Raw genomic sequence first — 121,896 nt, forward strand, 5'->3', positions numbered from 1 at the left:
TTTTATGTGGCTCCCTCCGTGAGCAGGGTTACAAAACGCTCCATGCAGAGGCAATCATTCACAGTTCAAGCACCCAGGGATGGCGCTGAGGGAAACCTCATTTCAAAAGGAAAGCAATATAGATTTTAGTACTGAAAGTTTTAATGGTAATGCACACTAGACAGAGCTAGCACTTAGAAAAATGCACTAATGATACTGTCTCTTCAATAGAGATATCAGAGCAATGATTTCTACACTGCTTTTGATCTACCATTCTGAAGGTGAAAATTTTCTGCTCAGGAGATGATTCATAAGTTTTTATGAGGCTCTCATTAACCTTAGCTTGAAACTTTCAGTGGCACACACACTTTTGCTAGACTCTTTTTGTAGAGGTAGATTTGAGGAACACGAATTCTATTAGGGAACAACAAACTTTGAAACCAACAATTTCACTCAGGAGTTTTTTATCTGAACCCTCTTCAGATGACTCACAACTGTTCTCAAGCCCCAAGGAACACTCACCTGGAATGTCACGTGAAGGATGCTGCAGACACACAGCTCTGGTTTGTAACATCAAGCCAAGGCAATAAATTTGGTGAGCAGCTAAAACCCAGGGTAGCTTTCTCTACAGCACTGGAACACTGACCTGTGAGAAAGGAGAGGGGAGAAAAAAATTCAAGACCACTTCTTAAGATTGTGCAGAGAAACAGATTCTCAGGTGTTAATCCTCAGCAGCAGGTGTCCAGTTCACAAGGTGACAGCCTGGTTTTAACTTTCCCACTTCAGCAAGCAGGGAAAACAGTGTCAGTCCTTTTGAGTCTCAGTCCTGCTTGTGAAAGATGAAATCTTTAAAGAACCTAGTCACTGTTGACCAAACGAGTACACCATGTAATGCTGGCTATAAGCTGCAGTTGAAATGTGTGTTTAAATTATACACAGCACAAATTCAAACTCCATCCGTGCTCTGAAGGGTGTTTGAGAAGGTGTTTAACGATTTCTGTGAACAATTTGCAAAGTGAAAACATCCAAACCTGCTTCAAAAGTTCTTTGCCTCAGGCACCAGCTCTATCTCTGCATTAAGTTTTCATGCACAGAGCCTGAGAGCAGGTGGCCACTGTGAACAGGCAGTTTCCAACAGGGGTGTTTTCAGGTTTATCTGAGCAGCCTGTGCCCTGTTAACAGAAACATCTTGAAGCCCAAACATCAGGATTGCTTAATCATTCACATAAAAATACGAAGAAGAAATGCAGACACTGCAGGAGTTCATTAAATGATGCTGTTAATTGGCAAGTCATCAGTCAACCTGACACTGGGCTTCTAAAGGCTTCTCTGGCTATTCAGACACCCGGAAAAGACCTGTTCTCAGAGTCCTTCTGTGAAAACCTGAGCAACATTTGCTCTAGCATGCACATCATGTTAGTTAAAATTAATGTTTTTGTCTTTCAACTTTTCAATTGTCTAAATCCTGACTTCCCAAGCATCGTTTCTCTTTGCAAGTTTAACTTGGTATGATGTGGATGGAAGCAGTGCAGAATGTTTCCAGCTGCCTGGCTCTGAAGGAACAGAAAAGATGTAATCTCAGAGGTGGGAAAGGAGGGAAGAGGAACTGCTTTGTTGTAACACACTACTCCTCGTTCAAAAGGCTGGGTGACGCCTCCAAGTTTTGACAACACAGCTGCATTTATATCTCCTTGTGAAGAGAGTTCCCATCAGCTCAAACCTGGCATTGTGCCTGCCTGGCAATTCATTACTTACTGTAATGCAGGAGCGCTTTGTAAATGACAGCAGCTCCTCTCTGCTGTTCCCTCTGCCCTGAGCACACCAAGGAGCTGCCAGACTGAGCTCTGGGGCTGTGTGCCCCAGCTGGTGCAGGGAACAGCCTGCCTGCTCCAAACAGGGGCCTGAGAGATGCTCCAACCACACTCTGAGGCTGCCTCTCTCCCCAGCCACTGCCAAGACATGTAAAATGAGTAATGAAGGGGAAAAACATAAAGCAGGGCTCTGTTCAAGAATTAATGCACTCATTTTAACTCAACAAGCTCAATCTTCCCTGTTTACAGCCTAAATTATCTCCTTTAACACTGAAACAATAAGAGGGAGAACACTTCCACTGCTTCCCTCATGGTAAGCAGACAGGTGCATGCTGCTTGTTGGGGGAAAAAATGAGCCTCCTAGTAGGATAATATAGCTTGGGTTATATTAGTTACAGAAAAAATTGAGATGAGAGAGCTGCAAGGGCATAATCATCATGAAACATGGGGCTGATTACTGTGGAGTGCTGAGCTCCAGACAAAGTCATTGGCTGTTATATGTGCCTTATAATATGATCACTACTGTCCTTCCACAAATTATGGGCAAAAGGTAGATTTCCGTACAGCTACCCACCAAGTTTCCTTCACTAAGTATTCTTTTATATAAATTTTTAAAATATGCAGCTCATAATAGCACCCATTTAAACCTCTGTGAGTGCAGAGAACAATAGCACAATTATTTATGATCCATATATAGAATGCAGAAATTGTATAGCACTCAATGAACACGCACTGCTGCACATTCCTACAGAGGAACAATATCACAGAGACATTTCCTGAATGAAGATCAGTCCTCTTGACCAATGTAATGGAAAGAAAATTAGGGCTAATGAGAAGATCAATCAAAGAAAACTCAAAGACTTCCAGATATTGCTCCAAAGAGAGATCAGAGGAAAAGTGTTTTCACATCACTGGGATGTTCCAGTGTGTTCATACCCGAACCCTCTGCAGTTTCACAGGCCCTGTTCTGAATGTGGGCAGAGAAAACATCACACAGCACCAGCTGCTCCCACCAGTGGGCTGGGCAGCCTGAACTGCCATCCCGTGGTGAAAATAAAGGTACTGCAGTAAAGGAACACGATAAAAACTTGGCAATCAAGAGCACTCTTGAAAACCCTCTGTGTCTGTGCTAAGGGAACATCCCAGACAGGAGCTCAGAGCAAACAGGAGGAAGGGCAAAAGGCAGAGGCTCTAGCAGAAAGTCCATCAATGATGCTTTAAGTGACTTGAACTGTGAGCCAAGAGATGAATAAATTATGACATCAAAGTCTGCACTCATATAAGTGATAGGGTGCTAATTTAATATTTATTTTTATGTTGGGGGAACTCAATACCTACAGAAATGTTTATGTGGTGCTCTCTAGAAAAAAACAAAACACTTTCTTCTTAAATTACTGTTGTTGGCTTTCCTATTGACAGGGAGAAATACAGAACCACACAGAACTGCCCAAATCACAACATAACACTTCAAAGTGTCCATCAGCTAATGCTAATCCATAATTGAACACCGTGTAGGTACTCAGGAAATCCATTAATCTATATAGATTGTTCCTTCAGGATGAGTGCTTCAGGTTACTTTACATAAGGAAAGGCATCCAAGGTCTAGGACGCTGTTAAAAACCCCACAGATCTACAGAAATATTCAGTAGGCATTTCAGGAGAGACATCTGACAACTGGAATGCTCAATGACTTCAAAGAGAATACACTCCCTGAAGATGTCCACAGCAGAAAATGCCTCCAGAGACATAAAAGAGCTTGACTTTGAAAATCAGTCAAAACTTGTCCAAAATTGTGATCCCAAGGTTTAACCCTAGCCATTTCTTTCCTTTGGCCCTTCTGTTTCACTGAGAAACAAATTTGGCAAAGAAGGCAAATACATTAATTAATGCTTTAACAGTTTTTAATGTTATTTGCTAATTGTCTCTATTACCAAATCAAAGGTGTGGGGCAAAAAAAAATGAGACAAACCCCATGAAAATGACAACTGAAATTGAAATAAAAGGAAGTCTTAAATCTCTCTCTTTAGAGAGGCATTACTTCCTCTAGTCAAAAGGCTTTGCTGTAAAGACCTGCATCTCCCATCCACTTTTAAAACAAAACTCCAAGCACATCCTGATAATCAGCAAAATAATCAGAATGGGTTCAGTGCTGTGTTCAAATGACAAACACAAGGGAACAGAACAGACAGAAATGCTCTGCAACATAATAGAAGTCCTTATATTTATTGAAAAACACATTTCCTTGCAGCCATATGTGTAAGCCAATTGTTCTCTCTCTCAAAGACTCCTAATTTCACAAATATCAGTTTCCTCCAGAGGCCTTGGTTGTTCATATGGATTTTCACACACACAGCTCTCTATTCTGAGAGAAGCTGGAGATGAAAACTTCTGAAATCCTTTCACTCGCAGAAGAGACTGACTGATGAGAGCATGAGGCTGGCAACACAGAGAATGAAAAAAGCCTTGTTTGAGAGTCGTGTCCATGTGTGACAGCAACCCAGCAGGGATTTTATTAATGGCAACTTGCAGGTTCTTGCTGTGCAGCTGAGCACCGAGTGCTCCAGTGTGTGCACACAGGGTAACTGAGAAGAGCCTCCCTGCTCCACCAGGCAGTGCTGGCCCAGAACTGAGAGCTGCTGGCTCTGGTGGAAGGTTCAGGCTCATTAAGAGAAGCAATTAAGATGCCTAAATGTACCTGGAGATCACCTGAGCAACAATCCCAGGTAAAACTGCTCCTGCCATTCAAAAGAGCAGGAGCAATTCTGCTGCTTCCCTTGGACAAAGACTTCATGAAAGCTTAATGGAAGCAGCTCCCCACTGTAGGCAAAGAGGTGACACCAAATCCCTGCCTGGCTCATGGGTCTGCTGAGAAGGGGAGGAGGACAGAGCTTATTTTCCTTATTAGCAGAAGTGAGGCAAGCTGGAAAGGTGTATGCCTTAACAGGGAATCATGTTTAGAATGTTTTGAGGACAGGTTCCATCAGAGCACTCAGAATTGGCATTCTGAGCTAAAGGGAACTCAAATTATTAAACAGCCCACAAAACAAAATCTGCTGTGTTTACCCTAAAAAAATTAAAATACCACATTGTCTGCAGGTATCTCTTATCTTCCTTACAATTCCTCTCCAGCATTTTAAGATTTCACAAATTAGCTGCGTATCCCCAGCTTTATCCAAAGGAGACACGACATTTCATGAGACTCATTAATATGCTGATATGTCTAACTAGCAGGAGATCTGCAGAATATACCTTTTATAACAGGAATGCTTGTGTGCAGCTGCCCCCTGTTCCTCTTCTGCTCTGCTCTTTCAGTAACAGGCTGGATCTGAGCTTGATTTCCTGCTTCCACTGGGCTCCTTGGCACTCAGAGAGCCAAAGTCACCACTGAGATCTTGGCAGAGGTCGAGCTTTAATTCACCGGTAATGCAATCTGTTAGAACTGCAGATAAACTGCTCGAGTGCTGGATACATTTATGCAAGTTGTATAGGAGAACTTGTCATTGATTTATCCTTTGCCAAACAGTTTAGCACTCTGGAACAACACAGAGGGTTTCTGAAAACTGCTCTCATTCCATTCAGCAGCACAGCACCTGTGAGTGAGAGCAAATTCTACAGCTACAGGTGCTCTTCCTCACCCTGGAAGGAATACAGATTATTGCTATGGTATGGAGAATTTTACCATTTACTTTTCTTTCATTTCTTGTCTTCATGAAAACATTCATTCATTGATTTTTTTTTAAGTCAAAGCCATTGATGACAGGGGATCGCCCTTTACCCTGCCATAAAGTGCTGCCTGCCACCCTCCAAAGGCACTGCTCCAAATTAAACCATGATTAGACTCTCTAGGGTGGCCTTGTGAAACAGCAGGGATGTATTTACTTTCTCTGCCTTCCAAATCAACCTTGCTCAATTTAGAAATAAAGAAAAGATGTTTTTCCTAATTGCCAGCCCTGAAAACTCTTCGAGTTTTCTGAGGCTCGGAGTCTGTGAAGTCTCAGTGACAGCAAAGACAAGGAAACAGCTAACGATTCTCAATGAAGAGCACAAATACTTAACGATCCTGGGAGCTACCAGCAGACTCCAGCTCACTCACCCACAGCTGGGCTGAATCTGCAAGGCTGACAAATAAAAAAGCAAAAAATGGGGTTTTTTTCAACAAAATGTTAAGTCATAATTTACGACATGGAGATCCTTCATAGCTGCTCTGCAAGAAAATGCCTTATCTGCCCCTTAATTTCATACAACAGTTAGCCAAATGTTTTCTCTCCCTTTTTGCTGAAACAACACCCGTTACAGGAGATATATTTTACCCCCTGGGATGGGGGGCTGATTGGTTTTATTTTAATGCATTATACCAAACAGTTGGCTTCAGTCGTGGCTGATGCATTTAACACCCTGTACTTGAGGAAAATCTGAAATTCCCCTCGAGAGCAAAGGACTAACCTGCACTGCCAGCAGGCTCAGCAAGGATTACCAGGGATCAGCCTTCATCCACCTGAGAAGCCAGAGCCACAGGAACAGGGCACTGGGTCACCAGTTAATCCTCTGCTGAGACAGGAGCAGAGGAAGTTGTCCAGCCTGCTTTTCTGCCACTGAGGCTGTCACAAAACCGACCCTGAGGGGACTTGGCTGGAAGAGCCGAGCTGGAAGAGCAGCATTGGTTGGACTGCGCTCCCAAACCCTGCCAGCACTCACCAGCAGCACTTGCTGGACAACTCACAGCACCCGACTCAGCACTTACTGAACAGGAGCAGCCACTGTCCAGAATAAAATATACCCAAATTACAGCCATTTTCTATCTACACATCAAGAGTCACAGGACTATCTTTTCCATGACATCATTTTAGGGCCATGCTGCTCCTTGCAGCAGGACAAAAGCTTCCCCTTCCCTTCCCTTCCCTTCCCTTCCCTTCCCTTCCCTTCCCTTCCCTTCCCTTCCCTTCCCTTCCCTTCCCTTCCCTTCCCTTCCCTTCCCTTCCCTTCCCTTCCCTTCCCTTCCCTTCCCTTCCCTTCCCTTCCCTTCCCTTCCCTTCCCTTCCCTTCCCTTCCCTTCCCTTCCCTTCCCTTCCCTTCCCTTCCCTTCCCTTCCCTTCCCTCTTAGAGAGAGACACTGGGAAAGTCCACTGCTGAGTGGGAATTAAAACTGCAGTGGCCATTAAGCTGGGGAAGATATTAATTCCAGGAGATAAATATGGCAATGCTTATTCTGCCACACAAGACTAATTTAGGTATTTCTGACAAGGTGCATGTTTCTTGCTCACACACAAACTCTTCCACCTTCAGGTACAACCCCTGCCTGATCCCAAACTGGTGCTGGCATCAAGGGCCCAAGGTGATTTGGAGACTGGTCATCTTTATTCCAGCCTTCTCAAGAGGGAACACACTCTGCATTTCCCTGTTCTGCATGGGTGGAAAAACTTCCTACAAATCTACTCTTGCTTTTTTGCGAATGTCCAAAATGAGAGGTCACAGGGAATGTACCATATGGAGCAAAATAAGATATGCCAGCTCTATTTTCTCATTTTGGTGTGTAGAACAAGGTTCACACAAGCCTTCTGGTGTGTTTGTTTTAATGCAACTCACAAGCTGAACGATTGTAGAGAAGGCCACCAAAATGAACTAAATATAACACTGCTGATGGCTTCCACATGGCATCCCTTCAAGCCCAGGTGCAAGTCAGAAGCAGATGTGGACATTCATCTTCTCTTTATTTTCAGGCAAGCAGGCTGATCTGCCCAACTTTATTCCCCACCCTTGGGAGGTATTCCTGCTGCCAAAAGGTAACTGCTGTGAAAAGACTGACATCCCTGCAGATCAAGGAAAGAAGGGAGTTCTCCTGGAGGGTGCTTAGAGCAGCACCTGTACCAGGTCCTCAGAGCATCACTTCTGATAAAGCTCTTTATCCCCACTGAGGACCCAGGGAGAGGAGAAAGGCTGGCTCCTTAAATTATGTCCCTTAAATCAAGCTATTTCAGTATCTTCTTACAGAACATTTCGGGGTTTGAAGCTTTTCCTGATTTTTTAATACTTGAATTCAATCAAACCCAGCCTATTTGCATAAAAAGCCCATTTGAAAATAACTAGCTAGAAGTGCCAAATTGCCAGCCCAGGACGTGAAGCATTTTTTGTGAGCAGTATGGAGTTCTCATGAGCAGAGGCAATGAGCAGAGGGGAACACTTTCAGTGCCTTTCACAATGCCTGGCACAAAAAGACCACCAAAAGTAGAAAAGATTCATTTCAACACTCTTTGATATGGTGCAATCCGTACTAAAAATGCCAAATAGCTTTAAATGTGTATCCACTTGTACTGTCCTTTATTAGGAACTCATAAAAATACTTTGATTCATTTCCAATCGATTTTCAACTGGTAATTAGCTTTGCAGAGGCTACAAGACACATAATGTGTAAAGAAGCTTCTATTTCCACCCTGAAATGTAGCAGAAGAATGGGAACTTAATGGCAGAAACTTCTTTTGACTCATGATAGGTTTATGAGTTGTCAGAGTGAAGAATATTTGTAGGAATTTAATGGGAAAACATAACAGCCATTGTGTACATGTCATAGCTCAGGTGCAGTTTCAGAGCTGAGAATATCCTTATCCAGCAAATGCAATTAAATTAAATACATGCTTAGCTTTAAGTAATCCCACAGGAATCCACAACATCTAAAAAGCAAGCAGTAATGATGAACAAAATTGTTACTCCTCATTCTGAAGGAATATTTATAGAACAATATCCTAACTGAGGCAAAAGAAGAATTTCATTGTGAGTTTCTCGCTGTTGAAATTATTTACCTCAACTCTGAACTTTTCATTTCAATGTATGTATGACCATGAAAAAGAACAAAAAATACCTTTTCTTTTTTCTGAAACCCATTTGCTCACATGCTGAAAACACCAGAGTTTCTGGAAAGGGAAGTATGGATTACAAGAGACCTCTGAATGGGCACAAAATGAGTGGTGAAAGCATTTTGCAATTATCTTTCTCAAGTCCATTCCTCATTCTGATTCTAAGTCACCTTGAAGTCCACTCCCTGACACCCTTGGCTTTTCCTCATCTCTCAGCTCTCCTGGGAACCAGCTGTTTTGTCTGTCAGCACAAGATCCTGTTCTGCTGTGGTCTGCAGCAGCCTTTTCCCACGGCCAAGTGAAGCACCAAGCACTCCGGCTTTGCTGGGAGAGAATTACTGGATGAAGCACTGGGGGTGTGGATATCTTATTTAAACAGTGGCTGAGGGAAGAGCCCCGTGATGGATGAGGTGCTCAGTGGACTGGCTTCCCTAATAACTCACTAAACCCAAACAGCTCATGAATTTCTTTTTCCTCACAGGGCTCAGAAAACCATGCAGGATTCTGCCTTTCAGTTGCTTAGAGAGTGAACCACTAAAAGGGTGGATAAAGGGTGGAAAGTTTACCTTTGTCTCAGGTGTTTTCGGATAATAGGAAGTGTAGAGAGCACCCAGGATCACAGAAAGGTTTTTGGTGTCCTTGCAGGAGACTGCAGGCAGCATTTTGCATGCCCTGAGCAGGCCATTCCCAGAGGGCTGAGGCTGGGTGAGGATGTGAATCAGGAGCATTCTGCTGTCTGCTGCTTGGGCACAGCTGGGGCCACGCCTGTGGCACAGTGTCCTCCTGGACAGCACAGTCAGATGCCACCACAGCTTCATCTCAGCAGGTTCAGAGCCCTTGCTGCTGTCCCCACCTGTCCAAGCAACCCAAACCCCCTCTTTGAAAGAAAAGTGGCACCTGTCTGATCACTTGTTTAAGATTTTGAGTTCCTAAAAATCACCCATACTCCAAACAACCAACCAACCAACCAACCAACCAAAAAGACACAAGAGAACCATCTTAAAATCTTCACATGTGCCAGACCTGTTGTTCCACTCCCACCACAGCAACACACATCTTGGGGCCTTCCCCTCTCTCCCTTTTATCATATTTTAAAATGTATCAAATCTGTTAATTAGTGTCAAAGAAACAATGCAAACCGGCTGAAAGCAGCTCTTCTGCCACTGATCACTGACAAGCTAATAGGCCTGACATTTCCTTCAGCACACTACTCCTTTGATTAATGCAGCTGCACAATTACCTTTTTTTTTTTGAAAATCTGTGTGATACTCTCCCATGACAGGAATTGATTTAAATATAAGACAAAGATGAAGAAGAGGTGGACTTTCAATATGGGGAAAAAGTTATAATGAGGTTCACAGTCACAGTCAGGGAGGGTGTTATACTGAAACTTGGGCATTTTATTACTGACTTAGGTAACAGTAAGGATCTCTTAAAAGGCAGGGAGGGGTCAGCAGCACTTTCCTGTGACAGGCACCTGTTGCTAAAAATTCTTGGAGAATTCTCTTATGTGGGACTGCCAACACTTTTTCAAAAGACTTGCACTTCGGTATTTCAATCTAAATTATTGAAAATAAATAGCTACGTTTTGGTTATCTTTTTTTTCTTTGTTTCCAGCTGTCTATCCCAAAGCTCAATGGTTGCCCCAACAATTTTGAGCAAAACAGATTCTCTCGTCTTCAGGCTTACATACATGAAATGCAACAGTGACTTTACATTCAGCCTGAACTTTGTGATTTTTAGTCTGACTGAATTTGCCATGTGAAATATTCAACCTGAGAGGTTCAGTCTGGATTTCTATTTTCAGCTTTTCCTTGGCCAAAAAGCCACCACCCTCTCTGCCTGTAAACATGATCCCTTGTCCAAGATCATCAGTGGAGTTAGTGCACTGAAAAGGGGAACATTTGGTTGGTCCTTGTTTCCAAAGTTTTCTAGAAGAGTCGTGGTAAAATCAACACCCTCTGATGACTCTGCCTGGGGTTCTTGAGGAAAACATCATAGATGACCTCACTGTATGTTTGTGCCCATCTACCCTTCTGTTCTCATGCCTTCCTTTCCTCTAAAACTTCCCATTACCAAATTAGAAATATAAACCCATTCAAAAAAGGCAGCCACATAGAAGACAGTTTTCTTGGCTGTAAACTTTTTAGCTGATTTTTTTTTTGTCTTCCCTACATGCTAAAAGATATGAAAGCTACAAACTCCACTCCTCAACGCACAGAAAATCCACCAAGGATCAGCCATGGAAGCAGATTTGAGACCTGGCTGAGCTGAGAAAGGCCGTGCTCTGTCCAACAGGGGATGACTAAGGAACATTCCACATCCACAGACAGGGCTATTCCCTTGAGAGAGACACACTCAAATCTCTTTTCACTGCAGTTCTCAAGGTGGAACCTCACAGCTCTCCCCTGTCCACAGCAGATGCCCTTGCCACCAGGCTTCTAGCTGCTCCTTGCTACAGTATGTGACATTTTCCTGAGCTTCTGCAGATGCAGAATTTCCTGGGCACTAATGAATTTCCATGAAAGGTTTCACTTTCAGTGAATCAGCTTTTCCTAATGAAAAATGACACTGACAGAAATTCCTCTGCCAGCTCTCTCACATTGGATAACCTTCAGAAACTCAATTCACCTCTGTGTTTCTCCATCTTGAAACAGGGCAGCAACACCAACCCGTTTTATAACCTGCTCTGAGATGTATGCACAAAAGCACCGTGTAAGAGCAAAGTATCATTATTATTTATTATTCTAAGCATCACTGAGACAATAAGGGAAAAGCAAAACACTATGACTCTCACTGAGGTAACAAAATAAAGCCATTCCTCTGGCAACAATTTCTAAATGTTACAGCTCCAGCTTTTTTTTTTTTTTTTTTTTTTTTTCCCCTCCTTTTGGTAGCTGTCTAAAGGGTTGATATAATTCCCCAATATCAAAACTGAAAAAAAGTTTCTCATCTCTTAAAGTAGACAAAGCAAATAGAAAAAACTCCATAAGCATACAAACAGCCTCTGATGGTTTTGTCTCAAAGCAAGATTTTTTTTGTTGCTAGCACTTTCTGGAGCACACAAAGAATCAGTCCTGAAAAACATCTCCATATTGCAAGAGCCACATCCAGAATTTTACACTTCAGGGATAAAACTCTTTGATATCTCAGAATACAACTTAAATTCCAGTAATAAAAGCAGATGAAGCATTCAGTATCCTTCCACTCATATCTTCAGCAAAAAATCCACACAGAATAATGTTTTACGGAATAATTCTCCATATCAACAAAGTTTGTATATATATATATAAATACCACTCTGCAGAGATTACCACCCAAAGTTATTTCTCACCACATTTCAGTGAGATTATAAAATATTCATACAAGACACAGAAATGTCCAAGACATGCAAAAATCCACTCTCTTCTGCAGAGAGCTTTGGAAGGACAAAAATGTAACCTGGGTTGGTAGAGGACACTTCCTCAACACCAGTTCAAGCTCAGCTCCCATCCTAGGCTGTCACTATTGTATCGGGGACAGCTGAACAATGACACAAACTCCAGTTGTCCCAGAGGGCAAGAGCAACATTTTATTATTCTTTTATACTATTCCAAATGTGTTGGTCCTCCAGCCAACACCCCTCACCATTATTGGCTAATTAGGAGCAACACCCTTCTTGTAAAAGTCTTACAAGCCAACAACAAGTTCAAAACACCAGCTGCAAAGGTTAAAATTGTTTGAATCTTTTCTCTGAGCTTTCTCACCACTTTCCCTGAGCAATGCCTGGGAAAGTTTACCTGACTTTGTCTCTGACCAGACTGGCAGCACCCACACCAGGCAATCTGGTTACAGGAGCAAACTGGGACCTGTGGAAGAAAGGCAGCAGGAAGAGTCATGAGATTGTGGTGATATCCAAACAGATCAGCCAGCTAAGACTGATGCTGAGTGCAGACAAGCCCCTTAGCTTGACATCCTCAAGAAAGCACACAAACACCACCAGGTCTCCAGAGAAAAGGCCTCCTTCAGTTATTACAACCTGGACTTCCTCTGGAACAGGGCAGGCACACCACCTACACCAGTACTTCATGTCCTATTTCCTTGCTCTTTCACGGAGATCAAGACTTAAGCATATGAACTCTTTCTCATTTGAAAACCTCTGCACACAGGTGCCAAAAAAGCCCCCAAATCCCTACAAAAAAGAATGGGTAGCTGTGTATATCACAATACATTTTGTAAGGGCAGGGTTCCAGCCTACTGTCAGTATAAACATGGAAAGAACAGTTTATATTCACTGACATTCACAGGCTGCTGCAGCACGTTTTGTCCTGATCCTCCTCCTCCCCAGAGTTCCTCTATCTTTCAATTATCCAGGTCCCAAAGTATAAAAACCCTTCTATAATCAAGGAAAATACAAAAAATTATGTCTCTATTGCTACCTACATCTTCTTTCCCTACTTCTTCTGTTTCTAGAGTGTTTTTCAATCAAGAGGCAATATAGCATGACCATAAATATTATTACAGGCTCTTAAAAGACCCTCTTGGCTTTGGAAAGGGACTTTAAAATGTTAAATAATTTCTGTCAGCCTTCAAGACATTAAAAACTTCTGGAAAAGATTCAAACTCAGTGCCTGGGAGAGAGAATTATTTCTGTAATTGAAAGAAGAACAGCAAAACACAAGTTCTTTAATAGACACGGACTCTTGGGAGATTAAACAATCAGCTATCTTGTCAAGTCAAAATGCACACTTGGGCTGCTTTTTTTCTGCATTTGTTGGTTTCAAGGTGAAAAATTTATTATTTCATAAAATACAATTAGAGCATTTTGCATAGGAAGTTCCAGGTCCCCAAAAGAAAAAAAGAAAAATAAGTGTAGAAGTGGTGAGTCTTCACACAGAGATTAATCCATAGAGAGGGGAAATGAAGGGAGCCTTCCTGCCAGCCCATAATGAGTTTCATACTACCTACAAACTGAATGCCTCCACTTGTGAGATGCTGTGAGTTATTTTCACACCTCAGGCACAGAGCAGTTCATTTAAAGTGACTTTTCTTATCTAGCTGGCACGGTTAAGTGGCTGCTGAGCAAAAAGCCATGCAAGGAAAGAAAGGTGTCTAAATGCAATGACCCTCCCAGCAGAAGACACCGAGCACAGAGACAAAATACAAATCTTAGGGTGGCATTACTGGGGCACTTCTCTGGCCTTTCAATACCTTCAGGTACTTTGCTGAATTTATTTGCCAGAAAAGTCCCTTGGTTTCCATCTCTCTCTTTGCCTCTCTCCTGAGGGTCAGTTTGTTTCAGGGCTTCCATTCCAGGCTGGGCAGGGAGCTACATAAATGATGAATGAAAAACTGAACTTTTACAATGTTCAGTGACAGCTCATGGTCAACTCTAGCCATTTTAGGCATGGGGAGGTTATTTGCTTCCTTATTTGCCAGGATTTTGTTGTGATGTTTGATTTGGGTACTCGTTGGGTTCTTTTGGGTTGTGTGTTTTTTTGTTGTTTGGTTCAAAATCTTGATCAAGTTGGTTTATACAGCCCTAAACGAATCACAAACCTTAATTTGTCTTTTCTAGTGTATTTCTGGTAAATGTTCTCACTTTCTCTGGTAACTTACAACAGTCTCAGTCTCTAATCAGGTATGCAGTCTGGGGTTTGTGTTCATAAACAGTTTCCATTGGCATTAACTGGAGCCATATTTGCAGAATCAAAGATTAAATGCAACTATTATTGACTTGCCTGTTTTTGCTGGTTTTGCTCATTCCCTGTTCATTCTCTGCAAGGCTGCTCTTGCATGATAGTGCTGATTCAGGGGATCAAAGCACTGCATCTTTATATATATATATATAAAATTTAATTAAATTCAAGGTTTGTCTACTGCTATTGCTCCACAGAGCTTTTCGTCCTGCAGTAAATCCCTGCAAGACAGACACACAAATATTAGGAAGGTTTCTGGGGTACAACTGCTCCTGTATAACCAAACCCCCTGGGCTGGGAGGTTTGGTGCCTGTTCCTCAGTCACCAGCAGACACAGGGAGAGATGAGTGAGTGCAGAGAGACCAGCACAGCAGGAGTCACTGAAGCAGAGTGCCTCAGGAAGGCACTGCACAGTGCGTTAGCAGAACTTCAGAAGAGCTCAGAATCCCTGTTCTACCCTACCTCCTGCCATAAAATACCATCACAAGGCCCAAATCCCTGTCCAAACACTGTGTGACATACCCTAAACTCCTGAAGGGAACCAAAGGGGAGCCCTGGACACAGCTAGCACGGCCACTGCCACTCTGCCCCTTTGGTTGATAAAGGACACTCACTCCGTGCTGCTTCTACTTTATATCTTCAGACTGCCAAGGCTACAACAACCATCAACTTCATTTTGCAAAGCCTAATGACAGAGATCATTCAGATTCCCACGATGGCAGGTGTCAGCCCCAGACAGAATGGATCAGTAGCTTTGTCTTTTATCTTGTCCTCGGGCTTTATAGCATGTATGACTCACAGTGTGGTGCTTGCAGAGCTGTTTCAGAATATTCAGGTCTCATGAGTGTATTTTAGCTGTTATGTTACTGCTGGATAGCTAATTCCCAGGATATTCACTTTCCTGCAAAGGCCATGCCCAGCTGCACTGCTGGAGTTGCCTTTCTCCCACCTAACAGGGATGGCCAGTGAGATCCAAACCTCTCATGAGAACTGTAAGAACGAAAAAAAAAAAAAAAAAAAAAAAAAAGAGAATCCTTACCAACATCTCTAAACACCAGTGCTGCTTAAAGCAGCCTTTTTCCTTTGAAAAGAGCAGCCACAACTTCGAGAGCACTGAGTGAATAGTGGTGCATTTTGAGATGCTCCCAATTACACAGAATGGGTTTTAAGGCTGCTTTCGAAAGAAAGGAAGGGGTCTAAAAGGGAAAAAGGTTATTTGAGAAGAGGGAAAGTGATAATATGAAACCAGAGAGAATCTAATGAGATCTAAAAATAGAAATTAGAAAATGAAGTAGCAATATAATACCTAAACTACTAGAAAATAATCTAAAGAGGATGGAAAAGAGGAATATAGTGAAGGACAATTGCCAAAGAGATGGGCAATTCAGGGTCAGTAAAATATTCAGAAAATCTTCATTTATATTAGCAGTTCATGACAATAAAATGGAGGGGAGCTAAAATGTAGAAATTAAGGTTAATAGACATACAAAACACTGACTGTCTGGCAAAACACGTGTCAGGTAACAAATACATGCCAGGAGCAAACTAACTCCTGTTCATCAAGCACATGAAGTACCCTACCCCTGTGCTGCACCAACACACCACATTTTGATTCTGCCCCAGGTAGAAACCTGATACAGAAAAGGCTTTACCAGGAACATTTCTCTGAATTCTTGCTGTGGTAAGTTAACTTGGTGAGATGCTGGTGGGTTTTATCTTCTCCACCCAAAGAGAGGTGGCACACACTTACAGGACCTGCACTTGTGCTCCTGCCCCTGCCCACAGGGACTGCCCAGCTCTGACCCCAGAGCAGGAACACTCACGCTGACAAGCAGGACCTGCAGTTCCTGCACGCCTTTCTTTTTCACATGGCCCCAGCCTCCATCTCTCCAGGCAAAAATGGCCTGGCTCCATCTTCTTGGTATCCTGCCTGCACACCCTTATCAGGTTCCCCTGAGCCCTCTCTTCCCAGGATTTGCCTGGGGTTATTATTGCTTACAATTCAAGTCAATTTTCTGAGTGCTGAGTGCTAGATCTGATGAGAAAGGTTTAATATTTCCAGTGCTTTTCTGCACCAACTGAATCTTCCATGTAAGCCCAAGCCCTTCTCTTGGGTTTCATAATTAGAGACCACACACACTCTAGTAGAGCTGCTAAGGACAGGTAGCGTTATTTAGGATCCAGTTGCAAGTCTCTCCACAGGCTTTTGACCTTCTGGATCTCTTACTGCCCAGGTGAAAGCCCTAATCCCAGGGTTCTGATTGTTCTGTCTGATCTCTTCCCCCAGCACAAGAAAACACTGCTACAAACTGGATCAAACACCACAAACCCCTCAAAGGAGCATGAAACCCAAGACAGCCTTAGAGAAGCTCTCTCCTAACCCGCTCTCACCAGCATCACCAAAGATCCTGTCTGACAGACAACCAGCATTGGTTACCATAACTACACTGTATGAATTACCTAGCAAAGGGAGAAGAGTCCCCAGCTGCAAGTTACATTAAAACACAATAAATCCCCTATCAAAGTCATTGTCTGAATCACTGATGCAGTCAAGTGCAAGAGGCATCTGATCTGTAAAAGGGATTTGTTTGTCAAGCAGAATTTCAAGTCTTTAAGAAAAGAGCATCAGCAGGAGCAGCCTCACAACTTAAATCTCAACACAGAACAATCTCAGATATCAAGTAAACATTCTGCCAACAATTAGTTAAATTCAAAGAGGCAAGAATACTGAATACAGAGATCCCTATTTTCCTGCCTTTTAATAGCACAGAGGGTTTTCAAAGATTTTTTTCATTGCACTACATTCAATCAAGTCATTTAACAATTCATTTTTGACAGGGCCCATGAATGTACAGCTCCCATTCTCTCCCTCACCAGTCAAAGCAGCACCAAATTTCACTGCAGAGCTTTCTAAAGCACTGAGATGCACAGAGGAAAAGATGCTCAGCTCTGAAAGATAAATGCTTGTCAAAAGCAACTGCATTTCCTGCACGTTGTTTCCTCCCCTATTCATTAAACTTATTGCTCTTCTTTTATCAAAGCAGAAATTCTGTCACAGCAAACATAGTCCTAAAGTCTACAGTTACCAGATGTGAAAATATCAATATATTAAACATGTGTGCACACACAGCTCCAGCCAAGCCACCAGGCTTTGTGTTTCTTTACTCAGTCTTTCCCTGTAAAAAATGTGCTCTAGAAAATTGAAGTGTAAATAAGAATGTGAACTATCAACACCAGGAGTGACTCACAGTAAATAGGGAAAAAGTTCCCTCTTTGTATTCAGCAAATTAAGCAAAAAAGAGGAAATCTGTCGTGATCCTAATAGAGCAGGTGCAGTCACAGGGAGGGTCTTTACAGGCTCTTTAACTATAAAATGGTTAAAAAAACAAACAAACCTGAAAATTTTGCAGGTTTAGGGGTTTGATTAAACTGTAATGGAAAGCATCTTTTAAAAATATTTTATTATTTTTCAATTAGGATCTCTTTAATCAGGATACACCGATGACAGATGAATTTTCCAGGAAGCCCTGCTGCCTTTCAGGTACTTGCTTATTTACCAGTACCAGAAGCAGGGAAATATTGCATCCATCCCCATGAACCCAACCGTGGAAATCTCTCTGTTATCTCAAGTTAATCTGGGCTTAAAACTTAACCAATGTCAGATGTATTTCTGTGTAGAGCACAGGATTCTCTGCCTGCCTCAAAGCCCTGCAGAGGAGCATTTCAGCATCAGTTTTTCATGCTCTCCAATTCAGGACTGCTGGAGTTACATAATACACTCACCTGGACATTTTCAAAACCATTTTCAGCTTTGAATTGAAACATCTCAATCTTATTTTTTTTCCAGGCGAAAAATAACAATTGAGAGGTATTTGTTCAAGTGGCTCCCTTTTCTCAGGGAACAGAAATGCTGTGTGGCAAATGAAGAGGGGAGGTTGATCACAGTCAGGCCTGTGATTTGGCCAGGTTTCAGGCAAGACAGGAAAGTCTACACTTAGAAGAGAATTGTCTCCAGCAGCACACGTGGCATCTCAATCTTCCAAGTTATAACTTCACCTCCACGTTTTTCAAAGTGAGTAAAAGAAAAAAAAAAGCATTTTATTGATGTAATCCATGAGATAACCCTCAGAGAAATCCAATATGCTATTGAAAGATTACTATTATTGAAGTTCCCAGCAGTTCAACTAGACCCTTTTCAGAAGTGAATCTTGAAATTTCTCATCCTTTCCCTTTATTCTGCTAAGTGCCCATTGATTGAGCCTATGGTGTGCATCAAGCACAAAGGGTTAATTGCTGTGCATCATTTCTGCTTAAAATAATTCCAGTAGAAAGGGCAGCTGTAACAGCCCATTGTGTTCTTACTTTCAGGGAGTCTGAGCACATTTTCTGTGGAAACCACGGCAATTTGAATGTTCCTGGCAAACAAAGAAATAATTACCCTTGCAGTCATTGAAACCAGCTATGTGCACATGAAAAAAAAATAACTAGGAAGAAAGTGTCCATTTCAGGCTTCTTAGGCTGCAACAAACTACCCAAAGTTCAGGTGTAATCAACTTCAGCAAAAAACTTGACAGCCTTTTCTCTCACTCCCTTTTTCGTTCTATTAATTCATAGCTGAAAAACAGCTAAAAATTCTGTGTACAAGTAAGGCCTTTTAAGTACATACAGGAATTTTAAAAGCTGCCTCTCTTGTGTGTTCTGGGAGTCAGAGACAGGTAAAGGAAAACAAAGGGAAGCTAGAAGAATGGAGAAAATGGAGGAAATCTGAAACAGTAAAACCCTCAAAAAAAGCCCCTTCACACATAAACCTGTTTGTTGCTGGGTAGCTTGGGAAGCATTCCTGCTTGCTCACAGAAACAAGAAATCCCTCTGAAAGTGGGATCAATTCTAATGAAATTCATAAATCCCACGGAGCAGCTCAGAGAAGGCAGGGACAGGCTGTCCCTGTGGTAGGACAAATGTTTGCAGAGTCTGGAAAGCAAAGATAATAACAACAGCAATAAATTATAGCCATTCCCAGCCTTTCCTGGGCTTATTCCTTTGCTCTGCAAACTTAGAAATACCAAAGACAAATGTTTAGCTCTTCATTATTTCATTTGCAGAGATTCCTCCAGCCAAATCACAAAATATAAACTGGGGAGCCTGAGAACAGTTGTCTCACAGCAATGCCAACAAGCACAGGGGATTTGGGAAGTATCACTGAAAACTATGGAAAACCAGGCTTCTCCTACCACTGCACAACTCCTGTTCAGCCAGTGCCTCTGCCTGAGGAGAATTTTCCCCAGCTGACCCAGAATACCTTCTTGGCTGAGGATGAAGAGGAACCATCCTGCCACATTAGCAAAACCTCCGTGTTTAGGATTGACCCAGCACAAGAAATTTCTGCTTGGTCCCGGGAGGATCAGGGTCAGAGAGGGGCAGGCACACCTTGCCCATCCCCAAGGTCACTGGCCAGGAGGGCTGCTACCTCTGGAGCTCAAAAGCTTCTTGCACAGAGGAGAAAGGCTTGAAGAAGTGATCAGCAAGAAGAGAAATAATTTATTTTCTTGGGAGAAGCAATTGTGTGCAGATGATCTCCTTTGTACAATTAAAGTCTTTTTTTCTTAGCCTGCTAGGAAATGTAAAAGGATGGACAGCCTAACAAAATAGTTAACAGAGGGAATGGGAAATAATGCAGTTTATTGTATTTCAGATTAGCTATGCCTTCATAAAAAGACTGCTCCAGCAGGCTGAACAAAACACCATTCCCTTGTGGGTTAGAGAGGAGAAATTACCTTTTCAGGTTTTAATTTTAAGCTTAAATTTATGAAGCACTAGTCCACGATCCTTTAAAGATAGCATTTGCCAGTATAGCCAGCAAAGCAGGAATGCTTACAAGCTTTCAGAAGTGTATATTTTAAAGGAGAAAAATCATTGGACTCAGCCTTTTCCATTGTCCCCACAGTTTTCTGTTTGGCAAGACTTCAAAAAGGAATTGGCATAAGAAGCTGTACAATCTGTTCTCCTTAAACAAGCCAAAGATTTTGCTTTTTTTCCTTCATCTTTGATACATAAGGACTTTTTTGCAAAGGGAAGGGACAAAGCAGACAAGAGGGATCTTTGTTTCTTTTCCTGTTTTTTCATGTACATCCAGCTATAGCCACTGAGCAGATCAAACACCCAGTTTATCAGTGCTGAACTGACCACCCTGATTTCATTTGATATCCCTTAATTTTTGTATTAGAAGAGGAAAAAAATGAACAAACTCTTCCCTCTTTCTGCCTCTCCATTATATTCCCTCTCAGCAACCTCTCTCCTGCCCTAAAGGCTCCTCCTCTGTATCATTGATTGTGCTGAGGTTTCAGGACCTCCTTTACACCTTCCTATGTAACTTTTCCAGCTATAACCAGGAACCCACTGAGCAGAGGGAACCAGGAGTATGCACGGGATTCTGGATGTGTTTGATTTGTTCAACTCTTTTGACAATATATCTAACACATTTTATATATTTTTAGGAGAGTAATGAGAATGGAGCTAATATTTTCACCACACCATCCATCAGGGTGCTGAAATCTGATTCCTAATTGAAAGCAACAGCTCGGAATCCATCACTTTATATGTACAGATGGGATTATTTTCCTCTTATGTTCATCACATTTATCTACACAAAGTTACATCTGTCATTTCTTTCACTCAATGACTTCAGCTCATATAATTTCTCTGCATTCCTTTCAGGCTGCTCTTTGTCATTAATATATTGACATTCTTAGGACTGTCCATAAACCATCTCCTGTCTATTCATTTCACTATCAGAATTATTTTGGCCATTATTATCTCCAAGTTCATATGTTAATCAGCACAGACTCAATTACAAGCTTCTCTCTAATAACAACACTTGAAAACTGATCATCCATTTCTATGTTCTTTCCAATTTTTTATCCATGCAATGGCAAGGACATGCAACTCTTAGCAAAGCAGTGAGCATCCTGAAGCTGCTTTAGGGAAGATAAATCTTCAGTATTAGGGTAACCTGCATTATTGGGAATGTCCACATCCATTTGTTTTCCAGCTACTAAAAAAAATATTAAAATTGACAAATCTGTGAGGCTTAACTGCCCTTATGAGAAAGTCTGCTATTTCTGCCTCCAGCTGAGCCCATTTCTGCACAGTGATCTCCTTTAGAGCCTGGGCAGTGGTTCTGGGCCCAGGGTCAATGGCTGATGTGCACTGACAGAGGTTCAGTTCAGTTTGCACCTGAGAACCCAGCCCAGGAGCCACAAAACCAGGAAACAGAAAACACTGCAAGCACTTAGAGGGGAAAAACCAAGCAGAGATTACAGAGCCTTCCATACACCATACCAGGAAAAAATGTAAATCATTAACCTTTTCTTTCACTCTATAGCTTTAACCCAGCTCCAGTTTTGTGTCATTCATTAGCCATGACAAATCTTTGGTCTTTAGTAACAGACGGAGGCAGAATAGCAGAATTTTAAAGGACGCAGTTGCCTTCTCTGCAGCAGTGGTGCTGACATTTGCCCCTCTGCTTCCACAGAAACTCAGACAACAACAACAGAACTTGCAAGTAGTACCACACCCAAATACACTGTGGGCTCTATTTGCAAAATATCTGACAGTGAACATCATTGTGGACAATTTCACAGAAACAAGAGATTGAAAAAAATTTACTCCTTCTAGATTGGTCCTTTAATGTAAAAATTATGTCTTTATCTGGAAATCTGTTTATTATGCACATCTAGAAACTCTCTGTGTATTTTATGATATGATTAAGCAGCCTCAGTTTGCTTACTAGTCTTTGACTAAACACCTTTTAAAGAATGTTGAAAGATGTTATTTTTCTCCTAACTACTGAGATAGAATGGAAGTGGAATTGTGTAATTAGTTAATTTTATTTATTCTGCCATTAGTTTAAGAACGATGCACATCACCTCTCCCAAGCAGTACAATTCCAGTTAAAAATGAAATAAAATGAGAAGTATCCACTTCAACATGCAACAGAAAGAGCACAGAACAGATTGTCTGTGTTCCCATTTAATTATTGCTAATGTTTTAAAATCAATATCTAACTCAGAATATTCATGTCAGCATATCAAAATTTAGAGAATTAGACAGTCCCAGACAAGAGATATGTGGTTTGGTTTTTCTGGGGTGCAGTAGCAGTCAGAGAGAGAAGGCTTTGAAAAACTGATTATTGCTCTTTTCCCAAAATACAGGAGAGAACATCTGAAGTACCAGTAAAGTTTTCCAATCTCCTTTAAATGCTGTCTCCCTTTCATTTCCAGTTCTGAATGCAATGTTTAAAATCAATGAGCCGTCATCTTAATACCACCATCCATATAAAGATCCATACAAACTATTGAGAAGAGCTTTTGTGAAGTAGATGCTGGAGAGCAAGTGGCCACTGGCAATGGTTTTATCTTGATGGCTTTTAGTGGAGGCTGAGGTTCCAGCAGATCTCACCAGGCTGGGCAAATCACCCCATCCTGTGACCACCCCACCTCTGAGCTGCTGGGACCTGTCCTCTCTCTGCTGGACAGGAATGCCTTTGGTAACAACACAGACCTGTGCTAAACAAACCTGTCTGAGCTACAGCCATTAACAAAAGTGTGTCTCTAGCTTGGTTTAACTGGCTTTGGAGGTGAATCGACACCAACTGAATTAAATTTCAGTTAATTAAGTTTGACAGCATCAGCAGAAGGATTAGTGTGAAGTAACTATCCCACTGCAAAACATAATTCAGATTATTCCCTTTTGCTTGTGTCCTCCCCACACAAAGAAGCTATTTCTAAATCAGCCACCCCACTCAGCTAGACCTGCAAGAAGATATGATTTAGAAACACAATAATTCCATCAATTCCAACAACTCTGCCTCTGTGCTTGAAGGTGTCCACTTCTATCTCAACTAAATTAGGTCTTATGCTCATTTTGCATACTTTTCTGTCCCCCTTTGCACAGGAACTTCTACATTAGTATTCAGAGAAACCAGAGCTCTGTATTAGAGTGTTCCACTCTAGGGAACACAATTTGTATCTTGTATTATTACCAGCACACTCAAAACCCTGTCTTTTTAAGAGAAATGCCCAAGTCAAACCAGAAATTTTGCTTTCCTGCAGAGATTATTAGGAGATATCCTTTGGTCCATGCTGTGAGGCAGGTCTGATCACACCCTTGCAGCTTTCCCTTCCAGCCTCACATCTCCAGGAAATCACTGGAAAGCAGTGATTTAATCACAAGTTTCAATAACTAGCCAAACTAATGGCAGCTGCTGTACTAAAGTATAAAGCTTTTCTTTAAATTCTTCCATTAATAAAATCTGTTAGAAACAAGAGGAAGAAAATCTGCATCTTGTGCAAGTTTAAATTAGAAGTACCAAAACACCTTCAGCTCCTTTTTTTTTTTTTTTTTAGAGTTGGAGAGAAAAGTTTGTCAAATATCCATGCCTTTAAAATGTATTTAAATAAATGTAGTTAAAAAAAATGCTAAATGCCAAGATCAAATTTTTAATGGAAGAGAAATCAGCCTGCCCCAACGCTACCAGAAGCCAGAGTCCTGCGGTAGAACTCTGATGGACCTCCTGGCTGTCCAGTCAGCCTGAGTTCCTAAGCTTTAGGAATCCCTCCCGTGTGCCAGGTTTGTCCTGCAGTGCCAGCCCGGTCCCCTGGAGCCCGGGTGTCTGCAGCAGGGCTGAGGTGCAGCTGCAGCACTGGGACACTGTGCAGCCACCTGTGCAGCCCAGCAGCAACTGCTCCTCTGCATGTCTGCAGCACTGATGAGCTTCTCACTTCTGCTCAGTAGGTGATAAAAGAGCATTTTAGCCCAAGCTGTGGCACAGATGTGCTGGACACTAAATGCGTTACTCCTGTTTTGTTTCCATTCTAGAATGAACATTAATAAACACCGCTGTTTGCAATGGAGCAGCTCACTCATCTGCCACGGGATTTTCTCTGTGGCTCCTTCCAGTCACTTCTCAACACTCAGCTACCACAGGCTCATTCACAAACCTTCAAAAAATTATCATGCCAGGGGTTACTTTGCTCATTTTAAGAGTGAATTTTCTGTCTGCATAGGGAAATGCCTGTACTGATCCCTGCCATCTCTTCCCTCTTTCTCTCTGTCCCTCCAAGCTTCCAAAGCTGACTTTAACGTGCTATCCAAAACAGAAACCTCTCCCAGGAAGTCACTGCTTCTCTAGCAGGCATCTCTGCTCTCCCCTGACATTGCCTGAAAGATTTTATTCTCATTTACATACGTCTCTTCCTACTGCATACAATTGTGTGTCTAAGTGGCTAATGCAAGCGTAATAATGCCAGTTGCCAGCCTTTCAAAGTTATTCCAGTGACACAGGTCAGAGACTCACCTCCTTTTCACTGGGCTGCTAGAAACTCACCCTGGAAAGCTGGAGGGGAGCAAAGGTAAACCAGGCAGCACCCAAAACAGGACCCATGGAGAGCAGAAACAGCAGGCAAGGCTGACAAGGTGATTTGACATCCACACAAAGAGGTGATGGGTTACACTGTGAGACTGTCTCATGAAATATTTCATTCCTTCGTGTTCGCTCTGCTCACTGCTCCTACTTAAAACCTCAGAGTTTGCTCTTTGGTTTTCCTTTTAATTGCAGAGTAGAAGGTGAGAAAGTAGTACATTGTCTGTGCAACTAGAGATAAACAGGTTAACCAACAGCAGAAGGATGTTATGTCTAGTTTCAGACTTTCTTCCTTATCTAGGAAGGCAGTAGAGGGTCCAGAGGAATGGTTCAGATGGGTTGGCAGTAAAACCAAGAAAACTGGGCTAGAGGAGCATGAGGAATAGCAAGTTTGTAGAGCTCAGTGGCATGTGAAAAACCTCCAGGGAGCATTTACCTCATTTACATGATGCTCACCAACAGCTCATGGCACTCAGGAACAGCCTCGGTGACAGCTCCAACAACAGAGGTAATTTTCAGGGCAGAGAGGAACAACCACAGGCCAGTGCACAGTCTAAAAGGCAGATGAGGTAAGAGCTCAGGCTGAGCACAGGTAACCTCAGGAGTCTTTCTTTCAAAGGATTCCAAGGAATTCCCTCTGTGGATGAACTCCAGTGCCTTCTGACAAAACAATTGAGCAACTCCTTAACTACTACAGAAGATAGATAAAGGACTCTCCTGCACACAAAAGCTCAAGAGGTAAAACAGAACAGCATAACAAGTCTGTGCTCACACTCAGACCATGTCAGAGAAATTTCATTTCTTTTCCTCAGACTAAGACAGAAGAAAAATACTCAGAGCTATTTGTAGACCCCAGGTAAAACTGGTACCTGTGTGCAGGTTTATTGGCCAACATTTGGGTTCTCCTGGTTACCAGAGGACCTTTGAGTCTATTCCTTTTCCAGTGAAGAATGTCTAGAAAGCCACCATTATGTCATTTCACAGTTCATGGAAAGAAATATATTTTTCTCCTCTTGAAATCCTGTAAAGTCCCAGTAACTAAGTAAACCTGATGTCAGAATTTAACCACAGGTATGACAAAGCCAGCTGGTCTCAAAGGCAGAACACTTTTAAGTGACAATCTGTTTCCAATTCCTGTTCAGATGTAACACACATACTTTTTGTTTTTCTATGTAAGATGCCACAGGAAAAAAAAAAGACATCTGTCTCCCATACTATTTGAATTTAGGAATTGGAAGCCTGCCACATTTTCATTTGCACTAGGAGAAGTAGCAGCAAGATAAAACCTCGTGGGTTTGAGCAATTTTGGAAGATGCAGTAGTGGGTAAGGAGATCTTTGGTCAGACAAGAGCCTGGAAGCACAAGCAAAGATCATGTTTCTGAAGGGGGAGGGTTTGACTTTTCACTTCCCACTGCTGAGAAGGCACTGCCTTAGGAGAGACAATGCGTTAGGAAAGGCAGCTCTTGGATACCTGCTGGGATTGCAGGGACACAGAGCAGCACACTAAGGTCAAGTGTGAGGAGTTTTCTCCCTTCTGGAGAGATGGAAGGTGTTGCAGTGCACCCCACACTCCAGCAGGTGTTCCCACGTTAGGGAAGGATTTGGGTTTCATTCTTTGTTTCACTTATAAGGAAAAAGAACCAGAAACTTCGATGATCTCCTCACCCTAATTGGCCCAGTACCAGCACAAAGGCACCTGTTGGGTCCACGAAATGTAACTCAAGAGCTGTAACTATTTCCATTGGGCAGCATGTCAAAAAACCCCTCCTCAGTCATTACTTACTTAAAAGAGAGCACAGAGATTCTCAGTGCATTTTCAGGGTGTCTTAGCAGGTACAAGGAGCCTCCCTGCACCTTGCACAGGTTTTAGTATTTTGTTTTGTACAGATTGTTATTTTCACTTTAATTAAAATATTTTGCTTTTTTAAACACCTTCCATCAGCCATCTCTCTAATTTTTACAAGCCATTTCTGAGAGGCTGCTGGCAACCCTCAGTGTGTGATGCATCTTTGTGGGACTAATAATACTCTGGCCTCACACAGAAATGCATCAAAGGGGGTCACAACCCTTATTTTGGGATAGGCTCAAGGTTCTAAAGCCCTAAGGTTCATGACTCAAAACATAACCACAATTAAGCCTGAGAAAAAGTTCAGAGACATCACTCAGATACTCCTACCCTGGCCCAAACTACAAAGCTGAACAAAATTCCTCTGTCTGCTGCTACCACTTCTAGATAAGTAAAATTTAACGCTCTCCTCATAACCCCCACCTTCTGTCAAAACACACATTGCCCCATTTTATCTGAGCTTGCAGCCTCACCCAAGACACTGACGGGGAGAGTGCAGAAAAACACCCAAACAGCTTCCCTTGAAACCAAAAATCCTGTTAGCACTCAGCCACAACCCAGGTCCGAGCACTGCATCTGGAATGTTCCTTCTTGGATAAACCCATAAGGATGAGGGCAGCATTACAGACAAGATCATGAGCAGCAGAGCCTGCCCCACTCCACAGAGAGACACAAATAAAAACAGCCTCACCAGCTCCGAGGGAGTGACACTGCTGTGCCTCGCTGCATTCAAATGGAACTGCAGGAAAAACCTGCTGGAAGAGGTTCTACTCTGCCCTGGTAAGGGCTTAGTGATGTAAAGGCTCGTCAGAAGGACAACTGCTGAGGTTTTGAATTGCCTGGTAGGAATAACTCAAGGGAGCTGTGATTTACAAAGATCCCAAAGCTTGCCTGCTTGGGCTTTGTTTTGGTGATTTGCTATTTTTGTTTATTTGGCTTTGGGTTGTCTGTTGCAAGCCAGTAGGGATTTAGTTTCATTAGTTATTTCAAAATAATGTTTTGGGTTTTTTTTTTTTTAATCTGAGACTTGTGGCTGTGTTGGTTGTTTCCTTTTTTTTTCTGTTTCTTTGATTTGGTTTATCTCTCGCCTCCAAAAAAAAAAGACAGCCATACTTCATGCCTTACACAGCCTTATCTTGCAACGTAGTATTTATAACATTTATATCCTAACCTTTTACACCAGCAACTGTTGAGTTATCTCTCTGCCCTTTACTTGACTTTATCACACGCAGTGAGAACAGGGTGGATCCCAGAGGTATTATATGCTCAGTAAAAAAAAAGAATAAAAATCACAGCTTTTAATCTGCCATGAGTCTCATTTCACATGCAATGATTTGTGTGTTTCTTGGTTTTTTAAATCCAAACTGCCTAAAGTGAACAATCCAGTGACTTTCCTCCCCACCCACCCATTACCCACCAGCAGGTAATTATGGTCTGACGGGTCTGACACAGGAGCGTGGCTGCTGAGCACACTGACACTCTTCACAGGCTGGAACTGTTTCCAGGAGTTAAACCCTGCCAGTTTAGCTCCAGGAAACGAGCCCCACTGCACACGTAGGACAGGGTTACCACCTGAGGGAAGGGGGGAAAGCTGTGCATCAGACCGGGTGTGCCATCAATCTGCATCTCTCCCAACAGCTTTGCTGGAGACACGGGGCTTCAGAAAGGCTCCACTGCACCTCCTGGAAGGGCTTGAGGCACTCATTTTGAAGATTTTAGAAAAGCTAAGGTTATAGTTAACAATAGATGTTGCTGATTTCGCTGAAATGAATGGATAAGCTTTGCTGAAATCAGTTAAAAGTTAGAGGACGGTTAAAAGAAATCAGATTTAAGATAAGCTACCCTGGATCAAATAACTCATCGCTTGTCAACTTTATGTTTGTGTAATCCATAAGACCCAGGAACAACACAAGACAATTGCAAACCTCCTGTTTCCAGAAATCCATTGAAATATTCCTGGAAAACAGGAAACAAGGAGTTCTACCATTCATCAGTCTATCTGCATTGAAAAGGTTGAAAGTTTAGAATGAGGAAGACTCGTTTTACTTCCTCCTTTTGGTGACCACTCCTCACAAAAGGACCACCGACCCATTTCAGGGAACAAACTGAATGTTACTCATGCTTAATCACCTTTTTGTCAATTAGCATAGTGGAGTGGAGAAGAGGAAGTGACAGGGGTAGAACTTGCATTTCTATTTTGTGTATTCAACATTTTTGTAAATAAAAGGCTTCGCAATTACCTGTGATCTTTGCAGTGTGCATTAGGGAGCTATCCCACGAGCTGTCCAGCAATAACATACACTTTCTAACTTTAACTGTTAGAGGGTTTTTTGTCCGTCACAGTTGGATATTGATATTAGATGGATATTCATATTTTAATAAATCAGACTCAGTGGCTGAAACCCTGCTGTGGCTCAGAACAGCACTTGATCTTCCATTTGATGTGCTCACAGCCCTCAGGTGGAAGACAGCAAAGTGACCAAACAGACACTCTGAGAAGCACAAATTCTTTGCTGGTATAACCTTGCTTATCAGGAGAAGATCTGCTTATCAGGCAGATTGTAGCTGCTCCATTCCAAATGGCACCTGAACGGGAAACCAACGGGATCCAACAGTCCCAGCCTAGCAGTAACACTGCATCTGCACAGAGGGCTGGGCGTGAAAGATAACTCAGTGGGGCTTTCTTTTCAGGCTACATAGGAGCTTTGATTAAGCATTGTTTTATTATTTTATGTTTTATTATTTCAGGCATTACCTCGGAAAACTGCTAGATGGTGCTAGAATATATGCATATGCAACACTATGCAAAAACAAGGGGTTAAGCTGCAATCCTGGTCCCTGGAATCAGCTTTTGAAGCAATTACCTTGTGACTGCTGGTTGTATATAAACAACAGCAGAGAGAGCCACGTCCAGGATGGCAGAATGTTATTTTCTCAGGCTTTGCAGGGGGTGAGTGTAGAGGAACACTCAGCTGGACTCACATCAGGGCCCAGGTCAAGGACATGGGCTCATCCCACACTGCTCAGTGAGAACGTTCAGGGCACAGTTCTGCACACATTTAACAAGCATACAGCTCTGTGGAGTCTGTATTTCCAAGAACAAGCCATCCTGCATGAACAGAGCATCTTCCACAGAACACTGTGCTCTTTCTCAATGCAAATATTCTTGGAAAAAGAAAAAAAAGAGGCAAAAGAAGGAAAAAGGAGGGAAAAAAGGCAACAAACCAAACAGAAAAACCCACCTGTTCCTAGGCATGTTTACAACAAAGGAGCATTTGGTCAAGACACCCAAATTGTCTGCAACTTGTTGCCAGTCTAGCTAATATTAATGATTTTTGAGTGGTTTGCTTAAATGGGGACATTTAAGCACAATATGTTATAAATAAATGATTCTAAATGAGAGATGCAGTTAAAGAGAAGTATGATAACAGAGGAAGTGTCACTGGAGCAATTGGGTTTACACAGTACAGACTTGATCCATAATCTACCAGAGTTTTCATATGGGAAAAAAAATAGACACTTTAAAATGGTATTAACATACTTGATTCTTAACATTAATGGCTAAGCATGTGGACACTGAGGGAAAAGAAAGGCCCAAGCAGACTAAGACCAGCTTTAATTACTGTTAATCTGCAGAGACATTCACATCAGAAATATCACCCTGGCATTTTCCTGTTTACCAGCTGCAGATCAAGCTCTGTAACATTTAATCTTTGTAAGTACTTGCCCTTTGAGAACCTCTCCTTCTCTCATCTTTCCCTGCACAAATCACCTCCTGCACAGCAGTTCCTGCCAGCTTCTCCTGGCTGTTCCCTGCCTGGGGAGCCTTCCTTCCAAGCCCCTCTCTCTGCTCTGAAGTTTTTCCTTCCTGGCAGGGCAATACCAGCTTTCTCCTGACAAATTAAAACCCCGGGAGCCCGAGGCACATTCCTGGAAATGGACACTGTGTGTCTGGAAAAGCAACCAGAACTGGCCCAACAAAGCAAAGCCAGGGAGCTGCTGAGATCAGAACAGCACCCCGGCCAGCCTAGAAGCACAAAAGCTGCTTCAGGAGATGTGGAGCTGCTTTGTTCCTAGATAAAGGAGATATTTGCACCATCCTGGCTAACAAACCTACCCTTCACCCGATGGCAAGCACCCATGACCACACTGGAACAATGTTTACCCTTCAGGCCAGCAGCATCCGAGAAACATAACACCTAATTTTGCCAAGCTACCGTATATCCAAGAAGTTGTAGGGCAAATTGATTTGTTTTCAGCTTCTTATGTTTGTGTGATTCTCCCCTGTACAAGAGTTTTTCAGGCGTTCCTGAAATCTTTCAGAATAAAAAAAATAAAATAGGATCAGAAATGATAAAGTGAATTCACTTCTCAGAAATCGTTGTGCAAGATTAATCCATTTTCTCCCAGAAAGTAAGCCTGTCATCACACATCCCATCTCTTATACTCTGTCAGAGCCCTAGGTAACTGGAGCCACCTCCAGAGGAGTGCTAGAAATTCCAGTTATGCTTTGTGATTTCCAAGAGCAAAATTACACAGAACCACTTTCGCTTGACCTTTCCTTTTCCAACATGTTATTTCTACATTTTTGAAGAGACCGTGCATAATAATGATAAAAACATCTGTTAAAACTTCTTTCTATAGGTCTTTCAACTCAAGATTTTTAGTAAGTCTGTGTGACATTTCCAAGAAAGCAAGTTACTGGCATTGAGGCATTGAATTTATCAACTTCTTTTTGTACTTTCAACATGAAGCATAAGAGAAAAATTTCCTTCCCTTTAGGAAAAAAAAAATCTTAGTTGCCATTTTGCTATGTCAGTTGAGGTGAGGTTTTCTTCTTTGAATAAGATAGTTCAGATGCCTGTAGGATTAGCACAGTTTATCTAAAAATCATATTAATGTTCTTGACTCTGTGACACAATTATCATCTGCAAAACATCCATTAAGAAAGATTTTAATTATTTTTCCTCTGAAAAAATAACCCCCATTTGTTCAAACAATTAAAACTGAGGAATAAGGAAATGCATTCAAGCACATTTCCAGCTCCTGTTCTTCACCTGTAATTGTGTATGCAGCAATGCTGTATCCACCCACACCAGGCAATGGCTGCCGCCCATAGACACTGTTTAGATGAAAGGCTGCATCTAGAGAGAGATGGTCCTTTTAAACACAGAAAAGAGCACTTAAGTACAAATAAAACACCCAAATCTGGAGAACCACAGCCCTTGAATGGCCAACAGGACTTTCCAGGCTATAAATGCCCAGGCCAGCTGCTGATGAAATTAGCATTTAATTTCCTGGTGTGCCAAAGCAGCAGACGAGGTTCAGGTGGCAGTGGAAGAAAATCAAGATCACCTGATGCTCATCCAATGTAGCAGCTGATTACCCAAACAGTCTTTATATGAGGTTAATTAGACATTAATGCCATTAATGCCATTCACATGTCACTCATTTTGGTCAGTTCTGCCCCAAGTTACCTCATTGCCTCATCATTCACTAAGCACAACTTGTTCCCACACCTCTGCACACCCCATGGCTATGCTTTTATTGCAGGTAATTAAAAATAAAACATAAAAATTCATTTTTCCACTGCAGAGTTTCTCCTAGAAAACACTTTACCATGGATAAAACAGCATTATTAGGCTGTAAACATTATGCTCTGCCAGGCATTACATTTCTGCTCTGGCTCAGCTGACTCTACTGCCTTAGAGAGGACATTTCCCAAAGCAGCCCTCTCCAACCCCCTCAGGAGCTGGGGGATGCTGCCTTGCAGGCAGCAGAGAACTGGCTACATCCTGTGGTGCCAGGAGTCAGTGCCTGAATGGAGCTGTCTTATCAAGAATGCTTCTCCCAGCAGCCCTGGGCCTCACCAGAGGCTGGTACAGCCCTGTGCAAAGCAGTAATTTCCTTGTCTTTACTACCACATCAGGGGTCCTACTGATTCTGGATTCCTCCCCTTCCCCTATTCCACTTTTAATGCCAACTACCCACTCTCTTTTCCAGACCATGCAAAGAAACTGGCTCTCTCAGGTCACCACCCTCTAAATCCTGCCTCTCCACTCCCCCAGCAGACAGGCTAGTAGGAATTATTTATCTCTGGGCAATATGTACCTACAAGGTCTTTCAAATATCTGACAAAAGCTGAAATATCCAAATATCAAGTTTGGTGCTCTCTTGTTTTCTTCCAAGGAAATGTCATGTATTTTTCCCCTCTGACAGCAGTAAAATGATGAAGCAAGAAAGCATGTCATGTTACTTTCACTAAAATTTCCTTACCCTAGTGCTTATGCCATAAATGTACTTACTGCCTTATCACTAAACTTCATCTTGCTGACAGAAGTGTCCATAACAGCCATAGGGTTCACAGTGGGAAGTATGGTCTGAATGCCAGCAGCTCCCAAAGAGCTACTGAAAAGCCAAATCACCTCCTCCATGTACTGAAACACAACCTGAGCTGCAGGAGGAGTGCTGGCACAGTGGAGAAGCTCTGGGGTGTCAGAGGGTGGGAGGTGTGTGAGGGATGCAGACTGAGGGACTGGAAAGGCTGAAAGCTGCTGCCAGTGATGAGGAATCATCTCCTTTGCACGGGACAGGTCCCACAGGGGCTCAGGACTGCACCAAGGGGACAGATCTGAGTTACTCTGGAATATCCCACCCTCCAAAGCAGGACAAGTGCCTGGAGCACAGGAGCAGTGACCAGGGCAGCTGCAGGCTGGAGAGGGCCCCAGTCCAGACATTCCCAGTCCTTTGGGTGCAGCTCCAGCCCTTTGGTTCTCTGGTAGGAGTTTTCACACACACTGGCCTTGTGACAGCTGTGTCACATCAGCCACCACAGGAAAGCACTAACTGACCATAAAGACCCCTGCCACACCCAGCCTCCCATCACCTCTCACCTGGGAAAGGGAAAAGAACCCTTCAACACACAAATTAATTTGACAGTAACCTTGAGAGAGTTTGGGGAATTCTATGGCTTGCCTAATGACTACAGAGGGACTTTTTGCACTGGGATTTCATATAATCTAACTGTTTGCTATTTAAACAAAAAATAATCTTTTAGAGCCCGCAAGTACCTCGGACTGAGTCCCCTTGCAATTACAGAAGTGATTGTATTTGAATAGCTGGCTTTCTCCTTCACTGCTCTGCTTCTCTCCACTCTGGTGGCTTCTACAGGGAAATCATCCTTTGGACATCACGGTGGATGCTCCAGGCATTATTGGATTGTCCAAACCTCAGCATCTCAGCCTCACTGCTAGTACCAGTCAGGGCAGAAGAGAACTGAACTGTTGCAAAGAGCAGGTATTTGGACATCTTTGAGAATCCTCATGCACACTGGAAAAGTCTCTTCCTATTAGCACTCATAACTAGGAGTCACTTAACCTTTGACTGCATAACACAGTCAAATTTCATGATATATTGGGTTGCCATTGTAGAAATAATTAAGGAAGACAATGCAGGAAATAATTTACAATGGCATGTCTGTAATCCCAAGTTCTCAGCATGTTCTACAACTGTTAATGAAAAATAGTTGAAAGAGGATGAGTTATTTGATTAATGTTACAGTCCTTCCCAGTGCAAAAATGTCATGGAGGGAGGGCAACACCATTCAAAGCTGACAGGAGCAGGGAGAATGCCTGGGGTAACAGAATGCACCTCTCTCCTTGCTGAGTTTCATTTTCAAAAGGTATAGGGCTGTTATAATTTCATACAAGCTTGCAAAGTTGACTGTCCTTATAAAAAGAGCAATTATACACACACTAAGCACGAAGCAGCACAATAATTAAATGAGTAATTACCTTCCCACTTTTAAGCTGTCATGCAATTAAACTTAATTAAACATTCTCTATACTTCACTAATCTTATACAAACAGAAGAAGGTAAGAAGGGTGTGGCAAAGAAAGGACATTTGGCAGAAGGTTGAGCCTATTATTCTGCCTACAATAAAAAATAACACTGTACAGCCACTCTAGGTTCTCATGTCGTTGCCTTGAATGTAACCTGGCCAGAAGGTAGCCTGGTCTGAGCTGCAGGAGGAGCAATACACTGAGCCAATTCCACAGTGTTTAATTTTGGGTGTATTCTTCTACATAACATTGCAAAATGCTCAAAAGGATGCTTCAAAAGAAACAAGACCAATGAAAAGGAAATGCTGGCATTCTGGAGCAGAGAATTCTGTACAGAAAAGCTGGTCGGAATATAAAACAAAATCTTTAATGCAAACACAAGTCCAGGGTTTCTCTTGTCCCCAGCAGAGGAACTGTTGTAGAGACACAGTAGAGGAAGGGCCAAGAAGAGAGATGGGAATTTTGTTGACAGGGAGACAAGACAGCTGTGGTGCAAGAACAACTGTAAACTTGCTCCCATCCTGGTCTGAAATACAAACAAGCTTTGTAGAAGCACAGCCCACATATTTCTGCTAATTATTTATTCATTCCCAGAAAGCTGTATCACATCCAGTGTCTCTAGCTGCATGTTATTATGTTAAATGACAATATTTAAGACAAAGACATTCATTCTCTCAAGTAGCAAGGATTCTGTCTTCCATTGCTCCCTGAGGCAAAGGCAAAAAACAGGCAGCAGAAGAGGTACATCTAAAAGCAAAACCTGACCACACTCTGTAAATAGAATGTTTAACTCCAGGTGTCCTCTGATTTTGGCCCAACCTCATAACCCACATGTGGGCACACACCTTTCTTCTTCTTTTTCTTTGCTACTCAGTCCTGGTGCCAAGCGCCACAGAAGAAATTTGAGCACATCACAGCAAAACGTAGCTGGGAAACCCAATTCTGCCCTTTTCCACCCAAATTTCTTCCAGCATGCAGAGCAGTTCCACAGAACTGAAACCTGCCATTAATAGCAGAGGGTTCTTCACATGGTTTGAAACAATCAGCACAATGAGGGACAAAGACAGGATGTTTAAGATAAAGTGTTGTTATTAAAATGATGGGGAAAAACCCAGTAGAAAAACCCAATAACAATACTGAGCAGCTTTCCAAAACTCTGAGTGTCTGAATGTTGAGAAACTGAAAAATGGGTGAAAATCACCACACTACATACCACCCCTGCTGCCCCTACTATTTATTTACCATTGCCTGATGATAAACTGCAGCTATGGTTCAAACATGTCAAGTTTTATGTTTGGTTCTCATTCCAACTCCCACAGCAAGTAAAAACATCACAGGCTGATAAAGTCTAAAACACAAATTGTCCAAAACACAGCGCTGTATCAGCTACCGAGAAGAAATTAACTATTCCAGCTGAAAACAGGACAGAAGCATTTCTGTCTGTAAGGTTGTACTGGTTTTTTATGCTTTGTAGGCCAAAAGAAGTGAGTGAACATGTTGAAAACATTGGAAGTGCAGTGTTTGGGAGAAGGCTGTCAGGCAGCCTCTGTCAGCTTGCAGACAAGCCTGGCAGCCCAGGCAGTGCAGCTCTTGGCTGCTTTGCTCCTGCTGTCACCCCCCTGTGCCACCAGAGGAGTGCAGGGCCATGCAGCCCCTGCCAGGCACAGTGACAGGGCCAGTGCTGCAGCTCCCTTGCTCCATGGCTGATTTAGAGGCTGAGAACGCTGGATCCAGTGCCAGCTACCTCACAGCTGCAGGAAACTTTCAGGAGATCCAGCCCCAGCTGTTCAACCCTACCTGACGAGTTCCAAAGGATGTTTTATTTCCTGTCTGGGACATTATATCATTTTGTTAATGGTCTAGAAGTCAACAGTCCTCTGTAGCTGACAGTGATTAAATGCTCTGTGATTTGAACTCAGATTCAGCAACATAGAAACCACGTTAATGTTATGGTTTCTGCCTTACGATCCCTTGCCCCACCCATACCATCATGTCCAAAAAAAGAAATTCGAGACCAGAACCTGTCCACAACGAATATACCCTTTTTTCCCCTTTGATTTAACTCTGGTTTGGAATTATTTTCCCTTTCCCCCCATCCCTGCTTGCTTTGTTTCCACAGCTGTGTGTTAGATTTGGTAGTACTACCTCAGGTCCTGCTGCTTGCTGACACAGAGGCAGTGCACCTCCTTGCAGCCCCACGGGTGAGACTCTCACCTGCCACTGAGGAACCTGGTTCAGAGGGACAACTTGCATGTCACCTTCACTTGGGAACAAAGAAAACAATCATGTGAAACTGATTTCCCAATAGGAATGCTCAAGGCAGTGCTGTGGGACAGCAATGTCAGCTCACCCACACCGTCCTGCTCGGCTTGGCCTACCCAGCCCAGGCTAGGTTTAGCAGTTCCAGAAAGTGTGTGATTGTTTCTGTGCCACAATTTTCTTTTTGCATGGTTTCCACGATGGTCCTGGCATATTTTACTGCATATCTGCAAACACCAGAACCCTCCCCTCTCCTGGATTCACAGAGGGCAGGGGGTGAGGCAGCACAGGGTTGTGTTGAATGCTGGGGAAGCTGCCTCAGGGATGTGTTTAACTATGGGGGGTGATTGTCTTACTGGTAGGGGCTAAAAACACTACAGGATTTGTTATTTGCTGGATTTCAAAGGAGCATTGTGATTTATCTCAGCCTAATTTGTGATATCATTGAAATACTTACAGAATGAGCAGCTGGAGCCTGCTCACACCAGACTCAGCATCAGGCCTCACTCTCCTCACTGGCTGTTCCCTCAGGATTGCTCAGAAGGCACAAGCAGGCTTCATTAAAGATATGTGATTTTTTTCAACTGGGCTTTCACATTAATCCTCCAAAAGGCACAGGAATTCTCAAATTTAGGAGCAAAAAATATAGGAAATGTAAGCACAGGAGGAATCTTGAGCTCCTCTACGTGCAATCCCCCCCTCAATGCAAGGTGCTCTGAGGTCAGGTTATCCAGCTGAGCTTGCCCTCAGGATAACCTCTTTCAATATTTCACCGCCCTCAGGATCAATTTTTCTTTCCTAATAACTAATGAGAATTTCCTGTGCTGTAATTTGTCTCGATGCCTTTCATCCTTTCCTCAACACCTCCAGGAAGATGTTGGCTCTGTCCTTTGTACACTCTCCCTGCCATTACACCTCAAAATGGTCTTTTCATAGCTGAGCCCACAGCAAGGCAGGCTGAAAGCTCCCTCAGTGCCACTTCCATCTTTAAGGTGTGAGGGCCATCCCCCACCATCCTCCTGTCTCTAATGAATCTCTTTTCCCTGCACATGTGGGCAAGGCCTGCTCCTTTGGACAGCTCAGCCAGCCTCAGCAGAGCTACAGCAATACCTGACCCACCTCACACTGCAAAAACATTGCAACTTCACAATTAATAACTGCACGGTGAGAAAACAGACAGATATGGATATGCCCTGCTGGAAACAGCCTCCCTGCCACTTTAACAAGTAGAAAAGCTGAATAATAAAGACCCTTCTGGCTTCACTCCGGTGCAGCGACAAGAGTATTAGCTGTTCTCACAATCATCATTACTGCAACAATAAATATGGAACTGAAAATAAGAAAGAAAAAGAAATCCACTTGGCTCAGAGACTACTTTTAGGCAATCAATACATTCTGAATAACTTACAAAATTGTGGTCTATAAGAGGTAGGCAAGTCTCACTGTCCATCTTCTTTTCAGCACTGATGTTCATAATGGTCCCTCATTTAAAAGTGTTCCTTTCCATCGCTGCTGGAGCTCAGCTCCGTTCTCTTTCCCCAAAAGAGAAGAAAAAGTGAACAGACTGAGGCAGCCTTTGACTACACACTTTCACTTACCAGGCAATTCTTAACCTTGCCTCTCTGAAGTCTCCTCTAAGCTGATTTGCAAAGGTCCAGGGCTACAGAAAATGGGGCAAAACCTGTAGAATTACTCAGAGACTTGCGAATAGAGCTCAGTAAGGAGAAAAAAAGCTTCATAGATTTTTTTTTTTTTTTTTTTTTTTTACACCTGGTAAATTGGCATAGGGAAGAGTTCTTTCTTTGCAAGTCAGTGCAACTGGACCAAAAACTTTCATTCTTCAAACCCAGCTCAGGATATCAGGACAGAAAAGCACAAACCCAGAAATATGTCAGAATAAAACCCAGGGAGGTTTACTTTTTATAAACATGCATTCAGAACTCTTTTGTTGGAGAAAGTGTTGTTTCTGTGGAGAAAAAAATGATCCCTTCCTCCAGGAAGTGCTCAGTGCCAGAACAAGGAGATGCAAGTGTCTAAAACACTGTCAGCACTATCAGTCCTAGCACAGGTTAAGAAGTGCACTAAACCTTCATACAAAGCATGAGACACGGCTTGTGAAAGCAGTTTCATACCACCCAGAAACAGAGTGCTCTCTGGTTTTATGTACTGCACTTCTAGCTCCTCCAAAGTGCTTTCCTGTATAACATATTGGGCTGTAGGAGATGGTTTCAAACATGCTGAGGGTCGCTCCCCTCCACACTGTGCCACGTTGCACCTGGACCTTCAGCTCCACAAGCCCAGGTCTGCCGGGGCACTCCCCCCGATCCTCCAGACACAGCTCTGGGTGCAGGTTTCTCACCCCTTTGGCAGTACCTCCCACAGAGCCCCATTACCAAAGCCAGGAAAGCAGCTTTAAGCTCCTGCACAGAGCCCTCCAGCAAACCTGAGCTGCCCTGCAGAGCTCTCACCAGGATCATCAGACCAGAGCAGGAGTCAGAAAGCCAGCCTCGGGCACAGAGCAGCTTCACAGCCTCACAAAGCACCTCACAGAGCACAGGGGCCACTGCTGGATGTGTTCAGATGCCCACATGCCCGTGGCAGCTGAGAGTCCTTCCAGGAAGGCACAACAAAGAAATGTTGGAGAGTCAGCTCAAGGCAAGGAAAAAGGATCTGTGAGAAGCTTCCAACCAAAAGCTGTAGACAAGCAGAACTCCCTTGTGCCTCCCGTGGCTTCAGGGGTGTTAAGTGACTGTTCTCTCCACCCTCTGCAGGAGTGTGGGCGTCTGTGGACAATGAGCGCTCATTAACATCGATTCATTAATTTGGAATTAAGGACGTTGTTCATCACAGCCGCATAAATGCTACAGACTGAGAGTTGCTGTGCATTAGGCAGCGATTTCACTGATCAGAAAGATGGGTTTAAACTGCAAACAGCTGTCCATGAAAGGATTGGCACAGATGATAGATCAGCACATGGACCCTGGCCTTGTGCAGCAACACATTTATTAGTGACCCAGGCCCAGTTCATAACCTGTTAGCGAAGGAATCCAAAGGTGGCAAGTTTGGTGTATCACAGCCCTAATCCTCCAAGGCAGCTAATCCACAGTTAGGATTTGAATTCAGGAGAATGGCCCAAAATGCTGTTAAGGCTTTTATTCACTTGGCAGCTTTTCACAATCTAAAACTAATCAGCAAGCCTGGGTCCCTGAGCATAATTTGGTCAATTTAGTTTGTAGAAACAAGACTTGGGGAAAATAGGGAGCACTGGCTGAGGGCTGGTGAAACACATCTGGAAAAGGGAAAGTAGACTCATGCATCTAGTTCAGCCCTGAGACACAGTTCAGCCATGCCAACAGTGGCAGCAGCTAAAAGCACAGAAACAGGAACTTCCCAGACTGGAGAACAACCAATTTGTGCTGTAATCAGTACCAAATCCAGGACTAAAAGCAGAGGCAAATGGAGCAGCTCACACAGAGTAAGGTACACCCAGTTGTTGCACAGGATGATACAGTGAGAGTGGCAGAGTTGTAAAGCTCTGTCCTCTTGTTTGGTTGGATGCTCAGCTCTGAGTCCCTCAAGGTGAATTGCAATTTCTTCTTGTGAATGAAAGAGCATATCATCAACTTGCTGTTAAGGGGTGATTAACTGAATACTGAAAATTAACATTTCTCCTTTTGACCCTTTAACCTTGTTCAGTCATGTTACTTTGACACAGCATTAAATCTACCTTATTTGTACCCACCATCAAGCTTGTAAAAGCTAAAACCAGCAGCAAGGCTTTTTTTTCTTTTAAGAAATGTGCATGATTGAAAGGCTAAAGAAAGCTTCTATCTCCTGTCTTATCATTCTTTATAAAAGTCCTCTTTATGATTTCAAAATGGCAAGAAATATGCAATGAAATCTAGTGATAAAATATCTGAAAATGTCTGAAATACTAGTAGTAACTAAAATGCTTCGGCATCCTCCTCCTTTAAATATTCCCATCTATGAGGGGATATATCATCTTACTTCCACTGAATTCTGCAAAGTCCATGAACAGAACAAACTGTATACAAATAAAAATAACACCAAATAAGAATAAGATTATAGCACTTCGTTTCATTCTAGAACTGAGAAAAATAAAAGAATCAAACAAAGACTTCACTGGAAGTACCCAAGTATTCAAAATCCAAAAGGAAATCATGTAGCTTTTGGAAACAGGAAGGTCACACAGTGTCAGTCACAAGATTTGACCTGCCAATACAGAACTGAGCACTGATGGCTCCTACACAAACTGAAAAGGTTCATAATATCAATCAGAGGGAAAGTCCTTTAAACATTTACTAGTGCTTTGCAGGATGCTTTTACTAGATTACATTGATAAGTACACCTCACACAGGCTTGAATTAGTTATACTGCAATTAAGGTGTCGAAAGCAGCCTCTGGAATGGGCATCTATTAACTCTTTCAATAGTCTAATTACGACTGCAAAACAAGGAATACATCACAAGGCAATACACATTTCAGCCAGGTAAAAGCAGTAGCTGGCTGAAATTGAGATAACATTACTACTTGTAAAAACCTTGGAGAGAAATTCCCCTGGAAGAGTAGAATTTAAAGGCAATTCTTTTAAAGAAATACTTAACAAATTAAAAAATTTAAAGACATAAATTCTTCATTAAAGTCATCTATCTTACTTGACCCTTTCATATAAATTCCTGGGGGATTTGTTCAAGTGCTTCTGCAATCAAGTCATTCCATGCTAATAAGGTACAGATTTATCCTCTAAATATTCTTCCCCTAGAAAAGTTGTTTTCCAGCTTATACCACAAAACAGGCTCTCTGCCATTCATCCAGCAGCTGGGATCTCTCACTTCATATTTGGTGGAGACACCTTTCAATTAGAAAACTAACTGAAAGTAGGTCCATATTCAGTTGTTTTCAAAAGACTGTAGATGCTAGGACCACGCCTACCTGGATAAACTTGTGTGCTGCATTCTCTCCCCACAGCAATCAGGGCAAGGTTGGTGCTTTGAGCAGCACGATGACTGATGGCCCTGCTAATATATCACAGTCCCAGAGGCTTAGGGAAGGGCTCAGCAGACCGGCAGCTCATGTCCTAAACAGTGTCACCAGCTCGTGTGCTAAACACTGTCACCAGCTCGTGTGCTAAACAGTGTCACCAGCTCGTGTCCTAAACACTGTCACCAGCTCGTGTGCTAAACACTGTCTCCAGCTCGTGTCCTAAACACTGTCACCAGCTCGTGTGCTAAACACTGTCTCCAGCTCGTGTCCTAAACACTGTCACCAGCTCGTGTGCTAAACACTGTCACCAGCTCGTGTGCTAAACACTGTCACCAGTTCGTGTGCTAAACACTGTCACCAGCTCGTGTGCTAAACACTGTCACCAGCTCGTGTACTAAACACTGTCACCAGCTCGTGTGCTAAACACTGTCACCAGCTCGTGTCCTAAACACTGTCACCAGCTCGTGTGCTAAACACTGTCTCCAGCTCGTGTCCTAAACACTGTCACCAGCTCGTGTGCTAAACACTGTCACCAGCTCGTGTCCTAAACACTGTCACCAGCTCGTGTGCTAAACACTGTCACCAGCTCGTGTCCTAAACAGTGTCACCAGCTCGTGTGCTAAACAGTGTCACCAGCTCGTGTCCTAAACACTGTCACCAGCTCGTGTCCTAAACACTGTCACCAGCTCGTGTCCTAAACACTGTCACCAGCTCGTGTGCTAAACTGTGTCACCAGCTCGTGTGCTAAACACTGTCACCAGCTCGTGTGCTAAACTGTGTCACCAGCTCGTGTGCTAAACAGTGTCACCAGCTCGTGTCCTAAACACTCACCAGCTCGTGTGCTAAACAGTGTCACCAGCTCGTGTGCTAAACAGTGTCACCAGCTCGTGTGCTAAACACTGTCACCAGCTCGTGTGCTAAACACTGTCACCAGCTCGTGTCCTAAACACTGTCACCAGCTCGTGTGCTAAACACTGTCACCAGCTCGTGTCCTAAACACTGTCACCAGCTCGTGTCCTAAACACTGTCACCAGCTCGTGTGCTAAACAGTGTCACCAGCTCGTGTCCTAAACACTGTCACCAGCTCGTGTCCTAAACATTGTCACCAGCTCGTGTGCTAAACTGTGTCACCAGCTCGTGTGCTAAACACTGTCACCAGCTCGTGTGCTAAACTGTGTCACCAGCTCGTGTGCTAAACAGTGTCACCAGCTCGTGTCCTAAACACTCACCAGCTCGTGTGCTAAACATTGTCACCAGCTCGTGTCCTAAACACTGTCACCAGCTCGTGTGCTAAACACTGTCACCAGCTCGTGTGCTAAACACTGTCACCAGCGCTCCCACCGTGCACAGGGACAGCCTGGGAACAGCACACAGCTGGAGTTTAACTGCCTCTGACCTTTTCAGGTTTCAAGTTCAGGATTTAACTGCTTGGCTGCATTAGGAGCAGCAGGAAGCAAGCAGTTAAAAGCCCTAAAAAGGCTTTGGAAGCTACACACTAAATGCTGAGGTGTCCCTCCGCGATTCAGCAGCTGGCAGGAGGGAGTGAGAAGTGAGGAGTGAGGGAGAAGCTACTGTAGGAAAGGGGACAGGAGGAACACATGAGCTGAGTCTGGCTGTTGTAAAACCAGCAGCTCTAAAAAGACATTGAGGAAGAGTCTGGCAGCTCCCCCTTCATGCCTCATTACACAGGGCACTGCTCTTCTGCAGGGCTTCCCAGATGTGGGAAGAGTTACTGAGGCTTCTGAAGCAGCAGTTCATTCCGCTCTTCCAAGGCAGTTTGATTTGGGATTTTTGCAGTTTGGCTTGGGCTTTGTGCCCACTGCACCCTGCAATTTGACACTGAGCCTGTAAAACTGCCTAAGCAGCTTCCAGGGCAGAGTGGATCCTCCAAGCATCCCTGGCAGGAAATCAGGAATGCCTGCAGTGCACATCATGGCTAAGGTCATCCTGTGAGCTGGGTGTCAGGGCCACTCAGAGCAAGGAGGATGCCTTCCAATGCAACACTTCTTAAATCCCAGAGGTGACATGCCATTTGAGTGGGGTAATTGTTGTAATCAGTCAGCCCAGACTCCTTTTTCTTCATGCGGGAAAAGCCAATTCTTTATTCAGCAACTCATTTTACACGGTTTTTACAGACCTTGTGTGCAGCTTTAATTGGTTAATAGCTTTCTTGCCAGTTACTCCTTTGGTTAGTAAAAGGTGTTCTGCTTGTCTATCAAATCTCTCTATTCTTGGATTGTTTACATATTTTCTTTACTGATTCTCAAGGGACAAATCCTTTGGTTATTGCAGGTGCATTTGTTTTTCCAGCCAGGAATAGGTTGTTAGGCTAACAAGTTCTCATATCAAGATTGTTTTCATACAGGAACTTGCAAATTACTTAGAAGAAGTGACAGGCTAACTTTGGCAATTTAGCAGAGCAGGCCTGATTTTATGAGGCCTTTCTTTTATGATTCTTCTACCTGTCTAAGATAGTAATTATCTCAGCTACAGACAAGTCTATCCACTCCCATGCAGTATCTACACTCCTCCTCCCACTGCCTTGGAGCCTGATTTGTCTCTGGCCAATACAGCTCAAATATTTTCTTACCTGTTTGTAAGTCAATTCTGCTGATTGATGCAGACTTCTGGATGCTGGGAACAAAACTGTAAAATTTGCATTGAAGTACAAATTCAGGTTGTTGTTGCAGCAGCAGGTTCCTGGGAAGAGCTCAGCAGAGACCCCGCCGTGGCCACTCCTGCTGAGAGGGCCGGTTACTCTCTCAGTTGTTCAAGGACTACTGAGAAGGCCAGGAATGATTCCCACCACAGGAGCCATTTAAACCTGCAAGCTATGGCTCCTACAAATATGGAGAATTTGTGTCTGTTGCAAAAAGGGAAGAAAACCATCAAAATATGAAAACGTAGGCATAATTCCCATGCTTATTTTACAGCAGAAAAATCTTTTGGGGTGTTTTTTTACAGTGATTTCTAAAGACCCTTGGCTCCATTCAGGGTCACATATATCTATCCTTTTGAGAGCACAAATGTATTTTATTTTAGTTACTATTTTAGTAGCTTTTCTCATTGCTAATGAAAATATACATGTGTTTAAATCAAGGATTCCCTCCCAGAAATGAGATATTCTTCTATCACCAGAGTGGCAGTCTCAGACACCTACAGGTAAAATGAAATGTCTGGAGTAGTTAAAATCCTTAATGAGTTCAGGTTTTCCCCTGCTCAGACAGGGGGAGTATGCCAAGCCCCACTGGCCGTTCACAGGGCCAGGTACAGCAGTGACCCATGAAAGCTGTAAGAGCAAACCAGTTACTTGGCTGAGTAAATCTTCACCATCAGAACAGAGCTCAAATTGACAGGTTCCTGTTGATTTCCCTCCCGAATCCCCATTAATTACAAGCTCTTTTAATTACTACATGCACGCGGGGGGTGGAAACAACACGATTTAATTACCAAGCTCCCACCAAGAGTGACCCAGCTTGGCCACTGCAGCAGGAGCTCTCCCAAAATGCTGTTCAGTAATGCAGCAGCTCTCCAGCATGGCAGCATCATCCTCTGGCACTCAACCCAGGAAGGCAGCTGCTGGTGGAAGCAGAGATCTCCTTTCTGCCTGTTCCTCCTCCTGTTCAAGCAAGGCTGCTGATGGCAAGGAAAACCCTTGCAGCTTTCCAGATGGGCAATGTCCATATTGATTCTTGCTCCCCCACTGCTCAGACTCTCTTTTCCTAATTACCCAAAAGGTAGGGTAGAAAGTTCAAATGTTTTCCCCTCCTGAAACACACCCATGGCTGGTCTAAAGTGGACTTGGGCAAGACCAGAGACCCTGCTGGGAGCTCAGCACCTTGGGAGCAGTTTAACCTGGGAAGGAGGCAGACAGGAGCCCACACATCCCCAGACCTCAGCCATTTTCACTATTGCAGAGCATGCCCAGAGCTCTGAAGAAGAATGATGGGTGCAGCTGCCCTGACTCAAAAAGACCTATAAATGTTAAATAGTGGAGCAGAGGGACCATCTAAGTCCACATCAAACACAGCAAGGCATGAAGAAAACAGAAATAATGCAAACAATTGTTTTTTCACTTCTACAGCATGCACCCCCACACCCTGCAAGCCAAAGAAAAGGCAGGGAATAGCATGGATTGAAACAGGGACCCAACACTGCTCAGCCCCTCTGAACAGTGCTCCAGTCCAGCTGCAGTTGTTGAGAAAGCTCTGCCCTGCAAGAGTTCCAAGTGAGCTTCAGGTAGCAGCTTTATGGGCCCCAAACTGCAGCGTGACAAACAGCGTGTACAGAAGGCACCACAGTCTATCAGGAAGGATATTAAGACCTTCTGGTACAGGACTTCAGCAAACACTTAGCCTGAATTTATGATCTGATCCTTCAATTCTTGGCTCCAGAAGTGACTCACCCTTGGCTCCTTCATACAAGCTGTGCTCATTCCTGAATATGGCTTCTGGAAAAGACAGGAACTCAGCTGAGCACCAGCTCAAAACTTTGTTGCTGCTTTATTTAACTGTTTCCTATTAATTTTTTCTTTAAAAAAGAGAGAAAAAGTGTGAGCTTCCTGCATGAGCAAGGAGAAGAACCAGCAATAAAGGCTGATAAAAGAATAATTTAGAGCTGCGAACTCAAATCAATAAATAAACTGGAGATCTGTTCAGTCACCACCTCCCAGAGCTGAGGAGAATTAAAAACCAATTAAAAAATACACACTGCCTCCAAATCAGTCAATTGAAAAGTGAAGGACAATTATAGGGCAATAATTGTCAAGAGAAAGTGGATCTTCCTGGACCACTTTTTATGGCTGATCATATAGCAATTAACTAATAAAGTACCCCAAAATCACTATGTTATAAACCAGTGATTCCAGTTTTAGAAAGCAGCAGACTCTTATTGATCAGCTCAGAACAGTTTGCATTTGATTCATGAAACTGTGCCTCAGGTTGCCAAGAACAGAGCTGCTCCTTAATTAATAGTAATGAGCACCAGCTCAGAAGCCTCACACTTATCAGAGCCCAAAGGGGCACCAGCTGAAGCAGAATCTCAGTGGGCAGCTTTTATCCAGCCAGAAGCAGAAGCACAGGGCTTAGTAAGAGACAGTGTTTACAAAAGATGCATTAATGATCTCTGATTTTCTTTCATAACATCTCTAGCACTGCCAGAAATAACATCTTTTTGGGCTTTAGCAAAGCACCACAGCTCATCCAGCTGTCCGAATGGGGCTGCATCCTTAATTTTCACAGCCACAACTCCTTAATAAGCTATCAGGGAGTGGTGTGCAAGCTCACTGTACCTGAAGAATAAAATGCAGTTGTTTTTCTGTGGCAGAGCCTTCTGGAAAGGAGGAAAACACTGTGCCCATTCATAACTCATTAACATCATGCAAAAGCATTTACACACAAATGCAGACAGCAAGTCCACTAAATGCTCATATTAGGCAGGAATCATTCCACTTTGGTTTAGGACACCCAGCATCAGCTCTTTGCATAGAGCACATCACTTGCTTGCAGAATTAAATCCACTAAAGCACAAGTGGTGATGCCAGATCAGAATTTTGTCCCCAGCTTCATCCACAGGAATACACCAGTTAAACTCCAAGTCTACCACCGAGTCTGACATTCAGCAGCCTGCTTGGCTCGAAGTGCTGGCACCCAAAGAGGGAAGAGGAGCATCCTGTAGTCAGGGCACTCATGTCAGTGAGCTCCTTGAGAGCCCATGAGGTGCTGCTCAGCTGGCAGTGAAACAAATGGAAATGTCACCTGAATGACTGCTGCTGTGCAAAGTAAACAGAGACTGAACCGCCTTCCATGGAGCATCTGAGGCACCAAGACAAAAAAAGGTGAACCATTTCCTTTTTTAAAACTGAACAACTATTTTCTTCAATCCCCCCTATTTAGAGGGAAAAAGGAGCGCCATTTCAAAGTGCCAAGAAACCCTCTGTACCTTCAAACCCCTCATGAATCACACCCACATACAGGAACACACAATGTTAATCCTTTCCATGAATCTGGTCCAACACCAGGTGCTCCAGCTGCAGCCTTTTAGCTAAAAACCTCTGCACAGAGCACCATGCACCTCAAGACCACAGGGCTCCAGCATCTCTTGCAGAAACTTGCCCAGCAGCTGGTTATTCCCAGCCTTGTCCGCAGTGGAGTGCAGGAAGCTGCCCCACTCTCCCACAGAGCTTGAGAATCCTGGCTCCTACCCCTGGCAGTGCCCTGTGTCACACACGTGAAATGGCCAGAGAGCAGGGAGTTGGGCCTGTCATCCACCAGTGTGATGGCTATCAATGGCAATTCCCTCCAGAACCCTCCAGAGATGTGGATTTTTGCAGCAAAACAGTGCTGCCTTCACCTGGCTGCAATGTGCAGCTCCCTCCTGTCTAACTCCCTCCCAGGGTTCACAGAAATCTCAGGGCTGCCTTCAGCAAAGCCACAGCCTCTGCAAAGTATCAGCCCCCAGACCACAAAACATCCAGAGAAGCACAAAATTCAGATTGGTCCTGGGCTGAGGGAGTGAGTTTCCTTTGTCCCTGGCACTAGCACTGCTGGCCACGGTGAGCGTTGAGATTCCTTGGGTCAGTCATGACAAGCGGCCACTGAGGTCACCAGAGAGCCAAGGAACCGGTGAGCATCCAACTCGAACCTTACAACTGCTGAAGAGGCAAGGAACAAAGTCTGCAGGACACCCAACACTGGGCAAGTGGCCAGAGATTTCCATGTACCTTCCAGCATGGCAGGAAGGCACCTTACTTAGCATTGTGCAGCTAAAAACCCAAACCAAACAACAAAAGAACCCAAAACCATCAACCACAGAGACCATGACAGCATAAATGGTCCATTCTGGGAAATGGTCTTGTTTGAGCTGCCAGCAGCTGGGCCAGCTGCTCTGGGGGTAAGGGCTGTGCATTTCCATCAGATCTCACTCAGGTGCCCTGCCAGGGCAGCAGGCTCAGCTGCAGCCAGTCGGAACACAGGCTAGTGCCAAAGGTGTGCTGAGAGGTCAGCCGTGTTTTAATGGAGCAAATTAAAGGAAGAGAATAGAGGTGGAATCTTTATCGAAGCTGCAGCTTCAAAGAGACTTATAAATAGCTTACTTAAAATGAATTCAGACAGTGTGTGCTTCATTGTTCCACAAAACCACCCAAACCCCAAAGCTGAGAATTAATTATTCCCACACCTTTGATAGCACAGAGGCTGACAATAGGGCTTTGGACAGCAAGGAAACATCTCTGAGGAGCAGACTCAGGATATTTCCTTGGTTCCACAAGTAAGAGGTTAATTCCCTGTCAGTCTGCACTCTGCTGTTGAAAGGTTTATGTCCTCTGTAGTTAGGCAATGAAAAGACAAATTCAGTAATGCCCATGGCTCACTATGGAAGAGAGGAACAAAGAAATAGCTACCAATAATCAAATCACAAAGTACAAAGACCAAATGTAATCTACGACTGACAGGAGAAGCAGGCAAGGTGACACGGAGATCAAAAGCTGGCCCGAATGAAATAGCTGCAGATGGCTTTAAAACAGAGAGGAAGGGAAACAATTCAGCTTTATTTAAGTTACTGGGCTGATACACTTACAATTACAAATAGAAGGAATACACACATGTAAACAGCCAGAACACCGTGCAGATGCTGACAGGCGAGAGTGTGGACATGTATGAAAACATCCCAGGGAAATTAAAAAAAAAAAGTGTTTGGGTCCTTCTGCCCTGTCCCTCCTCCAAGAGATTTTACAAGGTTTGATGTTACAGCTTTCTCCCACACCTCCACCAATGCAGCACCCTCCTGCCCCTCTGCAGCCACTGCCAGACCTACACCGACACAGGGCAGCACCACCTTCCTGCCCTTCAGACTGGTGGTAGACACCAACAATAACTCACACTATAGTATCTGTGGAACATAGGAGAAAAAGGCATACTACTTTAAAAAATCCAGCCAAAACCCACAAAACTCCCTCTGCTGGACTCAGTCTGAAAAAGAGAATTATTTTACAGAATGGTACAAAGCACAACAGTCCTGAAAGGTGACACAGATCCAGCAGCAGCACATTTGCTGAGTACCATGTTGTATTTCTACAGAGCTAACATAAATAAAGCCCTGGTTGCTTACTGCTAAAATTAACATAAATTGTTGTTTAAGTGTGATTTGCTTGCTATCAGTTAAAATAAAGATTCTGTCTGAGAAAAGCGATGAGGAAAAGTTTTCTGAATAAACATTATAAAGGAAGAATTGTAGGTGAACGTGGGGACAGGCTAATGTGGACTCAGTTTACCTGAAGGGTCAGAGAGACATTTTTAAACAGTTGCACTGGGCTATTAGGAATCTTTTCCTTGTGTACTGGAACAGAACTGCTAGAAAAATAAAAAAGGTTGAGTCCAAGGTTTCACAGAGCTACAGGTCAAATACACAAGAGATTCCCAATGAAAAGACTCAGGTCTAACACATCACTAATTTAATTCCCTGAAAAATTGCTTGCTCATACCTATCTCAATTCAGGTCAGTAATGTGCAACTGGTGAGTTCTTCTAACCTTAGTTAATACTTGCTCAACTTAAATATTTTCTTTCAATTAAATCTCATCACAACAGGTTTTGCCTTTCATATGAATAAAATCTGAATAAAATTTTGACCCTGAGCACAAGTGATGAGTTCCATTGCTGAAGGTCTGAGGAGGAAATGTTACCTACTGGATATAAAATTCAAGGAACCATATCAGCAAGTAATTATTTCTTTTTAAATATATAACAGAAGTATGCTCAAGAAATCAGGCTCATTTAAAACCCATTGAAAACAGGACCCAATAGTGAAACTGATTTCTGCTTATTTCATGTGTTATGTACAGGAGAGTTTACACACAATTAAATAGGAAAGTAAATACACAGAGGTTCTCCTTGAGTAATTTTCTAACAGTGACCAGCAGCACAACAAATTGTGTTGGTGTAGTGCAATGATCGTCTCTTCCCAGCAGGATTTGCTCTGCGGGCTTTGAGCACTGAAAGAGCAGTCAAACATTTCTTTAGGGGTTTGGGGTTGCCAGCACATTTGAGCATTTAGTCTTTATTTCCCATCTCTCTTGCGGGCTTCGCACCTGAGCTGAATGATAAATACAGCCGGCTGGGACAAGACAAGCCTAGCAGAGAACAAGCAGGGAAAAAACTAATTTATTCCAGTTCAAATTACACAGATTCTTCGGCTGAGGTTTCCGATGTCTGTTTTACCTCCTCCACCCCCTAAGAGTTGATTGCCTCTCTCCACTGAGCACCGTAGCTCCTGTTGAAAACAAGAAATTAGTCTGGGGCTGGCCCATCAGAGAGAGGAGGAGAGGGCGAGGAGGAGGCAGAGCGCACCCTGGGCGAGGAAGGTGTGTGACACTCGGCGGGGAAGGTGTGTGACACTCGGCGGGGAAGGTGTGTGACACTCGGCGGGGAAGGTGTGTGACACTCGGCGGGGAAGGTGTGTGACACTCGGGGACAGCAGCTGGCAGGGCCGGCTGCTTGCACTGCACTGCCCTCTGCTGTCACAGCAGCCTGCGCACGAACGAATTAGCAGTTAAATTAATAATCCTAATTCTTGTCTTTTTCTGTTAGTAGAGCCCCAAGTGCTTTACCGAGAGAACGTATACCGTCAGATTTTGGGATTCACCCTTTAGACACTGCCTAAAACATGTTTGCCGAGGTCTGGGCAATTGGTACTGAGCTCAGAGCACTTCGCACAGCACAGAGACCCATGCTCCTACTTACAGGAACAGCTGAAAAGCCCTTCTATATCATTTATCATGTAGCCATGATTGTATTTCTAACACCCCTCCTCAAATTTGCTAGTTTGTTCCTGCACTAGCACATTGCAGGATGGGACACAAGAAAACATACATAAAAAAATGATGTTGTGTTCTTCTGTGTCAGCAACATAAGTGCAATACAGCTCTGTGAAGTAACCTCCATGACCCTTTTTTTTTAATAAATAAATTTCTATGAAATCATACAGTATTACTTAGCAGAGCAATAATGCACAAAGATAACCCCTTGAGAAAATGAACACACTCAAGGCAGCTCAAAAAGGTGTCATTAGAAGCACATTTCAAAGGAAATGGTATTTTTCATGCCTGAATACAAACTCCAAACACACAGTATTTTTTCAGTGCCCTGTATATCCCAGAAATGCCACACACAGAGCTTTTAACAGCCATTAATATAATGCTCACACACAGATCCTAACTAATTCCTTTGAAGCTGGGAATTGAATGCTGGGATGAAAAGCACAGGAGCACGACTGGCAGAGAGCTCGTGCACCATTAGGCTTCCTGCATGGGAACAGCAAATCTGCAACAGCTTACAAGCATATGGTTTGAACATGAGACTTTGCAGAAACATAAGCTCAGTGCTGGCAGATCAGCTCAGCCTGGCAGCCTTCTGCTGTGTCTGGAGGCAACAACTGCTCCCCACTCCTGCCTGATGCAGCAGCTCACACAAGGGGCTGTCCCCTCGCCACTGGGGGACAGGAAAACACAGCAACAACCCACAGAAACCACAGAGTTACAAACCAGGGCTGTGCTCAGAGCTGCCTGCAGCAGCCTCAGGGACACAGAATCACTGGGCCAAAGGTGAGTGCGATTAAAAAGGATCCCACAAACTCACAACTGTTTGTATAAATGTGATGAACACCTCAGGGATCCTCCTGGAAGATGGGGCCACCGCCTCCTGTCACCCCATGAGATTGCCAGTGTGCTGTCAGGGATACAGATTTCCATGAGGACCTCCTTACAGAGCTTCAGAGGACTTGTTTGCTGTGTCACAGGTAACCCACACAGAGAAATCATTCCCTCTCATTTACACTTCAAGAATTCCTGCAAATAAACTGCCATGGAACTCTTAGAAGATGGAAATTCACTGGCTCTAATAAGAGTTTCAACAAGGTCCACTTTCAAGGAATTAAAAAAAATTCTTTTAAAGACTCCTGAGCAGGCGAACACAGCAAGATTAATAAAGTGTTCAAGAAAATAAGGGTGGATTCGTTTCCTCAGGGATTTTTTTTTCATGCTGTCAGCATAGAATCTTGCAAGCCTTGACTTTGCTAACACTGGTATTCTTCTTATTTTATTTATGAGGAAACGAAGACAGAGAGATTAAAGGTAGCATGGGATAATTAGTATAGTTTGTCAAACCAAGGAGCAATTAAAATGGAATTGTGGGAATAGCTGGATTTTTGTACTACTAAGCATTGAAATCTATCACACCAAATGATCCAAGTCTTTACAGGCTCATAGGTTTTATATGCATATGCTTCTGATATAGCTAAATTAGTGTATTTATCACCCCTGGAATGACCACTGTGTACACAAAGGGTGCTGTGACAATCATGAGGAAATGAGGGAATGCACAAACTGCTTTTCAAGGGTACCTCTGACTGCAGCATACAAGATAATGATGTTATCAGGTCTCTCCAGAATAAAATCTAAATAATTGTTTTGATTGGAGAGGTACTGAGAACCACATGTCAGAATGGGAAGCTCCACTGAAATCTAAACGCTTCTCCCAAATTGCTGCATTTCTATGCAATTTTCTGAAAAAAAACCAAACCAAACCAAACCAAAGTGAAGTTAACTGTTGGAATGTTCCAAGTCTACAACTGCTTTTAAATGCCTCTCATCTTGGACTATTTCAGGGGCTTGCACTGTAACATGCTTTAAAAGCCAACCTCTGTCATAAAATACTTTTGACAACTGAAGCAATTCTCAGAGCCTGTGATGGAGGGAAGCATTTTCAACAGCTCAGAAGTTTTCAGATTGTGCTCCGCTTTGGAACAACCAAATTCAAAATCCTTCTTAAAACAGGGTTTCTGGTCAATTACCTCTGCCTTCAGCATCTTACTAAGAACTCACACTGTATTTTCAGTGAGGACCTGGAGCAAGCCTGCAGGGCACCCCACATACTGTATGAGACCCAAGGGCTCTTACTGCCTATGGCTTGAGAAAACTATTAGAAATCCTAACAGAAACCCACCCTTTCAGCTTTCGGATTGACTGATTAGCACTAAATATCTAATTTTTAGAGCTGGAGCATTTATGTTTAATGCCTTCTACTACAAGCCAATTCTTGTTTCAAACAGCAGGTAATACCCATAACCCAGGGCAAGCAGCAACTGCACAAATCCGGCTGGTGTTACAAATTTGATATTGTCTTTGGTTCAGCTGTATTCGAGTGTGCTCATAAAACCCATAAAAACCCCCAGACACTTCTGTGTCACTTCTGACACTCCCCTGTCAAAGGGAAGGTGCCAGGGGTGTTCATTCTGTGTTGCAAAGGAAGGGAAATGTCTGAAATGTCTCAGCCTCTCTCAGCTCCTCCCCACGTGTAACCTTCTACCCACCAGCAGCACGGCAGCTCTGCTCGAGTCAGGAGAGCGCTGCTCTCGTTTGGACAGCAGCAGATTGCTCACCACTGCCAGGAAGCCTTTGCCTCTGCGTGAGGGAGACAGGGAAGCTGCCAACCACAGCTTTTAGGGACACTGTTTCCATAGTCATTGCATCAGTTTAATACCTGCTGATCACATTGGGAAGGACTAGACACCAAGGTAACAGTCTGGTCCAGCAAGTAACAAAGAGCACGCTTACCCAGGGGAACTACAACACAGGAGGATTCATTCCCACTATCCTCCTCCCTTCCTTCTTGGGAAGGAAGTTCAGTCTTTCTTGGTTTGAACTTGGAAACTCGGTGCAGTTCTTTCCACATCCAAAACCCATTTTTCAAAGGGCATCCTGAAGCTAACATCAGGTTAAAGATTACAAGTGCCTGCCTGCAGTATATTAAAAATGCTCTTACTTCAAACTACAGGATTTTCCTCCCTTTTTGATCATAATTTCAAACTTGAACTTCCAACTACTGAAATAGGTCAGATTAATTAATGGAGCAGATTTCCTTTCATCTCAAGAACAGCAAACCATTCAAACCATAGGCAAAATACTGACATACAATTAGGACTTGCATATTTGCACATGTTGTATTCATCTGGACTTCTGTGGGGATATAACTCTCTCCAAGTATCTGACAGTAATGATTTTAACTCATTAAATACATAAGACAACTAATAAATACTCTTCCTAACTGCACTATAGGTGCCATAACATACCTTTAAGAACCAGCCATGTTCATCTGCAATCACTACATTAAAATGTTTAGCTTTTCTATGCCTTTTTCCCCTCCTTTTCTTTTTTCCTTTATTAAGTCTCATGCTAAAAGCCTGCCATTTCTGTTTGAGAAAGACAATTCCAAGGAAAAAAAATCCACTGTAATCATAAGCCTCATCTCCCTGTCCCCTTGGATTTTCTGTCTACAGTTCTGTCTACATTTTGCACAACAACTTGATAAAACATAGAAGTGAGCAGTAACATAGAAGTGAGAAGTCAAGAGAAAGAGATACTTATTAGAATTATGACTTTTATTTTTATTCACTAGAGCAACATTGAGGAAAGAATTTTTACATACAGGTTTTTAATCAACTTTACAAGCAAATTCCAATATACAGTATTTACTCTGGCCTGGGTTAAAAAACCAAAAACAACAAAGCAGATAGTAAGGGTACCTCTTGTTTTAGCTAGTACTGAATTGAAGATTTAGCTACACAGGAGTTATGGTTTTATGGTGGTGCTTTCACAGTTAAGTAGGCAGTGAGCAGCTTTACATAACAGTGACTGAATTTCCTTGATAGCACAGTTGTAAGATGACCAAACTGAGCCCTACCACCAGGGTCACATTAAATCCACCCTGCTCAGAAAAACCTCTGTAACGAGATAAGGAACAGCTACGGAAGCCCAATTCAAGAACTGATTTCCATTTGTATGGCAAGAAAATGTCCACATTAAGAGGATTATGTGCTGTGCAAAACCAGAAATACTTCCCCTCCCTCAAACATGCAACCTACCCCAGTATGAGAGTTTAGAATGTGCACATGGCTGTGACATGCAAACAAAGGAAATCACGCAAACGGTGTTCCGTTTTCAGGCATCGTTACAACAAATCAGCATTCAGATCAAGGATGAAATGAACTGTACTGACCCATGATGCAGCCTCCTTGCTATGCCTACTCTCACTGCTACGAGATGGAAAGTTGAGGAACTGCTTTTTTTTTTCAGAACTGTAGCAAAATTGTGTCGTTTTGGATTTTCGGGGCCTTCGTAATTATTTCAATAAAGCTGGAGAGATAATATTGCACTTCTGTTCTCAAAACCGTATTCTGGGACCATTGTTCTTTAAGAGCTATGCTAGTCCTAGGGAAATTTTACCATTGGCTTTGATTGGAAGTAGGAAGTGCTAGCTTTAGGGAAGGGGAAGGTAATAATGGTCTGGCTGTATCATCAGTGTTAGAATTCCACGGTTAAATTAAAGTCATTGCACAACAAAAACTCAGTACACTATATGAATACCTTTAAACATGCTAGAGTGCATATCGATCCTGTGAAAGTGATGTGAGAATACCTTGGAAACAGCAACACTACCGGGGAAATTGGTTTCAAACAAAAGCCACACACAGCAGGAGGCATCTAGATTATTTTAGGCACAACTTCAAGCAATAAAGCTCATTTAAAGTGCAATTCCGTTCTTTTCTTTTGTGTTTATTCACTTGTTAAAATGTGTAATTGCCTCTGTACGCACATACTGCACAGTAGTTTAATACTTTTGTGAATATTGCACAAAAGAATGAGAAATCAAAACAACAAAAAAATGGCAATAAATCAGTTTTATCAACCTAAAAAAGACCCCTGAAGATATCAAATACTTAAATGTACACATTTGGGATAATCTGCACCAGTACTGATGAAGTATCTGCACCTTCCACAAGGTAGATATGATACCTGAAAATACTCAATCCCATTTGACAAGCCCTCTGAGTGCGCTCTCATCCATCGCTCCCCAAACCTCCTCTTTCACCAAGGTGAAGTTTCACACCTCACTTCACCCCTTCTCTCCCCGCTGCCCATCTCCTGACAGGCTTTGCCGTACTCTGGACTTACTATACGTGCAACAGAGCCTTCCCTGGTCAAGTCTGAAGAGCCCAAGCATGCAGGTGCCTTAGAGGGACGCCAGGTTAGCAGCTGAACACAGACACAAGCCAGGCTAGCATCTGTCTCATCCACGACCAAATCCTGCTGGCTCCAGCTCAGTCTCACTAATCTGTCAGAACAAAACGGGGAAATGCTATAAAAAAGGACTAAAATCTGCTTATGTTCCTTTAATACATATATACATGCCCATATAAATATAACATTCTCTTCTGGAAAGAAAAATTATGAACTGTCTTTTTAATAAAAACCTTGATCGTCTCTATATTCTTGGCTTTATTTGCTTTGATCATCTCCTTAATTTTCAGTAAAGGTGCAGATATGAATAAAGGTGTAGATATCTATACTTTTAAATGTAAACATAGAAATTGAAACATCACTAAATCAGGCTGGCAATACCTCCAGAATAAGAAGCAGAAGATGAACTTCTGCCAATAACATTAGGTGAAAATTGTATTTTTACACAAAATCATATACAACTAACAATAAAATCAGCTTCTCTTCAAGGAAAGTAAACTTAAAAAACACACCTTCCATAGAAATCTATATGGACTGGAAAATGAACGAGGAATCTGATCATTCCCTCAGCAGTCTTTAAACTCCTGAGAAACACAGTTAGCTGCCAGGAGCTAGTTTGGGGAATATAAAAAGTGAGTTTTATTTATTATTTTAATTTAAGTCAATACGTACACTAAATGCCACTAATTCAATGCTTTTCACGGAAATAAATTATTTTCCAGAGCATAATTGTTACTGCAATCTCAAGTTGTGGTTTCTGATCCTATACCAACAATTAACATTATTTGTCTTGTTATGTCTTGCTTACATTGTCATCGCCTCAGTTCACAGAACGTCCTGCAGGTCCCTTATTTCCAACTGATGTAAGTAGTTCTGAAAAAGAATCTCCCCTACCCATTTTCCCCTCATTAAGCTTTTCATTTTTTCACATCATCATCAGTTAAATAAAATTACAGTGTGAGAAATCCAAAATAATTCCTGAATATCAACTATGCACTGAAAACTCAGGTGAGACAACCCTTTTTTCATTCACCCAGCTGAGGTATCCATCAGGATACCCCCAGTTAAAGGGCTGAGATTATAGAAGCTGAATATTGAACTCATTTATGAAATGTCTACACGTACTCACTTTAATTCTCTCAAAGAAAATATTGTAATATGTCCATGTCCTACAGCCAGAGCCTAGAACAAACTAACACTGTGATGCATTTTACTGAGATTTATGTGCTCTTCAGGAACAGATCCTGAGCCAAGTTGTTGCTACAGCCTTCTGCTGCTGATTTATAACCAACTCGAGAACAGGAACAAAAGAACCTAACCAGTAACAGCCAAAGAGTCACACGAAAGATGGGAAGAACTGGAGATGGGACAGAACTTCTAATTTCTGGAAAGCTTCTTCACTGGATATGTGCACATGTAACTCGCATCATTTGTGTCATGGTCCCAGAGTGCACCAAGACTACTTTCAGAAAAAGTACTTCTCCTAGAGAGCACAAATACTTAGATTTTGTTTTTTATGCTTAATTTCCCCAAAAAGCTCCTTACCAGTTATCATGCACTTCTTCAGAAATTTAAAAAAAAAAAAAAAACCAACAAAAAAACCAACAACAACAACAAAACCACCAACCCCCCAAAGAAACGCATTTTTGAAAAACTCTTAAGAGTACCAGCTCTGGATTAGGACATAATAGGGTTGCTCAAAGCAAATAAGTGGGGTTAATTTTTTTCCTTTTTAAAAAATAGTTGCATTTTTAATATAAGTTTTATTCTGTAACATAGTTTCAAATTCTTACATATATGGCAAAGTTTGTGCAAAATTTCAAGTCAGGTACTTCAGAGCCTTTCAATATTAAACAGAAATCAATAAATACAAGCAGAACAATAAAAGTTTAAAACATTAATTAAAATGCATGTTGTGCAACCTCAATGACATAGGTGTTCTGGACCCCTTATTCCCAGAGGCTCCCTACTTACCAATTCCTAAGAGCCTGCATTGGAAGGTTTGGACAAACATCCTTAGCACTGCATTTCAAGAATCTACCCGGTAATGTGTCTACTCAACACAATAAAAACATACCACAATCATTTAACAAATGAGGATGTTTAGGCGAGAAGATTCATTTCACCCTGTGAAATCTGCCTAATGTCTGTGAACAGTGAAAACGGGATAAATAAAGAACAGAGCAACTTCAGATTACAGCAAAACAAAACAACACAACCCACCCGACCCATCAGATTAAATAACATTAAATATGTCAGTCTTGAGAGAATGATAAATACAAGGATTTTTGCATAGGCCTCTGGAATACAGAGTCAGAATTATGGCCAATAAAACATCTGCTAGTCAGTCTAATTTTCTACCACTGACCTATCGAGTACTCAGAACCAAGAAGTTAGACAGAACAGCAATTTCATTGTCTAATAACTCAAAGAGGTAAGAAGTAATTTCTGCCATCCTGAAATAAATAGTGCAGCATTCTGGCATTTGTGGTCACCACAGACTTGAGTATTTGCTTAATTACTAAGATTGCAATACCATCTTTATTACAGACCGACAATAAAATATAAAGCACTCTCAAGAGAAACTGCACAGCTCGTAACATCAGCCTCAGAACACGGCAGGATGGACAGTGCAAACCCTAAAGAAGATGCAGTTTGGAACAGTGACTGGGGATTTGCAGGCAGCAGGTACAGCAGGCTCCAAGGCAGTCACAACACGGGGAGTGGTAATGGCATCGTGCGGTGAGATGGGAGCGGCCTCAGTGTGTCTTTGGCTTCGGGAGGCGGGAATGCCGGCCGGAGGGCATGCTGTCCCCGGAATGCAAACCTGCAGAGTGTGCCTGCACGTTTTCCTTTCTCTGGACTGGTGGCCTTGGGATGCTGGACTTTAGGGAGGTGTTCTGAGGCTCTGGAGGTACTGGCGTGGATTTCTGACTGCTCACTTGCTTGGATTTAACAAAGGACGAACTTGGTGGGCGAAGTTTAGACACTTTCTGACTCTGTTTACCCTTCGGGTTTTCCTGCCCAGATGTTGGCTGTGGCTGAGTCGAACTCCTCAGTGGTAGAGGCTCACATTCCTTGGAAGCAGCGGAATGATCTGCAGATCGTACGGGAGTGGCCACGGTAGGAGGCACTAAAGCAGTTGGGGGTCTCGCAATTCTCGAAGTCTTTGGCTGAGAAGCCTGGTTTGTGAATGAGGGTTGACCTCTCACAGGTGATCCAGTCTGCACCTCTGGAGCATCAGCTCGTGTAGAGCTCTGAAAGTGGGAACGAGGTGGCAGTGTACCTTTCTTATTACCTGCCACCTTGCCAGGGTCTTCATTGTTATTGTTTTTCAAACTGTCCAAATATGAGGCATTTTCACCTTTTGTGTTTAACTGTATGCTCGCTAAGGAGTTCACGTCATTCAGGCTATTTGGGAGAGAGACATTTGCAGCATTTGGATTCTGATGATTTCCATTGTCATGCAGATCTGGTTTAGGATATTCACTGTGGGCCTCGATATGTGGAGTTTTTGTTAGTTTTCCCTGGGCGAGGTCTGTGGAATTGGGAAGGCTGCTGGAAGGCTGTAGTACTTGAGGCTGTTGAAGAGAACATAACACAAGAATATATTAGGCAGAGAAGACACCAGCTACACTCAGAATCCAACGTGAGCTGGCTGGATGCTTGGTAAGGGCTGTATATCTGGGTTTTTAAATCAAAACTTTGACTTTGGAAAAACAGGGTGGATCATGGGATGCGCACGAATGGAACTTGTAACTGAAGTGGAAAAAAATATACCAGCACTGAAATAAACAACAACATAAAGACAAAAAAGAAACAGGTCGGCTTAAAAAGGAAACATGAAGAAGGCATGGTCGATGGTTTCACCCAAATCTGCAGGACAGCACAAGAACTAACGTCGGTGCAGATTAATTCTAACAAAGTGCTTAACCCAAAGCACCAGCTGTGCCCAGCTTTAATTTCTGCTCACTGCATACTGACCTCAGCTACCCCAACCCTTTTACTGCACAGGCAGGAAAGGAGCTGCACGGACCACATGAACTTACAGGCCAGTTCCTTGCCTTACTGAGCCAGAAAATCTGGTGGAAGTATGAGCTAATCAGGCTACTGACTAAGCTCAGGTAACAGTTTTATCTTGAAGTGATTATAAATGGGCTGATAAAGAAACAGAGTTCATGTGAGAGTAGAGACCACACTCTACCACACTGATAACCATGGGATAAAGAGAACGGTAGAAGATTTTACATTTTATCAGAAGATACAATCTAGTCAGACACGCATCAGACAAGAGAAGTGCCAGTACCTCTTCTGGGTAATTTCTATTCTCTTTGCTCTGCCCTGTAAAGAGACTTAAAAGATTAATGGTGTACTAGCTTCACAATACATCCTAGACCTGCAACCTGGATACAGATCTTGGAAGCAATACTAAAAATTCTGCAATTCGTGGCAAACCCAAAATCTATTAAATCCTAAACTACAGTTTTAGCAGGTTTGGATTATTTGTCCCATTTTCTTTACAAAGGAGGGGAACTGAACTCCTACCAACTAGTTATCACTCAACTACTGGGATTCTTACCAGCTGACAGGTTGCACGTACAAAGTAAACAGGCTTATTCTGTTTACTAGTGAAAAAGAGTAAATAAAAAAGAGGTAATGTTTGGGTTACGGAGATTTGACTAAAAAGGTAATTTCAGTCACTCTCCTGAATTATTTACAAGTTCTAAAGAAAAAACTCATTATTTGCCTGGTCTTTTCACCTCTTCTTTAATCAGCAGAAAGAATGCAATGATAGCTGTACATGCCAGATTCCTGTTACACTTGTAGGGCATAGCCCACCTCAGGACTTTAGGCTTTTCATCTTTTCCTTGGCAGGATTACTACTGAAAACTGAATCCTCAAATTCCTCATCGAGAAAAAAAAATAATGGTTAATGAGAGGAAAATCAAGGCTTCCCAGTGTATTTTTTATTTATGAGCAGTTTTTCCCTTTAGAACGTAACAGTTGTCTCAGAAGGAAAGGCAAAATCTGGACCAATGACATCTGCTATCAGTGATAGACGTGTAAGGCAAATATCCTGAGCAGTCAGAACATGATTGTTTTGGAAAGAGGAAAGAGGGAAAAGATTTAAAAACAGGCAAAGAGGCCTCCAAAATGGTGTTAAATGAGCACAAAAACATTATTCCTTATGTGACCCCAAACTAGCTTAACTCTGTGAATCCTTCTTAACCATACAATCCTACAGGCAGGAAATGCTAAACATAAGGAATAATTCCACACACTGAGAAAGTTACAGCTTAAATAAACTAGTCCTCCAAATATTTCTTCCATTTTCCAGTGTTTATGTTTGGGTTACAGAAGTTATTGTCCTTCCAGTCTAGGAGTTGACAGGCAGATATTAGCCAAAATGATTTCCTGATTTGAGATCTCGCCTGCAAAACCAAAACTGCTAATAATGAATGCAGAAACCAACGCAATATGTACCCGATTCCTATGCAAATACTACAATAAATAAATCCTATTTTCTAATCCCACTGGGAAATAAAAAAATTAAAACATTTATAGCCCACAGTATTGTGTCAAATGTGGAAAAATAATTGTCAGAAAATTTTTCGCCCTCAGTTAGGAAGGGTTCTTAAATGCTAGTCTTCAAAAACACAGATAAATACTTAATATAATCAATAAAAATTCTAACTTAATATCAAATAATTCTAGCAAAACTAATCAACAAAATTAAAAAATTGGTAAGTTACAGAAGAAACTGCATTTGTATGGAAAATTGAGTTAAACATAAATGCTTCTGAAGTACAACAAAGCCATCAAGGTTTCAATAATACCATTTTGAATTCTGACAAAGGCTAGGTAGTATTTGAGCTCTTCCCTTAGGGCCATTTTCCATTTTACATATAAAAATAACCAAATACATGTTTCCCTCATTATCCTTAATACGTTTAAAAAGTCTAAGCAGCTTATTACCCAGAAAGTTAGTGATACTAAGGTAGAAAATGGCTCGGTGCTCAGAATTATGAGGACACTAAAGCTCTGGTATCATCTTTGCCCAGTTGTTTAAATACTGTCTTGCTTTCTAATTGTGAATTTCTATTCAAGATCTGTCCAATTCTCACAATGACAGATTTTAATATCATCAAATTTCTACATGCATTAACATTCAAAATGACACTAAAAGCAGCAAAATGCCACTTGCAAAATCTGCACGTAACACTTCACAAGGTATCCAACACTGACAACTGCATTATTGTCACACACAGCCCATATCTTTGTACTAAATACGAGTTCTCCTTTTATATAGAAAGTCTTTGAAATTCTGGCCATGCTACTGGTAAAAATAATGAGGTAGCTGAAGGACTGAAGTACTTGGTGAATTCCATCACATGAAGGAGGAGAAATAAAGAAACATTCTGCCTTCCAGGCATGGTATTTTATTTACAAGTTCTAAAAAAAAGGGTTTCATCTGCATTGTTTTGAGTGCACTTCTAGTAATATTTCTGGGGTGGGACAGACCATGATTTGGAAAAGACTGCCATGACTTCTATCATGTCCATCACCAGACTTCTATTTATGTCCCACAGAGAAAACATGCAGGCAGACAAACACCTGCACTCCTTTGGGATGCTCCTAAAAAGCAGAGCTGGACTTGAATATTTCAAGTATAATGTAACTGAAGACACTTAATTCTCCTCAAACTGGAAGTACATTAGACAAAGAGCTTTGTGCACATGATCCTTTCTGGACAAAGAAACAGATTTTTCTGTACTGGTAAGAGCTTCAAAGCTTTCCAAATATTGATGCACTAATCAAAATTACTCAATTCACTCCCTATTTCATTAGCATAAGAGATTTTTCCATTATTTCTCTCAAGTAAAACTGGCTGTTACATCATCCAGAGGAAGATGACATCCACAACAAGGATACCAGTATTGTACAGTTATCAAACTACTGAGGTTTGTATTAGCTTTGTGCTGGAAAACTGAAACATCACGTTGTACTGTTAAAGAAGTTAAATGGACTGTTAAAGAAGTTAAAAACGTGGTCATGACAGTGATACTCATTAATTAGCTGAAAATTCCCTTCAGTTTTGCTTTGGTTATCTTGACTCCCATCTCAATTCCCTTTATAATTCCTCTGTGGAATGAAATAAAGGCATTTTCTCCCTGCAGTATCTTGAGGAAGGAGGGAAGCGATGCAATGGAAAATCCAAGAACTGCATGCACATCTCCCACGGACATGCATCATGCACAGGGCAAAGAAAAAAACCCAACAGTGAAAATGCGTGAGGGGAGACGGGAATAAATCTGAAGTTGTACTGTACCACGCTTTATCACAGAAGTAATGGACTAACTTCTCAACTCCTTGCCAATGGCATAATGGAAAGCAGAGACAAGAAAAAGACAAGGACAATGATGTCAGAGGACCAAGACAAAACAGTGAGCAATTGCCATGACAGAACTGCACCTTTCACCATTTCAATTGCAATTACCACGTCTCCCACTGGTTTTTAGTCCTCCTTCAAGAAACAAAGGTAGCAACAGTGTTTAAGTAATGCAGTACAAAAACATTTATAGCACGACCTCCATGGAATACCTTCGCTCTTATAACTTCAAGGTTTTAATCTCTTACATTCCAAATACTGCAACTACAATTTGTGTGCATTATTACAACTGTAAAAAAGAAAAACCTTTGCATACATGCATATGTGTGTTCAATACCTAACCCTGAACAGCAAGGCCATGAAAGGCACAGATTTCCATCCTTGGATCATATTGCCCATATTTTTAACATCTCATCTTCCTAGCAATCCACTCATGAGTTAGAAGAGATATCTACCACAGGTTCTTTTTGGAAAGGGGTGGAAAGGGAGGGTCACAAATCCTGCTACATAATTCTTTCATTTCCTCATCAGTTCTGCCACCCCTCCTCTCACTGCCTTGGCCCAGGAGAAGCTGTCATTTCAAACCATGGCCTGTGCAGACAGGCCCTGCTGAAAGGCTGCACCAGACAGCTCTCATTTTCCACCTCTGGAAAAACATCAATGTTTCACACCTTAAATCTGCAGCATTTGCTAATATCTTCTTTTTGAGCTTTTTTTTCTCTTTCTTTCTCTTTGATCTAGCTGTATTATATCCACATTTCAGCATTAAAATGTAGGATTCTGCAGTATGGAGAATGACTTCAAATGCCACAAAACAACCACTTTTTTTTTTTAAGAATCATTCACCACAGCCATTAGGCTAGTAAAATAATTGGTAATGTGGCAAAGTGTTATTTTTTTTCCTGCACAGTCTGTACAGAAACCCCAGCTTGGAAAATTTTATTTTTTCAAAGAAAAATTACTTCAAGTAATATGTAACTATAGCAAGGCAGGTATTTCATCTACAAATATAAATACATGTGCAATAAGCAGATAAATATGACCATATACAAAATCAAGGGGATTTTTGCAAACATAAATTTAGTTAGGTACAAGAGACATTTCTCTTGTAGTGGACTCTGCAAGGACTGAAGTTGGGAGGAAAGGAGTTTTTCCTAAAAGACTCTTCTTCATATAGCTGAACACTCTTGGAGCAAAAATAATTGCATTAAAAAAGGCAGTAATTTCAGGAATTTTTTTTCATAATTTCAGACAGAATTTCTCAGCTAATGTTCTGGGGTAACTTGGTTCTGCTAACGCAAACACTCCATACACCCTACAAAGCTCTATCAGCCAGTTAAGCTTTGGAAACTTTTCAGCACTGAGCAACGTGTCTTTGTTGAAAAGAAAATGCATGAAAAAGCACAGCCTGGATCTGATTTACAGTCACTGGGCACAGAGTAGTTTTGTTCCTGGTGATAACAAGCTGTGTGTCACCTGCTAGAATTGCTTAGATTATCTCTGTCTCTAATACTTACATGCAGAAAGTTTAAATACTTCTTCCAGGATGTGCACAGTAAGTGGAGATACAACAACTGCAATGTTTGAATAACCAGTTTTGATCAGCATTTCTGTGTGGAGAAGCACTTGGGGCCTAAAGAAGGTGGTGTAATATTCTTGTATTACAACACAAACTCATGATTGCTTCCTTACCAATGTGTATTTTAAATGTTTGTTTCTAGAGCTGCCTCATTAAAGCTTTAGAACACAAATTGAAAAGGTTTAACTGTATTGAACAAAGTTTGAGATGTCATCAAAATATATCCTATAACCAAATGAAAAACAAATGACCATTACACAGGAGTTTAGTTCAAGACACGTGGGAATTACAGGAACAAAATTCTATGGTTTTTACTCCATATAAAATGACAAAATTAATGTACTGTTATCAAAGTGTTTATGAAATGCAAAGTGCTGAATTGTTTCCAAGGCTGGTGAAAAAACATGAAATTAATAAATGTGGAAATATCAAAAATTGTCATTAAAAGTGAAAAACATATATCCAATGCTGAGGTGTGTTGCAGTGCAGTGATAAGCTAAGGCAAGCTCAGCAGCAGATGTGCTGACATTGTGACTGGTGCTTAGAAAGAACCATAAACCCACACTAGTGTAATATTACCTAGCAGGGATATATTTCCTATCCTGTACAGCAGGAGGGAAATTATTTTTAGTTGTTTATACACTGTAATATGAACAGTTTACAGATTTACACCCTCATAATCTACAGTGCCTGTAAGTGATCTATGTATCCATCAGCTATTAACAGCACAGTGAAGAAAGCTGCAAAATTCAAATGCAGAGATGATATTTTAGGTTCAGGATCCAGAATTTAGGAAAGAAGTGCTCGACTTCCAAGTCTATACAGAAAACACAACCAGACAAAACCTGGGACAACCTCATGTTTCCATCATCTTCTCTGTACTCTTGCAAAAGAACACTGACATCAGTGTTTCAGGCTGTCCTACAATCAGTGGTGGTGCCCAGCTCACCATTTGCCTTAAAACCCTGTATTGGGCTCAAAAACCTGAACACTGAAACCACTGAACCAAGAGGGAAAGAAGGATACCAGTGACCATTCCAGTGATGTTCTACTTTACAGAACTGCTCACATAGTGATAAATCATTGATTTTTCAAGAATTTCATTTAAAATGTCTAAGGACTCTCCTAATTTATAGTATATTTTTACTCCCAGTGTTGCTCTATAGAGTAAACCTAAGGCTTAAAGAAAAAGCTAGGGATATTCCACTAGTGGAAACTTACTTTCCTAAACAGTGCATCAGTTATAGTTTAGGTTAACTAAACTTGACTATAGTTTAGTCAAGGACCCGTTTTCATTTACTTTACTTCCTTTACTAGCAATTCATTGAATGCAACACATAAAATGCATACTAAAAATCCAACCTGTTTTAGTAATGAAAGTCTACTATGGAATCCAAAATAAGAGGCCACCCTTGTTAGTGGAGGGATGAGGTGGAGGCTCAGAAAACCAGCAAGATTAGCAAGCAAAGTTTTCTTCTTCAGCTAGGCAGCCACTGTGAAGGATGTGCCACCAGAGGCTCTCGTGGCAGCTGAGACACTGTCCTCCCATTCGGACTCTCCAGTCACCAAGCCTCCAAACCATAACATTTATATCATCCTTGGGTCTAAAACTGATCTCCTTGAGGTCACTCGCTGTTGATAGGACAGGGAATCACACAGGCTGTGCTACTGCTGGCCCCTCCACTCAGCAACAGAAGGGACAATAGTCACATTTTGGGGTTCTACGTTCATTACACACACAGAGTCCCACATCAAACACCACAGAAAAATGAAGCACACCCCTTATTGCACAGAGAAAAGCCCATGGAACAGGCTGGGCATTCCTGATGAGTTGTTTACATGAACATTGTCACAGAAACATCAAGAGAGTATTTGAAGCACACTTTACAGAATACTAGATTTTTTCTGGTAATTGGTATAAGTAAGGATCATTGCAGTGTGAAATATATGTAAGCTTAGTTTTCCAAAGTACAGCTTACTCTTCAGATCTCCATTGGCCCTGGAAATCTTACTTTGTTTCCATAATTTGATTTTTCCTTTATTTCTTGTCCAAATACACTCTTGAGCTTTGCTAGGCAAACACTGTAATTTGCAAATTACAGTACATTTAAAAAATATAACTTTAGCATTATGAAGTAGTTATATTTCTTCAAACACATATCTGTTCAAAATGCAATACCAAAGCACAAAATAAGACTTACCATTCCTCTATGTCTACGTAAGCACACAGTTTTAAAATCAGCAATTGTCTTTTGTTTTGCAGATCCAAGCCAAGTGAACAAATGCATCTTATACCAGCCCACATTGTAGCTAGCACATAAGGAACGTTAATAAATCATGCAACTTGTGCAACAGCCACTTCAGTGTAAGAGAAGCCTTTTTACAACAAATACCAAGAGAGGGGGCGAAAAAAATTAGTTTGAGGGAAGCCATTCTGCAAAGTTAAAACTTTTAGTGAGAGACAACGCAAAGGACACTTTCCCACCGAGACTTTTGTGTACAACCACGACGCGTTCACGTGAACACACCCACGGGCGCGCGAGCAAACAGCACACACACGGACAGGAGAGCATCACAGCCACGGAGAACAGGGAGATGCAGCAAGCAAGACTGATGTTAGACACGACTGGAAACAAGGGCCTACTCGGGTTTGCCTGAAGAACTGCTGAGGTCTATTGGCGTTTAATGACTGTTACAGAACTATGAGTGGTACGGCGGCCGGAGGAAGCGGTTTGTTAGGCACGGACTATCGTGTATGCCTGGAGATCTGCCTGAGAGAGGAGGGGACTACGAGATGAACAGTGCGTGCAAAGGGGAAGCTTCTACTGGAACACGGTGAGGGAGATGAGTGAGAGGTACAGACTCACTCTGTCTGCGGTGCGGTGGAACACTCCGAGGGATGCCCTGGAATGAGCCCTGCCAGGGAGAGAAGGAGGGAGCAGAATACCCACCCTGTGCAGAAAGAGAGAGGGGGAGAAGTATAATAAAAAAAGAGAACAGGGAAAAACAAGACACCAAAAAGCCACACCATTCTTTTGCTTTTTCCCCCAGAAAGGTATCATTATTTTTCCAGTTGTTCTACCTTATAAAAGTTTCTCTACTTTGTTACACGCTACCAAAGCCCAGATGTCCTAAATGAGTCCGAACTCTTACAAAATATCTCCATTTTTGTTCAATATGTAAGTACACATTTCTGTCCAAGATAGTTTTAGGGGAAGAGTACAGAAACTAAGCTTATCATGATTAAAAATATATGATAAAATTGTATTTATACAGCTTTCAGAAGTATTTTAAAAATACCTCAACAAGTAGTAGCTTACTTAGTCCTAGTCTACTGTAAAACCAGTCAACTTTAGTTTACAACAAAAATTTCTAATGCATACAAACAAATTTTCCAGCAAGTCCTGGTGCTTTAGATGCCACTTTATTCCAATTTCATCAGTATTATTTCTTGTGGAAGAGGTGACACAGAACTGTTTTCCTCACACTTTGCTCTTGGAGCTTGAAAAGGATCAGGGAACTGTGCAGATCCATGCAGGGCAGGGTTTGCCTGTCAGAGCTCTCAAACAACCACAAGTATGACACACAGTGGTTGCTACATTCTCAAAACAAGGAAAGGTAATTTTCTTATTACTTTTCCTGCTCCCCCCACATCCTTACCTTTGCAAATCCAAGCTGCAACTTCCCTCCTAAACAACACAATGTTGATTTCCTATTTCAGCAGGACAGGTCTAAGCATTTGCAATCCTTTTGCCATTTAAGCAAGCTGAAAACTGCTTTTCTAAGTCCTGGAACACGGGTACTACACCAGTGACTGCCCCACAGCAACTACCTGTGGCTACTCTGTGAGCCAGCAGGCTGAAGGGATCTGAACAGCACCTGCATGACATAAAACAGGAACCCACTCTGCCCCTCCTCTCCAGATTCTCTGCTGCAGACCACACTGCCATGGCTGTAAATAATAAAGTATTTGACTTCCATGCTACTTTTGAAACAATGCTAAACATCACAATGTTTCTATAAATAAATATTCTGCTTTTATTTGTCTTAGGAGAGTTTTAGACACTTCCCTGATCTTCTAGTTATCCTTACCTAATCAGGTTTTAGCCAGCACTATTCCAGGTTTCACTGCTGCTAAGATGAAACTTAACACATGCATTTAACCAAGTCTTAGATTCTGCTAGTCAGAACACTTTTCATCAAAACAGGACATAAAGGAAAAAGCCTGACAAGACTCCTTTATTGTTCTTCAGAAGCTGAGATAAAACAATTACTGCAGCAAAATCTAAGGGGGAAAATGAAACAAGTTCTCCAGTCTGATAATCTCTAGATGGAGGTATTGATTACCTTGTGTTCTTACAGTCCTCCATCAGTGGTCATTAAGATCACATTTTTAGACTGCTGCATGAAAGGACTGGAACAGCTTCACTCAAGCAATGTGACAAAATAATTTAATGTACTGCCTCAGCTGAATAGGTACATACATTAAATACATAAATAGTCCTGAGAACATGACTTATCAATCAATGACTGATGAGAAAATTATCAAACGCTTTGGAATTTCATAGCGCAGTACAAAAGAACACTGCATTTTACAGGTTTGTTCACATTTCATCCCAAACTGTGTCAGAGTGCTGGAACACCAAGAAAAACCCTTTCCATTCTCTAAACATAACTAAATCTCCACATAATAGAAAGTACATTATCACCAGGCACAAGTCTGATTTTGCACAGACTCATCTCAGTTGGCAGTGGGCTTTTTCAAGACTTCTTTGAATTTTTTTAACACTTTAAGAAGTGAGGTGAAAATTTTATATCCTCTCCCTTTTACCCTCTGAAAGAGAGATTAAGAGAAGCACAAGCCATCTGAGCTACATAACAGTTAAGACACTATTGTAAAGGCTATGAAATATTCACATGTCTTGATATGTTCCAGAATTTTTTAAGCATCATATTAGCACTTCAAAGCACAGCACTAAAAGTACAGTCTTCTCAGTAATTCTTCATGCTACTTTATCATTGCTCTGGCTGGAGAGGTAAATGAGGAAAGTGAAAGAAACTTCCTTGAATCTTTTGCCTGCTGAACTGATCTGGTGTCCAGGCACATTTTAATCCCCTTCTCCCAAATGCTGCAGTTGACATTGCTCCATATAGGTAAGTTTCAAATAAATGCCAGATTTCTATTTTGTAATAAATGAATTAAAAAAAAAATTCTAAAAATACCCCAAACAAGGATTGTTTAATTGTACAGCAAATAGGGTAATTAAAATCAACATCAATTGAAAAAGTCAGGATCAGCAGATACAGCACTGGGAATGTATTAAGATGAAAGCTATGACTTAAACTGATTATAAAAATGATAAAGGATGTATCAATCCCATTGATATAGCACATTAAGATTTAAGTATCTGCAAATATGTCTGGCTTACAAAAAGATTAATTTTCTTTTATTAGTAATTATTGTACAAAACTCCAGCAAATTTACCAAGCTTTGTTCTTTAAACATCGACTCATATTCATCTCCTATTACTCAAATGTGCACTGTGGTTCCAAGAAATCCAAAGAGGAGGAAAAAAGACACTAATAAACACGTCTCCTCAGACAATGGTACACATTCAGAATATAAAGATAATGTGGCAGTTTCCTACTAAAAGTAAGAAAGAAGAAAAACCTGAATCACCACTCCCTCAGTAAAATGTCTATAAAACTCGTAAGAAAGGAATTCTAGAATTAAAAGTTGACAACATGACTTACCTCAACTTCTATTAAAAAAACCCAAACCGAAACAAAAAGTATCTGATGGGATTCTTCTAGGTTCTGAAGCAAGTTTTTCCACCAAGACTTTCATGTTACACAGCAGTTTGAACAGCCCCTTCCCACAGCTATGATGTGCATCCAGCCACTACTCTGAAATCCCATTCCTCTTATTTTCCAGATAATAGCAAAGGCATCCCCAAAGAGAAGTGAATCAGAGTTTTAAGCCAACATGAGATTCAGGAGTGAAAAAACAGGAGCAGCTGAGCTAAAGCAGCCTACAAACCAGAAGGACAAATGTTCTTCTGAGATCCTGATGCATTGTACTATCCCTTCAGGTTGTACTAAATGCTTTATGAAGTTCTGACTCTTAACTGCACTGGGAAAACCTGGTGGCTGTTTCTTCTTTTAAATGCTACTATGAAGAGTAAGGCCAGAGTTTTCCATTGTTAGTTATGAGCAGACTTCAGAAGCTTAGAATAAGAGATCTCATGAACAAAAGCAATTGCTTCTGCCAGAAAAGGAAAAGTGAAATATTTCTAAGCTATTGCCACACAGTAATTTTAGCCAACAGCCAGATATTCCAGTTCTTTTCCCACAGATACACCAACATGCAAAACTGCTACTGTTTTATAAAGTCTTTTCTGCTGCAGAAACAAATGCAAATACAGCCGAGATCCTTTCTTTAATCCATACAACTGGAGCCTCTGAGCACTTCAGTGAGGAGGTGACTTTTGCTGCCTCTCACCAAGCACTGCCAGTTGTCTGACACACACTCAGAGCTCCACAGCATGAGCACACCTAGAATGACAGACTCCAGTACTGAGGCAAACAAAATGTTTCTGCAGCAGTCTTCTCTCACTGGCCTAGCACCCAGAAAGAGACCATGAGTGAGCAGTTCTGACATGCAATAGTCTCTCTGAAGGTATTCAGATGAAAACCATCCCTAACCCAGTTTTACGTGCTGGTTTACACTAGACCAACAATAATTGCTTGTGAAGGGTTCAAGGACCTCCCTTCTGGGTAATCCCTACGTGTCATGCACAGTCACAGCACAAGAGACACGTGCCCAGTTTGACCACCTAGTCCAGCTATGGTTTTGTTTCACCAAGTACATGTGTAAGAACATGAAGGCAAACAGCAGAGCATTGGACAGTGAGAGAAAATAAGGCTGGATGTGAAGATGAACAGAGTGACTGCACCTCAAAAGCTGCAAGTTTAAATTAATGGTTGTGAAGCTGACACATACAGGATGTTTAAGGCTAAGGTGGAAGGAGATACTGAAACCAGAAGGACAACAGTACACAGAGACAGACAAAGGATTACAAAGGTGCATCAAAACAATTGTCAGGAAAGGCTTTGGAATGACAAACTAGAACAAAATTCAAAAGGGAGGCAAAGAATATCTCAGTGCAAAAGTAAAGAAAAAATGGAGCAAAGAACAAGACCATGCACGTTCCCCATGCAAACTGACAGGTTCTGCTGTCACTTTAGCAGAGACAAGAATGAACTTGCACGCACATTTAGGCAGCAAAGCTCCTTCTCATCACTGTGATCTGTTACAAGGGGAAATACCCAGCTTTTACTGTACACACTATCTACTCTTGTAGGGAGTGGAAGAGCAACCAGCGACTTGGAGGAACTGGTCCTCACAGGCCAGAATCCTCTGCAGGTACCTTGGAACAAATTCAGGGCTTTGCAGTTTGCTTGCTTGTCATTTACTTCTCAGCACCTGCCAACATCCTTTCCAGCCCAAGAAACCAAATGATTTATCAACAAAAACTTGACTTCTAACCCCTTTACACTCAAAGTCTGGAAAATATCAGTATTTACTATTAGAGAAACAATGCTGCAGAGCCTGCAAGTCAAGTGTGGCAATGGGTGCTAACATTTTTCTTTCTTGTAAGCTGCCCACTAACATTAATTTCTTCAGGTAATTTTTATCTTCTTCCAGGGTTTGGTTATTTTCTTCCATGACAGTAAAATCATAAGACACACTAACTGGAATGAATTCTGTATAAGAGACCTGTAAGAAATCCTTTCAGAAATGTCATGGTCTACCCTGCCAGCAAATATTTGTACAAGCTTTGATCCCAAGGATGGCTAATCAAGAATAAAGCACAAACAATAAATAATCACCTAAATTTTGAGCATCCTGCCAGGACACTTACAAGATGTCACAGGCACAGCAGACAGGCAATAGGTTGCTACCTATGAATTTTTAAAAAGCCAAATTTCCCAAACATTTCTTTCCAGCCCCTGGTTTTTAATTATGTGAGCACTAAGTTCCAAGGATTAAGTCAAAGTTACATAACTTCCACTTATGTACATATTTACCTTTAGATATGAAAAAATTTAAAAGTACTTTGAAAAACAATGGTCCCTGAAGAGAACAACACCAGACAAGTTTATAATCACACCAGAATGGGCCATTTTTTAGAAATATTTAATAACAAAGAAACTATGTGAACATGACTTTCAAAAATGAGTATGTTTAATGATCTCTACTTATTTAGTGGCAGAACCATGAAGTGATCAGAAGTAGCAGCTGAATTGCAGCAATTCATATGCTTTTGAATTCCTAACTGAAGCAGCTGCTTTCCACTCTGTTTTCCAGTTTATTCTACCATCTATTCTTTATGACACACTACATTAATAATGTTTGTTAAGGTATGTTTGGGTAAGCATTTAAAGTATTCCTTGGAACACTAAATCACTGTGTTCCCCCACTAGTACTAACTCCTGAGGAATAAACTCATTGTATCAGTTCTGATTTGTATAGAATATAAGGAATTTTTAAATAGTCACATTAATTTTGAAAATTTTGATACCTGTAGTAGCTAATATCCACCATAATTTAAAATGACTGCCAAGTCAACACTAAGAGGAAGAACTGAAAAAGTTAAATAGTCATCAAAATTGAAAACTATTAACAAGCTTAAAGAAACAAAAAGCTAAGATGCTTCAAAGGAGCCATTCTGTCATTGCCAAGACTTCAATTACAATTTGGTTACAAAAACAAAAAAGCTTGGCTATATAAAAAAAATCTAGTCTACATAAAAACCCAATAATTTCATAAACACAATATTTCATGATTTATATGACATATAGGACCAATAAACATGATTTTTCCTAGTCTTTGTTTCTAGGTCAAGACTGATAAATTAAACTGAACAGGAATGTTAGTAGAGCAAAACAATTTCTTTAAGAGCGTTTTGGGATTTGAGTAGTGAGAATATGTTTTCCCTGGGTGACTCCTATTTATTGTGCTTTCTATTTATTGTACTTTCTTACAAGAAAATAAGAGCTGATTGTGCCTCCTTTCAATTGCAAGAGATTTTTTTGTTATTAGGTTCCAGATTAAAAATTATTTTATACATTTATATGTCTATTAAGCCATGCAAAGAGGCATCCAAATGTTAGCAGAGGAAGCATTAAACCAGAAAGTTGAGGTGTGACCATTAGAACTGAAATTTGGCTGCACCAGCCAGACCATTGTCCTCATTGAAGAAATCTCACATTACGGAATTCCTGTTTCTGTTGGCTGACAGAAAGCCTGTTATTTACAAATATGCACTGAAGACATTGCAAGGACCCAAAGAACATGCCTAAAACATTCTGCCCAAAAATTTCCCAGCTATCAGAAGGTCCTGAAAAGCAGCATAGTTTCAAAATTTTTAACACTTCATGAATTTTCCAAAATCTGTTAACACTTCATGAATTGATAGAAGTCCTTTACCAATTTCATGAGAAGCTTCGCACATGGATAAAAATACCAAGATGTCTGGGTTGTGCATGCAATGGTCATATGGCTAGAAATATATATGTGTATCCTATAGATATATCCACAAACCCAACCATGAATACAGCAGAAGTTCCTCTAGCTCTTCTTAGAGACACTGTCCCTTAACCCAAACTTCCTCCTGACAAAAAAATGTCTTTTTGAACAAAATTACATGTAACTTTAAAAAAATATACTGACCAACCTGGCCCAAACCAGCCAATTGTGCTGAGTGACTCCTTGTGCTTGAGACAGCAACTCAAATTCCCCATCTTCTCCAATATCTTTGTCTTATGAATCAACACCACAAGCTGCACAAACTAAACTTGTGTGATTAGCAACTAACTTTGCAGGACTATTAATCTGGTCTCTGAAGCCATGTGATAAATGGGGTAGAAAAAAAGGAAGGTGGAAACAATAGCCACCAACCTTGTAACAGTATCAATGCACAAAGCCATCCAACGAACAGCACACACATGAAATTAAACCGGGAAAAAAGAAACAATGCTCAGAAGCTCCAAAGTAAAAGGAGATGAAACAAATGGGATGGACAAAGGTGTCACATGTACATGGGGGAGCAGAGGTGTCAAAGGAAACCAAAACTACTTAAGGTTATAATCTTTTGAGAGCAAGTTCTTGTCAGACAGAAAGAAGGAGGTTGGGAAATGTGGGTAAGGCTGTTTGCCAGTAACTGGTGAACACAGCGTGGTGGTGCTTCTGTTCTAGTGCTGTATATTTAAAAGAGTAACTTTAGAAGGATAACAGGAGTGATTTATCTATTACAAGCTCACATCAGGTAACTCAATGTAGGATAAAAACAAAGACACAAACCCCATTTTTAACCTTTTATTAAAATGTCCTAGGTTTTCTAGCTAGACCAGTAAAGATCCAAATGCTATTTGCTGGTGATGAACAAAAGTTTTGTTTAGCAAAGGTAATTCCTTCTTATTATATCAAATATGTTGTCTCTCCCCCATAAATATTCTATTGGTGTTTCATGAAGAATGTAAATTTTACACAGTGAAAACAAATGTGATCCATGCAACAACATATGGGAATGAAGATGTCTTTGTCAAAGTGATTTTCAAACAATTATTTTTTTAATGATTCAAGTCATTAAAATGAATTATAAAAAAATAATAAGAAGAAATATTAAACAATATTAACTTTTGTTTTTACACTTATGCACTGAAACTCAGAATACACTGTTTCTTTTCCTCACCAAATATCAAAATATCAACAATGAAAATTTGACCATGAAAAAGCCCTAAGAGATAACTATGACTTTTAGGTCAGGATATAAGAAAATCTCTTAAGTATGACTAACTATAAAGCTTTGATTGACTGTAATTTAAATACTGCAAATGGTGATTATTTAAAGAGAAGATATTGAAAGTTTAATTATTTATTTTAATAAAAAGTTTGTAATATTTGTTTACACAACAGGGCTGCAAAAGAATGCAAGGGTTGCAGAGCAGGAAGGACACTGCTCACACACAGCTCAGAATCTCTCGAATCTCTTAAACAAGGCTGCTTGTGTGAGAGCCAAGGTTACAGAAGAGGAGGAGGAAAGGCAGAAGGAGGTACCCGAGCACCAAGGGCCCACTTTACTCACAGAACTCCTCCTCCAGGAGGTTTGCGTGAATTTATCGGCACGCGCGCGCACTGCCCCTGCAGGTTTGTGACTGTCCTTCTGGCAGTTACATCTAGTGGCCTTAATCACCCCCCAAAAGAGAAAAAGAAACAAGAATTAGTTAGAAATTAACCAACTGAGCCTCTTGAAAAGCACAGCCAAGGCCCAGTGGTCAAACATCAAGCATGACTTGACTGTAGAGAACAATAGGATTAAACTGCAGAAATCACTATTTACAGTGCTGCACAACTGCTGCTTTTCCCAAAGGATACTGAGAGGTAATCCAGAATAAATACTGACTTTTGGAAAGAGTTTTTTCACTTAGATTTCTGAAGCACTGAGCTCTTCCAAGTCATCTTTCAGTCATTAAAAATGTAAGTTTTACCCATCTCTACAGCAGAGTTCCTCTGCTGCACCAGTTGCAGGTTACTCCAGCAATCAGGTACGTGACTGAGCAGGGAAGGAGAAACTTCCTTCAAGGAATTTCAGCTGATTTCAAAGAGTGAGACTAAGTGTAGCCAAAACCCAACACTTACTGCAAAATGCTAACAAACAAGGTAATTTGGTTTGGTATGCTGTGATCTGGGATTCTGCTGTTTAAACAGCAGAGCAAATATCAAATCTTCGTATTTCAGTTTTGTTTCAGAGGGAATGTTCCCAAGCCAGAGAGGGAGGGGATGAAGGCCACAGCTCAGTTTATTGCACACACCCACAGAGGCACATGTTTAGCATTTTATTAGAGATTATGGTGAAACAAGTACTGTCTCCAGCTATGATAAATATGGTGTGCACCTCTTGGCATCTCATCTACCCTGCCTGTAGGATCTTGCTGTGGCTTGAAATGTCTTGAAAATGTGGGGCTGTTTTACAAGAATTGTCACAGCAGGCGAATTTACCAGAACCAAATGCAAAAATATGTATGGCCAAATCCAAACTCAGAGCAAGAGCAAAAAGGTAAAAGGCACATGTGACTTTTGCTTGAGGCCTTGTTTCTCCCGGAACCTAATTTACACTGAAGTGCCCCCATAACTTGTTCTTAGTTGCCAGATTTAATCTGACTATTCTACTTGTTTTGTATTGTTTCCTAAAAAAACAATCACCTTAGACAGCTATCTCTCTCAGCTTTAAATGTTATGGTGTAATTCTTTATTAAGATAATGGCCAGTAGAGAAAAGGAGAGGGAGAAAAAACAACAGTAACAAAAACTTTATGCAGAATGATAGGCCCAATCCTTGTCCATTTTTAAAACAATTTAACTGTAGCCTTATCTACTCCTCACTGTTATTTTTGAGCAGCTTCTAGAATTCTATGTTCTAAACTGTTTTGGAAATTAAATACTTGCAACAACGTTATAAACATCTTTGCTTAGTGCCACACAAAATCATGACCAGATTATGGAATTAAAGATCCCAGGAGCATAACCTGGGCAAACCTACCTTTGTTACAATTAAGGTAAGAAAGAGGAAAACAGCTGTCTAAGCTCTCTTAAAGCCTTCATCAGTACTGTCTATTGAAGTTGCACTCTGCAGTGCACACCTGGGATTTTGCTAAACATTTTGGATTATACTTACAAGCTGCTGCTCTAATTGGTTGATTGTTTCATCCTTTTTCCTCAGCTCATCTTTAAGTTGCCTGATCTCATTGAGCAGATCATCCATCTGCAACAAAACAGTGGTTTTCTGAGAGGACTGCATGATCTAAAGCAACACTTCCACAGGATGTGTGAGATCAGACACGCCTGGAGGGACGGCAGTGACACAGCACATGCTTTCCTCCTCCCATTCACACAGAGAGGGGCTGCAGACACACAGGCTGAAGAGTGAAGAAACTTGACTAAAAGTCCACTGGAGAGGCCAAATTCAGCTGACCCACTAAATGTCCAGGGTAAGTAAATCAGCTGCCTTCCACTAAATGTCCAGGGTAAGTAAATCAGCTGCCTTCCACTAAATGTCCAGGGTAAATAAATCAGCTGCCTTCCACTAAATGTCCAGGGTAAGTAAATCAGCTGCATTTTGAAGTAGTAATTCATCTGTTGTGCAAACAAGTGACATTACGTAGATGAACATGCCTAGTCAGCAAACCCTATCTAAAGTTCTCTTTATCAGCAAAAGAAATTACTGAACTCAGAGCAAGCATTGGATTTTAAGTGTTCAACTTAATGAAGTATTTATAGCCTTGTTATATTTCCAGTAAGCACTGTTTCCCTCACATAAATACAGAATCAGTGATCTTTGTCAAGTGATTTTACAATTAGGGCTGAGCAATGCTACAAAACCCTATCAACACAGAAAACACAATGTTACAAGTCTGCAACTATAAGAGATGATCCCATTTGCAAAACCTTCTGCCTTTAATACCTATTCTAAAACAATAAACTTGCCACTGACTTTGTGGGGTTCACCTAGGTCAGCATTTAAACAAGGAAAGGAGCAAGAAGCAATACTTCAGTAACACACAAGCTTTGGGATGTGTTTTCTAAACACAAAAACGGTTTGCATCTCTTATTCCTTAGAGTCAATCAACGTCATTTACCTTAAAAGTTGACTCAGGTTCTTGTGGTTCTGGACTCGATGGAACTGAGAATGTGATGTCCTGCAGTGACACATTTTCATCATTCTACCAGGGAACAAAAACAAGAACACAAGTTGGAATTACTTGTTGAAAGAGCAAGTTTCCTTTTCCCCCCTTAGGAAAGCTTCCCTTGCTGCAGCCTGTACAATGCCCAAGTAAAGGCCATGCTGCAGACACTTATATTTCATTTCTATAACTTGATAGAACTTTACATCTCCCAGTTTTTTGGTGCTGTTCTGGTTTGGTTGTTTTGGGATTTTTTTTTTGGGGGGGGGGGGGTGTCTGTTTGTTTTTGGGGGTTTGTTTGTTTGTTTGTTTCCTGGACTTTTATATAAACAGACTGTTAATTTTGAGAACAGTCAAGTTCACACTGTTCAGCTGTATTCTGTTCTCAAGTACCTGCTTGTCCCTTCCAGGCCCATGGCCAGCAAGGGAAGACTGATGAAACAGCAGTTTACACTCCATGGTATGGAGAAGTTCTAACACAGTGCTTTGAAATAATTTGCACAGTAATACCATAAAAACACAAATGTTATTTAGTTAAAAATATTTCTAAAATGCTAGAGGAAAAGTGCAGCAATTAGATTCCTAGAATTACTTACAGGTTAACAAATTTTTTTTTCCATATTTATATTGTGTTTTATATTTATCTTATATTACCCAATTGAAAAATTTCAGCAACATTTTGTTTTAAGCAACGATTCAAACAAATGCACAAACTCAGATGGTCACAGTTACAATTGTGAAAGAGTCATCCTGGGAATGGGAAAAAATAAAAAACAAGACAAACTACTTCAAGTAAAACTATTCTGCAGGGCTTTTCAAAGCTCTGTACCTCCAATATACCTTTTACTGCTATCGAAATGCAGGGAAGTGGAACAATAAGGCATTCCACAACAGCAGATTAAGACCTAATTGCAAAGAAGGTTAGTATGTCACACACTCCCTGGTGATTTCAATCAGTACTCCAGGCCTGTGCTACACCTGACTCATTCAGCAGCAAAGCAGGGATAAAGGTCATCTGCAGCAATTCCCTCACCACTGTGGTAATTATCTCAGTACACATGTAGAGAACAGGAACAACTGGAAAAGGAACACTTCTGACACTACCACGAGGAACCCAAGCCCCCATTTGAACACATGCTAGGATTCATCTATGAAATATCTCACTGTGCTTTTTGCTTCTTGCTCATTATATTGGTAAAATGAAACAGGAGAAACCAGCAAAACAGAGACACCCTCGTACAATAAAGAAGATATCAGAATTACCAGAAAGATGATAGAATTAGCAAAGAAAATGCACCTGGCTATGTGCATATGCTATTTTTGGTAGGCTAGAAATAAGATTAAGTATACCAAGACATCATCAAATTTGGAGACTTGGAGAGAACATATGCTTTAAATCTTTTGGTAAAGATACAATGAACTTTATATAGGTATCAGAATATTGTGCATCACACTACAACAGGCAATACTAAAACCTGCTACCTCTAACATTTTTACAGTAGCAGAATACACTATTTATTTTGGTATAACCACCTATACAGAGCAGTGGCAACTGAATTTTTACCAAGGTCTAGGTTTTGATTCCCAAGTCCAAGCTTTATTCAGCACTCATCTGAATAGAGTCCTTTGCTAATGGCATTTCTCTAACGATGCAGAAGCTGTGTTAAGTGGCCATCAAGCAGAGGGTGCTGCTCTCCTGCTGCCTGCTTGGCATTCCAAGTTTCATCCAGGCCATCTCAGTCTCCCTGCCCACTGTCAAACACTGCCACAGCGACAGCCTGACAGTTAAACAATGGCTTAAACCTAAAATTAATTTGACTTGCTATTGTTTGTTCATCACTTTTGGTTCTGTTTCTTTCAAGCACAATTAAATCACTGAGATGCACTATTTTGTGGCTAGTAAAAATAGTAATTCTAGGGGCAATTTATACAACTTAATGCATGACATAAAAACATCTTTTTATTTTGTAAGTCTGTTTCTTTCTTAACTTCAAGCTTCTCATAGACAAAGATGAATCTCTCTTGTGGATCTCACCATATGCATAAAGAAAAGAACACAATGAATATGTATTTCAAAGGTACACAAGTGACTTACTGATCCAAAGCCTCAGTAAAATGTACTGATGCATTTAACAACGCTGCACTACATGGTTCACGTTTTCATTCACATCTCTTCATACAAATGAGCCATATCTGATAAGCTACAGTGAAGAGCTGTGCTTGAAAAATAGAATTTCATTTCCATTCACAAAAGGTAAGTTGAAATGAAACAGTTTTTTAAAAACCTGCCTCCCACAGAAAAAAGATCTCACAGCTCTGTGAAATACTTCATGTTTCAGTCCTCCCCACAAGGGCAGCAAGTGCTGATCTGAGGTAAAGCAGGGTGGTTGCAAGTCCTTGCTGGGTTACTACAGAGGATGGTCAATCCTTGCCAAGATCAAAGGCACCAGGGCAACAGAAATATTTAAAACTGTATTAACACATTAGCCTCCACCCAGAGCAGCAAGTTTATGAAATTAATTGAGGAAGAAGAAGAAATTGTTAAGATCAGAAGAAAACTTATTTCTTAATAAGCTTGCAAATGAAGTACCTTGGTCAACGTTTAAGAGGCATTAACATTTACATGTTAATTATTACTAGAATTAGACTTCCAAAACATTTTCTTCTTACAGCACAAAGTTAGCACTCCAGTTAAGATTAAAGAGAGAACCCTCTCCAGCAGTGCAGCTGTCTGTGAATATGGCTGCACTTAGCACAAGAACAAGCTGCATTTTTCACTCCATACAGGTTAGTATAACACTACTGAGAAGCCAGAGAAGGTTATACTCAGTACTGTGAAACTTCTCAAAACTGTTTGAGACACAAATATTGGTGATTTCACTGTGTGAGGGCACAGGGGGAAGGCAGTGTGTGAGGAGTAAGCAGGCAGCACGTGTACTGCTGCCACTGTTATCCTGGTCACACAGAGCTCAGCCAAGGCTCTGGCACTCCAATAACTATTTATTTTTCCAAGCTGAACTGGGAATGCAGCACCAACCCCACGCTGCTGCACCTCTGCTGCTAGCAATCCTCCAGTTTGTTTATATCCAGTTATGTGAGCTCCAGTCACAGCAATGAATCCAGCACAGCACATTAGGTCTCCCCAGGAATCTGCTAGGTATACATTCATTATGTGCTGTGCTCTACGCTAAGTCACGCTACAGCTGATGAGATAATTGTATAAAAATGAATTTAATTACTAACTCTTCCTATTTTACTGTAACTGTTCCTCTGAGACCTCATGCCTAAGTCCTGAGTACAACTCTATTTCTACCTATCCAAAATAAATATTACTGCTGAATGTCACAGCTGGAAAAGGCAACATTTAAATGTGTAATATTGGTGGAGAAGAACTTCTGCTTCCATAATAAAACTGGAATTTGAAAGCAATTGACTTTGTACCTTGATTTTTATATTTTTCAAGAGTCTGCCTGTGATCCAGTCCTAGTTCAGAGGTCAGAATGCTAAAGTTCAACTAACTGTTTTCAAAACTATATTCCTGTTCCTGTTCAAGAAGTAAGAAAGAATCGTGGTATTCTTACTCATTCCTGTTAGTATGAAGCTCAATGTTTACAGTAAAGGCTTAACACTTTATTGTAATGAAAAAATATTTCATAGATATTTTTTGCCGTAATTGTTTAGCAAATTAAGGCAGCAAAGGTCTGAAGTTTCCCCCTCTGTAGCAGGTTAATTTACTTTTACATTACTATTCATGTTCTCTGATTAAAAGACTGTATAATACACAGGAGAGTAGAATAAATATTACAAGTCCAGTGATGAGTTTTGGAACTGGTGAGTCAAAACAGGGTTGGTTAGGTCATGAAAATACAGCCAAGTATGCCTGACAAAGTTTGAAGGGAAGAACAATACCTGTTATTACTAAACTCACTGTTACAGGGAGGAAGGATCAGGCATTTGTCAAGACAAGGAGCAAATTTTGAAAAACGGGCATATTAAGAGCAACTGCTTCATTCTGTGCATTTAAGTTCTTTTCAAAAAGTTAATCTGAGCTACTTGAGGCAAGGTTTTTATTCTGCAGCCTGGCTATTGTAAACTAGATGAAGATTTTAGACATGTTACTCTGCAGACCCATACACTACTCAGCTGTAATGTGCAAGCCTTTACACCATGAACCACACACACACAGAGCATCCATCAAGCTGCCAAATTGTCCTTGTGTTAAAGGCACTGAAAGCCCTAAATAAAAGTACCCTGCTACCTCTGTATTAATGCCTGGGGCTGCTGATGCAGCCCAGCACTCAGACATTAGGTTCTAGGAACACACCTTCCCCTTCTGACACTGCATTATTTTTGTTACAATAGTTTTTCCCTTGACAAAACCAGGAATACATCTCAATACAGGAAGCAAATGCTCACATTTCTAAAAGGCACAATCATACCCTTGAATTAGCCTCAAGGTTGATTTGCTTTTTCTCTTGTGGCGTTTTGTTTTAGTGCCTTACTTTCAAGGCACGAAGTTTTTTTCATTACATTATCCTATTAGAAAAGAACAGCAATGAAGCTGGTATTAAAAGACAACATCACACAAACATTTTTGAATGCTAATCTGTATATGCCTCATGGACTGTTCTTTATTATGGTAACAAAGGAATATTTGTAGCTGAAATGCCATACTTCTGTGAGTCATTTAGCAATTTACCAACTCCCACAACTTGCCAAGTTTTGAGGTGCATTGAAAAAGCTCCTTAAAAGCTTATGACAATTTCATAACATAGGAAGGTTAAGTTTGAGCACTTCCAATAGAGATGACCCAGTAGGATTTGCTAAGCTTCCTGTCAAAATACACAGAACAGATGAAAAGAATGAGGAAAACAAAGCCTTAAGAAAATGCTATTAGCATTGACTTGCTGAATACAAGTTTAATCAATGGGATCAATTTTAATATCTTTTAATTTATTTTTAACTCCCAGCTTTTTTGAATCTTATTGGATAAAGGCCGCTTTTCACATCCACTGATTTTCTTTTTTAATTTGACATTTCCTCAGAGAAGTAAAATTTAATATTGAATAGACATTGAAAATTTTAGCATTTAGCATGTTTTGTAATCAAGGTAGAAACGGTACTATTGGAAATGGCAATCAAAGGTATAGTCACTGTCTGGAATTGTATAATTCAGTGTATAAATGAAACGCCAATATGCTAATAAGACACAAACAGAATGCAAGGCCAGTGCCCAGTTTATTTGCCTGCTGTGGCCCCTGTGGACAGCTCACCTGGTGCAGCAGCCTCTTGAGTTTGAGGAGCTGGGTTTTGACGGCGGTGCAGTCCTGCACCATGTGCCGCAGCGTCATCTCGTCCAGCATCACCGTGTTCTCGGCCAGCGCCCGCGGCGCCGCGTAACCGCTGCCCGCCCCGTAGCTCTCCAGAGCACCCACTGCAGGCTCCCTAAAAAACACCCAAAAGAAAATCACAGATGACAAACTGGAGTTCTGGTAACTGCTGTCTGCCCCGTAGCTCTCCAGAGCACCCACTGCAGGCTCCCTAAAAAACACCCAAAAGAAAATCACAGATGACAAACTGGAGTTCTGGTAACTGCTGTCTGCCCCGTAGCTCTCCAGGGCACCCACTGCAGGCTCCCTAAATAACACCCAAAAGAAAATCACACAGATGACAAACTGGAGTTCTGGTAACTGCTGCCCGCTTTGTAGCTCTCCAGGGCACCCACTGCAGGCTCTGGGTAGTTTGAACCCCTAAAAAACACCCAAAGCAGAAACACAGAGATGACAAACTGGAATTCTGGTAACCACTGCCCACCCCGTAGCTCTCCAGGGCACCCACTGCAGGCTCTGGGTAGTTTGGACCCCTAAAAAACACCCCAAGCAGAAAATCACAGAGATGACAAACTGGAGTTTTTGTAACTGCTGCCCGCTTTGTAGCTCTCCAGAGCACCCACTGTGGGCTCCAGGCAATTTGAACCCCTAAAAATCACCCAAAGCAGAAAGTCACAGAGATGACAAACTGGAGCTGGGCAGCGTTTGGTAAAAAGGAAAGTGTTATGCAACGTGGGCTATACTTGCATACTGTGGGACACAGCAGAAAATTAATGAATTAATCTGAAAATGTCAACAGTGTTTCACTTAAATACAGTGTTTTCCTTTTCACTCCCCAAGACCTCTCTCACACTATAAACTACAATACTGTAAAACCAGTTAGTTCAGCAGAATTTCTATAAACTGTCATTCAACCCTTTAAAGACTATAAGGTTACATTTACTTTACCAACAAATTAAACTGAAAGCTGCCCAAATTTACAAAATGCAAGTAGTAAGACATTCCAGTGGTTTTCCATGGAACACATTAATTTCCATTTAATTAACATGTATAATATTGTATCAACATGAGCAACAAGTACTTGCAATGAAAACAGAAGCATAAGTTTTAAAAAGGAATTGTTATAACTCTCTGTGGTGCTTCCACTCAAGACATACAACTATTCTGAAAATGTTGTACTTGTACTTCGTATCACTTGAGACCCCTTAGTGGCAGAAAGGAATTGCTCCCTGGGGCTTTAAATGTTTGTGAGGATATAGGAAAGTGCTTTACCTGTTCAAATCATTTTTACCATGGATATAATGGTCAGTATGGCCAAGATGATAGTGCTCCTGTGTATTCCATCGCTGCTGTGGTGCTCTTTTCCAGAACCCCTCTTGATGTTGTCTCGCATTTCTGTCTTGTCTGTCATAGCGGCTCATATTTTCACATTCCTCTACAGAGAGCATAATGTTTTTAAAAAAATTGTATGGCTTGTTCCCAGGACTTTGCAAATAAAATATTAACTATGTGCTGGTAACAGATGCAGTTTAAAGTCTGTGGGGTTTGTTTTGTTTACTTTAACTGATCCAGAACAGTATGAATTTTAGAAGTGTCAAGCAGACTGCTGTAACAATGTCACATTTTTATTAAAATATAAACTTTTTACAAGAATGAGAGCAACCTGTAGCAGAAACTAAAGAATCCAGCTTTAACAGTGTTTTGAGTTTAAATGGAAAATTATTTGGAGGGGAGAGAGATTATGGAAGAAATTAAAGAGTAACAAATTCCTGACTTTCTTACTGATGGTATCTCCAGGCCTTTAACAAGTTCTAACAACACACAAACACAAGAAGACAACATTGTAAAATGTAAATACCGTATTGCAAAAGAAAAGTTTTGTTGTTTAAAATACAGATATACCTCTTCCTATCCACCTTGTTTGGTTTCCAGATTCACAGACGTTTAATCTGTATTCACCTGGACAACCAGCATGATTTAAAACACGGAAACCAACTGATCTCTTTAAAACACCAACTTCTGCAAAGCCACAGGAATTCCACAAACATCTTAAGGGAACAAACGCTAAATTTGGCAACAGCCCGGAAACGCCGGAGAGAAAGCCAAAACAACTTCTAGGCGGGCAGTCAGAGCCAGCAAACGCAGCCCCAGCCTGCTCCTCTGCCAGCACACTTGCTGCTGCACTTACCCAGGGCTTTTCCCTCACTCTGTCATGGTTTTGGGGAGCAGCTGCACCGGGGGAGCAGCGCTCGCCGCCGTCCCCGCTGCGCACCAGGGCCCTCCTCCCGTCCTGCCGCTTCCAGGCAGCGTCACCCTGTGATTTCCACTGCCTCCTGCTCCCTGCGTGCCTGGGCAGCTACAGCTGCTCCTATAAATAGCGGCATCCCGGGCTCCAAAGTGAAACCAGCAGGGTTTCTCAGGGCCTGGAAACTCTTAGGAGGCTGACGTCAGCAAAGTCACGCATAATTATGGAAAAAAGTGGTGGCAAAAAGTGCTAAACATTACTAGAACAAGTACTCATACCTGCAAGTCACTTTCTATCATCTAGAAAATAACCAAAAAGTTGCATAATAAACATTACTAGAACAAGTACTCATACCTGCAAGTCAGTTTTTATCACCTAGAAAATAACCAAAAAGTTGCACAATAAAATAAACTTATTCGCCTTAACTAACAGGAGATTTATTTTCCTTTAGTAGCATCTTTCTACAGGTCGTAACACGTAAAAATTAACAACAAAATAAACCCTCAGTAAGTTTACAAGCAATTAAAATTTTCAGCTTTGGAAAAGTAAATATTGAGACACTGAGTAAAGACAGGTGCAGATTAACCAAGGAGAAGTTTTGCTTTTTCAAGTGGTCATGTTTACATAAGGGAAAACCTGGAAGTGGCTTTGGAATTCTTCTTTTCAGATCTTTGCTGAAAATAGAGATTTTTCAAGATAAGAAGCAGATACCCAGTTCATGCCATATTATTTTATAAGGAAACATAACCTCTAAAAAAATGTCAAAACTAGCAATAATTAGCTTTTAATGTTTTTGTGGCAAACATTCACCTTTAAAAACACACCCTTCCAGCAGTTTTTAAATGAATAATTTGTTGTGGGATTACTGATGCAAATGCAGTGCACGTTTCATATAAACAAGGAAACTTATGAGAAATTGATCTACCCTTTAAAATTGCTTCTCAGTTTTTCCCCAACAGAATTAAATTACCCCTGTTGAAAGAATATGCCTAAGGCTCGCATTGTTACCCATTCTGGAAAATTAACTGAAAAAAAAGTAAAAAATTCACACCTGTCAGGGTTGAAAAGCTGCATACTTGCAGTGTGCTTAGTCATTTCACACAAGCACTTTGAAAAAAGCTCATTCTGAGGTTTAAAAGATTAAGTACTGCATTTCATATGACACAACGTTAAAACACAATGTGCTACCTTCATGGTAGATGGAAAATTGTTTTATTTACTGTAAATTTGGCTTCATATCTAACATACACACACGAGTCTTCATCCAGACAAGTCAGAGGGGCTCTAAAAAACCCCTGAATTTCCCCCAGTTTCAGCAAGCAGCTGAATTTACACAAAACCAGTCAAGCCCTCTTCATTTCAGTGTCTGTTTGCACTGAGTAGGGCCTGACAGTGCTCCACATTCAGCATTTCTGTTCATTTGAAGATAGACTGGCCTCCACTGAACTTGGACGTAAAACTAATACCCATATTCACATAACAACAGCTCACAATAATAACAATACTCATCAGTCCTATGAGCAGCTCAGGAATAAACAGAGCAAACGCCTCAAACTTTTCCAGTCTGAGATTTGAGAAAGTTCAGACGTAATTTCCTTTACCAAGTTCATTCTATTCTGAATTTATTCTATTTCAGGGGCATCTAGGTACCTTAACCTTCTCTGAAAAGTCTGAAAAGTCTGCCAGCACCCTCATTGAAAGCAAGAGTACATAACAATTTGAAAACACATATCTTAAATTTCACATCTTCTGCCAACCTGAAGTGTAAGTATACCTATTAGGAGATACTGTCATTTTGTAGAAGAAAACAATTAATTATCTCAAAGAATTATGTTGTCATTCATCAAAGCTAAAAAAAATACTATCTCAGCACTTTCAAATATAGCTGACTCATGAGACTGAAACCCTAACTTAAAGTTTTGAAATTGATTCTACAGAAATAATTTTAAGATAAAAACCGGTGTGAAACAAAGTTGCACTTTTATTCAAGGCTGTATATTTCTATATTCAGAATTCTTCAAATGTAAGGGTTGTGCTTGGGGAAACAGAAATATCTCCCTTCCTGTTGAGTTGTTACTCAAGAAAGGGTTGTTACTTTAAAGAAAACACCCCAATTTGAAGAGTGCATTGACTTTTTAAGTCAAGAGTCAGAAGAAAGCAACTCAAAAGTCTCTTTCACAGTGAGACTCCCTGGCTGCCTTACCTTTGTCACGAGGTGGGTCCTCGGGCAGGTCCACATCAAGCATGAGATCATCATCTTCAAGATCACACGAATCAAGATTATTCAAGATATCCTGCAGGAAAGGACAAGTGAGACACAGCTGCCTCCAGGACACTTCATCTAGCCTGCTGTCACAGAAAGCTTTGTTACATTTTTACTGTGCACACTTCAATGTTACCAGCAGCCTCCTCTCCTCAGCCTTATTTGAGAGCATCTATACAAACAAGATCATCACACCTCTGCAAATATGACACAGTAACAGTGCTAGAAGAAACAACGATGGATTAAAACAATTTTCTGCCTGACGCCTATGGAATACTCTTAGGACTTTTTTATTCATTAATATCCTGCCCTCTCCACAGTTGGAAGCATTTTGAAACTCAACTACTTTGTTTACTTGGAATTCAAAAACAGCTTTGTGAAGAGATGATGTTAAATCCCTTATTCCAGCTTTCATATTATCATGACATCATTGAAAGGAAGTGAGGGAAACCTATGTTACCCTGACTTTTTGGGACAACAAAGCTTTAAACCCCTGTTATGAGTGCCAAACTCTTCTTCTTTTTGCCTTTCAGATTGTGGTTCATATGAAGCTGCTCCTGAAGGGACTAACAAACCATCCCATTGCATGGGTATGCTAATGGCACAAGAAAAATGCTATGAAGTGTTAGTGCTGAATTAATCATGCTGATTAAATATAGCCAGGTATATTAAAGGACCGCAATGAGGGCAAGCCCAGTCAGTGTCTAAAAGACAGAGACTGACCCCTCTTGCTTTAAGAATATCAGGAGCAGGAGAAACTGGGGAGGTCAAAGCTGTGGAACACCCAGCTGACAGTGCTGCCAGCACTGCTGGACAGCCACAGCAGCCTGGGCAGACTCCTTTCCACTCCTTTACTCCAAGAAATCTAAACTTATTAACACCAAGAGACTATCATACAAATCAGGCCTGAGGAAACTCCTTTGGATATCCAACCCATGAGTTCCCAGTAAAAGTCATGCATTTGAGGCCTGAGACCAGACTCACACACTTCACACTGGCCTCTTTCCTAACAGCAGAAACACAGATTTTTCTTACATTTACTGGCTACCCCTAAAGGTGATGCCTGGACCCAATATTGAATCATTTACCACATATCAAGTCAAATGAATGTTTTATAATTATTTCTCTTGGTGATGTGATCATTAAATACTTGAGTGAATACTGGCACACAGGCTATGAACACACTCCACAACAATATTTCCTTGCAGAGCCACCCTTTGCTGCCTATCATTTGTTAGATTTGCTTTGTCACAGATGCACAGGTGAAAAGGAAGAACATTAACAGGGATTTGTCTGAAATGTTGCTCCAGCTGCTCTTCAGCAGCCTTCCAACAGCACTCACAAAGCACTACTGTATTTTATTATAAATGGTGACAAAGAGCTAAGAATATTTTAAGATTTTTGGGGGGGGCTTGGGTTGTGACATAGAACATGAAACATTTTGCATTTCTGCAGGGCAAGTGATTTATTGACTTAGAAGGGAGAGTGTGAGATGAAAATAGTTAATATGCACTTTGTAAAACAGGAGCAATGTAAAGGAAAGATGGGATACTTGAGACAAAACCACCTGTTTTTGTCATATTTCAAAGTCCTATCTGAATTGGTTTGTCCACAAATAGCATTCTATGCATTGACAAGAAAAAAACAGGAAAACCTACAGCAAGGCATTGGGAATAAAAATAATTCCAGCTCTGGAAAAGCTTCACAAAAAAATGGAAGCCATTTAAAGGAAACATGGATTTAATATTTGGGACAACAAAATGCCTGTATATTTTTGCTACTTTTGCTTCCATTTATTCACATTTTTCCAGGAACCAGGAGCTTTTAAAATAATGCATATTTTTTCAAAGAATTCTGCAAAATACAGGCATGCTTGAGAGGCAATTCTGGTTTTCTAGTTGATAAATTATTTCTATGCCACGCTTTCATCTTCCAAATTGCTGTGAACAAGCATTATTTTCTTCTACTGCAAGAACTTTAATGAGCATGACAAATAAAATGGAAGCAGTGGCCACAAACACAAAAGAAAGTGGAAAAGCTTTGCCATTGCTGTGCAAATGAATTTAAAATGCACAATATAAAAACACAATATGCCAGAATGTTTACTAATAAACCTAGATAAGCCCCCTTACTATCTTTGAATCAGAACTTTGGAAGTCTAATGGTGTCATAGAAGGTCAGTATTTGAGATTCCAGACATACTTTCCTGTCAACAGCACACTTCATTATGCTTCCCTAATTACACATTCCTCACCACACTGAGGAAAGGAAACTCCATGCTACAAAAAACCCTCCACAACTGCAAATACCAAGACTTTGTAATCACTGGGCCATGTGTGAATGCACTTTGAGCACTTCCCCCTGCGAGCTGCTTGGGAAACACAATATACAAAGAGCTGTCAGCACTGTCATCCTGAAATAGCCATAAGATAAAGCACAAGTTTCATCACCACATTAGTGCGTTAAAAAAATAAAATTTAGATGCTTCCATTGTTATTCTTTCTACTGCGTAAAGAACTGCAGGTAATTACATGGCAATACTATAGTTAATAATGTGTGCTTAACAGCAATTAGCATCATGAAGTGATTCAGGGCAATGAGCTCAAACAGAACAGGAAATAAAAAAATTCTTCCAAAGTGCATCAGCTCCAGCCCTACAGAATATTACATGTTTCAGCAATTATTACAAGTTACAGAAAAGGAAGAATTCCATTCTATTTGTATAGGTGAAAAGAGCAATGTATATTAAAAGTGGTATGACTTTCACAAGGCTGATTCAGCACTGGATTTTCAGTCTGGTACAGCCTAGGAAGAGATTGAGTTTGGGACTGTGAAATCCCAGGTGCAACCACAGTGCTGTCCCCAAGCTCTCTCTCCACAGAGCTTTTCCACTGGCCACAGGCAGTGGGGCTTTGCTGGCTTCCTGCAACAGCACAGGGAAAGCAGGAGGTGAGACAGATGATCTGTGGGTAAAACCTGAGTAACCTGAGCACCCCAACAGCAGGGAGCCCCCAGACTGCACGAGGAGAGGGGAAAAGGGCAAGGCACACCACGTGTGTGTCACAGCACTCTCAGCAAGTTCACTCCAATGTTCTGCAAATCCTTTCTGCAGTGCCTGTCCTCAGATGCTGTGTTTAGCACAGGTCCAGCAAGCACACGCCAGCAGCTCACCCACACCAGCTTGGGATTTCACCCAGTTTGTTGGAGGAATGGGGCCCAGCACCTCTTCCTGGAGAAGCACAACAACATCAAGACCACTGCTTTGAAGAATGGGGAACTCAATGCAGAAGAGCTGCTTCTGCTGAAGCAAAACTTCAAATTTCATTGTAAAATAATGTCCAACAATCAACTGGAGTGCAAAATATTCTTTTCAAAAAGTTCATTTTCCAAAAATCCCTCATGCAACATCCTGAGGAATCATAAGCTTTTTCATCAAAAGCATCATAAGCCTTTTTTAAACTGAAGAGCACCATTTTTCAGTCCAACCAATCTGAGTTCAATTTCGCTTAACAGCTGGACCTAGGCAAGAGGCCTGATTCTCAGCTTTCCCACTTCTTGCACCAAGTACTGTAAGGTTATAACGCAACCAAAGTAAAGCATTAAGTGCCCAAAATAGAAGGCAGAAAGATTTTTGATTTTTCTCCTTACTAGACATAAAAATGTTGACCAGTGAAAGTTTATAACACAATGTATATCACAATGAAATTTAAAAAAATTATGTCAGGCATTGAGGTTAGTGCAGAAATGCAAAGCCCTCAAACAATGTTACCAGAATTGAGAAGAGTCTGAGCTCAAATATCCATGTCAGGTTAGGATATTTTGCAGGAAAAGCAATTGCCTTGAGGGAGTCATGAACTGGTGGTGAGTATAAGGAACAACATTTTACCTGTCTCCATAACTCAAGATCTCAGACCTCATTCGCCTGTTTCAGCTTTAGGAAGCAGACAGCTAAAGGAAAATAACTCATTGTTTTTATTACTGATTTATTGGCTCAGGTACTGCTTTTGAAGAGGATGAAAAAAGACCACAGTAGAAAGTAAGTGTGAGTAAAGGGAAAGCACTACAGGAGAATCTGGCCAAAAAACTCAAGCAAAACATTCGAGAGTAGCACAGAAACTAACAAACCATCATTTCAAGGTGCTTGAGGAATGAAAAAAGGAAGTGGCTTTTAAAAACAAACACAAAACAGACTGGGTGAATCAGTCATCTGAAGGGCAGCTGAAGAATCACTGCCACAGCCAAACACAAGTCAAGGCTGACAGAAGAAAAGAGGGAAACCTCCAGGGTCTTTCTCAATGCTATTTTCAGTATGTGACAGCATCCAAGACAGATAAATAAAGAAATAGGAAGTCTCCAAAAAGGCCATGTTATATAGGAACAGAACAGAACTCGTAAGTGAAGGCAGAAAACACAGAGAGAGGAAAAGCACATACCGTGCTATAGGGCTGAGGAGAAAAACCCACTGGAAATGAAGTACTTAAAACAGAGAAAACCACCAGGGAAGAGGTGGGATAGAACTCTGCAGGTTACCTAAGACAGGACAGGAAAGGAGTACACTGCATCACATTATAGATAATTAGGCCAAACAAGTATTTTGTAATTTTGCCCATGCTCTGTAACTGAAGGTTGCTGTGACAACACATGCAACAAGAACTTGGTTTGAAAAACCCAAAACATTTTTGGGTTAACTGTTAAGTAGAATGCTCTTAAACACTTACTGTTCTTGAAAACATTTTTATAGAGGTATGTTCTACCTAAGTTTACTGAAGGTATGGAGGAATTCATTATTCCCTTAAGGTATTACATGCTGTATCTAAAGCATCTACATTTGCTGGTTTTTAAATGATTCTAAAATACAAAATGAGATGTCAGACTGTGTAAAAAATCTGAAATTCAATAACACAACGAAAGAAGAGAAAGAGGAAAACCAGAAATATTAGCCATTCTGTTGAGACTTCACCAACTCATAAGCAACAGCACTTTCAAACACCCTGCCCAAGCTACACCCCCTGCCACAAGCAGCATTCCTTGACTGCCCTCTAGCCTCCAGCAATGAGGAAAGCTGAAAGGGGGAGGCACTGTAACCATCTTTCTATAGAATTCCAGCAAAATTTAAGAAGATTTTCTATTTTGGGGTTTTTTTTAATAGGCTGGTGCTTTTAAACAGAGAGTTTCCTGTTTACTTTGAAACACAATCCCAGAAAGTACTCAGCAGTGAGCATAAGCAGTGACAGAGGAAGAGCAGGGGAGAAGGAAGAGCAGTTCCTCCTCCTCACTGCTTCCAGTCTGTTTGCACAAATAGGCTGCAAATACCAGAGCTTCAGCACTGCTCTTACAGGTTATCCAATCAACAGTGGAGCATTTTACTCTATTAAGCAGTGTGTAATTCCTACAGCTACTCTTAACAGGCAGAAATGATTGTGAATGACTCTCACTCCACTGACTTGCACTTGTATTAAATGTCCAGTGTTTGGTTTAAGGAAAATATGGGTGCTTCAAATAATTCTCATCTGAGAAAGAAACCAAACAATACCCTCGGAGGGCATGGCTGTACCAGAGCTCAGCTGTTTCCTCTGTGCAAGAATTTTAATTCTCCCCTAGCGAGACTTTTGGAGTAACCTGAATATGACACATTACACAGCATTAATGTGTTCTATTCTTACACAGCCAGCTTAATATACTTGTTTCTAATTAAAACCAAAACAATCCTCAAATACCTCCAAACTATTTGGGGTGATTCTATTTTGACCAATCTCTCCTCGAGCTGCTAACAACATGGGAAGGGTTCCTTCATGCAAAAGTGGATTTATGCCACATCATCCTGATACATTTCCACAGCCTCACCCAAGAGCACAAAAGCTCAGAACCCACTCACACATGGATATGCAGTTACCAACTCACACAGAAAATGTCCCTTACAAGCCTAGGAAATGAATCAAGTGTTTGCTCTCATATTTCACACACCATCATAGCAGCAGTTCTCTCCCTCTCTCCACAACACAAACCCAAAGGTGTAATTAATGGATGCCATGAACAGAACACCTAAGTACAAGTGAAGTTGCCTTCCTTGGTTTTTCCAAACAGAACACCACAAAAAGATTTACTGTGTCACTTCTGAAGGAAGCAGCTCTCAAAGGGGTATAAGTTTTGCCATCCCAAAGGAAAACAGGTAATTTGCCATAAAAGGTTGTTCACAAAATGTCATGCCTCTCAGAGCAGTTCACAAGAGGTTTGTGAACTGCAATAAAGTCATATAACCTCCTAAAAAGGTTTGACAGCAGGGACACCTACATAAAACAGGACAGACACAAGTGCCCTCTCATTAAGTAATTCAGTTTCTCACCACCTCCCCTTGCTGCTATAGTTTAACTCTGAAGTTGAAGACTGGAGCAGAGGTGGGACAGTAGATGGTGGCTGTTTTCACTCTAAAATCAGTCTCTAATCAAATGGCACTTCCTTTCTCTGCCATGAGCAGAAAACTGCCTGCCAGCAAACTCCACCATGGGAATGGCTGAGGAGCTGACAGAACACACTGAAATGAGTTTGTGCTCCTAGTTCTGTATTGACAAGCAATGATACAGACTGAATTTTTCATAGCAGTTGCAGTTCTCTAGTAAAACTTAACTTATTACTCAAGAATGTTCTCCCATACTTCAGTATGTTCATAAATATTATCTGTTCATAATGAAGATTAAAGGCAAAAAGGTGACAATGACTCTGGAGGCTTTGAAATCAGAACTAAGCACTCCAGCGGTTTTCCAAATAAATTTTTAGGCATGGGCTTCTTAGAAATTAAGAAGATGAAAAACAAATGCCACAGAATTCTATAATTGTATTATTGGAAAAATGAAAACTATGAAGTTAGAACAGTACAATTTAAGTAAATCAGGGTAATTCTCCTCAGATTCTGGAACATGACATGAAGATATTGGGACAAAAGAGCCTGGAACTTGCACATGAATTTAGGAGCTTAAACAGAGTTTACCAACTACAGCAACTTCCTTCCAGTAAGCAGGTTCCAATGAAAAACAGCTTTCAAGACTGATACATGTGTTAGATTCCAGTCCCAGAATCACTATATATATACCTGCACAGGAAGTTTGACCACAGAAATGGCAGCTTCCCAGATAATGTATTTCCAAGAAATCTTTCTATATCCCAAGTAAAAATTCACACATTTTTTGCCATTTTTTTAGAATACATCAGTAGAAGCTAAAACCTCACAGAAAACGTCTGTGCTACTGTGATATCTCTTGCCAAGAGATGTACTGGCCTAACTCAAAAGTCAGGCCTTCAGGTAAAGGAGTGTGAAGGACCAATGAGTTATTCCATTTGCCCTACAGGACAGAATTTCTTTGGTGATGAAGGTAAATAATGAAAATTCTCTGAGCAGAAGCAGCAAACACAACTCCGTGCTCCCATTCCACATTAGTGATGCTGTGTGTTCTCTAATCCATCAAGGAGTTCTCCACTGTGCTGGGCATGGAGGAGAGGTTGAAGGAGGAACCACACAGGCTGCAGAGTATCTGACTCTGTCTGGGAGTGCTCTCAGTCATTCCCAGCAGGTTCACAGACATTGAGGAGTGTCTGCCACTGAACATTCCCATCCCTGCCCACACACCCCTCCACCCCTGCATGAGGTGACCTCTCAGGTGCTGTTACCTTGGTTTGTCTGAACAATTCCTGGGCAGATAAAATCACCTGCCCCTCCACGGGCACTACAGTCACATGTGCATTCTCCCAGCCTCCTTCCCCTGACACACTCAGGAATCCTGGTATCCCTCACACACTCAAAGGGAGAGCTTGCCCAGGTCCCTCCTCCATGGTCAGATACAACTTGGAGCTGCAAGAAATACTAAAATCTGAGGTTTTACAGGCGTGGAAGGCAGCAAAAAGGCAACAGCTACTTCAAAATCCAAATCAGCCCAACACAGGCACATAACAAGACTCCCTAAGACTAGAACAATTATACTTCATTAAATAATTATAGCACAAGAATAATGTCTTCTCTCTCTTTCCAATCTCACACCCTCACTATAGTATTTGGCATCTAACAGTGTGATCAATTCTCACTGTATCACATTCACTAGCAAAAAAAAAAAAATTTAAAAATCTCTAACTACATACAAAATTGGAAGTGTGTATTTATTAATGCCATAAAGAATTTTAGTCAAAAAGGCACTGACTGAGGTGAAATCATCCTTTGCTTTCAGGCGTAGAACAAACTCAGACACTTCTTAAGTGTTCAACTGAAGCACAAAAATTACTTTTAGGAAGCATCATGGGAGCACAAAATGCAACTAATTCTCTTTATTAACCTCACCTTTTGTATTCTAAGAAAGGAGGAAATGCAGGAAGTCAACACTGTTCATTTGGGTACAGCCTGTCAAGAAATATGTGTCTTTTTAATGCTCTTCTCTGCTTTGAGGAAGATTTTCATTGTTCTTTGCAAGATGAAAAGAGAAAAAAGAACTGAATTTCAACTGGTGCATTAGATGAAAGTCTTTTAATGTGTTCTTCTTGTAACTAGCTTGCACCTGAAGGACTCCTTTCACAACTACTCTCTTAGAAAGTTATTGCAAAAAACCCAAAAGTTTCTGTTGAGAAAGGGTTACATACTTTTTACATTATCTTAAGCTTACTTGCACTTTTATTTTCATTACAGCTGTAACCAAAGTGCTGTAATGAAAATAAAAAGAAAGATTTTAAAACAAAAAGATTTTTCACAATATTGAAAAAGCTCAGTTTCTCACAGAACAAGAATTAGTTTTATTTTGGCATTAACCTCCTGAAAAGAAAGCTCAAAGAAAGGAAGATGGACAGAAGGTAAAACTGAGGAAATAAATGTATTAGAACTACACACATTACAAGACTGAATTCACATTAATAAATTACTCATTTGAGAAATCAGACTGGCAATTTAAACCTTACTATAGAGTAATTTTGAGAAGTAAATTATTTTAAAAATTAAGGTAATTAACACTAAATTACTTGTAAATAGCTAATGAAAGAAATTAGTAGGTGAACTAAACAATTCTGTTTTAGCAAGTTAATTTTCTCTAAGTACGTAGAGCATACTTCACTGAGTATCAATGCTTCAGGAAGCAGAAAGCATTCTGCCCAGTCTCAAAAACTGATTCAGAACTGTCACAAAATTACAGTCACAAAGGGGAAAAAATATAGCAATGAACGACAACAAAAATCTTACAAGATTTCAAAAACTGCCTGGAAGAAGAGAAATATGTTACTATTTTATACTCCAGCTAGAATTCTGGCCGTGTGTCAAACTGATTCATTCCAGTGAGATCCAGATTTCATCCCAAGAGCAATTAAATTCTCAGCAAAGCAGTTAAAACCCATCTGTCTCTTCAAGCCAGATTTCAATTATTATTCCATAATCCTATGCCCTTATAATTACACTGATGTACATTCTGCATATACCCAAAAATACTGGCTTTATTTATTTCAGGAGAAATTAACACAGCACAAAAATTCACATTCCTACAGAAGCCTACAGGAAAAAGAGGGCAGAGGGCTCCATGTGACAGTACAGGGAACACTCTGAAAGCTTCCTGTCCAAACCTATTGGCCCAAATTGCTTGAAAAGAAATAAAAAAAAAACAAATCACAATAGCAAGAACTTCTTCTCTCGAGACTATTACAGTAAGAAGCTAAAATTATTGGAATGTTCCCAGTTAGAAGTTTTACTTCTTGCAGAATTTGAGCACTAGAATATTGTAGCATCTTTAAAACAGGCAGATACCTCAGAACAATACCAGCTATACCTGTAAATAAGGACTTGCAGCTGCCAGAAACATTCAAAGCTTCTCTCTGAACAAACACATATTAAAGCTTCAGTTTCCCACGTGTCTACTTCATGCACTGGAGCTGAGAAAACAACTCAAACCTTGCTACAACAAGAGAGGGCAAGCAAAGGATGCCTGTGAGAGGCTACACTGCTTACACCTATGGTGAACAGTTATTTGCAGACAAAACTTAATGAAAACAAAAATCTGCCAAGACTAACCTACAACCAGGAGCTGTAGCTCACACTGCTGAGCAGCTTTCTGCCATGGAGCAGTAAAGGAACCGGGCATTACAGTCAGCAGCTAAAGGCCAGGACAGGAGCAAACAGCACAGCTAAAATCAAGTGAGGGCACCTATAGATAGATACTGCCCTTCCTGCTAATGTACACAGCCATCAGCTGCTCTGCCAAGCAGCAGTCTGCTCTCCCAGAGCTGAACTTGGTGCTCAGCAGCAAAGATCAGCTGTGGAAGAGACCATAAAGAGCACCAACAAAATCAGTGCTTAGAAACTGGAAAGGAGTTCAGCACTTACAAAGTTAGCCAAGAGATTTGTTGACTTCAAAAGTGGAAATGGAACAACAACAGGGATAGTAGAATTAGTTATTTTCTGTTACAAAATTAGCCAATAAAAATATTTTCATCCTTACAAAAACCCCACACATTTCCTACTAAGCTCAAAGTCCTCCCCATGACATTATTTAGATCTGTATGACTTTCAAACCTCCAACACTGGATCACACATTTTCTCCATAGCTGTTGACTCGGTTAGCAGAGAACAGGACTGTACTAAAAAAATTTATTTTATTCTTCATCCCCATGTCTTTAAAACCAAGATGTACAGAGAATAGCAAAGATAGTGGGTTTTCTGCCCCCAAAAAGCAACAATGAGCTTCAGAGGCCAGCAAGTTCCTGCAGTTGCCTTCTTATGCTGGTTCTCATGTCAGAAGCCCAGTTAAAATCCCCTCTGCAAAAGCTGCCCTTCCAAAGATGGTCCTAACACTCCCAATCTAAGATCACCCAACAGGAGCTGCACTGCCACCTCTGGAAAAGCTTAGGAAAAGCATTTAGCATTTAGTATTTGTTGATACTAAGAAGGAAGCAGCTTAAAAGACTAACAAAACAACAGCAGGATGGAAAGGAGGGAGAAGAAAGCGAATTGTGCACTAAACATGACCAATTACTCAGCTCACAGCTCCCTGAATTGTTACTCAGCCACACTGCTCTACTCACCCCAGCCTGGTGCCACAGGAACTCCAGAACCACTGCTTTGGAGACTGCCCTGGAAATACTAAATCCAAGGGGCAGGCAGGCTGGCATCAGCCCAAGCACTCCAAATTCTTCAATCTGACTCTCATCAATTGGATTTTGACACACAGATAGGAACTGCTTTTAACTCACCACTCTAGAGGATAGAAACTGCATAATTTGATCACGTATCTCCCAGCAATCAAAACATCTGACGTGTTGACTAATCACAGTAATTATTCTCAATGCCTCCACTTTTTTGTCTTTATACTCCCTGCTTGCAGAGAAAAGGAAAAACATGGAACAAAAGCTTACAGTAACCTATTCACGAGCACAGTTTTTCAGAAAGAAGGAAAAACTGCATCAGAAATTCTCCTGCATCTTCAGGTTAGAAAATATTGTTTAATCTTTAGGCTGAAGAAATCAAATACATCCTAATTTCTACCAAAACCAACAAGTACAGGAAAAAAACCAAAAAAATCCCACTACTAAGAGGCAATTCAACACTTCAGAGCTACATTTTCCCCCTCAAAACTCAAGCTACTGAAAATACATTTCTGCCTTGCAAAAATAAAACGTGATATTGATGCTCTTCTCATTCAGATAAAAGCCACCATACAGAAAGCACTGAAATGCTGGAAAAGCACTAACAGGATAAAAAAATCAAAATGGGTAGAAACACCACATGATCTTCTAGATTCAACATCAAGTCTTAAAATCTCCTCCTTTCTCCACTTCCTCAAAAACTAGTAAATACATTCTCCCGTTTCTAAGCCCTCTCTAAAAACTCTTTACTTTCAATAAAAAAAAAATCCAAAATAGTGAACAAGAATGTCACAGGCCTCTAATGTACCTTTGTTCCACATGGCTTTCAACAGCTTCTGTCAATCCGTATATTGATTCACTAGCAACTAATACCCATGTACAAATTAATTCACAGGGGCTACATGTATCAAAACCTAGATATATCCTCTAAAAGCACAGTAAAAGAAGTGTCTTTCGTTTGTTTTTTACATTTCAGAGTAAGTATCAAAATACCTATATTTAAAACTTACCAAGGACAAAGTTTAAAAACTTCCCTCTTCTTGGCATGTGCATGCATGGGGACAAAGGTATTTGTTTTTGCAGTGGCCTCCATGAAACTTGGGTTTTCCCTAGTAAATAAAGCTACAAAACCTACCAATAAAGCTACAAAACTCATACTACAAAAATCTCTAACAGCTTTTCCAAGGTGGCCACAATTCCCACAAAAAGTTAACAACCACTGCTAAACTCCTTCAAGCACTAGATCCCAACATCATAATTTGAGACAGAGAGCAAACAATACCACAAGCAGCTGAAAATATATCAGAAATTCATATTTAGTTACACACAAAGAATATAATTACATAACTGTGCCCAAGTCTGAAAGTGGTATCTACATTACTAAATTGGCAGTGGTGAGACAGTACCTAAAACTCCTTAAACCCCTGAAGCATGACACATCCATTAAAACAAATTGGTTTTGTCAAATGTTCTGATTGTTAACATCATGTTAATAAAATCCAAGCTGATTATTTCAGAAGTCTGTGCAGATAAAGGAATACAAACAGGACAGACAGATAGAATTTTCTTCAGGCCCACTACAATTCCAAAGTTGGTTCTCTGACCTCAGATGGAGGATCACAGCACAGCAACAACTCTCCACCCACTCTCTCATATTTAATGATGCTTCTGGCAGATCAGTTTGAGTTTAGCAGCAAGAAAAGGGTTGTGCTGCATTTGTGTAACCCACTGGAGATGCACAAAGAGCCCTGCAAGACTGAGATACAGCCACGTCTCTACCTCAAAAATGCTATGACTGAATGAAGAGAGAAATCAAGTATCTGCTTCAGCTCACAAGGGCCCCCTGAGCACACACTACAGATACAACAAATGTAAGAAGCCACAGAGGCAACAGCTATTTTCTGGCTTTTTCACTCCTATGTTTAGAGATTAGTAGGAAGTATTGAACCTATCCTTTATTCTCTGTGAGCACTGCTAAGAGATTGCATCAGGAAGGACCTGTTTTGTCCTGACTTTAGAATAAGGAAAGATAAAAATGTGTGCAAACAGGCTGATCAAGGCCATCTGTCCAGAAACAGGAGTTCCTAAACAACAAGTTTCACAAAGCTATCAACTACAGAGGAAAAAGGAAACAATTATAAAAAAAAAATTAAAATACATTTAACAAGCAATGAACTCACCACACTATAACAATGCAAGTTATGAACAGAGGTACATACTATGCTGTTCATCTCTGAGGAGTCGTAGCTTCCACATGGATGCACACTTCCTATAGGTTCCAGCCCCTCCTCGTCCCACATGTAGGTGCCGTCAGAGCTGTCAGATGGAGAGAGCTCAAAGGAGGAGCCAGCTCTGTAGTTCATCTCTGAAGAGATGACATTCTCAGTAGTGTGCTTTGTGCTCTCACTGTTGTCATCCACTGCTTAAAGAGAACAGCGTCAGTTAAGAGTCCAAAAACAATCCAATATTTAAAATATAAATATTATTGTGTTTATTGTTGTTACTGGTGTGTTACCTTTGCTGGAGCTGTACCTGAAACCTTTCTCCAGTATTTTCCCCAGAAGGGGGAAAAGCTCAAGCTGGTTCTGCAGCTACAACCAGGGAATCTTCCCATCTCTAACTTTGCTAACCTTTTACACTGCCCTAATTCACCCACCGTGGAAGCTATTTTCTAGAAATCTGCATCTCTTTAACATATTAGAAGGTGGGTCCAAAAATATATCCTTTGGATGTAGTCTTTCAATTGCAACATCTCTCAAGCAAGCTTTTATCATGAGAAGGCCATCAAAGATTTGAAAATGTGGCTTTCAAAAGCATCTTCTTGTGTCTTCAAGTAATTTTTAAAGAATTAATATGCATCAGAAAAAACAAAAAAGACCTAGTAACAATCCTGTTTATAACTGAAGCAATTCATTACACATCCTACACTTATTTCCACTACTTAGAAGCAGTTTTACAGCTGTTCTCTGCCTACAGAGGTGGAGGGAGCACGAGGTGAAATTTTCTTAAAATATCACCAACCCAGCAAATGAATGGCAAAGCAAGGATATGAGGAATCCCACAACCACAACACAAATGTGTTTCAAGGAGGTCACCTTCATTTTTATCACAAAGAGCTCTTCAAAGCAGTGCTTGGGAAAAAACTATAATGCAGAAAAGGCACAAGCAAACAAATATGCCAGGATAGAGCAGTTCCATTCTGAAACAATCCATAAGCAATGGGCAATTACATTAAATAACTTAATTACCATTACAGAATTTTGATTTAGCACCTAGAATTTCAAAGGGAACATAAAAAAGGTATTTACCAGACACATTTATATCAAGCCAGTCATCAGCATTACAGCAAGATACTCCACCTTCCTTGAGAGACGTGAACGATTCAATGGATGTTCTGCTCCCATGCTCTAATTCCTGCAGGCAGCTCTCCTTCTGCTGGATTTGTACAGTTCTGTTTGCCTCTTCTATATCTATGAAATCATCACTGAAGTCTTCACTCAAATCGTTTTTCTCAGAGGACGACAAAGAAGATATAGATATTTCATCCCCATCATCGCTCATACACACCACTTTTGCCCCATGCTTTCCCAGACCTTCATGCAGGCCCTCTCCAGGTTCTGTTCTCTGAGCCCTGCTCTCTAGGATGCTGTTTTTATCCACGGCTCTGTTGATGTTCGCTGAAACCTCCGCGCTCTCCGCGGCCGCGCTTCTGCTGCCGTCCACGGCGGCGTTCCCAGCAAAGCGCTGCCTGGCAGGCTTCAGCAGAGAGGGCCGCCCCAGCCTGTATCCATAGGAAGGTGCTGACCCAGATCCGTTTGACAGCGGGGGTTTCTTGGAACAAGAAGCTGACACAACCGAGTACGGTCTGGTAAATCCATACTTCAGCGGCTCGTTCCCATTGGGCGCATCCAACTGACACGCGTTTCTCGACAGCAGAGTAGACCTCTGAGATGTCCTGGCAGAGAGATTTTGACTGTGATAAGGCCTTGTAAGATCCACAGCTTTATTAAAGGAATGTGACCTGGTTAGAGATGCAGTGGGAAGGAAAGAATTCTGGATGGAATGTGAAAAACTTTGTGATCTTACCATTTTGTCACAGGAAAAAGCCTTGCTATTGTCTGTAGACTGTGCCAGGCTTTCTCCTGAACTTGTCCTTGTGGCACTGGAATTAGCTCTAGGTCTCTGCCAACCTACCACCGGCCGATTCCCATAAAATCCATTTAAATTTGATCTTGGAGCATTGAGTCCAGAGTATGTCCTTCCTGACAGGGTACCTTTGGTGAATTTAGCTGAACTAGAGAGTCCAGGTATAGACTTTGGGTTTAATTCCTCAGTAGAAGATACAAACATATTGGTTTGCTTTGCTGCTCTTGATGCAACCGAAGCAGTATTGTTCAAACCCACCCTGAGCTCATCGTTGCCCAATGCTCCTTGAGACTGAGGATACTTCTCAGAATCAATCAGTTTTTCGTTACAGTTGCGTTTGGCGTTGGCCTCTCTCCCATTCTGATCGTTAAGCTGATATTTATTTGATTTTTTCCAGTTGAAAGCAAAGGAGGACATTCCAACAGTGCCATTGTGCTTGCTGAAGTTTTTGCCACCATTACTCCCTGCTAAGTTCACGGCCGTCCCGTTTGGCATAGGCTGCAAAACGCTCCCTAAAGTTTTCGTTCCATATTTCGGTAGCCTGGAAACCAAGGATGTCCTGTTTTGATTTTTTTCTTCCATGAGCTATTGGGTTCATTGGTCTTAAAGGGTGCTTGAATCTAAGAAAGAAAAATAGAACAACGTTAAACCTGAATCAATTACATATTTAACACAGTTTTTTATACATTTGCAGCTACATGCTTCCTAGATTTCTGTGCCTAACTCCACCATGCTGATAAAAAGTAACCCAGACACATTTTGTGAGCTCCAGAGTTCCAGCAGGTATTTGGCAGTAATATGTTCTTCAGATCATAGCTCCCTCCCCCAGCTTTCACTCTCTACATAAATCATCTTTTTTTATTTTCCTTTTGTAATCTATAAAATAAACTTGAGAAGAGGTTGGATAATTTGTTGTTGTTGTTTTCATTTACCCATTTTCAGCAACAAACTGAACTTTTCAACTGTGTTACAATTATTAAGTTATAAACTTAAGATGTAGTATTTTTTAAAACGCCACAAATATGACAGAGCAAAAACCTGTGGTCACCAACATAAACCTGCAAAAACTATAACGTAAAATCTAACTAAAAGCTGATTTTTTGAGATTGTTTTCAGTTTTTCCAATGCCTAAATATAGGAAATAATGACTCATCATGCATCTCATCAGAGATTTTTTTCTGTTCCTAGACCTTATGGATATCCCAAAATCCAGACTCACATTCCTAGTCATTGTTTCCTCTTTGTGTGGAAACTGTAGTCTATTTTGGAAATCATCTTATTCATCTGCAAGACCTGAAGTACAGTGCAACAGTTGCATAAGGCCAGCCTTAGTAAGCGAATTCAAAAGTTCTACTTATTCAAAGTACAGAAAATACCTTGTGTAACCACAGCAAGCATTACCCTAAAGTGAGTCACTCCCCAAGCTGCAAGACCTCACTAAGAAACACTTAGTTTCTTAGTGACATAATCAAAGATAAAATCAGAGATAAAATCGAAATGGCATTAAATCCATGCAAACTGAAATACCCTTAGGATGTGTCAGTGAATAGGATGCCCCAGAGCAGTACTTCTGGAAGCCAATCTACACCACAAAGATAGAAAGGTTCTGCAGACAGGGCATTTAGGGGTTCCTAACTTGTGAAAACACCAGAATCCACATTCTGCAACTGGTGTGTGCATTTCCATTTAGAAACACACAAATCCCGACTTTTCAAAGACTCAGTGAATTCCTGCACCCAGAGACACTGCCCTCACCCAGGTGGGCAGAAGAGGACACAAGTATTTCCCCCTGGCAGCAGCAGAACATTTCATTCCCCGTGTATGATACCTGCCTGCACGTGGACTGAAGTGTCTAATGTCAGACTTCTTCCCTACAGTGCACCTGCACAGGAAAATATCATCAGGCTTTAATAGCAACATCAAAGATGTTGCTTCACTTTTTGTCACATACATACAAAGTACACCTTTTTTTTTTAATAACTCCATGAATAAAAAGTAGCCTTTAATATGCTGATTAATTCATTGCCAGCAAGCATCATACTGCAGATCCCTCAGAAGATAACCTAACTCTAAAGAAAAGGCAAGTCTTGTGAAATCTTCCAAATTGAAAAAGTTAAATTAGAAAGCTGCTAATTTAACTTGCATGCTTTATGGATAATTCCCTTTTCACATCTGTCTACCATCTCTTAGGTGACTGCAAAATTTAAATGAGGCCATTTAATTAGATTACTTTAATCCTTCACCAAGTGCTGCAAATTAAACTTGAAAAGGAGACCTTTTAGTTCTTTAGGATGGGCTCTTCCTCATTTATCCTTGATTAGGCAAAGACAACACATTATCTTCAAGAAAACCATACTGATAGCCTAGAACACTTCAGATAATTAAATTAAATGACAAACAGTACTTCTCTATATTTTATTAGCTACGTAACTGTAATTACTGTGCCACCTTCTCAAGTCCCGGTTTCGTTTCACTGAAACACGACGTCATCAAAAAACCCACTAAAACTAAACAGCATCAGAGCTGCCAGATGTTTCCCAGAAAAGAGGGAATTTTCTTATTAACTTCTCTAAAACTTCCTTAATCTTTACATATGTTTACTAGGAAAGATTGCTCTAGCCTAACAATAAAACTCTCTTATCAAGCAGCACTGTACCTACCAGTTAGAATATAATTTCTGCATCCCAGCAGATTCAAGTTTAATACTATTTAAACTGTAGCCTGCCTTACTATAAAGAAATTCAAAGTATTTTTAGACTAAAGTAATCTATGGATTTTTTAAAAACTGACATTTGGGCAAACAAGTTTTATATTCTTTGCCTTGGGAAATACATTATCTAGTGCACACAAGCCTAATCGGGAATTAAGCTAATTATAAAGAGCCTAGCCTTACATAATGATCCAGGGAAAAGGAGTTAAAATCCACAGACCCCCTCTGAAGTATAATCTGAATTAACTGAAAAGCTGCTCCATCCTTACCTTCAAGGATATTCAAGATCCTGGTGATAAGCAAAAGGATATTCATTCTCACCCTCCCTAGTACTTCCTCTACAGGATTATTTACACCTCAATAAAACCCTGCACTGTTAGTTTCAACTGGCAAGCACTTTAATTTCATTCAGTTTGTTTCAGCATCACCAGGAAGGCAGTTTCCTATACATCGGCTTCTCAGCACAGTGCAGCTTTGCATCTCACACTCTGCCCTACAGAAGAAGACAGCTTAAAGATGCACACATTTGAAAGCTAAAGCACCTTAACAAAATACTGCAAGCTCTATAATCCCTGCCACCAGGAAGATAACAGCATTTTCCAGTTCCAGATTCCTGAATGGGATCAAATTCCCCTCCTATTGTCCCAGCAGTGTGGAATACCCAGCTGACAGATGGAACACATCTGACAGACTGGTGACAGGCAGACAATTCCCCTCTGCAGATCTACTGCCATGCCAGCAGTTTCAGGTCTGTGTTTCATTCACAGAAATTTAGTGCACGTGTACTTCAACTCTGTCTTGTGCACAGCTTATAAAAACACCTCTAGCACCTCTGAGTTATTAAAAATGCATTAGATCAGTTACGTGAAAATATCTTATTTCCATCAAACAAATGTAGGGAGGTACTGAATGTCATCAGGGAAAAATCTGGGAGATCCCTGCAACAGGAACAGCAAAAATCTTCCTTAGCACTCATTTAAGAACATTGCAAGATGGGCAGCATGACTGCAAATCAATTTTCAGCTTTAAGAGGACCATGGGAGCTTAACAGAATGGAAGAAACTGAGAGAGATCCAGCTGGCAAACACCTGCTCTGAGCATGACAACCCTGGGGAATTCAAGATATGAATCCTGAGGAAATTGTGCATGCTGTATGAATTAAAACAAATCAGAATGCAACTAGAAATTCAGATGCCTTCAAGATTGGGCTTTGAGTATTTAGAACTTTTTCTGTTGTTTACTCTGTTCAGAGTGGTTTCGGTTCAGTCAAAAGTGCCACTTTCACTCTAAGATCCAGTAAGATTTATCAGTTCTGCAGCAAAATCCTCCAAGCCTGCCTTCCTTCTCCTGTCTTCCATTTCTCCAAAACACCTGTTCTTGAATCAATTCCCAATGCTTTACAAAGGCATCCATGAATTTTGGCCACTCTCCCTTTCCTGTGTCCAAACTCCAGTGATTAACACCAGCTTCCCTGACACCGCCCTCTGAAGATACCATAGGAAATACAGCAAGAAATTCCAAGATGGTGAGGGCTTATTGTTCTATTTCTCTGGAATCACTGTGCTTTGCTGCATCCCAAGTTGTGAGATTCTGTTTTCAGATCCCAAGACAGCTCAGAGATACATCCTTTTCTGTTTCTCCTCTCTCACACTAACAAGGCTCTACCCACTTTGAAGGGCTGATCTATCAAATACCAAAAAATCAGTTATCCAAGCTGCTCCTGTGTTCAATTTACTGTCAAAATACACTAGAGGTCAAAGAACATGAGCAGAACATGATAATGAATAAACGGAGAAAGGAGCAAGAAATACATCATAAAGAGATTGGAGTTTCAGTTTCCAACACTGAGCAGTATCTTTATACATATAATACAGCAGAAAATGTGACATCCCTTGCCATCTCTAAAAGCATTCTTGCTATTCATCAGAATTCTTAATGTTTAATATGGCAAGAGGACATAAGCACTTGCTGGAGAAAAAGAAATAGGGAACTGCAGCTCTATTTTGTAGAAGACAGCTACCACAATACTTCCTTTGCATCCCTCAGGGCCACACTGTCAATTCACTCTGCCATTAATGATCTTTACACAGAGCATCATGCACCTCAAGGAAGCAAAAAAGGGCTGAGTGTTAGCAGCCCAGAGAAGAATACTTTGTCATTGTTGCCCACTTGTGCTTTTCATATTGGTAAAACAGAAACTACGCATTTTAAACTCCCAGATTTTTACACCAAACCTAACCAAAACATTGAAACAAAACAAGGCATGAGTTATCATAAGCCCCTTTAGATCTTATCGAAAAAAAGTCATGCAAATTTTAACTACAAGAAAAACTTTTGCTAAAAACCTGGTTCTCAAACAAGCAAAGTTGCACTGATCTTTGGCATTCTTACACAACTAACAAGGTGGAAGGAATCAAGGTGCAGATATTCAGCAAGGAGCAGCTTCAGCACAAGGAAAAGATGGAAGAGGATAACTGAGGGTACAGATAAATTACACCAGTAAAAGAGAATATCAGGGTCTGTGAACAAGAAGAAAGACTTGACAGTGCAATTTCAAGTTCCTTTTAAGTGTTAATGCAGGTTATTATGGTTTGTTCATAAATGAGACGTGAAGCACAATGATAGTTGCTCCTTCCTGCACTAGTGCTGACAGCCTAACTGCTGTCAGGGACAGAGGTCAGCCAGAAATTGGAATAAAGCACTGGAGCTGCATGACTCCTCTCTGACCCTGCTGCTCAACTGATGCACCCCCTTGGAGGAAGTCATCAATTCCTTTCCTCAGCAGATCCTGTTAAACCTGGACGAGCAATGTCAAGCCTGTACCTGCAGATACAAACACCAGGCAGCCCTTGCATAACCAACCCCAAAACACAACGCCCAGAGCACAGTGGCTTTCACTGGCATCCAAAGGACACAAGGCCCAGGTGATAAAAGCACTGCATGAGGTGTGCTGACCCCAAAAACACTGCCAGAGGTGGGAGGGATAGATTGCTACAGATCAGAAACAATTAATCATGACCAATACATGTGGCTCCAGTACAGAAACACCCCTGATAGGAGGAGTTCAATTATGTGGATTACTTCACTCATTAGCAAGGAACTGCCTCCTGTGAACTGAACCAATCCAAGAGATCCAACCTCAGTGACCAAGTCAAGCTTCTTCACTAGGGTTGCTTAATAGCTCTTAAATAACAAAAGATGCCCATGTTCTCAGCATCTTTGCTGGAGAAACAAAGAACCTTAACTTGTTTATCTCTTTGATGATACTTTGTTACCAAATTTGCAGGGATAACAAACAGAAAGGGGAAAAACTGCAGTAAGAAGAGACAGACACTGTCTGCCTGCCTTACAGATCCAATGCCCTGCTGCAGCAATGGATTTGAACAGCTTGGGTCATAATGTGGTCCAGCCAAACCATCTGTAGTTATTCTTATCAAACCCTTCAGAATTTGTCAAGGTTACTGAGACATAAATAGTACTAAAATAAGAAAAAAGAGCCTGAGAAACAGAATAGCAAGAATGCAAGTACCAGATAAAGGAGGCCCACAAAGCAATGGACTATAACCAATCAATTCTCCTGAAGGATGCATGCTGAGCGTGTGGACAAGATAGAGAATCCAATCAAATAATGCATGACCGAGTGAACTTTAGCTTTAGAGTGGATAAAAGTAGCTTAATGTAAACAATAAATGGCTTCTGCTCAATCACACTGGTTGGTGGTACAGAGGTTCTAAACACCCTGCAACCTAAAGACAAAGTCACACAGGTCCAAAGCAGCCAAAACCTGTTAATCATTCACCAGCACCACCTCCCAAGCCCTTCCAAAAACAACCCCAAACAAACGTACTGTGACTTTAAAGCACATTTATATCTAGTTTCCTATGCTGTCTTAATACTTCCTTGCATTTAGCAAGATTTCTGTCCTGGAAGATAAGTCATAATTATGTATATGCTTGTGTGCAAGCACATAGATTTTGGAAAGACTCTCTTCTTTCCCATCAGAGTCTTTTTTCCAGGGTTCCTCAAATAGGTACATTTTCGGCATTCTTACATGATGAATAAGGCAGCAGGTAATCAGCAGGTAACCTGCTGCCTTTCAGAAGAGTTTTAAAGGTGGCATCACTGTTTACATTATAAAGGCAATTGAAATTTTATGCTGTGGCTAAGATTGACTGAAAAATCCCAAACATCAGTTGCAGTCTAGAATTAAAGCTTTCTACCAGTGAAATGTCAGATGTTGATCTCTCCTTAAAACATTTTGTGATTATGTCAGCATCAAAGCAACTGACAGCAGAAACAGGCCCCTGCTTCTGCTGATGGTATTAGTCCTTCAGAAACTGCATTTCACATGGGTAATTTAATCTGTCTTGTAAGAACAAATCCAGAAAGATTGCATCTGTCTCAAAAGCAATGTCCTACTGCAAACCAGTAGGAATTACCTGCTGTTCTCTAGCAAATATTTCACTTAAATAAAGAGGAATAACCCTTTTTTCCTCAGCACTATCCACTGCCACCAAGTGATTCAAACACACTATTCCTATCTCTAACTCTCCTAGGAAAGATTTCCTTCACCACTGCTCAGTAACAAACTCTAAGAGTTGGTTACCAGTTACTGTTTTCTACTTCTTACATAGCAATACAGGTTAGCTGGAGCAGGATTTTCTTGCTGATAAGAACAGGCAGGCTGAAAGTCAAGTGAAACTTGGTATACAACTAATTATAACTGGAAATATTCCTTTTTAGACTGCCATGTTGTCCATCCCACTCCTCTGGTTTGTTTATTCAACTGATGCACGTTCTCCATATAAAAACACTGAGGTGTCTTGAGCTAGAAGCCTCTCACACTGGTACTAACATATTTTTCAATATATATTTTGTCATGATTAAATAATGACTAATAACAGAAACAATACTTCCTGTCTGAACTGCTGCTGAACAGTTTATCTATGTGGGTACCTTAAGATTAAGAACTTCCATGGGTTTAAATCTTCAGTGAGGCTGTGCTTTCAACCAATATGTAAGTTGCCTTTTTCCCTCCTCCAGCCACACACACTCATTCTTTCTTTCTCCTGCTTCCCAAGTAAGAATTCTAGTTATAGGTTAAGCTGAATGGCAAGCAGAGATGTAATAAAACTGCACATAATTCACAGACTCACTGGTACTGGGATATCTTCAATAAGCCTGAAAGGTTCACACATAATAACTGAGCAAGATTAGACAGGATGAAGCAAAAAGAAGATAGAAAAAAATAGTTCTGACATTTTCTCTTCTACATAGTGCCCATGCTACTTCAGCATTGTTCAGTTTTCCACAGAAGATCGTGATCTTGAGACAAGAACAGGTCAGCACATTGCTAAGTGTCTAAAAAAATCATATTGTTAAGTCAGCCACTGCTGGATTAAACAAAAAAATACTAGGAAAAGAACTGACAAAGAAAATCCTTAACACTGCTATCATGAATGACAGGCAGTGAATCCTGGACAAGCTGGAAATATTATATAAATCATGGTATTTCACTGTGTGTGGAGCATGGCACTTCAATGCCCAGCTCAATTCTCCAGATAGTTCTGCCAGTCAATTTTATTATAGAGGTGAGGAATACAAAAATCCCATTGACTCCTGTGGCTGCCTTAAAATAAAAATGCACCAGGGAAGGGATGATCAGAACAAACACAAAATGTGACTTCCTCAACCATCAACTGTTCTCAATTCATAAATTTCTTAAATTTGATGCAGTTTGTTTAGGAACCCTCCACAGATCTCTTGTCCACTATTTTGTGTAACCAGTCCTTGAGCCCCCAAGCTTTTTGCATCCTTGACTGCCTTAAGCAAGGAGTTCCAGATAACCCAGTAACAATTCTTTCCAGGTTATTTCATTGTCTTGCACAGATTCCCAAGGAAAACTACTAAAAAACAACTTCTAAACTCCCTACACTGCCAGAAGAGGCTACTGATGCCTCCTCTCCTAGCTACCAAGCACACCAGTTTGTTTTACATCTATGTGTTCTCATGAAGATACTGTATTATTTGAAGTTTGACCTCTCTTTAACATCCACCCTTGATAAAAATACTGCAGGCACTGTGTGGTGTATTACAGCTTTCAGCTGAAAGCTGCTTTTTTGTAAACCACATCTTCAAAGTATCGCTTTCTTGCTATTGAGTTTCATTTCATTGGTGCTGGACTCAATACAGCTTCTGTCCGCAATTCCACTGATACAAATCAGTTCCCAGTTTCAAAGCCAGACTCCCTGAAAACATTTGAGTACCAAACAACTCTGCAAGTTTGCCACAGCATAACAAATATCAAGATGTTTTTGACAACAGTATTTTAATGTGTGTTTTGTGTTTTCCCACCAGCTTTCTGATCCACCGGCAGCTACATTGGAATGTACTTCTCAAGGTCAGTTTCCTACAGCGTGGAAGACAAAGATATTTGTTATGTCCTCAGAGGTTTGCAACTGAAGGCAAAAAAAAAAAGGATTCTCAAAGAAACTGAGATGTAACTGCAGTTACAAGTGACAGTTTGTCACAGGATCAGTTTCAGAGTTAGTCATCTAGGTTGTATTTTATTCAAATTTACAGGAAGGCCATACGTACTGTTTGTTTTGCTTAAGAGGATCTCAATGTAGTCACAGTAAAACTACACTTACCCAAATTACCATTTCAGAAAGCTTTAATAATTAAAAGATTTACACAGAAAAGATCTTTTTTTTTTTCTGTTTTTAACTCTGTTAACTGATGGACAAGGCCATGCAGGTTGACAGACTGTGCTCCTCCCCTCAAGTCTCCTGCTACCAACAGCAGCAGCCTGGGCCTTGCCAAGTTTCTACCTATGCAAGTTTGCCTTACAGAGATGAAGGTTACTCAAACAAAGCACCAAAAATACATATCAATCTGGCTATGCCATAATTTGAGCATATAAGTTCAGAAAATATAGCTTAAGTAAAGCTATTCTTTAAAACAGCTTACAAAAAGAGTGTGAATCGAATTGTCATCCAAATCCATGTTGCAGTGATAAACTCTGCATCCATCTAGAAGAGGAGATTTTTGACTCTCCAGCTTAAAGCAGACATATTATTGAGTCAAGAGAAGCTGGGACAATCAGTTCTCCCTGGATGCTTCCCTTGTGCTGTGTGTGTCACAAGCCATCTGGGCTGATTAGCCTAAAAGCATAAAATTTCTTAGGCTTCAGGGAATAATTGCAGAAATTATTTGCAATTTAAGGGTTATTCCTGATTCATAAGTTGTTCAGCCACCTCATCAAAGTAAATCCTTATCACCCATTTCCTCTGGCTAAGAAGCCAGGCCTCCTTCCAGCGAGGACATTGCCAGCATTACCAGCACTTCTCCAATAAAGGCCATTAAAATGCACTCTGCAGAACAGGACCTCGACTCAGCACAGACTAAGTGCTCAAGAAAAACCCAGCAATCTGCAGTGAAATGGGCATTTTAGCAAGAACTTGTGACACCAGCTGCCCGTGTGACCAGGGATAAGCAGAAACCCCCACCCTGAGGAGACTTTCTTCAATTCCTAGAGGATATTGTCAGCAGAACTGCTGCAGCTGAATCCTCCTTTGAGAACAGAGAATGACTACTGAGCAAAGTCCAGATCTCTGCAAATCCAGCTACTCTTGATTAAGGAGAAAACAACATTCTCAGAATATCTTCCAAAATGCACCTTCTTGGTAGCAGCTCAGGAGTGAGCTGGGGTGTGTTTCCCAGAGCTATGAAGAAGTGCAAAGACCTTTCCTGACTAGCCAAACTTCAGCTTTGGGATAACTATTTAATGCTGTTGGGATTTCACTGTAACATACGTATGTGCAGGTATCCAGAGATTTATATAATCTGTTTTTATTGCTCCAATTGAAACACAATACAGGATTTTCAACCTAATTACCAAAAGCACCATTAGTATTTTGATCTCCTTAGCATCCCTGTTGGCATGGGACTTAACCCTGCCTAAAAGCTTCTAATTAAGAAGATGGTGCTGCTGTTTGCAGTGAACAGTGGCTAAAAGAGAACACTACAACCACTGTTGATATATTTTATCATATGACTTTCTGTAATCTTATATTCCTTCATCTCTTCTCCATTTTGAGAGAACCATGCTTTTTAAAGATTCCAGGCAAGCAATGTTCATCTCCAGATTGATGGTATGATGGCTTTTTATCTGAAGAGCCCGTGCCAACATTTCCTACTAACTGGTTTATTGCAAATAACCAATCCCTCTTAAAGGATGATCGGGTCCAAAAGTAATGGATTTTACTCCAATGAGCTTTTACACGAACAGTTCCATTAAACAGGATTACTCATTAGTATAACAATACATTAAATGAGATCATTATGTTAATTGAGACTATTCCTACAGTTTCAACAGCTTTACAGTTAAAAGACAATACTGGGCAGTTTTTGGAACCCAAACATTGGTATTTTTATAATGAAAAATACTACCCATGAACAGAAATTAAACTCCAACTTCAAAAACAACTTTTCTGCTCTAAGTTGTATATTGACATAGATCCTTGGTTGACATTTAGGTAGCTGGTTGTTACTTTGTTAGGCTGTCACATCTTCAAATTGGAGGCATGTAACTGAAAATCCATAGAATTTAGAGGTATGTGATCATTACATACAGGAGAAAAAGTCTTGCCAATTTCATTCATTATCAGCACAATGTAAATATTTACTGCCTCAGGCTAACCCAAGAGTTTCGTATGTTTCTCTGGAAGAGAGAAATTTAGTAAAGTCTCTGTAAATATCTTAAATGGCTCTCAATTATAAAAATGTAACAAAATAAGAACTTAGACTCAACTTCATTTCACTTTTAACGCCTTTGTAACACAAAATTCTATTCTGCACCAAATCAAGGCTCAAAGCCCCCAGACACCAAGAACAAATCTGCTACAGACATGAAGTTCTAACCCTGCAAGATGCAGCAATTCCCCTGAAGAGTGCTTTACACCTTTACAACATACCAGAAGGAGTTCCAGATCGACAGTCCTTACCTTAACTTGATGTCTGGCCTGGACACTAAAGCTCTGCTACAGCATAAAGTTCCCATGCAGTTTTGCTTTCTTAAACAGAAGATAAACAGCTCGACCTCCTCCAGCTCAAAGTTAAAGGCTGAGGTTGCCTACGTTTCATTGTGTGCCAAAGTACATCTGACAGAACGCGAAGGGAACAGCAGGCTCTGGGTGACGAAAGCAAAGTCTCAGTGTCATTAAAGTGAAATCACCACAACGCACAGCACATCCCCTCGGTGTAAATCTCAACAGATCACTGCTAAAGTAGAAATGCCACCGTTATCATTATTTTCACCGTTACTATTTTTTTCTTCCTTGAACACACACTGGGTGCCTTCGCTTCTTCCCCTTTTCGGGGATTAAAACCCTCGAGATACGAAACCTCACGCCACAAGACCTCAGCGACCGTGCTCGCAGCAGCTGCCCCCACGGCACCTGCAGGCGCGTCTGCCCGAGCACCGAATGACAGCACGCACAAACCACCGCACCGCCGGCCCCGGGGCGCTCCCGGCGCGGGCCCGCCGTGCCCGGCCGCCCCCGAGCCCGTGGCACCGCGGGCGGCTGCCCGTGACATTCAGCCGGCCCGGCGGAGAGCTCTGCGCCCGCTCGGGCCGCGCAGGAGCCGCCCCGCCCGCCCCGCCGCCCGGCCCCGGCCCCGCGGCCCGCGCGGCCCCCGCCGCCGCAGCATCCCCGGCCGAGCCGCGACCCCCGCCCCGGCGCAGGGCGGCGGCGCCGGGAGGAGAGCAGCGGCCGCTCCCCGCCGGCAAGGAGCGCCCGGTGAGGGGGCGAGGGGCGGCGCGGGGGTGGCGGCGCGGGCGCCCCGCACTCACCGCCGGCCGGCGCGGGCCGCTGTGGCCTCCCGGGGCAGGGCGGGGCAGGGCAGGGCCGCTCCGCGCCCTCGGGTCCCGCCGCCCGGCCCGCGCTGGGAGGGGCGCAGGGCGGGAACACGCAGCCGCCCGCGCCTCCGCCCGCCCTGACGTCAGCGCGCCCGCCCCGCCCTGCCCATGGCGGCGGCGCGGCCGGGCGGGTGCTGAGGGTCCCTCACGGCACCCATGGCCCCCATGGCCCCGTCAGCCGTGCCCGGGAGCCGCCGGGAGCCCGGCCCCGCGCGGCCGCCGCAGCTCGGCCGTGTGACGCTGCCAGCGGGCGGGCGAGGCCCGAGGGCCGCCTCTGCCAGCAGTCGTCGGGCTAGCTGGCAGAACCAAGGGCAAATGGGAGTTTCTAAAAGCATTGCAGGGCTGGGCCTGCGGGTGTCCCTGCGGCATGGAAGGGTGGGATCATGGCATCGTCAGGCGTGGAAGAGACCTTGGAGATCACCCGGTGCTGCCATCCGCCTGACACTGCCACTGTCACCCCTGAACCATCGCCCAGCGCCACATCCCCATGACAAACACCTCCAGGGATGGAGCCACACCACCTCTCTGTGCAACCTGCCCCAGTGCCTAAACCCCCAAAACAGTGCAAAAATTGTATTAGTATCTAATCTGAGTCTCTCCTGTTTAAGGCCATTTCCTCCTGGCCCCTCTCTGCAGACACGGCAGAAGAGCCCAGCCCCACCTCAGTACAACCTGCCTTCGGCGAGTTGCAGAGAGCCATGATGTCCCCCGCCTCAGGCCTCCTCAAGAATAAAACCCCAGCTCCCTCAGCTGTTCCTCACATATTTTCCAAACCTTTCACGAGCCTTGTTGCCCCTCTGGACACAGCCCAGCCCTCAGTGTCCTTTGTAAAGCGGGGTCCAGAACTGAAGGCAGCGCTGGAGGCGCGGCCCAGCGCAGGGGTTGGGATGATCCCTCCCTGGGCCTGCTGCCCACAGAGTGTGCTCACAGGAGAAAGGTGTGAGCAGCTGAACAAAAACCCTGAAGGAGTCCTGCAGTAACCACGGGAGAGCAGGCATTTTCCATGCCAGTGCTCACAGAATTAACTGAGAGCTTCATTTCCTCAAATCTTCTGCCTGTGCTAGGAATTAGAAGGCACTGACAGAAGGTTCAGGAAATTCCTTCTTCCTTGCCAGTGAGGTGGATCACTGAGTCATTATTTACATCTCAATGTAAATCCATTACATCTCAATCCCTGGGGCTTGTGTTTCTGCATCTCTCCTGCTTTGGGGCCTTTGTGTGTTTGTGTTGTCACAGCATTTCACCATCTCGTGTTGTTGTGCTTCAGCATCAGGTGTTCGAAGTTTCTTTTCTCTCAGAAGTTTTGATAGCCAATTTTTCTAAGCTTTTGCCTGCCTGCTTCGCCAGGCCTCCCAGAGGGAGGAAGCAGCACAGTTGCCTCAGGCTATGTTTGTGTAGAATAAAACCAACACTCTGTAATTGATAAGCCTTGTTCACCTCTTGACTAGAAACTGGGTGTGCCCAGATGTCAGCCCAGGCACTGCAAGCGCCTCCTCATCTTTCTAGACACAGGGCGTGAAAACTTTGGTACATTTGCCCCATAGGCAGCAGAAAGGCCTTTTTTAAAAAAAAAGAAGGAAGGAGAACTGAAGCTTTTATACGTTGGTGGTTTTTGTTTGTTTGGGTTTTTTGTTGTTGGTTTGGTTTTTCTTTGCTTGAATGTATCAGCCACATTAATGCATTTATTCTTAGAACAATCTGAAGTATGATGACTCTCCTGTGGTACAGGAAGGGGAGAAAAAAAAGTCAAACAGAGAGATTTAAATCTCTTGCTCAAGCTGAAGAGAGAGCAAAGCCAGGAAATGAACTCAGATTTCCTCAGTCAGGCATTGCTGCTTTAACCACACAATCATCCTTTTCTGCCAGTCATTCTCAGCTTCTGAGCATCAACTGCATTAGCATAGATTTGATTTTTCCCTACTTTGTTCATCAAAACAACTTCCCCATTCCCACTGAAATTTCTTCCTAATAGCTTTCTTCTCCATTTCCTTCCCCAAAATTAAAGAAATTCTATTAGAGACTCACTGGGAGAGTTGCCTTTCTGCAGGCACTGGCGGGTGTTTCTCCAACGCCAATACTTGAAGTCCTCTCTCACAAAGCAATTGTGGAGCTCCCCTGGTGCATCTCTGAGGCACAGTGAGTGAGATCAAGGAATAGAGATCAGAGAACCAGGAACACTTGTAACCTGCACAAAGAGGCACATACGCTGTGTGTGCTGACCTGGAAGTGGTGGTATAACCACATTTTTTAACTCCAGCTCATGCTTTTATAATCTGGAAATAATTATGAAACAGATCTCCGAAAGAAAACCATATATGTAAAAGAAGAAAGCAACCTAGAGGTATTCTAGGACAGATTTGAGAACCTCCTCTGTCTGTTTAGGCATTTAACAGATTTTCATATGCTTATGTAGGCTAAAGATTAGGACTCAGTCTTGAAGCAGAATTCAGAGTTTTTGAAAAAGGAAGCATTACATACAAAACTCCAGCTTCTGACTGCTTGCCTCCAAAAATGGTGTTAACCCTCCTACAGACAGACTGCAGACTGAGGTCCAGCTATGATCAGCTGCAGTATCTTTTCCTGCCAGTTTATTATCAGATGTTTTCAGCTTGAGGTCTTCACCTTGAATTGATTTTCTATTACATTGATTTAAATGGACATTATATTACACTGGGAGATGGACTAAGAGCTTGTTATTATCCCCTTTGACCTTATTATCACTGACCTGGCAGTGTGCTGCTTCCAAAACCAGAGACACAGCCGTGGGTGACACCAAGCACCCCCAGAAGAGCTGGATGTGCAATTAGTGATATGCACAAAAATATTCTCCCAGCCCCAAGAGTTCACAGGCCAGGGGCTCCACTCTAGTGGAAAAGGAAAGAAGGATTTCTCAAATTTGACCGTAACAGAGCCCTACACTCCAGAAAATCTGAACTAGGTATTTCTAATTCTCTGCATTACAATGAAGCTGAGTGAATCTGCTGGAGTTAAAATTATCCTCAAAGCAAGGACAGTCTGCTTCCTGCATCACTTCATAAAAATTATCTTTGCCATGATGTCCATAAAAAAAATCCTCGCTCCATAGCTCGTATGCTCTGACTGCTGCAAACTAATTCTCTTCATAATAATTTCACTTTTACTTGTGCCTCCACTTACTGCATTCAAACACATTCTGTTTGTACTCAGATTTTGTGCTGTCTGATAGATGAGCTGTATTTTCTTGGTTTGCATTCTTTCAAGTTCAAAAGGGATAAGCACCCAGGTGCCACCATTTCTTTCCCCCACATATAAGTAATAATGCATTCATTGTGGTCATTTTACTTTTACAAAATACTGCAGCATGGATTCTCACTAACTCACCAACAGTCAAGAAAAGGAAAACACATGTTAAAATTGGAGACCACATGCTTCTTAGGGTCTAGGTGAACTTTTGATTCAACATATGACAGTGCATGCACTTGGATGGTTAGGGGTTGAAATTCTTCATTTCAAAGTGTCTCATAATTCTGTAAAATGTATTCATCAACAGGCATCAAAAATGAACCTTCAGCTGTCTTCGTAATCTGTGTCTCTATAATTTTTTTTCATTAAGGAATACATCCCTTATCTTTTCTACATTTTCTGTTAACCCTAAGGAGTCACTGTTTTCAAAACTACCTATTTACTTTTCAATTCCTTGTACTTTTTAAACTATACAGGTAATTTCATTTTTGTACTACATTAAAAACATGTACTAAAATGGATATTTCAAGTGTATGAACTTATTTGCTGAGATAATAAGGAAAGCAACGGGCTAATGTCACATAAAGAAATAACATGAGTGTGGTCATATGTGTGTATATGTATTATTTCCATCTATAGTGTCCACAAGTAATGAAATTTTGCACCATTCTGCAATAAATAATTGTATAAGAATAAAAGAATTCCGTTTGGTGCAAGTTGAGGTCTTTATAGTGGTTCCCCATCAATGCATCCTCTTCCCTTTTTACTTCAGGGAAAACAGAGGTGAGCTCAAACTCATTCTGCTGAAATATACATTTACCTTGTCACATTTAAGACTAAGTCCTTTGTTTTTCTTAGCTTTGGAAAAAAATCAAAATTAAGTAATTGAAGATATCTTTTCAGGCTTTAGTGCTATCTACCACTTTCTAAATAACACTTAGTTAATGGGGCAATATTTAAATGAAGACCTGTTCATTGCATTTTCTGCTGCTTTGTTATTTAAATAATTGCTTGAGATGTCTACCTTGCAAGGCAGTATTGCTGTATTTAAGGGTTTGGTGAGCTTTCACACCCTTCTTTCAGAAAAGTTTTTTTTGGTCAAACTCTTCTTCTGAACATTCCTGGAAGAATACTCAGTCCAGGATGTGCTTTTGAAACTCTGTGATGTGTTATTCTGTGGCCAGCCCTGCTGACGTTCACAGTTGCTCAGGATATATAATTCTGTCTGTTCATGCTGGAAAAAACAGTGAATTTACACGGGCTTAAACTGCTCTTATTTTTCAGTGGTGCTGGAGCAGAAGTAGCCTGGGCCAGTGCAGTAAAATCTGCCATTGGAACCCACCTCAGGAATCTTTACACCTTGCTGCTGCTGTGCTCCTTCTTCTAAGGGCTGACCATGCATGATGTTTCAAAACACTACATTAGTCTAAATAATTTAGACCTACTTGTATCTAAATTATTTAATCAGACTAGTTAAACAATTTAAGAAGCCTA

General features: G+C 41.4%; 1 protein-coding gene across 6 annotated transcripts; it reads right to left on the reverse strand.

Annotated features, from left to right (window-relative positions):
- Window positions 1–55,096: 55,096 nt before the first annotated feature.
- Window positions 55,097–117,237, reverse strand: CCSER2 (coiled-coil serine rich protein 2). Of its 6 annotated transcripts, none has more exons than XM_063406055.1 (12): window positions 117,115–117,219; window positions 116,267–116,451; window positions 103,714–105,171; window positions 102,625–102,824; window positions 89,249–89,339; window positions 86,073–86,235; window positions 84,744–84,915; window positions 79,426–79,509; window positions 78,465–78,551; window positions 76,876–76,974; window positions 68,593–68,677; window positions 60,107–60,337 (listed from the first exon to the last, which is right to left on the reverse strand). In XM_063406055.1, the coding sequence occupies exons 3-12, from the start codon at window positions 105,131–105,133 to the stop codon at window positions 60,243–60,245; spliced, it is 2,496 nt and encodes an 831-aa protein (XP_063262125.1). In that variant the 5' UTR covers window positions 105,134–105,171; window positions 116,267–116,451; window positions 117,115–117,219; the 3' UTR covers window positions 60,107–60,242. The 6 variants fall into 6 exon arrangements, with proteins under 6 accessions (XP_063262123.1, XP_063262121.1, XP_063262119.1 ...); XM_063406054.1 differs by having other exon boundaries at window positions 102,625–102,827; XM_063406053.1 differs by lacking the exon at window positions 68,593–68,677 and having other exon boundaries at window positions 55,097–60,337; window positions 103,765–105,171; window positions 117,115–117,218.
- Window positions 117,238–121,896: the final 4,659 nt, after the last annotated feature.

The sequence above is a fragment of the Prinia subflava genome, chromosome 9 (assembly GCF_021018805.1).
Source record: "Prinia subflava isolate CZ2003 ecotype Zambia chromosome 9, Cam_Psub_1.2, whole genome shotgun sequence".
NCBI classification, from domain to species: domain Eukaryota; kingdom Metazoa; phylum Chordata; class Aves; order Passeriformes; family Cisticolidae; genus Prinia; species Prinia subflava.

What these genes read in the sequence shown, in the direction of transcription:
- CCSER2 (XM_063406050.1), bottom strand. Translation starts at nt 105,133, where the DNA reads ATGGAAGAAAAAAATCAAAACAGGACATCCTTGGTTTCCAGGCTACCG. An exon ending in CCTCAGAGATGAACAGCATA is followed by an intron (nt 89,340 to 102,624) that starts GTATGTACCTCT and finishes CCTTTCCTGCAG; the next exon opens with GATATCTTGAATAATCTTGA. An exon ending in ACCAATTAGAGCAGCAGCTT is followed by an intron (nt 76,975 to 78,464) that starts GTAAGTATAATC and finishes GGGGTGATTAAG; the next exon opens with GCCACTAGATGTAACTGCCA.